The sequence below is a fragment of the Martes martes genome (assembly GCF_963455335.1).
Source record: "Martes martes genome assembly, chromosome: 1".
In the NCBI taxonomy this organism is placed as follows: domain Eukaryota; kingdom Metazoa; phylum Chordata; class Mammalia; order Carnivora; family Mustelidae; genus Martes; species Martes martes.
This window is the reverse complement of record NC_137888.1, coordinates 161,648,715-161,791,389: the sequence shown is the minus strand read 5'-3', so window position 1 is coordinate 161,791,389 and position 142,675 is coordinate 161,648,715. Positions and strand designations below refer to the sequence as shown.

At 50.8% G+C, this 142,675-nt stretch overlaps 1 protein-coding gene across 1 annotated transcript; it reads left to right on the top strand.

Annotated features, from left to right (window-relative positions):
* Window positions 1-32,140: 32,140 nt before the first annotated feature.
* On the top strand, window positions 32,141-139,436 carry NUP210 (nucleoporin 210; the record flags this gene model as incomplete). Its single annotated transcript, XM_080811331.1, is given in 42 exon segments — window positions 32,141-32,163; window positions 37,326-37,590; window positions 37,592-37,776; window positions 56,183-56,319; window positions 57,597-57,728; window positions 61,341-61,437; window positions 64,884-65,034; window positions 66,913-67,045; window positions 71,833-71,991; window positions 72,573-72,641; window positions 74,281-74,387; window positions 75,423-75,563; window positions 76,424-76,561; window positions 77,559-77,714; window positions 78,273-78,471; window positions 83,466-83,611; window positions 90,147-90,368; window positions 92,291-92,464; window positions 98,245-98,437; window positions 98,902-99,008; window positions 100,880-100,984; window positions 101,087-101,188; window positions 109,283-109,411; window positions 110,471-110,598; window positions 110,688-110,823; window positions 112,387-112,449; window positions 112,636-112,815; window positions 115,898-115,978; window positions 116,942-117,073; window positions 117,916-118,074; window positions 120,483-120,574; window positions 122,570-122,744; window positions 124,127-124,302; window positions 126,289-126,509; window positions 127,751-127,887; window positions 130,533-130,650; window positions 131,659-131,805; window positions 133,338-133,588; window positions 134,568-134,784; window positions 136,549-136,644; window positions 136,717-136,800; window positions 138,021-139,436. Coding segments are annotated over 42 exon segments (5,964 nt in total). The 3' UTR covers window positions 138,122-139,436.
* Between the last annotated feature and the right edge of the window lie 3,239 nt (window positions 139,437-142,675).

The following is a 142,675-nucleotide window of genomic DNA, read 5'->3' as shown; positions in this document are numbered from 1 at the left end:
TAGTGCGCAGTGTTGGAGGGAACAAAGCCTCCTGCTCCCTCGGAATTGCCAGTTTGGGGGCCAGCACGTTCCTTACATGTCAACCAGCATCATCCCCTCATTTCATAGCCCAGGAAACAGAAGCCCAGGGAAGTTAAATAACCCATCTGAGATCTCACAGTGAGCTAATCATGCAGGAGGTAAGAATCCATGCCTCTGCTTCCCTCCACTACGCTAGGCTGCTGCTGGGCTTTGCTGCAAACACTCAAATTGCTTCTTAATTGGAGTCTCCTGCTTAATTAGCTGCTTCCTGAGCAGCCTGTGCTCCCTGTTTGGAAATCTCAATCAACATCATCATCTCTAAATTGGTGTGACCTCGCTCTTCTCATGTCCTCCACACAGGGATTTGCTTCATGGTTTTGCCCAGTAGGACGGCTGGGGAGGGGACAAGCCGCCTTTGGAGAGAGCACAGCTGTTCTCACCACCACCAGCTGCTCCAGGGACTTCCGAGCACTTCCCAACCTCCCCAGGAGGATCAGCCAGATTGAACCCAGTCCAAGGTTCCCCACTAACTTCCTGTGTGATCTTGGGTAAATCTTGGTCCCTCTCTGAGTCTCAGTGACCACTAAAAGTCTTCCCCACATTAAAGTTACCAGATGTAGTAAATAAAAACAAAATGCTCATTAACATTTGAACTTCAGTAAATAATACTTTTTTAGTATGAGTATATGCATGCAATATGGGTCGTACTTATACTGAAGTCTTCTGTTGTTGTTTTACTGAAATTCAAATTTAACCAAGCATCTTATATTTTGTCTGACAGCTCTACCCCCAAATGGACAGTTCTGTTCCATTCTGCTCTACAGAAGCAGCCAGGGGCAGCATTCCGAGCAGAGGCTTAGGGTAAGGCAGACCCAGGTGTGAATCCCAGATCTGCCTTTGTGATCTTGGATAAGTCACTTCCCCGTTCTGAGCCCCAGTTTCCTAAATGATAAAATGAATGTGTTAATCTGTGATTCATTTTCTCTGAAGACTAGGTGAGCACAAATAAAAAAAAGTATCATTAGAATTCCCTTACAGACTGCAAAATGTGGCACAAAGTTGAACATTTGTTAAGAACCTACTGTATGTGACACTCCACGAAATATGAGAAATAGTGATGGCAGTGCAGTTGGGAAGACATCTGTGTAAGAAACAAAATGCGTGAGGCTGCCTGTTTTTTCAGAATTCTTCCACAAAGTGAAATTTTCATCCAGAATCTCAATTCTGCCTGCTATAAACTGATAAGGAATTAGATGCTTTAGGGGAAAAAATCTGCAAAGTACTGGGAAAGAGTCATGCCTGGGCTTGATTCCAGAAAGAGCTGGAGTGCTTCTTTGGACAAGCTGGGCTTTCAGATTCCCACTTGGGAGGGGACCTAACTAATCCAGGTAATCACATGTATCAGTTTGGATGGGATCTTTCCCATCGTGCCTTTGGGCTCTATGTGTCTCCTGGCTGCATTTGACTCCTACCTTCTAGAAGCCTGCACTGGGGGAATGGATGTCCATGGAATTGCCTGCCCAGCTAAGCCTCTTATTTAGAGAATCTATCCCAGCTACCCAGAGTATGGGAGAAAATATTTGCAAATCATATATGGTAAGGGATTTGTCTCCAAAATATATAAAGAACGCCTACAATCCAAAAAACAAATTCACACTGGGAAAAGGATTTGAATAGTTATTTCTCCATAGAAGATATACAGATGGCCACTAAACATACGAAAAGATGGTCAACACTGCTAACCATTAGGGAAATACAAATCAAACTACAGTGAGATACTGCCTCACAGCCATTAGAATGGCTATAATTAAAACAACAATGACAACAAGCCAGAAAATGACAGGCGTCCGTGAGGATGTGGTGACCTTGGAACCTCAGGCACTGCTGGTGGGAATGTAAAGTGGTGCAGTGTCTATGGAAAACAGTAGTGCAGTCCCTCAGAAAAATTAAACATGAAACTACTACATGACCCAGCAATTCCACCCATGGACATGACCCAAAACAACTGAAAAAGCAGGGTCTTGAAGAGATGACTGTAAACTCCTGTTCATATCATTACGTCCATGGCCAAAAGGTGGAAACAACCCAAAAGTCCGTTGACAGATGAATTGATAAACAAAATGTGGTATATCCATACAATGAAGTATTATTATTTGGTCTTTTTTTTTTTAAGGATTTTATTTATTTGAGAGAGACAGACAGACAGTACTTGAGCAGGCGGAAGGGTGGAGAGAGAGGGAGAGAGAATCTCAAGCACACTCCCCGCCCACCGAGTGGAGAGCCAAATACCAGAACCCTGACACGACCTGAGCCAAAATCAAGAGTCGGCTGCTTAACCAACTGAGCCACCGAGGCACCCTGTATTTATTGGTATTAACAGGGAAGGAAATTCTAACACCTATTACAACAAGGATGAAACTTGTAGACTTTGTACAAAGTGAAATAAGCCAGACACGAAGGACGGATATTGTACAATGGCACTTACATGAGGTCCCTAGAGGAGTCAAACAGAGACAGGAAATAGGATGGTGGCTGCCTGGGGCTTGGAAAGGGGGAATGGGGAGTCAGTGATTGGTCAGGCACAGGTATGTGACTTGAGCTGGACCATCTAGATCCCTTCCTGGGACTGTTGCTGGATCTCTTGAAAAAAGCAGCTTCTTCACGGGAGGCTGCTAAGTCAGTGGATAAGGAACGTACATCAGAAGCTGCTGGTGAACGCTTTGCCACCAATTCTGAAGAGCCTGGCTGAGAGAGAGACCAATTCATCAGGAAGCCTAGTGCGGAGACAGGGAGATGAGACCCCAGATGGTTTGAACCATGCCTGAAGCCAGTTCTCCCATTCTGTAAACTCCCTTTGTGCTGGTCCGAGCTAGATTTTCTGTCACCTGCCGCTGATGCATGTGTTGCTCCAATCTGCTAAGATATGCAGAGAGAGGCTTCAAATGAAGACACAAGCCTCCAGTGGCTCAGCCTGGCATCTCTGATGGATTCGTGCACACTTCCTACATATTAAGTGCCTGCTCCCCGATGCCTTAAACAGGCAAACCTCAAGACGGACAATTCTCATCAGTGTTTGGGATCCAATAGCCACACTCCCTGGGCAACCTGAGCAGGACCTTAGAAATGTGAGCTGTATTCCATGCCCTCCCCCACAAGCTCATGCTGGCACTCAAGTCAAACCCTCATTTGACCCCCTCCTAGCTCTCTAGCCCAGAACATTCCCCCACCCATTTGACTTCAGTCACACTCTAACACCCAGGAAACAGGCTCTGCTTCACAGCCTCTACACTTTTTCTCTTCCTGTTCCTTCTGCCTGGTGTGCCTTTCTGCCCTGTTTATCCCCATTTTTCACTTGTTGAGTATCTACAGAAACAATAGCACATTGCCACCCCCTGATTTCTGTCCCCCTTATTGGTACTTAGTCCCATCTGACAGCCTCCAAGAGCCCCTGCTCTGAACCTGGAGCAAAGAGCACTCTGTGTCGGAGTCCCAGCCTGAGACTCTGCTGAGCTTGCCCTGGGTTCGGAGGGGTCCAGGCCCATCCGATAAGCCAACAGAGCTAAGGAAGAGACACCAAGTGGCCATTTTCGAGACTGGCGGCTACGTATGAGCCCTCTCCAAGCTTCAGTTCCCACATCTATGAAGGGTGCATGGGAAATAATACTATGGACCTCATCTAGTTATTGTGAAATTAACACAAGCCATCCATGACTACCATAGCCCACCGTACATTACCATTTACATGCAGGAGTTACATCATATGCACTTTTACTTGCAATAAATCAAACATAAGAGAAAGAGCTCTTCTGAACTCCTTACCACTTCCCCACTTCCCACCCATTCAAATTAGCCTTTGGTCTTCATCATCCCAAAGAAAATAAGACCATGGCCAAAAGGAAAAGAGAAAAAGTTAATGATTAGATTGGAACTTCCGAGGGCCCTAAATTCTGTTAATTTCAGGAATTTTCAAGGGTAAATTGACTACAATGCATTTTGAGTCTTACATAGTCTTTAGAACCTAACCACCACATAAGGCAAAGTTCCTTTATGTCCTCCAGCCGCCTCCTCCACCAAACCTTTGGATCTAGGACGCTGGGGGCTAGTCCCAAGGCCTCAGTCCTGGTGGTGAACACCAGGCAAAGGGAATCTAGAGATTCCACTATAGTAAACCTGTCTGGCAGAGTGGGGTGTTCTGTCTAAAGACCCCCTTGCAAGAATGGACAGGAAGAACGCACCATGGGGCATACTGACTCGTGCTCAGTGCCTAATCTGTCTTGTGTTGGTGGAGGGAAGCCTTGGATTGTACCAGAACTAGGAACCCTGGCATGCTGAGCATGATTTGAGGATAGTGGCTGACTACAAGAGTATCCACCACAGCCTTGAACAGTGTAGGTCAGCACTGTGGTCAGTTCGAGGATCCAGACCAGTGAGAACATTAGCACGGGATCAGGTTCAACAGAAACACCCTGTGGCAGGGGCAGAAATAATCCCAGCTAAAAACTGGGCCCTGCACAGGCTTGGTCCAGCTTTCTTTTCAAGAGTTCCTTTGCTGGAGGGAGAGTGGGCTGGAGGGGGAGTTCCTTCGAATTGCTAGACTGAGTAATTAATTACTCAGTTTTCCAACAATTCAGGAAGAGAAACAACTTATCTAGGAATACGCAGACTCAAGTCTGTTTAAATGTGAAAAATTAGAGGAGAACCTCATTGTATTAATCTGTATTAATACAGATTAATTAATTAATTAATACAGATTAATTAATTCTGTATTAATACAGTATTAATAAACTGCTGTATTAATCACAAGTTAGCCTTAATTTTGTTGCTAAGTTGTCTTTTCAATGATATCCCACCCCGGGCCTTAGTCACAGTCCCTACCTGAGGTTTCTCTTTTCCTTTTCTTGTTTGCTCCTAGGTCTGTGGCTGTGCCTGCAAACACACGTGTTTGATTGTTGGGATAAGGTTTAATTACCTCCCACTTGAAATGGAAAGGGTAAATTGGCCAGGCACGCATCTAAGGTAATTAATTCCAATTTTCCCCCCAGCCTCGGCATCCATCCAGGACTGTCAAGTTGATCACTTTGTCAATACACCTGAATCCCCTCTAATCATGGTTCGGTTTCCCAGGAAGCTTTGCTTGTGCTGGAACTTCGTGCAGGGCGAGGGAAACTCAAGACCGGGGGCTGGCAGGGAAGGGACATCCTCAAAGGGCCGTGTCCGTGTTCTTTCAGGTATCAGAACCCTTTTATTTAGTGACCCTTCCAATACCCAATCTTCCTTCGCTGAATCCTCTATATTGACTCGTGTAAAATATTGGCCCATACCGGAAACACCAGATGTAACAGCTTCAACTTGCTGGACTTTTACTTTCCTCTCAAACAAAAGTCTGTTGGGAAAGGGGGGGTGGGGTTGGTCCAGGACAGGTAACCCAGCTCAGGGACAATGCAGGCTCTAATTGTTGCTCTACCATCCTCTATGCATGGCTCTTTGGGTCTAAGACAGACGCTCCCACTTCCCTCAGCGTCCCTGCCCTCCCCACCGTGGAAACGGAAAAATGCAAGAGGAAGGTGAGCACCCTCTAAGGGCATAGTCCAGAAAGTGCTCACAGACTTTACTTGTATACTATTGGCCAGGAGTGGCTCACATGACTCTGCTTACAACTATTGGCCGGGAGCGGTGCACATGACTCTGCTTACAGACTATTGGCCAGGAGCAGTGCACGTGACTCTGCTTACACACCATTGGCCAGGAGTGGCTCACATGACTCTGCTTACACACTATTGGCCAGGAACAATGCACATGACTCTGCTTACACATTATTGACCAGGAATGGCTCACGGGACTCTGCTTATACACTATTGGCCAGGAGTGGCTGATGTGACTTTGCTTACACACTATTGGCCAGGAGTGGGGCACATGACTCTGCTTACACACTATTGGCCAGGAGTGGCTCATGTGACTCTGCTTACACATTATTGGCCAGGAATGGCTCACAGGACTCTGCTTACACACTATTGGCCAGGAGTGGGGCACATGACTCTGCTTACACACTATTGGCCAGGAGCGGGGCACATGACTCTGCTTACACACCATTGGCCAAGAGTGGATCACATGACTCTGCTTACACACTATTGGCCAGGAACAATGCACGTGACTCTGCTTACACACCATTGGCCAGGAATGGCTCACAGGACTCTGCTTATACACTATTGGCCAGGAGTGGGGCACATGACTCTGCTTACACACTATTGGCCAGGAGCGGGGCACATGACTCTGCTTACACACTATCGGCCAGGACTGGCTCACGTGACTCTGCTTACACACCATTGACCAAGAGTGGATCACATGACTCTGCTTACACACTATTGGCCAGGAACAATGCACGTGACTCTGCTTACACACTATTGGCCAGGAGTGGCTCACGTGACTCTGCTTACACACTATTGGCCAGGAGTGGCTCACGTGACTCTGCTTACACACTATTGGCCAGGAGTGGGGCACATGACTCTGCTTACACACTATTGGCCAGGACTGGCTCACGTGACTCTGCTTACACACCATTGGCCAAGAGTGGATCACATGACTCTGCTTACACACTATTGGCCAGGAACAATGCACGTGACTCTGCTTACACACTATTGGCCAGGAGTGGTGCACGTGACTCTGCTTACACACCATTGGCCAAGAGTGGATCACATGACTCTGCTTACACATTATTGACCAGGAATGGCTCATGGGACTCTGCTTATACACTATTGGCCAGGAGTGGGGCACATGACTCTGCTTACACACTATTGGCCAGGTGTGGCTCATGTGACTTTGCTTATACACTATTGGCCAGGAGTGGGGCACATGACTCTGCTTACACACCATTGGCCAAGAGTGGATCACATGACTCTGCTTACACATTATTGACCAGGAATGGCTCATGGGACTCTGCTTATACACTATTGGCCAGGAGTGGGGCACATGACTCTGCTTACACACTATTGGCCAGGTGTGGCTCATGTGACTTTGCTTATACACTATTGGCCAGGAGTGGGGCACATGACTCTGCTTACACACTATTGGCCAGGACTGGCTCACGTGACTCTGCTTACACACTATTGGCCAGGAACAATGCACATGACTCTGCTTACACACTATTGGCCAGGAGTGGGGCACATGACTCTGCTTACACACTATTGGCCAGGAATGGCTCACGTGACTCTGCTTACACACTATTGGCCAGGAACAATGCACATGACTCTGCTTACACACTATTGGCCAGGAGTGGGGCACATGACTCTGCTTACACACTATTGGCCAGGAATGGCTCACATGACTCTGCTTACACACTATTGGCCAGGAGCAGCTCACGTGACTCAACTTACATACTGTTGCCCAGAACTTAATCACATGGCCACAGCTGCAAGCGATTCTGGAATATGTGTTTAGCTGGGTACCGGCCGCAGGGCTAAAATACCTAGATGTTGTAACAAAGGCGGGAAGAGTAGAAGGGCGTTGGGGAGTGAAGGGTCCTTCCTACCACGCCTGGGAAGCGGGTTTTTGATGAGAGTACGTGGAGCCACCCTCAATGAAGACGAAGAGCCACATTGGCTTTCCAGGTTGGGTTCCCAGGGAAACAGTCTCTGAGTGGCATGTTTGTGTGCAGGTTATTCGGGAGTGCCTTGGGGAGCAACACCCGGGAGGGCATCAGGGATTGAAGGGAGCAGCATTGGCTGTTGGGAGAAATACAGCTGCCTCACAATTGCCAAAAAACCCTCAAGGGACGCCAGGATTGGGGACCAGGTGGCGGAGGGAGCTCTGGAGCTGTAGCACTCGTTACATTCTCCTCCTCTTCCCACCACCCAGCCACGAGAGCATAGAACGGCACGGGATGAGGTTTGGCCAACCCAATGCTGTCACCCAGGATTGGATCCTTCAGCGGGAAGCAGCGATTATGGACAGAGGCTATGCCAACTGTCCCGGCATGGGGACAGGCAGAGTGGCCCACTCCTGCAGCAGGACCTCCGCTAAAGATCCCACTGCCCGGGGGCACCTGGGTGGCTCAGTGGGTTAAGCCTCTGCCTTCAGCTCAGGTCATGATCTCAGGGTCCTGGGATCGAGCCCCACATCGGGCTCTCTGCTCAGCACGGAGCCTGCTTCCCCTCCCTCTCTGCCTGCCTCTCTGCCTGCTTGTGATCTCTCTCTGTACAATAAATAAATAAAATCTTAAAAAAAAATCCCACTGCCCAACCGTTCCCTGGGTTCTGGCCCATTTGCAAGCTTGTTCCTCCAGGCTCCCAGACCTGCTGGAACCCCCAGAATCCTTATGAAAAGCCCCGCTTTGGGACTAAGTCAGCCAGAGTCAGTTTTTGGTCTTTGACCCCAAATCCTCTAATCGTGTGCAGCTCTAAGATGGGTTGGAAGAAGAATGTCAGGGTGCGACTGGATTTTTGAACACATTGTGGGGCCCAGCAGGTGGGATATAAACAGGAAGTGGCTTTATTCTTTCTCACAACTGCCCCTTTCCCACCAGCTCTAGGGACTTGGGTCTCCCCATCCTTTAGACAGATCTCATAGATTTTGCTCACTTTCTGGTTTAAAAAATCCCTAACTATGCCCTATCTGATAATCACATGCCCCTCCAGGCCTTCCTACTGAGGTTGCCCTCCCTCGAAGGAGACTCTTGAGCAGGGTTTTTCTAACAACAGCTCATGGGCTTGCCCCTTCCCAGGGATCTGCAACTGGTCTGTGGGGAGCACATTTTGCCTTACTACACCCAACAAGGACAGAATGCCCCCCCACCCCCAACAAGACCCGTCTCTTGTGCTGCCCCGAGTCAGTGTAATCAAAAGTGAGTAGTGAGGCACCAGTCCCCTTTAGGGTAGAATTTGTCCAAGATCATCAGGGCACCTCTTGCTCCTACTCCGTGAGGCCCAGGGAGCTGTGGAATGCAGCCTTGTGCTGGAGTCAGGGAGAAAACCTTCCAAGACAGGAAGTGGTTTGCCCACAGGTATTGCTCACTTACAGATAAGGAGGAAGCAGGTTCCTGGGTAAAGCAAAGGAAAATGGGGCTTCCAAGGGGCGCCTGGGTGGCTCAGTTGGTTAAGCAACTGCCTTCAGCTCAGGTCATGGTCCCAGAGTCCTGGGATCAAATCCCACATCAGGCTCCCAGCTCCATGGGGAGTCTGCTTCTCCCTCAACCTCCCCTCTCATGCTCTATCTCACTCTGTCTGTCTGTCTGTGTCTCTCTCTCTCTCTCAAAATAAATAAATAAAAATCTTAAAAAAAAAAAAAAGAAAAGAAAATGGGGCTTCTGAGACAGACCTCACAGAGCACCTCCAGACCCTGTCCGTTCCTTCCCTTGGCTCCTCATTGCACAGGTAGAGGAATTGCCCAGAGAGGGAAAGTGACTTACTGGGTGTAACACAGCGCAGGAGTGAGGAACAAGAAGGAATCACATAGGTGTCTCAGAGTCAGGGCATGTTACTGGGCAATGCTCACCCTGATCTTTCTGCAAGTGAATCAGACTCTTCATGCATACCTAAATTTGTGAGATTGGATCATTGATAATATATCCCCTCGCCACAAAGAATCAAGTTGAGATTTCTCCACCAGCTAGCTATGGCATACTGTATCAAATGTTCTGCCTTTTGACCTCAAATTTTTCATTTACTTGCTTTGTGATTCCTGTAAGTCACTTGGCCTCTCTGAGCCTCAGTTTTCTCATTTATTAAATGAAGGTGATGATCCCTATCTCGCAGGACTTTGAGGGTCAAATTCCTTCATTCCTCAAATACTTGGTGAGCATCTCGTAGCTGCTGGAGATACAGAAATGGACAACAACAACAAAACCCAGACTGCTTCCTGCACTCCAGGAATATTGTTTTAGGTGAGAGAGACACAGAGCAGATAAATAAGCTCTAGAAAAGATGAAATAGGGTAGTGTTGAAACTGAGTGAACTGGGAGCACTTTATATGGAGTGATCAGGGACAGGGTAAAAAAAGAAACAAAGAACCTGAATAGACATTTTTCCAAAGAAGATATATGAATGATCAACAGGGACATGAAAAGATGCTCAACACTGCTAGCTGTCAGGGAAATACAAATTAAAACCAGGGAGGATAGGGGCTCCTGTGTGGTTCAGTCAGTCGCTTAAGCATCTGCCAGAGCTCAGGTCATAAGCCCAGGGGCCTCGGATGGAGACTGCAGTCAGGCTCCCTGCTCAGTGGGGAGCCTGCTTCTCCCTCTGTCCCTCCCCCCACCCCCGCTTGTGCGTGCGCACTCTCTCTTTCTGTCTAAAATAAAATAAACCAAAAGGGATAGCACTTTGCACCTGTTAGAATAGCCATCACCAAAAAGACAGGAGATAATCTTCTCAGGGTTCATCCATGTTATACTATGTGTCAGCTTCCCTTTTTTAGGGCTGAATAATATTCCACCATATGCATAGGCTGCATTTTGTTTATCCATTCATCTGTCAACGGACTCTTGATTTGCTTCTACCTTTTGCTATTGTGAATGCTGCTATGAGCGTGAGGGAAGATACCTTGAAGGTATCTCTTCAAGGCCTTGCTTTCTTGTGTTCGGAGTACATACCCAGAAGTGGAATTGTGGGGTCATGTGGTAATTCTATACTTAACTTGTGGAGGGAGGAAATACCCTGTGGTTTTCCCAATGACTGTGCGGTTTTACATTCCCGCCAGCCTCCCTGTGGGAGGGCTCCAATGTCTTCACATTCATGCCAACACTGGTTATTTCCTGTCATTTTGATAGTAGCATCCCGAGTCACGTGAGGTCCCATCTCACTGCGGCTTTGATCTGCATTTCCCTAATATCTGTGCCTTTTGTGGTGTGAGGAGCCTACCCTCCCATCAAGAGTGGTGCCTGTGCTGGTTTATGCCTTCCTTTGGTGGTTAGGATGCCGCTGCCAGTTGCCAGCCTCGGCCCGGCAAGCATCGCTGCTTGTTGAAACCCAGCTACTGTGTGAACAAGCCGAGGCTAGCCCCCTGGAGGATGAGAGACACGTGGCCCACTTACTCCCGTCCCCCAAGAGCTGTCAGGCACGGGCACGTGGCTGTGCCAGACCTGCCAGCCCAGCCGAACTGCCACGTGACTGCAGCTAGGATCAGCCAAGCCTGGCTCAGCTCGGAACCACCCAGCGGACCTGAAGCATCATGGGTAAGTCTTCAGTAAGTAATTTTTTTTTTTTTTAAGTGACTGTATTTTTTTTTAAGCCTCCATGTCTGGGAATGGCTTGTTACGTAACAATTGCTTACCCATACATCACTGTCCCCGCTCCTGCCCCAGGGTTTTATTCTCTGCATTCCATGGACTCTTACTGATTTAGGACAGGGGAAACTTACACCCAATTCCTGGAAGAAAGCAGACCAACTCTTTCTCTGCTATCTAGCAGGAAGGACTCTTTTGGAACACCAATCTTCCCCCCACCCCACCCCCCAAGTTTTATTCAGATGCAGTGGACACACATCACCCTATCAGTTTCAGGGGTGCAGTATAAAGGTCTGACTTACATATATTTTGAAATGATCACCCAGTAAGTGTAGCTGACATCCACCCCCTGATATAGATATAATACAAAGAGATGGGGGAAAAAACAACTTCTCCTTGTAATGAGAATGAGTTCTTACCAACTTTCACAGATGTCCTACAAGGATGGTAACTCTAGTCACCATGTTGTACATCACAGCCCTCAGATTTATTTACCTTCCACCTGGAAGTTGGTACCTTGTGACCACCTCCCTCCGATTCCCCCCTCCCTGCCCTCTGCCTCTGGTAACCATGCATCTTTTTCTATAAGATGTTGTTGTTGTTGTTTTAGGATTCCGCAGATCACAGACCTCATACAGTATTTGTCTTTCTCTGACTCATTTCATGGAGCGTAATGCCCTCCAGGTCCAACCATGTCACAAAGAGCTTGTTTTTTTTTTTAATGGCTGAGTAATATTCCATTGTAAATAGGTGTGGGGGGGGCGTATACATATGTATGCACACAACGTACCACAACTCCTTTATCCATTCATCCGTTGATGGACACTTCAGTTGTCTCCGGATCTTGGCTATTGTGAATAACGCTGCAGTGAATGTCCAGATATCTTTTCAAGTTAGTGATTTCATTTCCTTTGGATATATTCCCAGAAGTACAATTCCTGGATCATATGGTAGTTCTATGCTTGATTTTTCAAGGAACCCTCCCTGTTTTCCATAGTGGCTGCGTTAATTTACATTTCTTACCCAAAGTACACAAGGGTCCCCTTTTCTTCACATCTTTACCCGTATTTGTTATATCTTGGCTTTTTGGTGATGGCCATTGTAACAGGCGTGAAGTGATATCCCCCCTAGTTTTGATGTGCATTTCCCTGACAGCTAGCAGTGCTGAGCGTCTTTTCATGTGCCTGTTGGCCACTCACGTATCTTCTTTGGAAAAATGTCTATTCAGGTTCTTTGCTCCTTCTTCTTCTTCTTTTTTTTTTTTAAGTAAGCTCTGTGCCCAGTGTGGGGCTTGAACTCATGACCCCAACATCAAGAGTCATATGCATCATTGACTGAGCCAGCCAAGCACCCCATTTGCTCCTTTTTTAATTGACTTTTTTTTTTCTGTCGAGTTGTGTGAGTTCTTTATATTCTTTGGATATGAAGCCATTATTCGTTCTATGGTTTGCAGATATTTTTTTCCCACTCTGTAGGTTGTCTTTGCGCTCTGTTGATGGTTTCTTTTGCTGTGCAGAAACTTTTTAGTTTGGCAAAGGCCCTCCTGTTTATTTTTAATATTGTGGCTTGCGCTTTAGGTGTCATATCCAAAAAGTCATTGCCAAGAGCCAAAGCAAGGAGCTTTTTTCCTATATTTTCTCCTAGAAGCTACATGATTTCAGGTCTCATATTTAAGTCTTTAATCCATTTTAAGTTGATTTTTATGAGTGGTGTAAGCTAGTTTCATGCTTTTACATATGAATATCCGATCTTCCCAGCACCATTTGTTGAAGAGACTGTCTTTTCTCCACTGAATATTCTTGGGTTTATTTCTGGGCTCTCTGGAATCCCAGTCTTTAATTACTGCTCTTAATGCGATGCTGTTGGTCCAATCCTCATGTGGGCCCGGGGGCCCTCTGACACCCATCGTGTATTTACCTTCCTGTCTTCCCAGAAGGCGGGCAGTCATTAAGCAAGCGTGACCAAGCTCCATGCCGACTTCTGTGTGCCCCTTTCCCGAAAGATTTATGAAAGTTAGGAAAGAGAACAACTAAGTCTGCACACTTCCCTTGGAGACTGCTTCTTCCAGTTTCAAGACCCTCTGTAGAGGCTGGAGGAGTCTTCACTATTAATATGCTCCCAGGCAGATCTAAGATGCAGTCTGGTTTGGGAATGGAAGTCAGGATGCCCCCAGAAAGGCTCCAGCAGGTGAAACACCAGGGCAGATATACACATTAGGCAGATTCCTCCTGGTGGTCACCCCCACTGGCTTCACAGGGTTCTGCCACACCACCCCTCTCCCTCTACCCTCCTCCCAGGTGAAGTCAGGCCTTGCCCCTGATTTTCCCTTGATGTACTTGAGGTTGTCACCCACTCGCTCGCTATCTCGTCCACTAGCCCAGAGGCTCCCAGCAGCTAGCACAGGACCTAGGACAGCCAGTGTGGTGACGAAGAGCACAGCCCATGACCGTCAGACTCCCAGGGTTCAACGCCTTTACCCGCATCCCCACCTTGCAAACCTTGGGCAGGGGGGCCCAGCTCTCCTACAGTTGTGTTTTCTCGTCTATAAAGTGGAATGACAGTAGCACCTGCTTCACCAGGTGTTGTGAGGTTTCAATGATGGCAGTCTACAGGAGGCAATACGTGGACAGGCACTGGGCGTCCACGTGTGTTTTATTAATTATTAAAATAAAATTAAATTTTTAACTCCGGTCCAATGCACAGATCTTAAGTATGTATGCATGTGCTCATTTGCCCAATCAAGGCCTGGAGCCTGTCCGTTGCTTCAGAAATGAGTTGTCCTTTCCCAGTTAATTTCTCTCCCCACTAGAGGCCACCACTGCTCCGATTTCCAAAAGGACGGATTGCTTTCTGTCTGTTCTTGGACTTCAAGAAAATGGAATCGTATAGTTAATGCACTGTTTCTGTGTCTGGCTTTTTCCATTCAACATTACGCCTTCCGGATTTGTGTCTTCAGGTTTATCACTGGCTGCTCCTCCATTTTTTACATCGTCCTGTTGATGGGCAGGTGGGGAACTTCCAGCCTTGGAGCTATTAGAAATAAGGCTCCTGGGAATTGTCTACAAGGCGGGTTTTGCCGACATATCATTTACTTGGGTAAATAGCGGTGCAATTGCTGGGTCACAGAGCGGATCTAATTGTATAAGTAACTGTCAAACAGTCCTCCAAAGCAGTTGTCCCAGTCCACACTCTGCTAGCAAGGAAGGGGTGTTCCGGTGGTTCCTCGGCCTCGGAACACTTGGGGTTGTCACTCTTACTTGTTTCAGCTGGTCTGGCAGGTGGAAACAGTGTCTCTTTGTGGCATTTCTTCACATTTCTCTGATGATTAATGATGGCATGCACTTCTTGACGTACCTCCTGGCCGTTAGTGTATCTTTTACGAAGTGTCTGTTCATTTTTACCCGCTTTTTTTTTTTTTTTTAAATCACATTGTCTGTCTTCTCAGTATTGATGTGTTGGTGTTTTAAGATAAATCCTGGAAATAATCCCTTTGTCGGATACAAGTATTGGGAATATTTTCTCCCAGTGTATGTCTTGCCTATTCACTTTTTTTTTTTTTTTTTTTTACTTTTTAAAGCAACTTTAGGGGATGACTGGGTGGCTCAGTTGGTTAAGCATCTGCCATCAGCTCCGGTCATGATCCCAGAGTCCTGGGATCAAGTCCCGCATCGGGCTCTCTACTCACTGGGGAGTCTGCTTCTCCCTCTCCCTCTGCCTCTCTCTTGTGCACTCTCTCTCTCTCAAGTAAATAAAATCTTTAAATAAATAAATAAAACAACTTTGGCATGTGATTGATAAATAAACTCTACGTATTTAAAGTATATAGATGGATACATTTTGACATGTATGTCAATATGTATATACGTATATTTGTACGTGTGTGTATGTATATAAACACTGTGAAAACCATCACCATAATCAAGACACTACACATATCTGTCACCCCCCCCCAAAGTTTCCTGGTGCCCCTCTGTGATTCTTCCCTTCCTGCACCTGCCTCTCCTGTCACCCATCCCCAGACACCCATTTATCTACTTTCTGTTGCTATAAAGGAGTTGGCATGGTCTAGACTTTTGTGTAAATGGAATCATACAGCATTACTCTTTTTTATGTCTGGCTTCTCTCACTCGGCAGAATTATTTTGAAATCCATCCATGTTGCAATGTGCGTCAGTGCTGCGTTCATTTCTGTTGCCGAGATGTATTCCGTTTTATGGCTACACCGCACTTTGTGTATCCACTCATCCAGTGATGGACATGCAGGTTGTCTTGAGGTTTTGGCTGTGTCAGCCAAAGCCACTGTGAATATTTGTATACAAGGCTTTGTGACAAATACTTTCATTTTTCTGGGCAACTACCAAGCCACGAGGATGCCCAAACATGTCGTAGGTATATGTTTGACTTTTTAAAAACTGCCAAACTGATTTCCAAAGGGGCTGTGCCATTTTACATTCCCACCAGCCTAGGATTCCAACTCTTCTGTGTCCTCATCAGTGTTGGGTGGTCTTTTTCGTCCTTGCCATTCTAGTCGGTACGTACTGGTAGCTCACTGTGATTCTGATGTGCATTTCTTGAATGACTAACAAGGCTGAGTGTCTTTTCAGGTACTTATGTGCCACGTTTATCTTTGGTGAAGGGTCTGTTCAAATCTTTTGTGTATTTTCTTATTCCCTGGCTTGTTTTCTTATTGAGTTTGGAGGGTAATTTATGTATTCTGAATACATAGTCCTTTAGCAGATGGATGATTTGCAAATATCTTCTCCTGGTCTGTGGATTGGCTTTCCATCCTCCTACCAAGGTCTTCAAGGAGCAGAGATTTTTAAATTCTGATGAAGTCCAGTTTGTCCACTTTTTTCTTGTTTGGTTTTGTTATTTAGAAATCTCTGCCTACCCCCAGGTCACAAAGGTATTCTCCTGTGTTTTCTCTAGAAGGTTTATGGTTCCAGCTATGATAGATCTCAAATTATTTTTTAGGTATGGGTTTGATTACCCAGTTGTTATAGCATCAGCCATTAAAAAGTTTTCATTTTTAAAAGATTTTATTTATTTATTTGAGAGAGAGCGTAAGCAGGGGGGTGGTGCAGAGGGAGAGGGAGAAGCAGATTCGTACAGGCTCAATTCCAGGACCCTGAGATCATGACCTGAGTCGAAGTCAGACACCCAACCGACTGAGGCACCAGGTGCCCCCAAAACTTTTCATTTCTTACTTGAATTACCTTATCATCTTTGTAAGTCAATTGGTTATATACGGCGGGGTCTATTTCTAGACTGTCCTCGTTCTGCAGATCTATCTGTCTATTCTTATGTCAGTATCATAAATGGTTGCTTATTAACTTTATAGTGAGTCTTTCAGAAGTTTAACTCATCTGAATCTGTTCTTCAAAATTGTTTCGGCTGTTCTAGAGCCTTTGCAACTTCACATACATTTTAGGATCAGCTTGTCAATATCTACTAAACAGCTTTGCTGGTTTTGTTTGTTTCTTGGATTTGCGTTGAAATTTTAGGTGAATTTGGAAAAAATGGGCACCTTTAAATTTTCCAGTCCTCTAATGAGTGAACATACTGTATCTGCCCATTAATTTTAATCTTTACTATCTCTCACTGTTGTCCTGTAGTTTCCAGGGGAGAGATCATGTGCTGCTTTCATTAAATTCATTTCTAAATATTTTGGTTTTGTTGCTATTACAAATGGTGTCCTTTTGCATCCTTTTCTACTTGCTTGTTGCTAATATATATAAACACAAGTTTGGAAGACCGACCTTGTATTCTGAATTCACTTAATTTTTCTAAGTTTTTTTTTCTTTTCTTTTTTTTAAAGATTCTTTAGGTTTTCTGTATACAAGATCATGTTGCCCATGGGTCAAAACAGCTTTATTTCTTCCTTACAGTATGTGTTTTGTTGTTACTTTGCTGCACTGAATAGAATTTATGGATTGATGTTGAATAGAAATGATGAGATTAGACATCCTTGCCTTGTGCCGATGTGGAGGAAAGCCTTCATGTTTTCACTATTTCCAAGTTTTACTAACACTAAGCTTGTTGTTAACTACATGTATTTCATACATGCACCTTATTAGCTTGAAGACATTCCCTTCTCTTCCTATTTTGCTGAAAATTGTTATCACCAATGCATATTGAGGGGCACCTGGGTGGCTCAGTCTGTTAAGTGTCTGCCTTTGGCTCAGGTCATGATCCCAGGGTCCTGGAATTGAGCCCTGCATGGGGCTCCCTGCTCATTGGGGAGCCTGCTTCTTCTTCTCCTCTGAGTGCCCATCCCCCTGCTTTTGTGTGCGCTCTCTCGCTCTGTCAAATAAATAAAATGTTTTTTAAAAAACACAAATGGAGGGCACCTGGGTGGCTCAGTGGGTTAAAGCCTCTGCCTTCAGCTCAGGTCACGATCTCAGGGTCCTGGGAACGAGCCCTGCCTCGGGCTCTCTGCTCAACAGGGATCCTGCTTCCCCCTCTCTCTCTGCCTGCCTCTCTGCCTACTTGTGATCTCTGTCTGTCAAATAAATAAATAAAATCTTAAAAAAAAAAACAAATACAAATGGATATTGAATGTTCTCAAATGATTTTTTTCTGCCTTGAGGAGATGGTCCTGTTATCTTGCCCTTTTATCTTGTTAATGGGATGATGTATATTGATTGAGTTTTGAATGTTAAACCAAACTTGCATTCCTGGGATAAGCCACTGGATTCTATTTCCTGATATATCGTTAAGGATTTTTGCATTTCTAGTTATGAGGGATATTGAACTGTAATTTTTGTTTCTTATAATGTTTGGTATCAGGGTTATGTTAGCCCACTAAAAAGAGTAGGGAAGCATTCCCACCTCCTCTGTGTTCTGGAAGAGATTGTGTAAATTACGTTATTTCTTCCATAAATGTTTGATAGAATTCCCACAGAGAAGCCATCCTGCCTTGGAATGTTCTTTGTGGGACAGTTTTTTATTGCAAATTAAAATATTTTTTTAGCTGTCAAGGGTCATTCAGATTTTTAATTTCCTTCTGTTTTGGCAAGTTGTGTTTTTCAAGGGATTTATTAATTTCATCTAGGTTGCCAAATGAGGCTGTTCATGATATTGAAGATTTTAACGCCTCCTTCCAGTGGACAAGAAAGTGAAATGAGGCATCAGTGAAGATACGCAATATTTAAATAACACTATCAATAAATCTGTCTGAATTGGTAGGTATAGAATATTATGCTGAACACTTACAGGACACACATTCTTTCCAAGTGGTCGTGGAATATTTGCTGTATGTATACCACATGCGGGTCCATAAAATCTCAAAAAACTGTATTAAATTAGATATTAATGAAAATACACTGTTCTTCATACCTGTTAGGATGGATACTATAAAGAGAAAAACAGAAGCTAAAGTGTTGATGAGGATGCAGACAAATTGGAACCCTTATGCATTAATGTAACATGGTGTAACTGCTGTGGGGAACAGTGCAGCAGTTCATCAAAAAAGTAAAAATAGAATTATCAGAAGATCCAGTAATTCCACTTTTGAGTACATACTCAAAACAGCTGGAGGCAGGCTCTCAAAGGGCTCTTTGCACACCCACGTTTATGATAGTGATACTTTGCACAGTAGCTAAGAGCCAAGAGGAGGAAACAAGCCAAGGGTCCATCAGCCAATGAATGGCTAACCAAACATGATCCATACATATGACAGAATGTCATTCAGCTTTAAAAAAGAAGGGAATCCTGAAACACGCTCCAGCATGGATAAACCTTGAGGACATTGTGCTACCTGAAATAGCCAGTCACAGAAAGACAAATTCCTTTCATATAAAGTTCCTAGAGATGGACTCTTGGGTGGCTAAGTCAGCTGAGCGTCTGACTCTCGATTCCAGCTCAAGTCATGATCGCAGGGTTATGAGATTGAGCCCCCATCAGGCTCCGTGCTCGGTGGGGAATCTTCTTGAGATTCTCTCTCCCTCTCTCTAAATAAATCGATAAATAAAATCTTAAAAAACAAAGTCCCTAGAGTCAAATTCAGGGAGACACAAAGCAGAATGGTATCTGGCAAGGGCTCGGGGGAGAGGGCAGTGGGACGTGGTGTTTAAGGGGGGGCAGAGTTCCAGTTACGCAAGGTGAAAGAGTTCTGGAGACAGGACGGGGACCTTCACACGCAACTGTGAATGTGCTCGGTGCCACTGAGCTGGGCACTTAAAAAAGGGGAAGGAGGTGGTCTTTCTGTTATGTTTGCCGCAATTAAAAATAAAATAAAAAAGCGATCCTCATGGGAGGGAGACAAACTGTAAGAGACTCTTAATGTCACAAAACAAACTGAGGGTTGTGGCGGGAGGGGGGTAGGGAGAGGGTGGTGGGGTTATGGACATTGGGGAGGGTATGTGCTATGGTGAGTGCTGTGAAGTGTGTAAACCTGGCGATTCACAGACCTGTACCCCTGGGGCTAATAATACATTATATGTTTATTAAAAAAATTTAAAAATTTTTAAGAAAGCGATCCTCAAAATCTCAACAACACTTGACTGTTAAACAATGCACTTTTAGATAGTGATGAATGTAAAAGTCACAAGGGAATTTGGAAATATTTTGGAACTGAAAGCAAAAACAGAGCATCTTGAATTTGTGAGAAGCCAGGAAAGCAGTGCTTAGAGGAAATTGGTGGCTCTTATGTTGGTTCATTTGTGTGTGTGTGTTGGCTGGATTGGACCACAGGGGGTGCACATACATTTGGTCGAGCAGCATTCTAGGTGTTTCTGTGAGCGTGTTTGTGGGTGAAATGAACATCTGAATTGGTACCTGAGTAAAGCAGATTGCCCTCCCCAGAGTGGGTCTGATCCACTGAAGACCTGGAGAGAACAAAAAGCTGAGTAAGAAGGAATTTCTGTTGACTGATTACTTGGGCTATGACATCGGTCCCCTGTTCTCAGACTAGGACTTACAAGTAGGCTCTTCTTGTCTCAGACCTTCAGATGCAGACTGCACCTACACCAATGGCTCTCTGGGGTATCTAGCTTCCCTTCCACAGACCTTAGGATTTGCAAGCCTTCATAATCATGTGAGTCATTCCTTATAATGAATCTCTTCATACCCGCACACAGGCACACATACACGCATATACGCATACCCTATTGGTTCTGTTTCTCTGGAGAGCCCTGCTAATACAGCTCTAAACTGTTCTATCAGAAAAGAATTAACTTTCAATAAAGGACAGAATCAGCTCTCTAAGGACAGGCAGTCCTGTAGTCGGTATGTAGAAGAGCCAGGTAAATGCAGACAGCCGGCTCCGGAGCCCGGAGCTTAACCCCCAGGCTGCATCTCGGCTTACGGCTTGTGTCAAGTTTGCAGAGGACGGCAGTCGGGGAGAAGGTGGTGGTCAGGCTAATCCTGTGTGGTGCTTCCGGGGGCAGACTTTGGACCAGTGGATGGAGAGCAGCTCTCGTTAGCAAGGCAGATTTGGAATTGACATAGAATGCATGACAGGCTGGGTGAAATGGCAGTGAATGCTTTGTCCCTGGAGGTATTCGAGAGCAAAGTCAGACAATAACTCGTCTCTACTCACAGGCAAACCCTGTAATTGATGTTCAAACCAGGATTTAATGGACACTCTTCAAAAAGCTATCATGTTCTGCCTAATTTATCTTGGGTTTTTTTTTAAGGATTATTTTTTACAAGCCATAATTTTCTGGTTCTTGGTCTAAAGACCATGAAGATATTTAAAGTAAGAACATGGTCCATTTCCCTGCATTTCCCTCCCTGACAGAAATGTTTAAACAAAATTGTCTTGCCCTCAGGAGTACGGAGAGGACATTCTATAACTTCACCCCAGTCTCAGTCCCCAACTACATTGGGCCCAAGTTCTGGGTCAAGCTCTGTGGGATCATGGGCATGGTACTTGACCGCTCTTGGTCTCAATGTGCCCATCTCTAAGAGGGGTGTAATAACCAAAGACCCAAGTGTTTGTTTGCTGGGTCTCTTAAACTACTTTCCCAATTGTTGTGTCCTGCGCTTTGATTTTCAGTGAGGATAAAAAGATCATGCATGAAAACAGCATCTGAAAAGTCAAAAGCTGAGTGCACACAGAGGGTGTAATTTTCTCCTGCCTGGGAGAGAAAAAACCCAGGATATCATTTCTTTAGCATCCAAATGCAGCCCTTTTTTGCCTAAAGACACATTTAGTTCTGTGACAGCAAACATCGTCCCACCTCGGGGATCAAAGATTGGCATTTGAGAACAACAAAATGCTTCATGGCAGCTCCAGGACAAGTTTTTTACTTTGCTTTCTCTCTCTCTCTTTTTTAAAAAATGACTAATATATCCTTGGGTAAGTGTGTCCCTGAGCTGACCTTAGCAACATAAAACTGACACTAATTAGTGTGGAGATAATACAGATGGGTCCACTTCCTGTTTTCATGGACATCTCAAACTTGGAGAATAAAAACCAGGAAAGAATTCTACTTTTTAAAAAATACGTCATTGGGAATATCCTTGGCAGTTGCCTGGGTGTCAGGAGAACTGGGTTTTAATTCTCAGCCTACCCAAATCATAAGAGACTCTTATCTATAGGGAACAAACTGAGGGTTGCTGGGGGTGGGGGTTGGGGTAACTGGGTGATAGACATTAGGGAGGGTGCTTGAAATAATGAGCACTGGGTATTATATAAAACTGATGAATAATTGAACTCTACCTCTGAAACGAATAATAACACTATATGTTAATTAGTTGAATATAAATAAATTTTAAATTAATGAACTAATTAATTCTTAGTCTATCCACCGAGTGGTCCTGAATCCCTTCAAAAGCCACTTACCTTGTTCAGTTTCCAAACCTGTAAAGGGGGTTGGTTTTACTTACCTACTGTGACATAACAGAAAAAAATATATGTATTGATCTCTGCCCCCAGTTCCTGGCACAGAACTCCTAAAACCTTTGTAATTTCCTGTGTCATAAGAGCACTGGGAACCTCTTTTGTTCTAATATTTGGTCTTTGACTCCAGTTCCTGACACAGAGCTCCTAAGTCTCTTGGCATTGCCTGAATGATGGAGGGGTGTCTTTTGTTCTAGTGAGGTGACTCTTGGTGGGCTCCTCCATAGCTTCAGGCTGGAGGCTGGTCCCCAGAGAGACCAAGCCGTGGTCAGAAGCTTGGAACTTTCAGCTCACCCCACCCCCATCCTACAGAGAGGGGAGGTGAGCTAGAGATTGAGTTAATGATCTCTCATGCCTGCATGAAGAAGCCTGTGTAAAACCCGCAAACCGGTCTGTTCAGGGAGCTTTTAAGTTCCCGAACACACCCACGGGTCCGGAGAATGACACACTGCAATTTCACAGGGACAGAAGCTCCTGCGTGTGGGACTCTTCCTGACTTTGACCCATGGACCTCTATATTTAGCCTTTATACTAAACCGGTAAGTGTAAGTTACTGTTTCCTTGAGTTCTGTGAGCCGTTCTAACAGGTTTATCAAACCTGAGGAGGGGATCATGGGAACCTCAGCTTAGACCTGGTCAGTGAGAAGTTTAGGTGACAAGCTGAACTCGTGATTGGGGTCTAAAGTAGGGACAGTCTCGTGGGCCTGAACCTAACCTATGTCCAGGTCGATGGTGTCAGAAGTGAATGGGATGGTAGGACACCCAGATGGTATAGAATGACTCGATGTGTGGAAAATCCACACATCTGGCATCAGAAGGGAAGTTTGGTAGCCGTGTGAGAGCAAAGTGGAAACACAGGAGTGCTCCGTCTACACACCTGCCAAGCCGTGAGGAGGAAATTACATTAGGAAAACAGCTCTAACCCTGTAAAGAGTTCAGCACCCAGCAGAAAAGGTCCACACTTCTTGCTTTAGAAGGATCCACTGGGACACGTCCCTCCACCCGCACCCCTACTTGACACTGGGTTTGGGGTTGTCTGATGGGTTCCCAGAACGTCCTCTATTTTCCACTATTCTAGGGTAACTTGCATTCTATTACTTTAAACTTTAATTTATTTTTGTTTACAGCCATTAGACATGTTCTTGCAAAAATCCAAACTCTTGGAAAATATATAGGCAGAGCTGTTTAGTGTCCCAAATGAAAACCTTGGTTTTCAGCCTTCCCCACTAGACTGTTAAAAGTTCTGGTTACCAGTTCAGATAAAGGGTGGGAAGCCCCGCTCCCCACCCCCCACGCCACCAAGCAATGTTCCAAGGCCCACTCAGTCCTACAATTCAACCCCATTCTGACACTCCCCACTCAGGATAGCACTGGATCCCACCGGTCAAGGGCTCAGTCCCACAAGACTGCCCTCCACTTCAGATGCCAATTGAAAGTCCAGGTGGTCACCTGTGCCTCTGATCAATGGGCTATAAATCAGAGATTCCCTCAACCCAGCCCTTGAGGTTCCATTAATTTGCTGGCCCTGCTCTCAGATTTCAGGAAACCTGCTTACTCACTAGATTGTGGATTTATTACAAAGGTTATTAAAGGAAAGAAACTAACAGTCTGGGGCGTCTGGATGGCTCAGTAGCTTAAAGCCTCTGCCTTTGGCTCAGGTCATGATCTCAGGATCCTGGGATTGAGGCCAGCATCAGACTCTCAACTCAGTGGGGAGCCTGCTTCCCCTTCTCTCTCTCTGCCTGCCTCTTTGCCTACTTGTGATCTCTGTCAAATAAATAAATAAAATCTTAAAAAAAAAAAAAAGAAAAGAAACAGTCAAATGAAGACAAAGAAACTTCTGTCCTCACAGAGTTTGGGCACAGTGGTACATGGAAGTGTTCTGGTCCCCAACTTGGACACTCTTGAACCCCCCCTCCCCCCCACCCTTTTTTTAAATGAAGACTTCATTACATAGGTACAATTGATTAAATCATTGACTGTTGTGATTGATTCAACCTCCAGCCCTTCTCCCCTCCCTGGAGATCAGGAGGTGGGATTCAAAGTTCCAACCCTCATTCCTGGTTGGGTCCCCTGGCAACCAGCCCCCATCCTTAGGTGCTTTCCAAAAGTTTCCTCATTAACACAAATCCAGTTGTGGCGGTAAGGGGCTTGTTATGAATAACAAGACACTCATTCCACTGTAAGGGTTCTGAAGCAATTTTGGGAACCACGGACAAGAGACCAAATACTATAACAAAAGTTGCTCATGAGATTTCAAGGGTTTGGGGAACTGTGAGCCAGGAACTATGGACGTAGACCAAATATATATGAGAAATGTAGTTTGATCATCTGAAAGATAAAATATGTATTTCCTATAAATTATATCTCATGCACTGGGAACAACCTGAGACACCAGTTTATCCTTCTCTTATTTCCCAGTTCACCCACTGGAGGAGTGGATACCAGGGCACTCGACCAGTTTCTATCTACTCCATCGACCTCACTGTTTTTTTCTTTTATCGTTAAGCGTGCTTTAAAGAGCTGTCCAAAGTTGATCTTTCTTACAGTTACAAGAGCTTAAAATCATTGTCTTGACGTTGTTAAAAAAATTCAACTAAGGAAATTTTAAAGATCTTATTGGCTTCATTTGATGATTCAGGAATCAGGCAACATCCCACCTAACACATAGAAAGAAGTTATACAAAACGAAAGATCTTTATAGGCAGAGGAAACAAGGAAATTACACCATGTGAAAAGTAGGTTGGTTATTGCAAGGTTACTTTCCTGTAGGAAATGCAGTTTCTATCAGGCAGATGACCTCACTAGTGCTGATCAGGCAACAAGGTTTAAGATTGCGTTTCTCAAGAGACCCAGCACTGTAATTAAGTCTCAGTTTGGTGACATGGGGCTTAGCATAAGTGACTCTACTTTGGGCCTGTTGTCTTGTTTTCAGTAACATGGTATTTCCTCCAAACTATAGCATTCATGTGAAAGGAGGCCAAAAAAAGAAAAAAAAAAACCCAAGAGCGTCCCTATTATGAAATTTTACTGTACATTTAATACAAGTACCAATGTCAATCTGTAGTTTTAGTTCATTTTTTAAATTTCATGAATATGGTTTACTTATACGTTCTTGTATTGAGTGAAATTAGAGATGTTCCAGTTGGTTCACATTCACAAAAAAATCTTACAATAGATGTCCTTCCTTTTATCTCCTTATACACATGTGAGAATTTTTCTGTAGTCATTTTGTCAAACTGGGGTGTAACCTATTAGTGGGTTGAGAAATCAATGTAAGAGGTTTTAGCTAAATTTTTTTTTTTACAGTTTTAGTAAGATACATTTCACATATCATAAAACCCACTGATTTAAAGCATAAAGTTCCGTGTTTTTTAGTATTTCAGGGCTGTGAAATCACCATGATCTAATTTTGGAATATTCTCAAAAGCTTCCCAAACACACCTCATGACCATTAGCAGTCACATCTCATTTCTGCTGCCCACCATACAGCCCACTCCAGCCCCAGGCACCCTCCAATCTATTTTCTGCTCCTACGGATTAGCCTATTCTGGACATTTCACATAAATGGAATCAGATAATTGTGTGTCTGGTTTCTTTCACTTAGTGTAATGCTTTCAAGGTACATTCATTGGTTAGAACATATTGGTACTTCCATTGTGTGGATATACCACATTTCTTTAACCATTGGTTGATGGATAATTGTTTCCATTGGCTATTATGAATGTACAAGTTATGTTTTCATATCTATGGGGAGTGGATTACTGGATCAAATGAGAACTCCAGATGTTTAACCTTTGAGAAGCTGCCTCATTCTACATTCCCATCAATGCTATATGGAGGGTTCTGTGATGACCCGCCTGAACCCACCCCCTTATTTTATTATTCACAAAATAATTTGAAGATTATTAAAAAATAAACACATTTGAGTTTCAGCAAATGCAGAAAGAGACTTTTTGGAGCTTCCATTATCTGATTAAAAGCAGAAACTTCTGGAAGTGAGGTTGCCATAAATCACCTCTCCAGGGGAATTTTACTAGCCAGAAAGAAGGCAAAGAAGATCACTCATATCTACTTAAACAAATATCGTCACAAACTTTTTGTTCTGTTTTTGTTCTGTTTGTTTCCCTAGAAACTCATTTGCTCTTCTCATAGAAACCCTTTCTTCCCAATCTCTCTCCCCTATTAAGTTAGGTATGTAAACTCCCATCCTATTCTCTTTAGAGTCATGTTTTTCTGTGAACTCCACATACATATGTTAATAAAAGTTTTCTCTTGCTAATCTACACCTTGTTAGCTTAATTTACAGGGCTCCAAGAACTGAACCTATGAGGGTAGAGGAAAAGGTTTTCCTCCCCAACAGTTCCAATTTCCCCATATCCTCCCCGACACTTGTTATTGTCTATCTTTTTTATTATAGTCATCCTAAGGTGTGACGTAGTATCTTATTGTGATTTTGAATCTCATTTCCCTGTTGGGTAATGATATAGGACATCCTTCCATGTGCTCATTGGCCATTTGTATGTCTCCTTCAGAAAAATGCTTATTTGGCCACTGTGTCCATTTTTAAATTGGCTTATTTATGTTTTTATCATTGAGTTGTAATCCAACAATTTTTAAAAAGTTGAAATGTAGAAAAAAATGCTTAGAGCTGCGCAGGCCTGTATTAAACTGCACAGAAATCTGGAAAACACATCAGAGCGATCACCTGTAGGTAGGGTGGATACCGTTTCATGAAACTTTGGTTTGAATCACACAAGTGTATATGTGTATTGAATTTCTTACTGTGGATTGCATTCATAAAAGTTCAAATCCCATTACTAATACTGATACCCATCCCTAATACTTAGGAGATGACTTGATTGGTCACAGAGTATACCCATGTTTAAGTTTACCAAGTACGGATCCCAAGTCCCCTTCTGCAAATCTGAAGGCCAAAAAATTCTAGAAACCCCTTTTCCTATATCTTTGCAACAAAGTCCTGTGGCAGTGAAAAGTGACCTCAGATGAGTTTATATTTATCACATTTAATTTGAATATTCATGTTTCACTGCAGACAAATCAATGTGTTGACATTAGGTGTAGCTCCTGAACTCATTAGGAATGGTAATGTAAAAATGGTATCTGTACCTTTTACTTTCAAAGTAAAAAAAATAAAATAAAATAAAAAAAAAATTTCCAAAACAAATCTGATTGCAAAGATTTCCAATAAGAGCTTGCAGGCATATGTACCAAAATGCTCTCCAAATTGGTTGATCCAATTTACACTTCTTCCAGCAGCATGAGAGAATTCATGTTCCCCCATCTCTGTCCAGACTTGATAGAGTCAGACCTTAAAAGTTTTTCCTATCTGACCAGTGAGAAAAGCTAGCTCAGGGATGTTTTAATTTGCATTTCCTTGGTTTTCAAAAAGGATGAAGCTTTTCTTATGTTTACTGGCCATTTGGGTTTCCCCTACTGGGAATTGTCCGCTCACATGTCTGTCTGTCTTTTCAGTTATGATTTCTTTGGCTCTCCACAAATGGACTCCAACACCATATTTAAGCAATTATAATTTTCAGCTGTTGGAGAACTTGGATTTATTCTGACAAACTTATGTTTTTTTCCCTGCTTGAGATAATAAATTTAGAAGAGGAACTAAGAAATTCCCAGTGAGGATAATTTCTGCCTTTCCCAATACAAGAAGTATTCAGGGCCCATAGTATAAAAATGGCCAAAAAAAGACGTTTCTCCCCCTCCCCCCAACTAATTAAATTTTGAATTCATTTAAATTTCTAGTGGATGCACAACCTAAATTATTCAGACAAGCCAGTTTATGACTTCAAGGATACTCCAGTTTGTCACAGTCTAATGTGTATTTTTGTGAAGTCAATGTTGAGATAATGTCAACAGTTGAGCTAAATATACCTGTTTGGTCACTTAAATGATTAACTTAAGCAACTTCCTTCCACGGGCAGGGAGGGAGACTGGAGCATCTCACAGGAAGTCACCCTCCCACTAACAGGAAGTTGCCTGCCCACCGACAGGAAGTTTCTGGTGGAAAGTCACAGAGCTGCGAGGTTGACAGTGGGAAAGCAGGGAGGTTGACAGGGCTAAGCCTGTGACTTCCTCCTTCAAGAAGATAATGGAAAATTATGGAAAACCCAAAGTTGCTCTTGATCACTGTGTTGCTGAGGCTGGGGGTGAAATGAGTTTCCTAACACGTATTTTGTTGCCTGGGTGTGAATTTTTATTTATGGTTTACATGCAGTCACACATTGTGGATGAAAGGACTACACTCAGAAGAACATAATGAGTAGAATATTGTGGCTGCATCTTAACCAGAATACAAAATTATTTCCATTTGAAGAGTCCTTTGCTGTTACCAAATGCTTTTTAAAACTTTTATTTGAGTTGGGGGGGCACCTGGGTTGCTCAGAGGGCTAAGCCTCTTCCTTCAGCTCAGGTCATGATCTCAGGGTCCTGGGATCGAGCCCTTCTTCAGGCTCTCTGCTCAGCGGGGAGTCTGCTTCCTCCTCTCTCTCTGCCTGCTGGTCTGCCTACTTGTGATCTCTGTCTGTCAAATAAAGTCTTTAAAAAAATAAAAAAATAAAAATTTTATTTGAGTTGGGGGAGGATCAAGGGGAGAGGAAGAGAGAGAATCCCAAGCAGACTCCATGCTGAGCCAAGAGTCTTGTGCAGCACTCTATCTCATGACCCTGAGATCATGACCTGAGCTGAAATCAAAAGTCTGACACTTAGGCAACTGAGCCACCCAGGCATCCCTACCAAATGCTTTTATATTAAATATATTCTTTGACATATTTTTTAAAACATTTTATTTTTAAGCAATCTCTACACTCAATGTGGGGCTCAAGCACAACCCCGAGATCAAGAATCACATGCTCTACGGACAGCCAGCCAGCCAGGCTCCCCTGATATTTTTAGTACTCTTTTGAGATGGAAATTGTTGGTCCCATTTGTCATTCGAGAAAACTCAGGCTCCAGGAGAGGAAGTGGTTTCTATTTAGTTCACCTAAGGGGCAGGTCTGGAGACTAGGGTAAGGGGATGTTATAGATGGGTCTTGAACAAGGACCACGTACTCAAAGGTCTACTGGGCTGGCAGGTAATGGAAATAATTAAAACTGACTGGGAGGCAGTAGGGAGTGGTGGGGACTGTGACAAACCAGAGAGGTCACAAATCCTTCTTTTAGAAGGTGGCTGCCATTGATTTCCAATGTAACATTGCCACGTGGGAATGTAGTAGGCCCAAGGTTGCCAGAGTTTCTGATTTTTCAGGAGAGATTATAAATGCAGACTTTATATCAAATACTCTGATTTTGAAATGTTTACAAACAATTCAAATTTAAGAAATCTGGGTAGGTGTTTTTGGCAGTTGATGAAAGGGAGTAGAGGACTCCTAGCAGAGTAAATATTTGAATACTGTTTTTAACACTGAACTGAGAACTCTACATGTGTTATTAATCGAATGCTTGTCCCAACTCTGTGAGGGAGATACCATGAAGGTTTCCATGTTACAGATAGCTGAACATGTAACTAAGTAAATTTCTCAGGGTCACGCAGCCAATAGAGAGCAGTGCCAGGATCTGGCCAGCCAGTGCAAGGGTATCAAAGCAAGCATTGTCCGAAAGTGGGCAGCGGGTTTGATCTGCTTTGGTGGCAGGTAGTAAGAGGATGGATGCATCATTTACAAAGAATTTAAAAACAGTAATAAAAATGGGCTAAAGTTCATCTGTTTTTTATTATCACCATGCACGGTCACTATTAATGTCAGTGTGTATTTATTATTTACCACAGTGATGAAATACACAAATCCCTGGAAAAACTCCAGCAGGTCTGAGTTCTAAGGAATTGGTGTGGCTACTGTTGAGGAGTTTAAAAAAAACCCTTCTTCGTGTTGGTGGCAAATACACATAACATAAAATGTGTCATCCCAGCCATGGTTAAATGCACAGTGTAAGCCTATTCACGTTGTTTTGTAACCAATTTCTAGACTTTTTCTTCTTGTAAAACTGAAACTCTGTCCCCATTTAACAATTCTCCATTCTTCCCCCACCCCAACCTCTGGCAGCCACTGTCCTACTTGTGTGTCTATGAAGTTGATTCATCTAGGGACCTCATGTAAGTGAAAGCACACAGTATTTTTTGTGTGTGTTTGACTGTCTTATAGTGCTTACAGCGTTCTTCCAAGTTGTAGCATGTGTTAGAATTTCCTTTTTTTTTTTTAAAGGTGAGGAATAGTCCACTGTTATTCTTCTGCTATATTTTCCTTATCCATTTCTCTGTTGATGAACATTTTTGTTGCTCCCACCTTCTGGTTACTGTGAATAGTGCTGCTTCGAACATTGGAGCACAAATATCTGAGTCCTTGACTTCAGTTGTTTGGGTAAATATCCAAAAGGGGAATTGCTGGATTATATAGTAGAGCCATAAAAGTCGAGGAAACGCCGGACTGTTTCCATACTGGCTGCACCATTTTACATTCCCACCAGCAGTGCATGAGTGTTCCAATTTCCCCACATCTTCATCAACACTTGTTTTGTGTGTGCGTGTTAATTTTGAAGCAGCTGATGGGTATGAAGCAATGGCTCATTGTAGTTTTTCATTTGCATTTCTCTAATGAATAATGATGTTGAAAACCTTTTCATATGAGTATCGGCCATTTAAAGTTCTTTGGAGGAATGTCTACTTAAGTCTTTTGCCCACTTTTTTTTTTTTTTTTTTTTTAAAGCGGACTCTGTGCCCAGAGTGGAGCCCAACATGGGGCTTGAACTCATGACCCTGAGAATTGAGCTTAGGTCAAGAGTCAGATGCTTAACTGACTAAGTAGGCCACCCAGGTACCCCTTTTGCCCAGTTTTAAATTGTGTTGTTTTGTTTTTGTTATTGAGTTATAGGAATTCTTTATGTATTCTGGATGTTAACCCCTTAACAGTATATATTTTGTAAATACTTCCCCCCATTCTGTAGGTCACTTTTTCATTGTTGATCACATCTTTTTATGTGTAGAGGTTTTGAAGTTTGATGTTGTCCAATTTATCTCTTTTTACTTTTGGTGCCTGTGCACTGTTGAATTTTAATAACATATAAGCTCTAAAATAATACACTTACAAAACTTAGGCTGTAGTAAACAATGTATTATACATGGATGTTAATTCAGGAAATTCCTAGTTACACAACTGGCTCCCCAGACACATGGATTTAGCGCATGTTTTTGTTTCCAGAGTAAGTTTGTAATGTTTTTGGCATTATTTGAATTTGCTTTGGGGATAGTTATTGTCTCCAATCTCTAGGGCAATACACACTCCTATGTTTACACAGTAATTTCAGAATAAACAATGATAGTATAGTGATTGTGAGGACAATGAAATGAAACCCTTTGTGATTCAACCATTTTGTGCAACCACTTATAATTCTTATTTGGTTCAAATTTTATTTAAAAAAATTTTTTAAAGACTTTTCCATTTATTTATCTTGGAGAGAGAGAGAGAGAGAGGCAGAGGGAAAGGGAGAGAGAGTCTCAAGCAGACTGTGCACTGAGTGCAGAGCCCCATGGGGGGCTCCATCCCAGGACCCTGAGGTCATGACCTGACCCAAAACCAGGAGTCGGACATTCAACCGACTGTGCCACCTGGACACTTTATTTGGTTTAAATTTTAAAACATGCAACAGAATGCCAACCACAAGGGATAATATTTTTGATTAGTGCAAGTCTTACCTTATACTTGAACTGTTTTACTGAATCTGCATATTAACCTGAATTGGAAATTTATTTTTTCATTGTGTCTCTTTTTTATTTAATGGTCAGTACACTCTAACGTTATTCATTATTGCAACAGGCAACTACGTAAATGTAAGTTAAAAAATACATTAATGTCATTAATCATAATCCACTGTCTTTCCCTTTTTTGATGGTAATATTTTATTTTTTATTAAACACTTTTTTCCTTGCAGACTTAAAGCTCAATAAAACAGCAAAAAAATCGCTTTCCCAGCCATTATTATGTTGCATTTGATGTTCACTACTGAAAATAAATTTAAAAAATGATCCTCGCTAGGATGTCAGATACTGGAGACATGAGGTATCTAGATGTGTCCAGGCTGGGAGAGGGGCGTGGGAGCTACAAGTAAGAGGTGACACTGTGTGGTAAGTAGGGATGTCTTTTAGGGCCTGAGGACTGTGGGAAGGAGTTTGGAGTCTCTTCCAAAGGCATCTGGGAGGCTCTAGGGGACCAACTGGGGGAGGAGTGCACCGTGATCTGTGTTGACTATTGCGGCTCCCGCGTGGAGCTGCGTGGCCTGGCTGGGGCATTTTGGGGAAGCCAGGAGTAGGATCTGCCCTCCTCTGGTTTTGGTGCCGCGGAGATGTCTGCCAGTGTCAGGCTTCGCCAACTGGGTTGACATATGTAAGCCTGAGCTTCCGAGGGGGTCTGGCAGCGTGGAGCTATAATCAGCTTCTCGGTGGTCAGAGTGCTTGGGGTTGAAGGAAGCGAGAGGCTGAGGATGAAGGGCTCCAGCAGCCCACAGGAAGACCACAGATTCTGATGGAGGATGAACGTGGCAAGAGTGAGACCTTCCCGAGTGAGAGTATATGCATGAACAGAAATCAGATCCACAAGCAGGCAGCTTGTCCGCACGTTGATAAAGAAGAGCAATTTCTATAATTAAACAGTGCCATTATCTTACACGCGATGATGTTTTGGAAATCGTTTTGCAAAGGCTGGAGCCATTCCAAAGCTCCCAACCTCTTTCTTCTTCTTCTTTTTTTACTGAAATGCTGAGTGTTCCAGCTCAGAGACCCACGAAGGTTCATGTTGCCTCCCCCTTTCCTAAATTCCCATGACCAAAACCTAGCTGCAGACTCATCTAGCTGCAGACTCGTGCAGCAGGGAAACCATTGGTGCTGTGGTGGGTGGTCAGAAGTATGCTACACGGCAGGCAGACTCAGCAGGAGGGGGCTCTTAAATACATACCTGTATGTACTCTGATGATAAAGGGGAAACACAGAAATCACCAGAGGAGAAGCAGAGATAAAGGGGAAGCCTATAGATTAAAGGCTTATTTCAGTCAATTGCAATATGTGAATCTTACTTGGGTCCTGATTCTTAAAACACAAACTATGAGAAAAAAAAATGACAGGAGGCAGTTGGAAATTTGAACTCACTGGATGTAACTGAGGAATCATTGTTAATCTCTTGGATGTGACAAAAGTATTATGACTGTGTATATATAAAAGACTCCTCCTCTTTTAGAGATACACACATTGAAATACAGACGAAATGATAGGATCCCTTGGATTTGTTTCAAAACGACATGGGGCGGAGTTTGGGGTGATCTGCAGAAGGCACGGGATTGGCCATGGATTGTGGTCATGGGGCTGAAGGGTCATGGGTTTCATTATACTACCCGATCTACTCTTGTGAATGTTTGAGATTCTCCACTGCAAAACTAAAAAAAGAAATTCTTGCAAAAAGATTGCGGATAGGCTCTAATATGACAACGTCCCATTAGGGAAAAAGTTACTGGCCTTTTATTTTTTTGCAGATTTACTTATTTCATTTTAGAGAGAGAGAGAGAGATGGGGCAGCGGGAGAGGGAAAGAGAGCATCTCAAGCAGACTCCCCGCTGGGTGTGAAGACAAAGTGGGGCTGGATCCCACGACCCATGAGATCATGACCCGAGCCAAAATCACGAGTTGGATGCTTAAGTGACTGAGCCACCCAGGTGCCCCTTGCCTGCCTTTTAAATTATCCCTCCACCCTTATCCACTCAAGGAACAAGGCCCTTTGATTGGGCCAATCTATCTTCCATATTGTCTAGTGCTTGATCATATCCCAGGTAAACAGGGAAAGCAGGCCTTGGGCTCTGAGCCTTTGGTGGGACACAGTGTCTGTGTGTAACTTGATGGTATCCCTTTGTCTCATTGTATTTATTTTTTGGCTGCTTCTGTTTTTGCAACTGATACTGGTTTTCTATTTACAGATGTGACTAAGTTTTCTTCTTAAATACATGTATGTAAACAATCTCATTTAAAGACAAATAGTACGGAGGTGCCCAGGTGGCTCACTCAGTTGTGTGACCAACTCTTGATCCCAGCTCGAGTCTTCATCTCAGGATCGTGAGTTTGGGCCCTATACTGGGCTCCATGCTGGGCGTGGATCCTACTTAAAAAAAAAAAAAAGCGTACAGGTGGTACTCAGCTATTGTAGAATTTTTTTAGAGTGGGGGGAAATGACAGACGTGTGAGAGGCATTGATACCAGTCACAGGAAACATTTCCTTATTTTACTTATCATGTGGACAACCATCTAACACAAATCTGAGGTCTCTTCCATGCTGAGGTTCTCTGTTCCTGAAGAAGGTGGTCTGCTCAGGCCCACCATCTCCTTGAATTTCAGATAAAGCACTTGACACAGAGAAGGTGGGCCAATGGCAGGCAATGGAAATGGATCACACAGAGAAGGCTGGCTGCCAGAATGGACCCCAACTGGGCCCAGACACCATCCATTACTAGGTTCAGAGTCAAAGGAGGGTGACAAGTATGAGGACAATGTAAAGGGGAAAATGTTTTATCTATCATTTTGTTTCTTCCCATTGGTTGTTTTCTGCTGGGGGAAATTTCCTGACTGTCAGGGGGTCGTCAAGTTGTGTCTACCCAGATCCTTTTTTTAAAAAAATTCTTTTTAAAATTTATTTGAGAGAGAGAGAGAGAGAGCTCACAGGAGTGGGGAGGGCAGAAGGAAGTGGGAGAGGCAGACTCCCACCAATGGTAATGTCTTGCAAAACCAGAGGAAAATACTGCATTCAGAAAACTGACACGGCTACAGTCAAGATATAGAACATTTCTGTCACCACAAGGATTTCCCCCATTGAGCTTCTATAGTCACATCACACCCAGGCCCACTTGGGCAGACCCTCACACTTGGCAATCACCCAGAAGCTCGCCATTTGTAGAACTTTGTATGTTGTATGTATGTATGTATGTTGTATGAATGCAGTCATACAGTATGGAACCTTTGGGGATTGGCTGTTTTTCCCTGGAGATTCATCTGAGGTATCCATTAGCTTTTTCCTTTACTGCTGAATAGGACTGCATGGGATGGGTGGACCACAGTCTCTTTAACCATTATCCGTGGAAGGACCTCTGTGCTGTTTCCATTTCAGGGTTACTCTGAATAAAGCTTCTATGAACGCTTTATGGACAGCTTTTACTGGTGAACATAAATTTTCACTTTTCTGGGATAAATGGCCAAGAGTATGTATGTTTGTTTTTAGTGAATTAATTGTCATATTTTACAATCACAATATTTCACCTGTGAAAAAAACCATGTTCCTGATTTCAGTAATCACAACATCTGGAAAGATGGGGCACAGCAACTCATGATCCTAATGGCCAGAACACTCCAATCCCCTCATGTCCTGCCTAGTCCCTTTCTCCTGGTTGCCAATTTAAGCGGCCAAAATTGGAAATGATGAGTTTATATATATATATAGATAGATAGATAGATATAGATCTCTATCTAGATATAGATATATCTACATCAATCTATATATATATAAGTACAACTGGGATGAAGTGCATATAGACATATTGATCTAAAGATATATCAATCTATAGATATGTATCTACATCTACAATTTCTCCACTCAAGCAGAAAACACTGGTTGCCTATGGGGAAGGGCATCTGGTTATGTGACAGTGAGTGGGAGTCACTGTTACTGGGAGCCCTTTGGGGCCTTTTTAGTTTAAACCATCTGTGTTACTTACTCAAAAATGAATGAAATGTGAAAACAAGAACACTGAAATTTCCACATGGATTCCGCCTCTGGTGCTGCTTTCCCCATACTGACTTCTCTGTTTCTTCAGAGAAGAGAACCCATTGGAATTTCCCCCCCGCCCTACAGCACCTGGTTCTACACTGGGAAAGCCCCCTAGCTCTGGGATCTAGTTTCCCTTAATGCACACATTCCCTGGTCTGAGATCTTAAGGCTTTGATCACAAAACATACCCAAAACACATCCAAAAGCCCGATGACCCCTGGGAGGCAAGCACACACATGTGCACCTCTCTGAATCCCAGAAAGGTTTAGTGGCCACCTCCTCCAAGAAGCCTTCCCAGCCTGATTGAGATTCAGCATCTTCTTCCTTGTCCTGCAGTGGCATTAACGTGTGCCTTTCTGGTTACAATTCAGTGCACACTTCCTGAACCTTTTACTAGAGCTGGGTTGGTACACCCTTGCCCCACCCCTTTCCTGACCTCCCACTAGACTCCCCCCCACCCTCTGTGCGTGCAATGGATGAACATTTTAGAAGCACTGATGCACGTTGTGGCCTCTGAACCCGCGGCTCATGCAAGTCAGGACAAAGACCTCTACAAACCATAGAGCACAAAATGTAGATTGAATTTAAGAGCTAAGATTTCTGCATGCAGACGAATTCAGTGATGCTGAACTGAGGGGAGAGGGGGCAGAGTGTGCTCTGGCAGTATCGGCCCTGAATCCACCCTTTGGGTAACCTCCCTGGGACTTACAGAAGACAGCAGGTGTAGCACAGAAAACAAGGGCTTTGGGATCTGAGAGCCCTAGCGCTGCCCTTCTTGTTGGGTGGTCTTTGGGCCACTTAGTCTGTTTCCTCCTGGAGGAATGGGGATCATAAGTTCTCTCTGGCAAGGCTGTGTGGAGGTTAAAGTGGGAGGAAGCACCCTGCCGGCTTTCAAGTGCTTCAGCGGTTCGCTGCTGCTTATGGTACCGGGTCCCTCTTCTGTAAAGTAAGACCGGGACGAAGGGCATCTCGGCACTCCGCATCCCAGACTTCCGGGGTGCCTGTCCCTTTGCATGTTGATGGTCAGTCACTCTGACCGAGCGCACTGTCATGGTCACGGGAGCTCAGCGGCCTCGTTTGCCCTTCTCCCAGGCCCGGCTCAATCGCCCGAGGCGCTGAACAGAGCCGAATGAATGACTGCACGAACGGCTGGAAGGCTCCACACTGGCGCCCAGTAACAGCCAGCGAGTTTGAAACCACGGGGTGTGAGCGTGGAGACCAGAAAACTGCGCAAGGATTCCCCCGAGGTCGAGGGGTGCCCGGCAGACGCGCGCGTTTAGGCTGACTCCTTGTGGGCGGGCGCCCTAGCCCCTCATTCCGGGCCGGAGCGTGGCTCAGGCTCGGGCCCCATCCCCCACGTGTCCCGGGGCGCGTGCCCCATCTCATTACCCACCCCCCTCCCCCGCCCGCACTGCGTGGCCCAGGGCGCGCGCGCTCCAGACCCTCCCTCCGCCCGGCGTGGTCGAGGGCGCGCGGGCCCGGGCCGGGGGTGGGGTCGCCGCGGGCTCGGCCCCCTCAGTTCCCGCTCTCGGGCCCCGCCGGGGCCCAGGAAGTGGCCCTAGGCCGCGGCCCACGCTCCGCCTCCTCCCTCCGGAGCTTATCACCTGCTGGCCCTGCGCGCGCGGGCGGGGAAGGAGGGCGCGAGGGGGAGCGCGCGGGCGGCCAGGCGCCGGGTCGCCGGAGGTGAAGCGCAGCGAGGATGGCGGCGGCGCTGGGCCGGGGGCTACCGCTGCTCCTCCTCGCGCTGTCGGTGCTGCTGACGCTGGGCCCCACCGCCGCGGCGGCCAAGCTCAACATCCCCAAAGTGCTGCTGCCCTTCACGCGGGCCACGCGCGTGAACTTCACGCTGGAGGCCTCGGAGGGCTGCTACCGCTGGTGAGGCGCGCGGCCCACGGCCAGGGGAGGGAGGGCCCTGGGGCCGGGGAGGGCGGCGGGCGGGAGCGCGCTGCAGGTGCGCCGGCGCGTGGAGAGCGCGACCGCAGCTCCCGGGACTGGTCCGGCGGAGCCTGCGGGCACGCGCGGCTTCCGGGCCGGGGCGGGCGCCCGGGCGGGCGCCGGGGCGGGGCGGCGGGGTGGCCGGGCGCGCCCCCAGCAGGCCCGGGCGCAGCAGGTGCGCGAGTGCGCGCTGTCCGGGCACTCGGGCGGCGGCCAGGCGGTCAGGGCCGGCCGGAGCGACCGGCCGCGGCGGACTCGGCGGCGTGCTCGCGGGTTGCCGCCACTGCGCATGGCGCCGCCTGGGCCTCCGCGCCGCTGGGGCTGGAAGGCAGCGGGGCCTGGCCCGCAGCTAGCTGTTTGTGGTTTGTGCGCCAGGAGGGGCGCAAGAGTCCGTCTGACATGAGGAACTGCGTCGGATGTTGCGGAGGGCCCAGGGAAGGCCTTACCAGGAAAGGGGGTCTTCAGGACTTCCCCTGTAGGGAGAGGAAAGCACTAGAGCCCCGGGGATGGGGGGTCCACGTGGTCTTACTTCCCCTTCTTGTCCAGGATTCCGGGGAGCAGGTTGTCGAGGCCCTAGTGTGGAGACGCAAGTGTCTTGATTTTGTCTAGTGATGGGGGACTCATCTCCCGTACCGGACTGGTGTGGGAATTGGGTTTGTGGAGAAGCCTGAAAGCCATGTGTGGGAAGAATCCTATACGATGTTCAGCCTCTTTGGGAGGAACATAAACCTTTGATGAAAGGTGTTGCGTGGGAAATCCTAGAGGCCCATTTTACAGATGAAAAATGAAACGCAAGGAATGGTTGGTGATTCACCCCACGTTGTCCAGGGTGGGGTTAGGCTTTATGCTCAAAACTCGGGCTTTTCTCGACAACTCCCCTCCTGGCTTCCTGGGGGTACTCAGGAATTCTACATTCATTGTGGGGCGGTGGGATCTTGGAAACCCCAGAAACTAATGAAACGAGAGGCCCCTCTGCTCCCCCTTTTTCCGCCTAGACAGAGAGACCTGGCTGGGCAGGGTGATGTGGTCCAGACCTTCTGTCCAGCAGACTGAGAAGAATGCAGCTTTTACTCCCCGGGTTGGAGACAGCCCTGGGTGTGACTGCGGCCTCACCCACACCTCACAGCCCCACCTTGCTACAGATGAAAGGAGGCTCTCTTTGCCTCGCCCTTTCTCTACCTGTTTGATGCCTGGGTCAGATGACCGAGGTGTTTCCACTGTTACAGAGAACCAAATGTGTGCGTGTGTGTTTCAGGTCTCTTTGCATATTTGTGCATGTATGCAAGGATGGTCCCCCAGAGCATAGAGGAGCATTCTTCCTCAATAGCAGTAGTTGAGGCTATTTATTTTCAGAAAGTCAGCCTTCTGAAATAAGGTCATGCTATGTTAGCCAGTTGTATTTTGGGTTTAGTGCATTATGCACCTGGAGGGGTCTTGTTCCTGGCTGGGTATCAGAGGCTGAACTTGGGCTTAGGGTTTTCTGTATCCTTGACTAAGGCCTTGTCTCGTGTGGGGTGATGAGCTGTTCCGTCCATACTTTCAGGAGATACGTGCTCGTTCTCTGGCTGAACTCGTCTGTCCTTCTTGATATATGGGCAAGAAAGAGGAAGCCAGTTATTAAAAACAGCTGCCTTCAAGTGAATCCCTTTGGATATATTTGTATGCAACTTCCTTTGAGATTCTGTAGCTGCACTTTTTTTTTTTCCCCCTGAAGTAACCTTTTTTTTCCCCCCTCCAAGTACATTTTCTTTTCTGAGAGAGTCTGGTGGTTTTTAATTTGCTCATATAGCTGCTTGGGGGTGGGGGGGGAAGCAGTCCTAATTTCTTATGCATCAGAGAAGTGCTAATACCTTATAACTTGTTTTGCATCTGATCCATAATTTTTATTGCAAATGTGTGACTGCTTAGCTTAAGCGTCTCCTCAGAGGTGTTGTGATTTTCCCCTTCACAGGAAAATCTCCCATCAATCAAGCATCGAAAATACTTATTTTTAGTAGTGCTGCTCCTACTTGAGGCCTCTGTTGCTTTGGTTTTTGAAGAATCTCCTCTGGAGATTTTTAAGAGTTGGCAAGCAGACAAAGCTATGTATCCTCAGTTATCTAAACCTGGGAGGAAAATATCCTCTTCATTCAAGAAGTTCATTGTTAAGTCTGAGATGAAGACCAAAGTATAAAAAAATTCAAACCCTCCTGGACCTTGGGGGAATTTTTGCTCACTCCTTTGAATTGGGGGCCAGGCTCCAGCATGTCTCAGCCAGTGGCTCTAAGCTCATTTTTCCCGTTTCTTGGTTAGGACATCAAATAATCGGACAGTTTTCGGGCTCTAGGAGCCTTAGAGATCCATGTAGTCTGAACTACCCACATTGTCCTCTGAGCCTCTGAAAAGGAGGGGCTCTGCGTGATATCCCGTAAACGCAGGTGGCCCCCAAGTAACAGTGGTTTCACTTAGATTTTTCAACTTCACAACAGTGCAAAAGTGATGGGCGAATATAGAAACCGTACTTGGAACTTTGAGTATGGCTCTTTACCCAGGCTGGTGACATGCAGTACACTTTCCCTTGATGCTGGGCAGGGTCAGCGGCCACAGCTCCAGGCCACGTGATCACAGGGTCAGCCATCAATACCCTTACAGCCATCCTGTACTCCTACAACTTTCTGTTTTTTCATTTTCAGCACAGTATCCAGTAAGTTACATGATACACTCGGCACTTTATGATCAAACGGATTTGTGTTAGCGGATTCTGCCCAACTGCAGGCTGATGTCAGTGTTCCCAACATGGTTAGTGTAGGCCAGGCTCCCACAAGGGGGGGGGGCTGGTGTATTAAAGATACTTTCGACTTAATGATTTTTTTAAAAAAAATTTTATTTATTTGTGTATTTGACAGAGAGAGAGAGAGCACATCAGGGGGAGGGGTAAGGAGAGGGAGAGGGGGATGTGGAATCACAGAGCCGGGAGCCCCATGTGAGGCTTGATCCTAGGACCCTGGGATCATGACCTGAGCTGAAGGCAGATGTTTGACAACTGAACTACCCAGGTGCCCCTCGACTTAACGGTATTAGGTTGGGTCTTTCGGGGCCTAACGCTGTCACAGGTAGAGGAAGAGCTGTGGTGATAGTCTCTGGGTTGTGTGGAAACTCACAGGGACGCCCCTGTTCCCCCCGCATTCAGGGACCTGAGACCTCTGATGCATTTGCTGGATGCTGATTGAATCCTTCCCATTGCATTGCTGGTTATATGAGACAAGTTTCTTATCCTTTTTTTCTATTTTGTGTTACTGAAAGTGTTCATTAGGTCTTTTTTTTTTTTTAAAGATTTTATCTTTAAGTTGTCTCTACCCCTAACATAGGGCTCGAACTCACGACCCCTGAAATCAAGAGTTGCATACTTCGCCAACTGAGCCAGAGCCAGCCAGGTGCCCTAGGTCTTTTTGTTGTTGTTGTTGTTAAGGTATCCTTTTATATACAAAATGACATTACACGGAAAATTGGGAAGGTAGAGAAAAAGAGAAATATACCATAATCTTTCAACTTGTAACAGGGCTCGTCACCGCTTGGGCTTTCTTCTAGGCACAGCTTTTCGCCCTTGGAGCTTGTACTTGGTGTTTGGGCCCCTCGGTACCCTCCTCCGCCAACCACCAGCTCACATTAAGACTCAAGTATTTTATTCTGGTGCTTTGTTATCTTCCTAAGCTTTAGGTGTCTGAGCACCATTCTGCTTGGTAGCTGTTCCATCATCTGCCCATGCCTTTCCCTGTGATTGAAGTCCCAGGGTGTTTTGGTTTTCCCAGTGCGCTGCCCCGTCTTGGAGAAAGTGAGTGTCTTCGGTTGGTTTCCTGGTTGGGTGTGTATGTCAGGGGGGTTGTTGTGCAACCTCCTGGGGCTCTGGGTGGCCGGGGGTGTCTGACTGGATGGTGAGGGGAGGTGGTTGGCCTGGTAAAGGGCATCCTCCAACCCCCACTGAAGTGCCATGCCCAGAATTCCCCCCCCTTTCCTGCTCTGGAAGTTCTCCCCAGGGCACCCCAGAGCTGCCTGGAGTGTCTACCAGGCTTGGTCCTGAACCAGGGTGCCCTTCTCAGTCACGGGGATGAGGGTTCTTGGGGAGGCAAATGGGAGCCCTTCCGGCTGCATGGGTCCCCACTCGGTGGGCTTGTCTTCAGTGTGTGTTGTGTCCCACACACCTCAGATCCCCCTTGGGAATCCGTGGGTTTGAAAGAGCCAGCAGTCCCTCTGTCCTTGCTGACCTGTAGTGGTGCAAAGTCCAAGGCCGGCAGCACCTCCCTCCCTGCGCCCCCCCCCCCCGGAAGGAAGCAGCCGAGTGGGCCCCATTACAGCCTGGGGAGAGTGGGAGAGAAAGAGGGAGGGGAAGAGTTTCCTCTGGCTCTTCCAGAAAACCCCTCTACACACCGAGCCAGGCTGGAAAGTCATCCAGCCTGGCTGTCTTCTGCTCAGAGGAGGCAGGAGAACCCAGGGGAAACTGGAGAATCAGGCACTATCATTAGAATAAAAAATTTACACTGCGAAAGCTTAACCCCAAAAGTGAGTTTAATTCAGCCAGAGGCCCACCAGTGCTCACTGCGAGGACCCATCCTGCCCAAATGCCCTGGGGAGGGTGGTGGGGGGGCAGCACTGATCAGCGATGACAGCTGGGGGTCCGCTTTCCAGGTGAGGAGTATTTGTGACTTAGAGCTAATCCAGGCACCGCTCTGGTCCTGGGTCGTGGGATAGCGAAGAAGCAGATGGCACTTCCCTGGAGCCTAGAGCTGGCCGGGAGGGTCCAAGAATCAACCCAGATGAAAGCAATGGCTGCATTTCTTGTGGCAGTAAGTCTGCAACAGACATAAAACAGCGGGCCGTGAGGCTTGCGGAAGACGGTGGGGTGTGGTTTTGGATGGGCTGGCCGGGAGAGCCCTTTCTGGAGCTGACCTGGGACCTGAACGGGTACCGGCCCAAGGCAGCAGCCCGGGCCTCTCTGGCAGAGCTCGCCAGCAGAGCACAGAGAAGGCGTGCCGGGCAAGGGGAAGGGCGAGGTTAGAGAGGCTGGCAGGGCCAGGCCATGTGGAACCTTGTGGGCTGTGGTGAGGAGGCAGGGAGGGGCTTGCCGGGGTCAGGACTTGGGCCATGGTGGCGGGGACCAGCTGGCTCTCAGGGCCTTGCTCTTTGCTCTGCATCCGCCTTGAAGGCCGCCTGCAGGGCTGCTGGGGCCTTGCTCAGTACCATCCCACGGCGCATGGCGGGAGCTGCCGCGGGCAAGTGTGTGTTTACTTGAGCTGACCTGGTCCTGGGTTGTTTTCTTCCTGCTTCCTTCGTGGTCTGCGCTGCCAGCTTCTCTGGGTGGCTTCGTCCCTGCAGGCCTGCCCCTGCCACAGAGGGGCCGGAGTCCTCAGGTAGATGGTGGGGGGCTGTGCTTCCCTCTGCCTCCACCCACCCACCCCTCTTCTTTGTGCATCTCACTTCCCCTTCCTGGTCTCTTGCTTTCTGGCCTGAGCCTCCCACGTCCTTGAGTTCCCCTGCCCAGCTTCTGTGCCTGTGTTCTGAGGAGCGGGGAATGCCCCGCTGCAAGGCAGTGGGGCCCCAGAGCTCCCAACGGACACACGGTGTGTGAGCGGCCCTCGTGTCACATTGGGAATGGGCGAGATTTACCCTTTGGAAATCCACTGTCAGTCCTTTAGTTCCTCAAAATTAAAGCTTATTTCTAGCACCAGTATGCTATTCACCTTTTTTGTCTGTTTGCTTTTTAAATTGTGGTGAGATACACATGTAAAATTTACCATCTTAATCATTTGTAGGTCCCCAGTTCAGTGGCATGAAGTACGTTGTCCCCATCGTGCCACCCTCAGCACCCTCTACCTCCAGGACTTGTCCATAACCCTTAACTGAAACTCTGTTCCCATCAGACAGGAACTCCCCCTCTGCCTCCCCCCACGGCCCCTGGAAACCACCACCGTTCTGCTTTCCTGAACATCTTTGAATATTTGCCTGTCTCCTGAGAGCAGGCAGATAGGCCCAGAATCTTTGCAGGCAACGGTGCCCCCCGCAACCCCCCGCCCCGAGTCTAGCAACATGGTTTTGTTTCGTGTTTGTTTTTATGGTTACCTGAGATGTATGGCAAATGATACGGGCTTTCCATGTACACTAGCGATGCACGGTTTCCTTTTAAAGGACTTTTTCTTTAAAGAAGCATCTGTTTAAAAGAAAAACAAATGAGAAACAGATATGATACAAGGCTTCGCTGGCTGTGACTAGACCAGGGAGGGCAGCATAAAGAAGGGGGCCTTAGTGGTGGGGACAGGTGGGCAGATATGCAGGTGTGTGGCCACGGGAACCAAAATAGCAGAACCAGGGTTTTATTGTCTTTTTTTTTTTTTTTTTTTTTTGCTAATCTCTTGGTATTATTTCCCCCAGTTGATCTTCAAAACAAAACCCTTTTTTTGGTAAGAATGATGACTCACAGCAAAATTGGGGAGCCAGGAATCAGGAGCCGGCGATTGGAAGAGCCACTTTCAAAACCAGGTCACTGACCCCAGAGCCACCTTGATTCTGGGGTCGGCCAGTGGTTGGTTTAATAAAACCAGAGACACTTTTCAAAAGCAGTGTGAAAGATACAGGTGGGATAGTGATTCAGGAGAGGGTCGAGGCCTTCTTCTGACAGAATCTGGGAGCCCAGGCCCTCCCCATGGGCAGCCCTCAGGTAGGGGCCAGAGGCCTTTGGCCCTGTTTCGAATAGTTGTGCCTTCAGCAAAAGGGAGTAGGGCAGTGTCCGGACCAGGGGTCCAGGACCAGGCTGGACTGAGCCATTTTTCTAGGAATGTGACCTTGGGCTGGTGACTTAATACCCGTGTGGAGGTCTCATCAGGTATCAGGTGGTTTTTTGTTTTGTTTTAGTTTTAAGGAGGCTCCCCACCCAACGCGGGGCCCAACGCAGGGCCCGAACTCACAACCCCGAGATCAAGACCTGAGCCGAGATCAAGTCAGAGGCTCAACCAAGTGAGCCACCACCCAGGCGCCCCCCAAATGGGGGTTTTAATAGGATGTTCAAAGCAAATGAAACATTTGGGGTTCATTTCACTCTGTGCCTGACAGAGAATAAGCATCTAGTAAATGCAAGGGGGTTTTTGTTTCTATTTTGCTTTAAAAAAAAAAAAAACAACAGTAGTCTGAATGAAATCAAGCAATAAGCCTTAAATTATTCAGTCAGGGGTGTTTCTTTTGTCTAGACTCTTCTGACTATATGCAACAGGAAACACAAGCCAAAATAGTTTAAATAAAACAAAGGAATGTTGCATTGACTCCCCCAAACGGAAGCCCTGGCAGAATTTGTTTCCCGCTTCTGTCCTGCAGGGGTTTACATGATTGTCAGCAGGACCTGTGTTCTCAGTCCTCGTGTCTCTGCTTTGCCCAGGTGCTCTCCTGGGATCCAAGGTCACAGGTCCAGCCATACAGTCCCCAGAGTCAAGTCTAGTGGGGCACAGGCCACATTGCCCATTCTGGCTAACTTACCTGGTCATGTGCCAGGGTCTGAGCCCCTCTCTGGTCAGGGGAGCACAGAGTCGACTGGCCAGACCGCAGCCTCCTGCCTTCTAGTGTTGGGAGGAGTGTGAGCATTCTGGAGCCTTATGGTCCAAGAGCCGAGAAGAGGCAACACCCATGGCAAAGCTGGGTGCCGTTACTGAGAGAGGCAGATAGAGGCTGGGCAGCCAAAATCCAACACAGGTCTCCAACGGGCATGATATCCTTGCCTCCTGTTGCATTTAGGACATTTGGTGAAATTAAGTTTATAATTAAAAACCTTCTGCTAAAGAAAATTCCAAACCCAGGTGGCCTGTCTGTAAATCCTATGAAACATTTAAGGAAGGAGTAGTACAAGCTTTTTTTTTTTTTTTTTGTAAACTCAGGAAGGAGACAGGAGCAGTTATTTCCTAATCATTTTCATGAGGCCAACTTTCTGCTGATTGCAAACCAGACGAGAACGTTACAAGATAAATCCACGGGCCAAAATCACAAACTTCTTTCACAAAATAATAACAAATCAAAACCAGAAAAATATTAAAAAAGAGGGATGAGTCATCATGACCCACCAGGGTAAATCCCAGGGATGCAAGGTTGGTTTAACATTAGCAAGCAGTGTAATTCACAATATCTGTAGAATTAAAAGAAAAGCCACGTAATTAATTGTCTCCACAGGTGCAGAGTAGTCAGTGCCTGTTCGTGATAAAAATCTGTAGCAAACTAGGAATGGAAGAGAATCTGTAACCCGATAAAGGACATCTGCTGGAACTCGTACCAGAGTCTTGTGCTAGGGGCAGTGGGGGGCAAGAAATGAACGAGCCACAGGCTCTGTGCTCACACTGTCTCTAAGGGAAGTCAGACGAGAAAGAGGGTCGTTGCTGAGGCATTGCCTTGAGCCACTTGGGCTTGCTGATCTTTTTGCCTTGAATGCTCTTCTCCCAGATAGTTGAAAAGCCAACCTCTGCCTTTCTTTCAGAGATATTTAAGGCTTGTGTTCATATGTCACTCCCTCTGGTAGGCCTCCTCTGACCCTCCTGCCTTTCCCATCCCTCCTTTATGTCTGTCCCTAGCCCTGTTGTGTAAGATCCTATATTTACGTACTTGGTTTTTTTAATCCTTATTTCCTACTGAGACATAAGCTCCATGAAGTTGGGGATTGATACGTATTTTGTATTTTGGTGTATCCCCGACACTTAGAACAGTACCTGGAATACGGCATATGACCCAGTAAATATGGATTCAATGAATGAAGGAAGGAATGGTCCTCCCCCAAGGAGGACCAGTGGGGCTGTGGGTGCTGAGAGGAGAGGGGAGGAGGAGGCTTGGGGATGGGTCCGTGGGAGAGTTACCATTGCAGTGGGAGAGCTTGGTGAAGGGCGGTTGAAGTGGCAGGAACAGCAGCAGCAAAGGAATGGAGTGCCGGAGCCGAGAGCACGGGGGAGGGGGAGGGGCGGGCTTCCGAACAGAGGTTAGACGCCAAGTACAGTGGCTTGGGTTCTTGCCAGCCATGTGGCCTTGGGCCAGCAACCCTGTCTCAGGCCTGAATCTTTGCTTGTGGTTCTGAGGATATCTGCCGTTGGGGATGGGGGGCCCCTGATGAAGCTGCCGTGGGGGCCCCAACAACAGGGACCAGGGGAAGGGGGTGGACAGGGTGAGGCATAAATGGTTGTGATATGGAAGGATCTGCATTGTCTGCCCGTGTGCCTGCCTGCCTGCCTTCGTTTATTTTTAAGATTTTATTTTTAAGTAATCTCTACACCTACCTGGGGCTCAAACTCACAACCCTGAGATCAAGAGCCACACATTCCACCAGCTGAGCCAGCCAGGTGCCTGTCTAACTTTCTTTAACAAGCAAGGTTCTTGTGGTCAGAATTGTACCAAAGACCCCTCCTTTGGGAACCTCCTTTTATTTCCTGATCTTGGGAGCTTACTATGTACAAGCCCCGTGATGACAGCTTTGTGTTTTCTACGCCACCTAATCACCCCAATCCTTTGCAGCAGGAATTATTTTTATTCCCGTGTGTAGAGAAAGAAACAGAGGCCCAGAGAGGTTAAATCATTTGCCTAAGGTCAAACAGCAGGTGTCACCCCAGTATCTTACGATGTGCCCTTGTAGCAAGCAGACTGCCCCAGATGAGAGAACAGAATGAGGCATGTCACTGGCACCTAGGGCTGCTTACCAGACTGCACCAGGGACTCCGGGGAGCCCTTGGAGCCTGTCCTATGGGCCCTGGGCGGGGGGCGGGGGTACTGGTGTTGGGAGGGTGGGGCAGACCTGCTGAGTGCCAACTGGGAGGTACAGAGGAACCCCGGATGTGTAAGCTGCAACACCACAGATCCCTTCTGCGGAGTGGCAGTTAATTTAAACTGGGGGGCAGAGGCGGGCTCTTCGGCAGAAAAGCCATGCGAGCTAGGACCTGTTTCTTTGGCGGAACACAATGCTGTATGCAAATGAATTGGGCTGTGGTAGCAGGGACCTGGCTTCCGTGGGTGGCAGGTGACACTGCGGGCATCTCAGCTGTGAGGCCCACATGCAGACCTGCCTCCGGATGTCGTTAGTGCTTGTTTGTCTCCAAGCCCTGTTGTGTCCCAGCCTCCGACTCCACACCCACCCTTCCTGAGGATGCTACATGCCGAGGATGCTCAGGATGCGTGTGGCCCCTCTGTTAGCTCCCGTGGCACACGGTGCCCTGTCCCTCACAGGGGACTGACACAACCAGAGAGGGGGCTCCCTGGTGTGTTCAGAGCCACCAGTACCGCTGGGCAAGGCTACGTGGTCCTCGTGTTTCTGGACACCTTGGAAAATGGCAGCAGATACAGTAGCACAAGAGAGAAGGTATGGCTGGTGGGCGAGGCTCAGGCCCTGGACCCCACAGGCCCCCCCACTGCCAAACTACAGACACTTCCTGCCACTGTCAGGCTTGGGCCTTTTTTTTTTTTTTTAATGTCTGACCCATATTGGAATTTGCTTTTTCCTACAAAATGGCTCACTTTTTAGGATATTGATGTTGTCATCAGTATTAACATGCATGAGTGCACAAGTTGGATATGTTTGTTTTTCCTCAAATGCTTGAAACTAAAAGAATAATAATGAAAATCCATACAGAGTCCAGGAGGAATAGTTCATCTGTGTATCCTCTCCAGTGTTGTGTGTGTGTCACTCCATGTAGAAGACTCAAAGTGGGAGAAACAGCTGACCTGTTGTTGCACAGACCTTCCTGTGACCCCCAGCCCTGCCACTTACAGCAGTGTGGCTCTGGGGAAATGGCTGCCCCTCTCTGAGCCCGGTTTCATTGTTCCAGACAGGCCTGCTGGAGGATAAGCAATCTGATGGACAGACATATTTACCCCTGGGTGTAACACGTGGCGGGCGATTGCCTTTGCTATCTTCTGGCCTCTTCCTGTATTAGTAAGGATTTCTAGAGAGACAGGACCGATAGTATATAATTTTATTATATATAAAGAGATTTATTAGGAGGAATTGGCCCATGTGATTATGGAGGCTCACAAGCCCAAAGATCTGCAGGGGCGTGGGCGAGCTAGAGACCCAGGAAAGCCCAGGATATAACTCCCATCCAAAGCCTGGCAGGCTGCAGACCTGGGAAAAGCTGATGTTTCATTTTGAAACATCAAAGTCATGTTCTGAAGGCAGGAATAAGCCAGTGTCCCAATTCAAAGGTGTTCGGGCAAGAGAAAGCCTTTCTTAACTTGGGCTATCAGGCCTTCAACTGATTGGGTGAGGCCCACTGACATGGAGACAATCTGCTTTACTCAGTCCACTGGTTAAATGTTAATCTCACCCAAAAATACCCTTGTAGAAACACCCAGAATAATGTTTGCCCAAGTAACCTCTTGGCCCAGTCAAGGAGACACATAAGATTAATTATCATACTCCCTCAGCACACACATACACACACACATATATATATATTTTTTTTTTAATTTTTTAAAGAAGATTTTATGTATTTACTTGAGAGAGAGAGAGAGAGATAGAACAAGCAGAGGGAGGGAGAGGGAGAAGCAGACTCCCTGCTGAGCTGGGAGCCCGATGCAGGGCTCCATCCCAGGATCCCAGGATCATGACCTGAGCTGTAGGCAAACGCTTAACCAACTGAGCCACCCAGGCACCCCCATATATATATATTTTTTAAAGTTTTATTTACTTAAGTAATCTCCCCCCCTCAACATGGGGCTTGAACTCACGACCCCGAGATCAAGAGTCACATACTCCGCCAACGGAGCCAGCCAGAAAAGTGTCCCATGCTTTTTATCCTAATCAAAAAACGGTCCCTGGAGATCTCAGCACCAGCCAGATGTGAAGTGCTCCTGCCCATCATCCCCTCTCTTATCTCCTCTGGCACTCCCTCTCTCTGTCTGCCTGGCTTGACGTGATTAACAACTATGTCTCAAGAATTACCCGTCCTCCCTCTCTGGAAAAGGTGATTCATCTCTTGCCAGATCCTGGAAGCAGAAACATTCCAGAATTGCATATGTGTCGCCAGCTCTTCCGTGCCCAGCCCCGGGGCCAGCGTGACTCTTCAGGAGCACGTATCTGTAAGGTGTTCTGAGCCCACCTGGAGAGCTGTGGAATGAAGAGACCTCACTTCTGTGTGGCCGGGAGAGGACTCGAACTGCAGAAGACACCCACATTTGGCCTTGGATCACATATGTCCCGGCCCTCAGCATGGCCTTTAACTAGTCCCCTCTTCTTTCTGAGCCTCAGTTTACTTCCGTGTACAATGAGGAGGGCACAGCAATAGTTCTCTAAGTTATGTCTGCTGTTAGGGAAATGTTTATATTTAGAAGTTGAAATAGTACAAAAAAGAACAAAGAGTAATGTAATGAATACTGATACTTGTACCATCAGTTAGCCATCGTCAACTTCTGTCCTTGTTCCATGTCTGCTGCTACGGCCCCAGGTTTTCACCCCTACCCCTACCCCTCTCTGGTTGGACTTTGAGTCCCGACGGGACCTGCCCGACAAATTCCCGACAAAACGCTTTTGAGTGTGCTTTTTTATCCGTCTTCCACTTGAACCTCACCGTGACCTGGGCACATAAATTGCCGGTTTCTGTGGCTCTTTTGTGCCTCTTAAAAGTACACCCGAAGCAGGCAGGCCTCAGGATGTCCCAGAAAGATCAGGTAACTAAAAAGAGCCCTTAACTGAAAAGAGCCCTTCTGCTAGTCAACAAAACCACCACCCAAGGCTGTCCTAAGCCGTCCTGTAGGGGGCTGTCACGAGGCCTTCCGGCTTCAGCTGTGGCCTCCTGGAGCCCAGAGAGAATCCGTGGGTGACACCAGCGGGCTGGTGTGGGGGTGGGGGGATATGGCATGCTCTGCTCAAATCCTGGCCGTCTGCCATACCTGCTGACATTCTGGCATTTTCGCGTTTCTCACGAGGTGCTCTTTGGCCCGCCCAGCTGCCCCATGAGGAGAGTGTGGCTCCCGTTGCCCCAGCGTAGCCGAGGCCTGCAGGTGCGGGGATTGGCGGCTGCCTTCCCTGCACGGGATCCCACTGTCTTCTGGTTAGGACACAGGCCCCAGAATGGGGTGGGCACCTTCCTTCCAGGCAGCTGTTTTGTCTTATCTGAAAGCTGCACTTAGTGCCCTTGTATCAGCCATAACTGTGAAGAGGGGGACTTTCCCAGGAGGCACTAAGAGCACTGTGCGGCCACCAGATCCCATGCTGGTCCTTGGCAGGGAGCAAAGGATATCCCCAGGACAAGTGGTGAATTGAGTCGTGTTTGCCTCCCTGGCTGCCCACCTGCAGGCCGGTCCTCAGAGCTGGCCATCCCCTGCCTTCGCCACTCTCCTCGAGTGGTGATGAGGGCCTGCAGGACAGCTGGGCCAAGTGTCGGGATGATGACGTCTGGGATATGCTGGGTTATATCCTAAGACTAGTTAAAATTAACTTGCCGGTTACTTTATTTTTATTTTTTGAATTTACTTATTTGAGAGCCAGAGAGCACAAGTGAGAGGGGAGGGGCAGAGCAAGACGGAGAAGCAGACTCCCCACCTAGCAGGGAGCCCAGAGCCCGACATGGGGTTCGATCTCGGGGCCCCGGGATCACAACCGGAGCCACAGGCAGATGCTTAGCCAACTGAGCCACCCAGTCATCCCCCACCTACTACTTTAATATGGATTTTTCATAGGAACTTGAAAAACAAGGATGAGTTGGCAGAGCCCAGGATTTCTAGGGCAGCGACGCTGCTCAGTGTCAGGTTATGGATGGTGGCTACACGTCGTCATTCGCAGACTGTACAGCCTTGAGAATGAACCCCCACATGAACTGGAGGCTCTGGGCAATAGTGATGTATCTGTGGGTTCCCCCGTCGTCACAAATGTGCCCTCCTGTGAGGCATGTTGACAATGGGCAAGACAATGTGTGTATGTGTGTGTGTGCTGGGGGTGTGGGTAGAAAGTATGGGAAGTCTCCGTACTTAGCACTCAATTTTGTGCGAATCCCAAACTGCGCTGAACAATATTCAATTCATTTCACCGGTTAAACTTTTGTTAACAAGGCCATTAAAAACCGCTAAATGGGATCTGCCTTATTTCTCTTGGACGGGGCTGCCTTGAGGCCCGCATCTGGATGTAACCTAGCTGGGAGTGAGAGGTGCGCTGAGGCTAGCAGGGTCTCTCTGGGGTGGCTGCGGAAGGGCTGGGGGTGGGGGGGAGTGGGCAGGCAGGAGAGAGATTCTCTGGCCTCTCTCCAGCTTGACCTGACCTAGCTCCATTCTTCTCTGCCTCCGATTAACTTGCTGCTGTGCAATGGCGGGAGGAGAGGTGGCTGCCCCTGTCTCATTCTTGAGCCTGAGATTCAGAGAGTGGGGAAGGGTTTTCAGCCCAGACCAAGAGTCCCGATGTCTGGCCGCCAGGGACCATTGAACATGACATAAACCACACTGTTTCTCAAATGTAGAAGCGGAAAATAAGAATTGTCTTTTGAAATAGACCTTATTTTTTTTTTTAGAGCGGAAAATAAGAATTGTCTTTTGAAATAGACCTTATTTTTTTTTTTTTAGAGTTTCAGCTTCATAGAAATTAAGCCAAGATCTCCCATATAGAATCCCCTGCCACATTCCCCACTGTCAACATTTGTTGTAATCAGCGAACCTACATCCACATGTCATTGTCACCCAAAGTCCATAGCTTACATCATGGCTCCTACTTGACGTCATACATTCCGTGGGTTTGGACAAATGTGTAACAACCTGTGTCACCATGATAATATATAGAATGGTTTCCTGCCCTAAGAATCCTCTCTGCTTTGCCTGTTAATCCATCCTTCCACTGTTGTTGTTTTTTTTTTAATTTAAAATTGTGGAATAACTTTAGATTTACAGAAAAGGTACAAATACCTTTGTATTTGTACAGAGATCTCCTTACAGCCTTTCCCCAGCTTCCCCTAAAGTTCGCATGTTACACAACCAGGAACCTTGGTCAAAATGAAGAAATCAGCTCTGGTGAATAGTCACCAATCTCTAGACTTTTTGCAGGTCACAGTTTTCCCTTGGAGGTTCTTTTTCTGCTCCTGGACCCTGTCCAGGATCCCACATTACGTTTCTTTGTTGCCTCCTTCTGTTCCGTGTGAGTTCTCTAATTTTTTCGTTTCCACGCACAGTTCTGTGTGTGTATACGTGCCCGTGTGTGTGTAGTTTAATGGCCTTTGAACACTAGTTTAGAGGGGCTCCGGGTGGCTCTGCCTTCAGTTCAGGTCGTGATCCTGGGGGTCCTGGGATCGAGTCCTGTGTTGGGCTCTCTGCTCCGTGGGGAATCTGCTTCTCCATCTGCCTTGTCCACCCCAGCTCGTGCTCACTCTTTTTCATGCTCTCTCAAAAAGAAAACTATGTTCGAGTCGCAGAGCTGCCAGCAGCTAAACAGAGTGCGTTGCCAGCATGCCGTGAAGCTCATTGCCTTTCATCACCTCCTCTTACCTTCTCATCTGCATGTACATTCCTGCCCCACTTTGTCGTCTTTCCTTAGTCGCTCACATGCTCTTTTCTCAGAAGAAATCCCACTGCGAGGAGACCATGGTGTATTTCCTTGGGGGCTGGGGGTTCCTTCCATGACAGTGGGCGAGCTCTGTGTTCTGAGTATGTTCATGGAGGTGTTGATCTGGGCACCCCCCCCCCAGCGGCTCAGCCTGGGTCTGTGATGTGTGTGCCACGCTGTCATCCTTAGGTGCGTGTGGTGGGGCCGCTGTGCCTACCTGGCCCCGGGAGAGGTCTTTTGGCCTCTGTTTCACATCATTGCTTTTTACACCAGGCGTTCTTTGTTTTGTTTGAAACAAGTTTCTTTCTGAATACTCCAGATCGATGGTGTTCCGGGGAGTTTAAGCAAGGGGCTGGGAAGGAAGCAAAGACAGGTAGTTCCTGCTGTGTTCAGGCCGCTGTGCTGAGCACAGCCCCTAGGAATGAGTGCTGGACACTCTGCAGGGGGAACACCCCTTCCCTGGATCCTGGGGTACACCGTATGCGCCCTGAGGGCAACACCTTACCCCGTATGCAACAGCTTGAATTGTGCACCTGCTTCAGATCCCTCCGTGGCTTGTCATTGCTCTCAGAACAAATCTAAGCTCTTTGCTTGTGGCCCCCAGTGCCTCCCTGATCTTGGCTCCTGCCATCTCCTTGGCCTCAAGCCCCGCCATCTCCTTTAAGGACTTTTTCCCCCCAGGTTTATTGAGTTGTAATTGACGTATAACATATGTACGACATGGGGCGCCTGGGTGGCTCAGTGGGTTAAAGCCTCTGCCTTCGGCTCAGGTCATGATCCCAGGGTCCTGGGATCGAGCCCCACATCGGGCTCTCTGCTCCTCGGGGAGCCTGCTTCCTCCTCTCTCTCTGCCTGCCTCTCTGCCTACTTGTGATCTCTGTCTGACTTGTGATCTCTGTCTGTGAAATAAATAAATAAAATCTTAAAAAAAGAAGATATGTATGACGTATGACATAGTATTAGTGTAAGGTGTACAACACAATGAGGTGATATATGTGTCTATTGCAGAATGATCACCGTGAGTCTGGTCCATCACACACATAGTTACGGTTCTTTTCTTATGTTGACAACTTTTAAGATCTAGTCCCTTAACCAACTCAAATATGCAGTACAATACTGTGAGCTGTAGTAACCACGCTGTACCTTCTGTCACCAGGATTTATTTAATTTATAACCAGAAGTTTGTACCTTTTGATCCCCTTCGCCCATTTCCTCCATCTCCCACCGGCAGCAGCTGCTAGTCTGTTCTCTGCTGCTGTGAGTTTGGCTGCTATTAGAGTCCTCATACAAGTGAGATCGCACAGTTTCTTCTCCCTCTGACTTATTTCACTGAGCGTAACACCCTGAAGATCTATCTATGTTGTCGCAAAGAGCAGGATTATCTTCTCTTCTATGGCGGAGTAATAGTCCACTGTGTGTGTATGTGTGTGTGTTCCACATTTTCTTTATTCATTTGACCATCGATGGACACTTAGGTTGCTTCCATGTCTTGGCTGTTGTGAATAGTGCAGCAGCGAACATGGGAGTGCAGATATCTTTTCAAGTTAGTGATTTCATTTATTTTGGATATATTCCCAGAAGTGGAACTGATGAATCATATGGTAGTTCTATTTTTAATTTTTTTTTTTTTAGAGGAACCTCCATACTGTTTTCCACAGGGGCTGCGCCAATTTGCATGCCCACCAACTGTGCAGGAGGGTTCCCTTTTCCTCACATCCTTGCCAACACTTGATATCTCTTATCTTTTTGATAATAGCCATTCTAACAGGTGTGAGGTGTGAACTGTTGTGGTTTTGATTTACATTTCCCTGTGAGGATCAGACTCCAAATTTTGAAAAATTCTCAAGGAAAGCCATTAGCAGCTTGGGGTGGTGGTTAAGAACACAGGCTCTGGCCAGCGTCTCCCATCTCCTTGACCTTGGCCTCTGTCCATCTCCTTGACCTGAGTCCCAGGCCTCAGATCACACTAGCCCTCCTGTTCTCTGAGAGCTCCTGGCTGCTCCCACCTCAGGACCTTGCCCCCAACATCCGATCTTCCTGTGGTAGGCCCTGAGAGGCCTCCCCCAGCAGCTCCCTGGCGCCCCCTTTTGGCAGAGAACCATAATGACACTCAGCACTGTAGGAAGTATCCGCTCTGCTCATACCCCACTCATTCCCATCCTGCCTGGATCCCAAAACTGTCAGCAGGCTGTGTCATAGGTGAGAAACCATGGCACTGACCTTGGGTCACTCCTCCCGTCACGCTCTCCCTTCCTCCTGTTGTTGTCAAGCCCTGTCTCTCCATGGGAAGGCAGCTCATAGATTTTACTGGTCTGTTTGTGTGTGATGTGCCTTTCTCCCCAGCTTCACCTTAATGTCAGCTCCGGGCACACTGGACTTTACGGTTGTTTGCTGTCTTTACAGTCAGTGATCTCCAGGTTTTATGGGACTTATTTGGTGGTGGTTAATGCTGGGTGCCTGCTATGACACGGTTGTTCCTCCTTACCAGACCCCAGAGGCAGTTTTCCCACCAAGAGAGAATTCTTCCTAGTTCCACAGACTAGTCTTATAAAGGCAACCATCTACTGAACATGGAGGTTTTTCCCCCGTGTTTGGTCTCCTGGTTCATTTCCTTGGTGGCGTGTGCGTGTGGAGGTCCCATGCACCCAGGTGGTCATGCTCTTACGAGAGGGACCTCTGCCAGGCCCTTCTCCCTGGGTGGGAAGATCCTGGACACTGCCCACCTTGATTGTGTGTTTCAGTCTGGGACGGAGCCCGGGATGGGGAACTGCAGCTTTGGCTTCAGGCCCCAGCTGTGCCTCCTGGGGTAGCTCCAGAGAGTAAATTCTGACCTTTTTGCCCCAGGTCATCGACCCGGCCGGAGGTGGCCAGTATAGAGCCACTGGGTGCCGACGAAGCCCAGTGCTCCCAGAAGGCCGTGGTGCAAGCCCGCCTGTCCCAGCCTGCCCGCCTGACCAGTATCATCTTCGCCGAGGACATCAGTAAGAGCTTTGAGTGCCCTGTGCCTGGCACCCCCCCCTCGCCTTCCCTGCACTCCCCCCCCGAGACCTCAGCCCCACAGCCCACCTCTCTCTCTTGTTGGGTCAGAAGATGCCCAGGCAGGACCCACCCTGGTCCCTCCCATCAGTGCTATGTCCTGTTTTCCCTCTGTGGAGTCTGCCTTTCATTTCTAAATAATTATTTGTTAACCAAATAACTCCTCAATGGGTCTTGAGTCAAAAATGAAAAAAAGTTGTTGCAGTTCTTTTACTGCCCATGTTTAGTTTAACCTGTTATGGTTGTAAACTGCTTGGAGGACAATTAATGGCATTTTCTGGCATGCTGCCATTTAACATGATACGAAGTTTTCATTTTTATAGGGTTATTTTTAATGGCTCAAGACCATTCCTCACAGGGGCTTGTCCTATAAGGATCCCCTGCTGTTGGACATTTAGACTGTTTTCAATGTCTGTGGGGTGTTGTATAGAAAAATAAATATATTTGTCCAGGGGACAACTTAGGGTTCTTTGGAGTTATTTGCTACCAAGGATAGGTTCCCAGTTTTACATATGAGTTTTTTGAAAGCTTTTGATGTGGTGCTTTCTAACTAGGTACCGTGAATGGGGCACAGGTGGTTTCTATGGTGCCTGGAGAGTGGGCAGGATGTTTTTGTGTCACCTGCTGTTATTTTTACACTGGAGAATTCCCAGGGTAATGCCATTTATGTATTGCACTTATGGAGCTAGTAAAAAAGGCTATATGCTCGCTCACACAACCCTTTCATTCTGTAGTACAGTTGATAGTCTCGTATAAAAACCAGTGTAAGCAGACGAACTCCGGGTATAATTCCTAATTGGAGCATAGGGACAAGCATTCCAAACTGCATTATCTTCCTTGGTGCTAACTCATTGTAAAGACCCTGGGCTTTTAACTTAGTGGTCACACCCCAAACAAAACCAGATTTTCTCTGAGGAGTTTTCTCATGTGCAGCTGTAAATGCTGGTGCTCATGTTGCTGAAGAACAAGAGAGGCCATGAAAATGCCTCCGAGCCCTTACTCTGCACGGGTCTGTGCTGACTTCCGGAAGGCCCGTGTGTTGGTCAGCGGCTTGGATGCTGAGGGTCAGTGTGGTTCTCCCAGTTCCCCATCGTGGTGGTGGTTCTGTTGGGTGCTGACGTCCTTGCCAAAGTGCGAGAGCACCTGACCCAGGAGACCCTGGAGGTGGAGTGGCGGTCGGGACGCCGCCTTCTGTGCCAGCCCCTCTATTCCCATCCCCCAGCCACAGGCCAGGTCCTCCGCTGTGATGCCATCGTCGACCTCATCCACGGCATTCAGATCGTCTCCACTACCCGCGAGCTCTACCTGGAGGACTCCCCCCTGGAGCTGAAGGTCCAAGCTCTGGACTCTGAAGGTGAGGACAGGTCCCCGGCAGTTTGCTCGCTGTCCTCTCACGTCCGGCCCTGCCATTCCCCCAGGGAGGGCAGATCCAGCCGATGGCAGAGCTGGTGCTGGGGAGACGCTGATGAGGTCAGGACCACCGAGTGGCTCTCGGACCTTTCGGGGGCTGACACTCCTTGGCCTCTGTGGCAGGGCCTGTGAGATGAGACATTTGGCAGTTCCTAGAGGCTGATTCTGTGCCCGGGACCGTGCTGGGTAAAGCATGTCTTCAGGAAGCTGACCTCCGGTGTCTTGGCAGCAGTAGGAAGTTGGGAGATGCTCCCGTGGTCACTGCGCTGGAAACGGTGGGAGTGTCCTCCTTGCCCAGCTTTGAGGGCTTGGGTTGGCTTCCTGGTCCGGATTGCAGGGTGCACCTGGGCATGTGTGTGCGTGCACCGGGTCACCTCCCTGTGCTGGCCCAAGTGCCGTCATTCACTTTACTTCACCAGAATCCAACATTGGATTGTTTTGGGGTTCTGAGGAGATCTGTTTTTGGACTGTCTTGGGTGCTGCCTGACCTCTTGGGAAGCTGAGCAAAGGGAAACTTGTAGGTTAAGATTCCCGTTGGAGAAAGTGACTCAGGCAACAGATGTCTTTCAGAGGAGGGATCTCTCAAAATGTAAGCCCAGTCCTTGGCTCACCTTGCCTTTGAAACCTTCTCTGGCCACTCCAGCTCCCTCTGCTCAAAAATTAAATTCTCTAGATTAGAACTGCCCAACTTAGGGTAGTATCTGCACTGGGGGGTGGAGAGTTATTTGTGGTAGGGGTTGTCTCGTGCTTTGTAGGATGGCTCAGTAACATCTCTGGCCTTCACCCACAAGAAGTGGTAGAATGCCCCAAGTTTGTTATATAAAGATTTTATTTGTTTGTTAGAGAAACAGAGAGAGAGAGCACAAGTAGGCAGAACAGAAGGCAGAGGGAGAGGGAGAAGCAGGCTCCCCACTGAGCAGGGAACCCAATGTGGGGCTCGATCCTAGGACCCTGGGATCATGACCTGAGCCGAAGGCAGACGCTTAACCCACTGAGCCACCCATGCACCCCAGAACTCAAGTTTTGATGACCGGAATTATCTCGAGCCATTGCCAAGTGTGCCCGTAGGACAAAGTCACGGTTCTAAAGCATCAATCAGGTCCCTCCTTCCTGTCCATTCATTTATCAGATAAGCTGCCTCACTTCTCTGATCTGTTCTCTGGTCTATGAAACTGAGATAGTGGTGCTTACGTGGGGCTTGCAAGGATTCAGTGAGAAGCATGTACAGGGCTTCGTGCTGGGTAGCACAGAGCGGTTCTCAGTGAGCCAGGTGGCGTCTGAGCAGTTCCACCTGCTGGCCATCCTGCCAGGTGCTGTGAAGGAAGGGCTGCCTTCTGCCCCAGTAGCTCAGGCTGTAGGGGGGACCACATGCATCTCAGTAGGTGCTGCTTGTCATCAAATCAGATGTAAGGCGACCTGGGGCACGTTGGAAATTGGGTGTGGGGGACAGAAGTTAGGATGGTCTCTTAGGGACATGCTGTTTGACCAAGCCATGAAGAGTGTGGTGTTTGCCCACCTTGGAAGGTCATTTTCTTCTGGAGAAGATGAACGCAGGAGGTAAAGGACCTTGCAATTGCCCACGTGGGGTTTGCACTTGGTCTTCAAGCGAGGGAGCTGGGGGAGGGGTTTGCACAGTGAGATGATAGGAGCTCCCCACGGGGATGACTCATTGATCTTGGGAACAAATGACCACACTTGACGCCACGCCAGGGCCAGACACTCCTCTGAGCACTTTGCATGTTCTAACTTCATTTCACGGCCAATGATGAGACCGAGGCACAGAGGGTGAACACAACACATGTGTGTGCAGGGAGAAGACATATAGTTAGTATATAACACAACCAGAGTCTAAGCTCCGGCCTGGCCCCTGAGTCCACTCTCTTGGCCTGGGCTCAGCAGACTTTTCCGGTGAAGGGCCAGAGAGTAAATGTTTTAGACTTTACTGGCCAGGCCATCTCTGCTATAACACTTGGCGCCCCCCACTGTTGCTCTAAAGCAGCCCTAAAGGTTGCATAGTGGCTGTGTTCTAATAAAACTTTATTGACCACCTGCTCTTGACTACTCTGTTTTATTTCCTGTCTTAAGTTACTTGAAAAAAAAAAAAAAAGATTTGTATACCATGACATTCATCCATTTAAAGTGTACGGTTCGGTGGTTTTTAATATATTCACGAAGTGGTACAGCCATCACACTAGCTGATTTTAGAACATTTGTGTCAGTATAGAAAAGAAACCAAGTACCCTTGAGCAGTGACTTCCCATTCTTTCCTCTCTCCGGCCCCTGGCAACCACTACTTTTGGTGTATATAGATTTGTCTATTGTGGACATTTTCTATAAGTAGAATCATACAATGATACAGTCTTTTGAGTCTGACTTCTTTCACTTGGCATGTTTCCAAGGTTCATTCACGTTGTGCCGAGTATTTCCTTCCTTTGTGTGGCCGAATGACATCCCACTGTGTGGAGAGAGCACATTTGATTATCCAGTCATTTGTTGATGGACATTTAGGTTACTTCTACCTTTTGGCTGTTGTGAATAATGCTGCTATGAATATTCATGTGCAGGTCTTTTTGTGGACATGGTTTTCATTTCTCTTGTGCATCTGCAGGGGCGGAATTGCTGGGTCACAGCGTAACTCTGTGTTGGCCTAAAAGTAATGGCAAAGACAGCAACCCAGTTTTCTGGAGCTTTTGCTAAGCACTGTTTTTTTGGCTTCTGAGATCCCACAGGTGGGGTGGGGCAGGACCTGGGGCCCATCTGGCACTAAGTGCCTTACCCTTTACACTGTAGAAAGAGCTTTTCCAGATCCCAGATGCTCTTATCTGGGTTGCCAGCCAGGCAGTGAATGCAGATGAGGACTATTGCAGGGGGCCGGGGTGGGGGGCAATAGGGCATGGCGGGGAGTGTGGCAGATCCAAGACCATGATCCCTTCTAAGAAGGCTGAGCCAGCCACTGGTCTGCAGAGGGACACTGGCCCAGGAAGCCAGCTCTGTAGACTTTCCAAGAGAACTTGGGAGTTGGATTTATTTGGCACATTTCTTCGTTTGAGATGATGGGACATAACTCAACAATGTGAAAGCAGCATTGCCTAGGTAAAAGCAAAGTCACAGCTCCTAGGAGATGGGGCCTTGGAGCCACTGGTTGCCATCTCCCACCCCATTGTGGGGTGTTGATTGACGCCCAACCAGACCTTGTACTCACACTAGAGTGTTAGGACCCACTCTGAGTCCTGTCTCCAAAATCATTACTGGGCCCAGTTGGGCTCACATGTACTGACATCCCGGACCGCAAGCCGGACTGCAGAGCTAAGTCTGGCTTGGGTGGTTTGCCATCTCCTCCACGCTGGGACCCTGGGAGTCCCAGCATCCAGGGGAGAGATGAGCTGTCGCCCTTCATCCCCTGACCCTTGAGGCCTCAGTTTCCCTTTCCTGAAATGGTGGCATAACAACTGCTTTGCAGAGGGGTGGTCCTGAGTGCATTTTCCCCTCCCCCTGGCCCCAGGGAGTTAACTCTGATGCCTTTCTGCTCCCCCCATCCCCCCATCTGCTCCTGCAGGAAACACATTCAGCACCCTGGCCGGGCTGGTTTTTGACTGGACGATCGTGAAGGACACGGAGGCTGATGGGTTCTCGGACTCCCACAACGCTCTGCGGTAAGAGGTGCCTCACCTTTGCAGGAAAAGCAGGAAGGAGGTGTCAGTTGGCTCCACGCAGGGTGGGGGCTTTGAGCAGCATCATCACCATCAGCAAGGAACCCAGGGTCGTCAGGATGCTGGCCGGCATCCCCCATGACTGAGCAAGGATGAGCATTTCAGCTCCCACAGCTGTGTTGGAACCTTGCTGCTTCTGCTGCCCACTGGGGTGTGCTCTGGGTGTGGGAAATTGTGGAGGAGGCTGGCATGCCCAGCTGTGGAAGAGAAGACTTGCCCCAGATAATGGAAGCTGTCACGTGGTACAGGGAAGGGTTGTATGTGGCCTCAAAGGACAGCCCTCCACTAGGGGTGAGTTAAAGGGGAGACAGGTTGTGGCTGGGAAGACATTTCCAGCCCTCACAGGAGCAAGAGGCTGTGTTCCCCAGCACTGGGGGATACAGATGGGCTTGTTATGTGCTATGTACCCCCATTTTTGCCATTTTTCAGACATAGAAACAAAGATTTAAACCACTGGTCAAGTTGGTAAGTGGCAGAGCTAGAATTGGACTCATATCTATATAAATCTTCACTATCCAATATGGTAGCCGCCAACCCTGGCTATTTAAATTTAAATGTGGTAAAATGAAAACTCCAGTTCCTTGTATATACTGGCTGTGTCTCACGTGCTTGTTTGCTATGTGGCTAGTGGTTATGACATGTTGCACAGAGAAGATGGGGAGGAGAAGGTCCTGTTGGCCGGTCCTGGTGTAGACCCAAGGGCTGGGCTCATGTCCCCCCTTGCTACCCTGCAGTGCTTCAGGCCTTATCGAATCAAGTTTTAAAGTCTCTTTTAAGGGAAGAAGATCTAATTTTTAAAAAATATTCTCTTATAATCTTTATACATTTTATTTTAATTTCAGTATAGTTAGCATACAATATTATGTTAGTTTCACGCGTTTAATATGAGTCAGCACTTCCATATATCACCCAGTGCTCATAAAAGTGACCCCCTTAATCCACATCCCCTATGTCATCCATCCCCCCACTCACCTCCTCTCTGCTAACCACAAGTTCTCTATAATTAAGACTCTTTCTTGGGTTGTCTCTCTCTCTCTCTCTTCTTTTTCCTTTGCTTGTTTGTTTCTTAAATTCCACTTGTGAGTGAAATCATATGGTATTTGTCTTCCTCTGACTGATTTATTTCACATAACATACTCTCTAGTTGCGGAGGAAGACTTAACTTAAAAAAAAATTCTTTTAAAGATCTTGTTTATTTATTTGACAGAGAGAGAGCACAGGTGGAGGGGAGCAGCAGGCAGAGGGAGAGGGAGAGGCAGGCTCCCCGCTGAGCAGGGAGCCTGATGCGGGACTTGATCCCAGGATCCTGAGATCATGACCTGAGCCAAAGGCAGATGCTCAACTGACTGGGCCACCCAGGCGCCCCCTTAAAACTTAGCAGCTATTTTCAGCTTACAGAAAAGTTGCAAGTATAGTACAAAAAGTGGTGTCCCTGAACCATCTGAGAGCCAACTTGATGTCCCTAATTATTTTAATGTGCCTTTGCTACCTCGAAGACATTTTCCGGCATACGCGCAACATCATCAAAATGAAGAGATGAACACTGATGCCTACAGTCATCAGACCTCATTCAAGCTTTGCCAAGCTATCCTAGTTATATCGTTCATAGGAAGCACAAAACCCAGCCAGAGTCACCTGCTGTCTGTCGTCCTATCTTTCTCAGCCTAGGATAGTTCTTTGGTCTTTCTTTCTTTTGGGACCAAGATGCTTGTGAAGATTACAGTTCAGTTGTTTTGTAGAATGTCCCTCATTTTGGGATTATCTGATATTCCCTCCTGATTAGATACAGACCTTTGCATCTTTGGCAGGAAGATCACAGAGGTGAGCTTCTGTATTCTCCTGATTGTATCTTATCATGGTTTAGTGGGTCTATCACGGATGACGTCTCGGTCATCACTTGGGGTAGATGGTGCCTGCTCAGGTGCCCCACTGTGAAGTCATTGGCCTATCCCTTTGCAATTAGTAAGTATTTTGTGGGGAGTTAAGAATCTGGTCTTTTGTTTACACCTTTCCAAGTCCAGCTCCAGGCTTTAGGGAACATCTTGGCTTAGCCAATGCCTATTCCCATGACAGACATCACTATGCCCTGATACTGTGCAAGGCAGGTTGCTCTTTTGGGTCAGAGGTCTTTGGGTGGGGGGGGAATGGGGCCCTCAACTTTCGTCTTCTGCATGAGCTCTGGAATTTCTGGTGTCTCATGAAGCCAGGAACATGGGCTGGACAGTCAAAGAGACCCGGATTCCCAACCTGGCCTCATCACTTCCTGCCTATTGCCTCAGTCAAGGAGTGCAGCTCGTCTGGGCATCAGCATTCCCCTGTGTCAGAGGGAGGGGAGTATTGTGGCTACTTCTGAGGGCGGCTGTGTGGGTCCACATGGTATTCGGAGCCCCACCCTGGGCCTGACACCTGCTAGACATTCAGAGAACGCTGGTTCCTTGCCCCAGTCTGTGCTAGCAGGTGCGTTTCCTACCACGACAGCCCCCTGAGCGTCCATGCACTCTGTACATGAGCTGAATGTCAACCGAAATCAAAAGCACTAAGGCAGGTTGCAACCAGAGTGCCCTGGGTTTTCATTAAAATCAGCATGTGACACCTAGTCAAACCAGACAGGGAAATCAGTCACAGCACACTACTGTAGCCAGCAGATCTTGGGGAGAATGGAAGCGTGTCCAGCGCACTGCTCTTGTTCAAGTGGAAAGGCGGGCTCACCTGTAAATCACAGGCTGCGAGAGAGAGAGAGAGACCGCATGGAAAGGGTCCCTCAAGTCAGCCCTGCTTCTTGCCTACACGGTGGGGTCTCCGCATCCCAGCTTCTCTCCCAATGTGGGGCTTCTCCCCACAGCCTAGTGCCTTATTGTGGGGCGATAAGATGGGTGTGATACCCTCTTCCTGACACTGGAGGAAGGGTCATTAAACGTCATTTCCCAGTGGCAGGAGCTGGCCCAGAGGGGTGGGTAGAACATCACAGGGGGCCTTGGGAGCCTGGGGGGGGCACTGCTGGCCCCACCCGGGCTGGGTCTGTGCTCCTGGGCCTGCTTCCTAGTTTCCGTGGGCCTCACCTGTCACACCTGTGAGCGTGAAGCATTTTGTCCAAGCAGGTGGTCCTCATATTTCAGGGTTTACCATCATCGCATGTGGATTTTAATAAAAAGCACAGTGCCAGGCTTCTTGTGGACAAAGGCCTGTACGGGGCCCAGGAATCTGCACTGTTCACCAGGAGGTGGGCAGTTCTGATGTAGGAAGTTTAGGGGACACGTTTCTATGCGGCACCAAGCAGGGCACTGCCACTCACTTAAGGGTCTGGCCCCTCCCAGGAGGTGCCAGCAGCTGGTGACTCTGTTAGGGTCCTTGCTTTTGCAATCAGGTCTGGTGACATCTTCCTTCTCCAGAATCCTCACATTCTTGGAGTCCACATACATCCCTCCTTCCTACATCTCCGAGATGGAGAAGGTGGCCAAGCAGGGGGACACCGTCCTCGTGTCCGGGATGAAGACGGGGAGCTCCAAGCTTAAGGCACGCATCCAGGAGGCCGTCTACAAGGTGGGCCCCCGGGCACTGGGCTCCTTGAGGTGGCTCACGCCTGTGAGCACATTTAGGCGTGGTACCATGAAAGTTTCACTCTTCATGAACTGGGAACTTCAGGGTGTGATTCTGTGTTTCTGTTCGTTAGGTTTGGTATTTGGAGGAGGGGTTCCACGGCTTTCGAGGGAGGTAGTTGGAGAACAGAGGGCACCATCTCCAGAGTCACAAAGTAGTTGGTCCATGGTCCATTTCGAGGCAGGTCAAGAAAGGGGATGCCCATTAACCCACTGATGTTCAGCAAACCCCCCGCACTGGTCCCTGTAGAGGGATGCAGCCAAGCCTTTGGAGCTCTGAAAAAACTGGGGGCTTCCAGGTGTCCTCCATGCCATCTCTTCCTAGGTCCCACTCTGAGCCCAGGGGACTGGTGGTCCCCTTCCCCCAGTTACCTTGGCCTCACTAGCACCTGCTCCGGCACCATCTGGAGAGGGGTATAGGACAGCAGAAAGGAGAGGTCCTGGTTCTTTCCCTGTTCTCATGGGCACATGTCTGCCCTGCCTCCATTGAACTACAACCCTGAGACCTTCCTTTCGTTTGCCTGGTTCCTGGAGCTCACATAGGAAGGGTGTGGTACTCCATCCACTGCTGACTTTCTAAAGTGACAGATGAGAGAATGCCTCCTGATGCCCTCTTTCGTCGTTTAGCCTCTAGGCCAGAGGTCGTGGAGGGTTTTAGAAGCACAGGACATGCCACATTACAGGGGCTCATCCTGTAGCACCCTGCAGATCGTGTTTGGAGACCATTTGCCTCTTATTCGGGGCCTGATCCCAGCCTACGCCGCCCCTGAGCTGGAATTCCCTCTTGTCCTGCAGGCTTCCTTGCCTGCCACACTAGAAAGCACTCACCTGAGCAGAGCTGGGCCCAAGGGCTGCTTTTGTCTCTTTGGATGAGTCAAAGATACTATGTAACTTCCTAATAAGTGAGAAAACCTGTAAGATGTTACACCTGGGGCAAAGGAGACCCCCAAGAATTTGGGAACAGATGCAGAACTGGTCAGTATCCATGGGGTGCTGATCAACGCCCTCTCCACCTGAGACAATGTATTGGCATTTCTGTGGATGAGAATCATTTTCTTTGCCAAATTTTCTCCAACGTGAAAAGTTGCCAATAGATCAAAGGCAAGGGAAGGCACGGGCCCCCAGAGACTTCGGTGACCCAAGGGGTGTGCTGCGTTCGACACTGGTGATCGTTCTCCAATTTCAAGTCTTTCATGCCATTTCCCGATGAGGATGTCACGGTGTGGTGGGGGTAGGGTGGAGGGACATGTGTCGCTCCCCCTTTTCAGGTTTGCCCTTGGCTCCCCAAGCTCCCTGATCTTTGGGCTTTCGTGGATGGAGCCCCTGAGCCCCTGGTGGCCACAGTATCCATGATCTCACTCCTTACTTTTCTTTCTATGTAACTGTGATGACTGCACATTGAGCTATAGTGTACGCTAATGTAAAGTGACGTGCTCAGCACGGTCCAGCAGTAGCCACTGGACATGGGCCTTGTGAACACACAGGGTTCCCCTGGGGCTTTGAGGGGTCTGAAAGTGTGGGGCTCTGAGCATTGCCTTGTTTCTTTACTGCTAACTTCCCTATCCCCACGTAAGCATCCTGAGAAGTTCTAGATTCTCTTTCTCCTGCCCACACTGCTCCCTGTTCCCCACCCGCACCTCACTTTTTCTTCTTTTTTTTTAAATAAGTATGCTCTGTGCTGGGTGCGGGCACCAGTGCCGGGCCCAAACTCACGACCCTGAGATCGAGACCTGAGCTGAGGTCAAGAGTCGGAGGCTTAACTGACTGCACCCGCTGAGCCCCCATCCCCCCACCTCACTCTTTCTACCCTCTTTCTTCCAAGCACGTGCGCCCTGCAGAGGTCAGGCTGCTCATTCTGGAGAACATCCTTCTGAACCCGGCTTACGACGTCTACCTGATGGTGGGGACCTCCATTCACTACAAGGTGCAGAAGATCAGGCAAGGAAAGATCACAGGTGGGTCACTGACAACGTGGTCACCATGGCGGAGGCTACCCTTTCTATCATTGTGGTAAAACGCCTGTAACAGAATTACCATTTTCACCATTCTTAAGTGTGTGGTTTGGTGGCACTGAGATAACTCACATTATCATGTCACCATCTCCTCCAGCCCTCTCTGGAACTTTCTCATCTTCCCAGAATTGAGACTCCCGTTTCCATTAAACACTAGCTCCACATTCGTCCTCCCCCAGCCCTTGGCAGCGGCCATCTTTCTTGCTGTCTCTGTGACTTTGACTTCTCTGGGGACCCCAAATAAGATGAATCCTACTGTATTTGTCCTTTTGTCACTGGCTTTATCTCATTTAGCCATAATGCCCTCAAGCCTCATCCACATTGTAGCGTGTGTTAGAATTTCCTTCCTTTTTAAGGCTGAATAACACTCCAGCGTATGTGTGTTGATATTTGTTGAATGCTTATCCATTCATCTGTCAATGGACACTTGGGTTGCTTCTGCGTCTCAGCTATTGTGAATAGTTTTACTAGGAGCATGGGTGTGCAAATACTCTTTTCAGGACACTGCTTTCGGTCCTTTCGGGTGTATATCCATCCCTTTGTTTGGAGAGCATCAGAAGCTGTGAGCATCACATGGGAATGGGTTTGCCTTTGGTCTGCTACTAACTGCTGGCCAGTCTTGGCCAGCTACTGCCCACCCTTTGGGGCTCAGTTTCTCCTTCAGATACCTTGAGGCCTTTCTGCCTATGCTTTGAGGGCAAAGTTAATTAGTGGATATGGATTTGTTTTGGTAATTCTAGAACGCTGCGGACCTGGGATACATTTTATATGGTGAGTGTTCTTAATGCAGCACCCATCCTCCTAAGAATTATTACTATTATTATCGTTTTTTAAAAAAGTTTATCCATGTCTCATGGCCAGAGCCCAGGAGGTCAAGAGTGTCCCCAACCTGTCCAAGGGCTTTGACATGTGTTGAGGCAGGTGTCTCCCCCAGGTTGCGGGGTCACTCTGTCTGTGATGCAAGGTCTTGTATAAGAAGTACATAGATGCTTCAGTATCCAAGGAACTTGGGTTTTGTTCCATAGAGGAGGTCCTGAAAGACCCTGCCTCACCTGGGAGCAGTGGATCTGGGGAGCAGTTATAGTGTGAGAGAGCACTGTTCCCCTCAGACTGTGGAAGCTGGGACTAGACTCCTTCTGGGTAAGAAGCAGGGCAGGGGCTCGTGGCCAGAGATCTGAGAGCTGGGCCCCAACCGGGGAGGGCAGTCAGCACGGTTAAGGGTGGGTGATTTAATAAAGAGGTTTTAAGAGCCCACCCTGAATTAGCTCAGGTGTCACAGTCCAGAGGAACAGCACATCTCAGGGGACCAAGAGAATTTGTGGGCTGGGTCACTGATCTACAGTAGATCTCAAAGAACACACACAAAGAACTTTTGTGTCAGAACACACAAAAGATAGCCCGGGGCAGGAATTAGGAATGTTGTTGCCTCCCTTTCATCAATGGAGAAACGGGATCGAAACTTCCTCCAAAAATGAATACACCTGTGTGACTGATGGTTCTGGTTGACTCAGGTCTAGAGCGGCTTCCACAAGGAAGCCTCGAGACCCGAACCATGAAGGTCCACCGTGACCTAGTCATACAAATGGAAATTCTGCTCATTGTTTTAGAAGGATTGGGCTTGGGTTTTTTGTTTTGTTTTGTTTTTTAATTGAAGTACAAGTCATATCACTGTCATTTTGAACGAGTTGACTGGACAGGGAAGTGAGGACTGATGACAGGACAGCGATGTGAATTTCTGCTGTTGCCTGTCTCGTGCAGCACCCTGCATTGGCTTAGAGAATCCTAGGTTAGAGGCCAGTTACCTGGACTTATGAACATGCAGATCTTTAAAACCCCAATTAATTCTTTCTCTTTCTGTTTTTAGTTTTCCTTCCTTAAAAATTTATTTTTTCCTCTTTTCTTCCATGTCTTTATTTCCCTTCTGTCTGCCTCCCTTTGTTGGGTGACTTGCTTTCTTGCAAGCCCGTTTATTGAGCACCTACTCAGTGCCGTGGTCTGCTGGCTGCTGCATATGTCGCCCGGGGTTCCTGCCTTCCTGGAGCACACAGCCCAGCAGCCACTCTCATGGTTATTCTGCAAACATCTTACAAGTGGGGGCAGGGGAGGGAGGAGAGGGGCTCTTGGAGCTCCTAACCAGGGAGATGTGTGTTGCCTTCAGAGCAGTGTTTCCAGCAGGTTTGGGAGGGGGGGAGACACTGGTCCTTCCCCTCAGTTCTTAATGGTGTTGGTGTTTGTGCTGCTTGAAGACATGATTGGCACAGTAACCAAATTATCGGACAGAACAAAATGCGGGAAGGCCATGCTGACTGAGGGAATTGGTGTCTGAAAGAACTTGGGTGGAACGGTGGAAGGGACAGAGACAGAAATGCACCGAGGCTGGGAGAGTCACCTGCCGAGACTGGTGTCAGTGACCCAGGTGTCAAAGGGACTTGGAGCCCAGCACCCCCTTAAGCCGTGGCTGCCTAGAACTAACTCACATGGACTGTGTGAGCAGGGGCTGGAGCCAGAGGCAGGGGAGTGAGCTTCCCATCCTCCTGGACTCAGATCCTTTCCAGGAGCTCCATGGTCATCCCTGGAGCCTACCCTGGGGGGGGGGGGTGGCGGGGGATGAAAAGCATGTCTGGAGGGTCAGCCAAGGTCAGGAGGGTCACATGTGGGCCTCCTGGCTTACAGAAGGGCAGCCCTGGGGATGGCCCTTTAACCCCTGCAGATGATAGATGGGCTGGTCCAGTGCCCCAAGAACAGCCTTCCTATTTTTACAGATAGACAGTGACCCTGAGCATCTGCAAAGCCTTCTGCATTCAGTGCTTTTCATAGTAGCGAGCTCTGCATTCTAAGAGGTGTTCCAGGAGTCAAGCCCCTTATTTTCATTGTTTTAGGATTTTTTTAATTATGTTGTCATGCAAGATCTTTTGAGAATCAGTATGTTCATTTCTCAAAATGGCCTTTCTGTTTGGAGAAGTTTAAATAAGGGCGGACGCTAGCACTTCATAAAACAGCATAAAGTAATACTGCTTGATTGAGCAATGGCATTATTTTCTTATGGTGTGGATCCTTGATGCCCTGCTGCCATATTCTGAACGTATAATCCTCAAGAATCTCAGCCCAGTTTGGCTGGGCTCCCCCCGGGTAGAGAACGAGGAGATGGGCTGTGTATATGCTAAAGGATTCTCCATTCTGGCATGTGCTGGAATCACCCAGAGGGCCTGCACAAGCTCAGAGCTTCGGGCCCACCCCCAGAATTTGTTTCAGCAGCTCTGGGGTAAGGCCAGTCATTGGCAGCTAGTAGGTGACATTGATGGTCCAGGAGGGCCCATACTTTGAGAACCCTCTGCTCTATGGCAAATTCTTGGGGATTTATCAGAACAACACAGAAGACACCCTAAGATAGGAGGTGGACCAGTTGCCTCCCTTTTAGAGTTCCTTTCGGAATTCTTGGAAGTCTAAGGATGCTCTAGCTAAAATTCATCCTGGCCCTTGTCCCTGATGCCTGCAGGCCCTGAGCTGGGACCCAGGGAGAAATGGTGACCAGGGGAACAATCTGTGGCTCTCCCTCCCTCCTCTCCCTTGCTGGAGGGCCGGGATGTGGCCACGCCTACAGGGTCCTGAGCAGGTTGCTTGGTAGGAGGGAAAGTTGAGGGACAGGACTGGGAGGGGTCAAGTAAAAGTGTTCCTGTGCTCTTTGGTTTTTTAGTTTTTTGGTTTTCTTGTCTTTCTGGGTTTTTTTGTTTTGTTTTGTTTTTTAATGTTCAGTTAGCCACTGTATAGTACGTCATTAGTTTTTTGTTGTAGTGTTCAGTGATTCATCCCGCTGTCTTTGGTTTGAATCCCAGCTCCGCCACTCCTCTGCTGGAGGACCCTGTGGGATTCTTGCCTCGATTTCCACAGTACCACCGTCTTGAAGGTGTGGGCATCAGCAATACCCGCGCCAGGGGTCGTTGTGGGATAAAATGTGGTGATAGGCCCCTAAAGCAGCAGGCACAGTCCCACCACATCTTGTTTTTGTGATCAGCAGTAGCCATTTATAAGAGCGTTCGTGGTCACTACCCACAGGGTGTGGAAGATGGACGCCAAAGTGGTGGGTTTTGCAGGGTCCCTCATTTCCTGGGAAAATCGTTTTTCATCCCGGCCCAGATTGAGTGAGTTCTCTTCTACAATGTGACACTGAGCTGGGAAACCTTGATGGATGGTCAGGATGGTGACGGAGAACATTCTTTACAGATCTTAGACTGAGCTCCCCAAACCCAGTGGGAAACTATGGACTGGTGCCTTTTTGGAAACCCCCCACTCCCAGAGGCCACATGGCTCCAGTGAGCCCCACCCTAGGCCCTCGGTGCAGCAGCAGAATTCACTTAACTCATGGATTCTGCAGGCAGCCTACAATTGCTGTCAGAAGCTGTGCTTAATTAGGAAAAAAAAAAAAAGCAGTTTATGACAGTCACTAAAAACTGATTGCTTCTGAAAATTCATGGAGAGTGTCAGTTTTGTCCACAGGCATGGAGAATACTGTTAAATTTTAAAGTGTCAAGAAAATTATAACACTGTGTGTTAACTATACTGGAATAAAAAAAAGTGTTGAAGAAACTAAGCAAAAAAAAAAAAAAAAATCAAGCAGTCGTACGGATGGTCGGGTCCAGGGATTTGGGGTGGGGCGGAGGTACTGGTTCGTAACGTTCCCTGTCTTTGCTCTTGTCTCTCCCACTTGGTTCTTTCTGCTTCTGGGCGGCCAGAGCTGTCAATGCCTTCCGAGCAGTATGAGCTCCAGCTTCAGAACAGCATCACGAGCCCCGAGGGAGCCACAGGCCAGCCTGTGGCCATCTTGGACCAGGATACGTCGACGGTCACCGCTGTGCAACTGGGACAGAGCAGCCTGGTCCTGAGCCACAGGAATATCCTTTCTTCAGCCCGGCTGCAAGTCCATATGCACATCCTGCACAGAAGATTGGCCTGTTTAGGAGTCATTTTTCTCCCCGAAAGCTTGGCTTGTCTAAAAATAACCCTGTTTTCCCTCAAGGTCTGAAAAATCAGAAAGAACTGAAATAGCAACACGGCTGTGTGGCATCGCTCACCTCCATGGGTGACTCACTGGAGAGGCTCCGGGCTGGGAGGTGGTGGCAGGAGCAGAGTTTTGCTCCTCGCCTCCAGAACCTTCCCTGGCACGGACAGCCCCATCCGAAGGGCCTGGCCAAGGCTGTTTGCACACCAGCGTGTGGGTTGTCTCTGTCCTAGCCTTGTCTGGGTGGTCTCCAGTGTCCCTTGCAAGAGACCCTCCCCTGCTTGTGTGGGAAGCATGGCAAGGCCTCTGATTCTAGAACATGGCTTTGTTCTACTTGGCCTCAGGCAAGAGGGTTTTCATCCTCTCTCCCATGCGTGTGATGTCTCGGTGGTAATCAGGCTGCCCTAGCCTTGCTGAATCCTGCCACCTGCTCTGTTTGCCTTTGTGTGTTTTGTTCCTTAAGTAAGAATTCAGGTATCCGCATGCAGGGTGCTTCTAGGTTACCCAACAGCACCATCTACGTGGTTGAACCCGGATACCTGGGTGAGTCTGGTCATCATGGGTCCTTGCGGATGCTATTGACAGGAGTTAAAAAAATACATAAAGGCAAGAGCAGTTGCCCAGAAATTGCTTCACCCTGGCCAGCTCTGCCAGCTTTTTTCCCAGGGCTGCTCCCCAGTCCTTCTTGCATTGATGCACAGAAACAAGCAGAGGGTAGGCTAAGGTCAAGGTAGGTGGGTAGCTCCAGAAGGAGAGAAGTGTTTGGGTAGAGTCCAGAGGGTTTTGTCTCCTCCTGCTTCCTATACCAGGGCTCTGTCCAGACCTGACCATGGCTGTGGACATCTAGGGGTTGGGGGCCCCAGTGATCAGCTCAGTGACAAAGGAGCCCCTCAAGCAAGGAGACACTTGGTAAAAGTCTCAGTGGGGAAGAAGGGGAGACATTTGACCAAGAGAGGAAGGGAGGAATCTGCGGTCACGGAGGACCTGTCGGGGCAGAGCCTGGGCCCAGAGCTGCTATAACTGTTGAGTGCTTGAGAGATGTCTGGGACACACGTGTAGTCCAGGTCATAGATGATGATGCTCCCTTTGAGTTTCCTCCGTGTTGACTTACCTATTGGGTGTACTGAATGGGTTCAGGCAAGAGAATATGCAGCAAACCCCTGGGTCCTCCTGTTAGCTGCCACACGAGCTTGCTCACTGGTGTAGGCCTGAGCTGACAATGTGGAAACACCAGGCAGGGTAGCCCTGTGGGTCCTAGGAGCTTCATTCATTCAGAAAGGCGTCATTCAGATGTAGACTCACTGTGGATTCAGATGTAGACCTACTGAGGATTCAAAGGGTAGACCTACTATGGATTCAGAGTGCAGATCTTGTGTGGATTCAGATGTAGACCTACTGTGGACTCAGATGTAGACTCACTGTGGATTTAAAAAGTAGACCTACTGTGGATTCAGAGTGCAGATCTTGTATGGATTCAGAGGGTAGGCCTATTATGGATTCAGATGTAGACCTACTGTGGATTCAGATGTAGACTCACTGTGGACTTGGAGAACAGACTCACCATGTGTTCAGAGTGCAGATCTATGAATTCAGATATAGACTTACTGTGGATTCAGAGGTAAACCTACTGTGGATTCAGATGTAGACTCACTGTGGATTCAGATGTAGACCTACTAAGGATTCAGAGGGTAGACTTACTATGGATTCAGATGTAGACCTACTGAGGATTCAGATGTAGACTCACTGTGGATTCAGAGGTAGACCTACTGTGGATTCAGAGCACAGACCTATGGATTCAGATGTAGACTCACTGTAGATTTAAAGAGTAGACCTACTGTGGATTCAGAGTGCAGACCTACTGTGGATTCAGTTCATACAGTTACAATGGATTCAGAGTCTAGCCTTCAGTGGACAGGCTCAGGTCTGAATGAGCCCTACAGCAGTTGGTGTGGAATATGCTCAGGTGGTGCTGGGGCAGCTGAGGGCCCAGCCCAGCACCTGCATCCCCAGGGCTGCTGGTAGGCATTAGGTCTCCCCGTGATTTGCAGCTGTTCTTTCTCCTTGGAGGAGTGTAGGTGAATAGTTTGTGGGGTCCTACAGGTGTGCCTGCTACCATCTTCTTCCTCAGCGGCACGCCCCTGTGGCCCAAGTGGTCAGGCTTTGTTGCCTGCCTGTTTTGTAGGGTTCACAGTCCATCCTGGTGACAGGTGGGTGCTGGAGACCGGCCGCCTGTATGAAGTCACCATCGAAGTGCTTGACAAGTCCGGCAACAAGGTCTACCTGTCAGACGTGAGTTCCCGCCTTGGGTCCCAGCGGGGTGTCAGTGCGGGATATGTCTCCTGGAGTGGCCCCCCAAAGCTGCAGGGCCCCCATATAGCCGAGTTCAGTGATTGCTGATGGTGCTGCTGGGTTCATGGGGGACAGCACCGTGACATCCCTGGTGCCACTCTGGACTTTGTGAACCTGCGAATCTCTGCCCCCCAGCCCTACCCCTGCAGGGCCCAAGTGGGGAGAGGGGGCCGCAGGCTCAAGAAGGTTCAAGAAGGCAGTGATGGGGAAGTAGCATCTGCCAGCTGCCTTCCTGCTCCCTTGTCATTAGCCTGAGACTTCACGGTGCTGAGAATCTGTCTCTGCCTGCTCTACAGAAGATCAGGGAACAGTTCCTGACCTTTCCCTGCAGGGCCAGGAATACTTGTAACTGTCTAATACCCGTAACTGTGACCTAGGCCAAGCTTAGCTTTCTGGCTCTAGAAAGGAATGGCAGACATAGAGGGACGGGAATCTCGGCAGGTTTTGGTCCTTCATGAGACGTTCCCAGGATCATCAGCCAGAAAGTCTGCGACCTTCCTAGGGGCCTCTGGGGTTTTAGAAGAAGGAAGCAATGTTCCCCCTTGGGCAGCTTTGCAGGTCATTGTTTTCCTCATGTTGTTTTACATAGACTGTCGATCAGCATTTTTGGGGGAAGAAAGCTCTAACGGATATTGGTGACCTTTTTGGTGTTTGCTGGTTTCCTCTTTGGAACCTCAGGGTCTGAGAAAGCTGACGATAGTAGGCTTTGGGCTCCCCTGAGCACCACATGGGTAATCACAGCAGGGCCATGTGGGGAAGGGTAATGGCCTGGGAGGGGGTCAAAGGCCAGAGGGGACAGAGCCCAGTTCTACATCTCGTCTAGCTGCTCTGCTGGTTTTGGAGACCTCTGTGCCTCAGGGGGCCCCGTGGCCTGGCCTGGCTGCTCTCTGTGGGTCACATTGCTCCTTTCCTGCGTTCTGACTCCCAGACACACTCCCAGAAACACCTCTTTCACTCATCCTGCCTCCCTTCCAGAATATTCGCATTGAAACCATGCTGCCTCCTGAGTTCTTTGAGGTGCTCACTTCTTCCCAGAATGGGTCATACCATCACGTCAGGGCAACAAAGAGGGGCCAGACGGCCATCGAGGCAGCCCTCACCTCCGTGGTAGACCAGGCAAGTCGGCACCTCCCTCCCTCTGTCCCCTGCGCCCTCCCAGGCTGGACATGCGCCGGGGGAGCAGGGGGCCCAAAGTTCAGCCTGGTGCGCCACTCTTGCGGGTACCGTGGGGGTTGCCTCTAATCCAGGCTCATGGGGGCATGTCTGGTGGTAGGGCATGTCCACATGGTGTACCCCTCCTCCTTTGCCCTGTGCCAGCCTCTGTCAAGGTAAGCCTGCCCTTCTGGGATTGGGGTGGAAACCCTGTTAGGGAAACGGAATTGGGCCCGTGTGTCTAGCTGTGCTGTTTCCAGGAGCCATGAGCACCCCTCTGTCTGTTTTAGCTCTTGGATCCTTTAAAGTCTTTTCATTTTCCCCCTTCATTTAAAAGGCCAGTCTGTTCTGGGCATGAGCAGTTTTTGATTGATTGGAACATTAGCACGGGTGTTCTTACCTTCCTGCCCTGCACAAAAACTGGCCCCTTAGCAGGCAGCAGAAAAGAACAGCCTGCAGGCCAGACTGCAATTCCTACCAGTCTGTCACTGCAGCTCCAGGGGCTTTGGGCAAAGTTGCTGCAGTGCCCCATGCCTCAGTTTCCCCATCTGTCAAGTGGGGGTAACCACAGCATCCCAGGTAGGGTGCTGAGAAGGTGAAGTCAAGCAGCATTTACTTGCGTGGCTGTTCCAGAGCCCTGGGAAGCTGTCTCCATGGAGACAGAGAAGGCTGCAGGCTATCAAGCATCTTCCTTCCTGCTCCCAGACCATCAAGGAATCTCTTTGTGACCTGATCTCCAGGGAGGGGCGGGGGTCTGCTTGACTGGGAAAACCTCTGATGACCTGGTTGTCATGGTGACGTGCGGCACCCTCACCTCTCTGTAGGACGGAGGGGTCCACACATTACGGGTGCCTGTTTGGAACCAACAGGAGGTAGAAATTCACGTCCCCATCACCCTCTATCCGAGCATCTTGACGTTTCCGTGGCAACCAAAGACAGGCGCCTATCAGTACACAATAAAGGTAACCGTGATTCCCCACATCTGGGTGCATTCTTTTGGGTGTTTCCGTGGGATTGGGGCTTTTCACCCATCCTTTTTCTTTTACTATTACCTTCTAGTGGTTGGAGAGAATTTAAAATCAGGGAATTTTATGCTTCTTGTATTTTCTGGGGTTTCTAACACAGGATTGTATTTTGGTAATCAGAAAAAAAAAAACAACCCTGAAAAACAGAAAAGAAAGCATAATAAAGAAAACCAGGAATACAGATTTAACTTCCACCTGCATTTTTTGTTGTTGTTGTTAAAAATAATAATAATAATAAGATTATTCTACAAGTAGTGTAACTATCCCCGGAGAAAAATGTGAAATTCCAGGGAAAAACATCTCTAACTCTGTCACCTGTCAAATGTTCTCAGTCTCTGATATTCATGTGCCCGCCTGGCCTTCACTGGCAGGGACTGACTCCCATGGGGGCTTGAGTCCCCATCAGTGGCCAGTAGAGTGCCCATCAGTCCCTGCTGCCTCCCTGGCAGTGAGGACTGTCACTGGGATCTGCTGCCTGTTCACGCAGGTGTCTCCCATTCCTGGCCTCTCTTGAGCTCCGGGGTGGTGGCCCCCGACCTGGGAAGCCACTGGACTGTCTTTCTACTCCATGGTGGACGACCAGGAGTGGCAGGGGTATGTGCCAGGAGGGAGTGTTGGGCCTGGTCAGGGAAGTAGCTTCTAGCACCTGACTGTGGCCCAGGGTTCTCCCACTCCAGTCTGTAGGTGCTCCCTGATCTGGGGCCACTGTCACAGGCGACGGTGGGTGTCAGCCACAAGACCCCTGGAGTATGAGGAGGAAAAACGAGGCAGGGCAGAGAGAGTGAGGTAGGGAGATGGTCTCCAGCCAGATATCAGCCGATGCCAGGGTTTTTCATGGGGTGGGAGACTGCTGACCATGCGAGTCAGAGAGTGAGACAGAGGGATGGACAGAAAGACCAGGCAGGTGGACTGATGTGATTGTTCTTCTCTGCAGGCCCATGGTGGCAGTGGGAACTTCAGCTGGTCTTCATCAAGCTATGTGGTTGCCACTGTCACTGTCAAGGGTGTGATGACCACAGGCAGTGACACTGGACTCAGTGTGATCCAGGCGCATGATGTGCAGAACCCGCTACATTTCGGGGAGATGAAGGTGAGACCTCAGGGGCCCGGAGCTCAGAATGGTGGTCTCTAGCTACCTCCTCACATCCAGTCCTCGGTCTTGTACTTGGTGTTGGTGTTGGCGGGCAGGGGGATGGTCGTGACATTCCTCACCAGCCAGGGGATGGGACACAGAAGGGCCAGGGTCAGCATAGGTGGAATTTCTGGAAAGGAGATCAGAGAACACAGAAGACATGAGATACTCAAAGGAGTCATTCTAGAAAACTCCTCAGACCTGAGAGGTCTGAATCTCCAAATCAGAAGGGCCACAGAGTGTTGGTAAATTCACAATGAGAGGGAGGCGCCAGACTCCAGGACACCTGGCTCTGACTCCTTTCCTCTCCCTGTACTGGGGCCCTACACCTGGCTCTTCATCACAAGTGATGTTGGACCAACTTACTTAGCATAAGGCCTTGGGTGGGAGTGGTCACCGGCTGCTGAGCCTCTGCGTCCTCGGTGCCCAGAGCATGGCAGCTCTTAGTAAATACTGGCGCGGGCCCTTCCTCTCTCATGGAGCCTGCTGACCTCCATCTGCACCCCTGCCCTCCAGGTGTATGTGATCGAGCCCAGCAGCATGGAGTTCGCCCCGTGCCAGGTGGAGGCCCGTGTGGGCCAGACCTTGGAGCTGCCCCTGAGGATCAATGGCCTTATTCCTGGCGGGGCCAACGAGGTGGTCACCCTGAGTGACTGCTCCCATTTTGACTTGGTGATCGAGGTGGAGAACCAGGGCGTGTTCCAGCCACTCCCAGGTAAACCAGCACTGGTGAGTGGGCGGGCGCCAGACAGCGATTAGGCCAGACCACCAAAGTTCTTAACATGGGCTGCCCCAGATTCCTAAACGGAGGGCTTGAGGGTTACAGCATCAGGAATGGCATCTGGCCCCTTGTCCCACCATCAGCAATGATCCGGTCTAGCTCTTGCCCACCACGTGACCTGCCCTGTCACTGGGCTTTCAGAACCTCGTGTTCCACATCTCTAAAATGGGCATCATCCTAAGTAGAACTGCATGTCCTCGTGCCCGTTACAGTGTCTAGAAGGTACGAGGAGCTCAGAATACACTGTCCATAGGGATTTTGGCTGGTGACAGAGTCCTGACACATTGGTGGCATGCAGGGTCCAACTCCCTGAATAGTCGAAGCTGTGCACATTGCTCTTTCCTCTTGGGCATGCCAGGCAGGGTTTCAGTGGTGATATAGGTGGTGATGGTGGCCACGGAAGTTAGTTTAACCCTACCAGGTGCAGTGAGCACTCAGTGTGAGTGACTCATCAGACTTTCTGGGGGTGTGGGAGGGGGACTGTGGTTGGGCCGCATGTCATGGGAAGAGACTGGGGCTGCCTGGCTGCCCCAGGTCATACAAGGGCACAGGTGGGATGGGATGAGACTTGTATGAGTCTGACACTGACCCTGAAGCCTTTTGTCCCCTGAGAAATGGTGCTTCACAGGGGAGCCGGCCAGGGGCAGTGGTGGGGGGGTGTTCTGTGGACAGAGAAAACCAAGGACTGATAATTCACTGGGGGGAAGAGGAAGGTTTGGGCAGGGGTTAGAAGTCACAGGTGGGCAGGGTCTCTGTGGTCCCAGGGGTGGGCACGTCTATGGGGCACAGGCGTATACCGTGGCCCTGGGATGGGAACCTGTGGAATCATGAATCACGAAGGGCTTGGACTTCAGGGTCTAGGCAGTGGGGAGCCACTGTTGGTGGTTGAGCACAGGAGTGACCACTCGATCCCAATGGGTTTAAGAAGCTCAGTTGGCAGAGGTATTTGTAGGATTGCCTGCAGTGCCTGGGTGGCTTCACATGCCCCTGCTGTAGTTGTGGTTACTAGTGGAGCCCTGTGAACCTGAAGCTATGCCAAGGAAGGGGTCACTAAGTTCTCTGAAAGGTCACTAAGCAAACCACGTTCATGTCCTTCCTTGGATAATGCTGTTCTGCCCTCTCTGACCATCCAGGGAGGAACAGCTTTTTGAAAATTTAAGTGTCCTCAGTGAGGCAACCATTTAGAATGGAGGAAGACCTCAGCATGAGGGAGAGAGATGCCAGCTGATGGCTCCCCCTGTGGCACCCCTGATATGTGTCTGGGAGAAGAGTCTTCGGGCTGTGGCCCCAGGCACTAGGTCAGTACCCAGGAGGTCCTGGGAATGAAGGATAGGGTTGGGAGCTCTACAGCTATGGGTCTGAGCATCCCTCTTCCATAAATTGGCTGCGTGGTGGTAGACAAGTTGCCCAACTTCTCTGAGCCTTGACTTTTCCATGTATAAAACAGGGATACTAGCTCCTCACTTGCTGTGAGGGTTACAAATGAACATCCCTCAGCCCAGTGCAGAAGGATTTTTCCAGGAGTTTGGTTCTAAATACCACAGCCAAGACCAAAATCCTGTGGCATCATAATTTCCCTTACAAAGCCCCTGAAATGTCTCAGTGTAGAGCTGATTTGGCTTTGGAAAGCCTGTGTGTAGGATCCAGGTTTTATGAGAACTATGTATATTACCACCTGAGCCTCCTCAGGGCAGAGGGATGTTGGCATTGTGGAAATCTATGGGACTAGAGACCAGGTGGGGCCAGCAGATCGGGTGACATCTGTCTGGGGCATAGGAGACTCATGGTACAGACGCTTCAGGGCAGAGGGGGAATCCCCCCGTTAGGTTTCCTTCTCTGTCTCAGTCTCTTTCCCAGGCAAGATTGCCCAGGTTGAGAGGGCACGCGATGGGACTCAGGTCCCGGTTCTCAGGAAGGGGCGGCCCCAGGCTCCCAGCACCCTCTGGGTCAGTTTGAGGTTCCACCCTCTTCCTATTGGAGTTGGCCGCTGGGGTCCCATTTCCTCCTTGTCCTCATCATTGAAGTCCCCCTGAAAGTCCTGGGGCTGTAGGCACCAGCGAGCTTCCGGTGGAGCTCCAGGGCTTTGGACTTGGCTAGGAGCAGTGCCCAGGGCGGCCACATCTCAGCTTTTTGCTCCGCTCTGGCCCCTTCTCTGCTCCCAGCCTCCGCTGGTTTTCAGCAGCCTGTTCACTGAGCACCTAGTAAGTGCCGCGCTCTGAGGGTTCCTGGTAAACACGAGGGTGTGGTGTCGCCTTCATGGCCCACACAGCCTATCAAGACCCATCCTTCTGCAGGCAGTTATGGCACCTGGAACGGAGTGCGCCTGCGCTTAAGCCCAGGTCCCGGAAGTCCCTCCCACTGTTGGGCGGGTCCTCGGCAGAAACGCCCGAACGTATTCCTGAGCAGAAATGTGCCCAAGATGGGTGCCCAAGCCAGTTTGGGAGTGTCTGGGAAGGCTGCTTAGAGGAAATGAGAGCGGAACCCTAAGGATGAGAGGGGACAAATTGGGGAGTGTACTGAGGAGTGGAAAGAGTATGTCAGAGGCCAGAGACCGCAGAGGCGGTGGCATGTTCCAAGTTGGGCCCCAGGTTCGTGCAGGTGGATCTCTCACTGCTACGGTGGAGGCCGCAGGATGGGGAGAGCCTGGGTACTGGGGGAGCCCTGAGCCTTCCCACCAGACAGGCTGGGTAGGAGGAAGCTCAGGGGGCTCTTCTGCCATGTGTCAGGACCCCCGGTTCTCCAGCACCCTCTTCCCAGCTATGCAGAGGACCTGGCGTCCTGGCTCATAATTTAGGGCCGTGTCCAGAAAAGCGCTTGCCCAGACTCCCCACCAGCAGAGTCCACGCTCAGACCTAGCATTTCCCTGTCCACTCTATGTAGCTATGAACACAAATCAGCCTATTTGGCAGAGTTGTGGTTTTCCGGAGCTGGTGGGCTCTGCGCGTGGACTCCCTTCGCTCACCCTTGGTGGTGTAGGGACTTCTGCCCAGGGCACAGCAGACTTAGCTCCTTGATCACCCCAGCCAGGAAACAACCCCAGTGCTCATCAGCTGGCAAATGGATGAGCAGACTGGAACCCTTGCAATGGAAGACTCAGCAATAAAGGGGAGCCAACTATCGGTCATGCCACAGCCTAGATGAATTTCAAACGCATGCTGTGTGAAACCAGCCCTACGCAAAGAGCCCACTTTATTGACGTGCAGTATAAGGCAGACTGATCTACATGGAAAGAGACTGGTCATGGATGCAGGGTTTCTTTTTCCGGAGAGATGATCTAAAATTAGCAGTGATAGCTATGCGACTCTATGAACGTGTTAAAAACCACTGAATTATGAGTACCCTCTAAATGGGTGGTTCTGTGGTGAGTGAGTTATAGTTCAATGAAACTGTTATTTAAAAAAAAAACTAAACTGGGACACTTGGGTGGCTCAGTCGTTAAGTGTCTGCCTTCGGCTCAGGTATGATCCCAGGGTCCTGGGATCAAGTCCTGCATTGGGCTTCTTGCTCAGCAGGAAGCCTGCTTCTCCCCCTCCCACTTCCCCTGCTTGTGTTCCCTCTCTTGCTGTGTCTCTCTCTGTCGAATAAATAAATAAAATCCTTAAAGAAAAAGAAAAACTAAACTGTGGTGGAAAAAAATTGGAATGACATAGTGATTGCTTCTGGGAACGGGGGTGGGAGGAATCACCCTAGAAGGAGCGGGAGGAAACCACAGGGGCAGGTCATGTCCCACATCTTGGTAGAGGTTCGGGTTTCACAGGAGGATGTGTTTGTCTGAACTCATGGTGCGGCCTACTTAAGATCTGTGTATCTCACTTTGTGTAAATTTGACCTTAAGAAAAAAGAACCAGGAAGAAATACTGAACTGGAGATAATTATGCGTATCTAAAGCATTTCGAATGAAGCGTGCTGATGCCTGCAACTTACTTTTAAATGCACTGAAAAGTAAGATCAGTTCTTGGATGAGTAGGGGGATGGATTGCTATGCAGTAAGAGAAATACAGTGAAATATTCTTCGTAGAATCTAGGGGATGAGTATGTGGGGTGTCACGGAAATTTTTTCTACATGTTTAGAAAGAATACAGTAAGATGCTGCTACTCTCCCACGAGAATGGCCTTTTTTTTTTTTTTTTAAATCGTGGGAAATACCGAGTATTGGTGGGAATGCTGTGTAGCTTCTACTGGCAATATGACTTGATGCATCCATTTTGGGGAAGATATTTGGCAATAATGATGAAGAGTGAACATACGCGTGGTCCTGGCAGTAAGGACGGGGGGGGCGGACATACCGTACTCTTAGGGATACATGTAATAGAAATGTTAGAATATATCCAGTCAGGAAAAGATGTACACATGCCCGTTCATAGCAGCACCCTGCATCAGAGCCCCACCCTGCAAACAACCCAGATGTTTGCAATAGTATGGGGACATCAGCGGCTGTCTATTCACACAGTGCAATCATACTACAAATGTGGATCAAAGGTCTACCTCATGCAAAATAGAAGGAAGGCTCTCACCACCAATACTGGGCTCAAGAGGGCAAACACAAAGGAGTTTATGCTTGGTGATTCACTGTGGCTAAAATAGGGCAGCCAGCAAAATTAAGCTGGTGGTGAAAAGTCAGGTAACAGTGGTTTTCCTCTGGGGAGGGCTAGTGACCAGAAAGATCTATGGAAGATGCAGGGTTATAGGTCATCCTGTTTCTTGATCCTCGATACAGGGTGTGTTCAGTTTGTGGGGAGGGATGGGGAATCACTGTGAATTGTATGTTTATGCTACGTATATTTTTGGTATGGGAATTAGACTTCATATTTTTAAATTGAAAAAATTAGATTGCGTAAGAAGCCCAGGATGAAGGAAGGGCTGTCAGCCTATCATGTTTTTCTAGGCAAAGGCAAGTTCACGGTGACCATTTGACTCTCTTCTTACAGGGAGGCTGCAGCCAGGGTCTGAGCACTGCAGTGGGGTCAAGGTGAGAGCAGAGGTCCAGGGCTACACCACACTCCTCGTGAGCTACAGACATGGCCACATCCACCTGAGTGCCCGGATCACCATTGCCGCCTACCTGCCCCTCAAGGTGAGCCTGGGGTCCCTGCCCTCCACCTTCTCCCCCGATGCGAGTAGTTCATTGGCTCTGGATAATTTGTATTAAAACCCCGATTGGTGAGAATAGCTTTTGGAAGAGCAACCGCTCCCTCTTGTCTGAAATGTTGAAGGAGCAGAGCCTTCCCAGTGGGAGACAGTGATTGTTAACACGCATGTGGATGATATGTTCCCTTCAGGGGTCCGGACAGGAAGGCTTCTGGTCCACTCCAGATCTATCTGGGTCTTCACGGAACCCTAGGATGGCACATGGTGCCAACTCTGGGGTCTGGGAGATGCAGCTCAGGTCTGGATTGTGCTATCTGCCCTCAGGCAACCAGCTGGAGTGTGAGTGTGAGTCCCCCTTCGTCCATCTGTGGCCAGAGGCAGCTAAAGCCTCTGCAGCTCAGAGCCCACTGCCTCAGCTTTGACACCGACTCCCCAGTCACCAGCTCTGACACCAACTCTGTGGCATTGGCTCATTTCATTTTCCGAGCCTCCCCTTTCCGTGTCTGTAGAATGAGGCTAAGACAACACCTAAACCATAGGGTTGTGGTGAGGAGTAGCTGAGCTAAGAAAAGGGCTTAGAATAGTGCCTATAAGGGAGTGAGTGCAATAGGGTTAGTTATTAAAATGTTAATGAAAGAGAACCAGACCTTCTTCCAACGGGGGTTTGGAAGAGTTCACACAACAGCTTGCGGTAGGGGGATGGCAGACCTACTGAGAACTTTGCCTCTCACACAGGAGGCCCGGAGTCGGTGAGTTGGCTCCCCCTGCAGAGGAGGGCGAAAGGGTCATCCTCCCGGAGGCCCCCTCCTCCGCCAGCCTCCCAGGCTGGGCCAGTTAGGGCCACATTTCCCTGACATCCAGCGTCAGCCTCTAGAACAGCTCTGGTCCCTGTGGTTTGTGGGAACAGGTTTTCTTCCCCTTCTCAGCCATTAGAAGTGGAGTCAGTGAAGTTAGAGCCTTTTACTTCTGAACATCTAGCCCCGAGCATAGTGCCTGATACAGAACAGATAACCACCAAGGGTTGGTTTTGTGTTTCTTTTGGGTAATTGACATGTGTCATACTAGTTCCGCCGTACAAAGTAATGATTCGTATTTGTATACATTGTGAAATGGTCAGCCCAGTAAGTCTAGTCTTCCTCTGTCTTATCAACTTTCTTAGTCATAATCTACTCTGTTAGCGACTTTCAAATATGCGACATGGTGTTATTAACTCTAGTCACTGTGCTGTACAGGACATTGCCAGGAGTTACGTATTTTATAACTGGAAGTTTGTACCCCCTGACTCCCTTCACCCATTTGCTGCCCCATGCCCCTCCCCAGCAGCCCTGCCACCACCAATCTGTTTTCTCTCTGTGAGCTCTTTTTCTCTTTTAGATTACAGTGAGATCATACAGTGTTTGTCTTTCTGTCTGACTTATCTTACTTAGCACACTGCCCTCAAAGTCCGTCCATGGTGTTGCCCATGGTAGGATATCCTTCTTTTTTATGGCTGAAAAATATTCCTGTGTTTGTGTGTGTATCAGATCTTCATCCATTCATCTGTTGCTGAACCCTTAAGTTACTTCCATACCTTGGCTGTTGTAAATAATGCTGCAAGAAACAGGGGAGTGCAAATATCTTTTTGAGTTAGTGTTTTCATTTCCTTTGGTTAAATACCTGGAAATGGGTATTTTTTGAGAAGGGTTGTTTTATTTAGAATTGATGAGTGTGCACATGTGTCCAAACTTACTAGCCAGGACGGAAATCAACACCTCCTTAGCCCTCCCCTCCCCCCCCCCCCACTGCCAAAATCTATATGAACACCTTTTCTGCACCAGTCCTTGCTCTGAAACTTAGGAATGCACACAGAAGGGTCGTCTGGGTGGCTCAGTTGGTTAAGCGACTGCCTTCGGCTCAGTCCATGATCCCAGAGTCCTGGGACTGAGTCCTGCGTCGGGCTCCCAGATCCATTGGGAGTCTGCTTCTCCCTCTGCCCTTCTCCCCTCTCATGCTCTCTCTCACACTCTCTCTCTCTCTCTCTCTCTCAAATGCATAAATAAAATCTTAAAAAAAATAAAACACACAGAAATCCTTGTCCTCATGAACGGACATGCTGGCAGAGACAGTAATAAACCAGTGTTTCCCATGGATAAAGTAAAGTAGGAGAGGACAATAGGGAGGGTAAGGAAGGGGGAGGGTGGCAGTTTAAAAATAGGAAGTCAGGATCCCCTTCCTGATCAGGAAGCAGGGGTAAGGCTCAGAAAACAGGGTTCCAGAGATGGGCAACCTTCTTGAGGAACCCCTGCCACAGCCTCAGGTGGAGTTTCTTTAGGACCCAGGGGAGGAAGTTCCACAGGGCTCTTCCTTGGTGCTTGCTCCAAATGACCAGACACCCTATTTAACTGGGGTGTGTGGCTGAAGTATCAGAGGCGACTGACTGAGCTCACTGTCCCAAGGTGGGATTAAGTGTGAAGAAAATATGGACACATTCCCAATCTAGGCTTCCTGACTGGACACATTATAGGAGAAGGATATAGGTCTCTTCTCATTTTCAACTTTCTTCTGTCTTGATAACAATTAAGATCAAGTTTATTTACACATAACAAAATCCAAAACTGTGGCTTAGCCAGTATAAAGGGTTTATTTCCCTTTCACATGAGAGCCTTCACATGGGGCTAGTGTGGCAGCTCCATAGTCACCAGGGACCCAGGTTTCTATCTTTCATCATTCTAGTACCTTGCTTTCATCCTCACGTTTGCCTTATAGTCTAAAATGGCCATCACATCTGCATTCCGTGTAGCTAGAAGGGGAAAGGGCTCTCCTCCCAGCTGAGGTAGTTTTTTCTAGTAACCTTGTCAGAAGTTTAAAGGAACAGTTTCTACCTCATTGGCCAGAACTTAATCTGTTGGGCATATCTATCTTCAGCAGAGGCTGGGAATTATTTTAGCTGGACAGTTACCTACACTAACAAAATGGGGTCCTTTCTCTAAGGAAGAGAGCAGTGTGGAAACTGGGAAAGCAACATTCAATGACTGTTTGCTTGTCCATTCACCAGTTTACTCTGCAAATCATCTCTGAGTAAGGTACATAGTTGGTACCCGACCCAGGCTGGGCAGACAGAGATGCAGGGAGAAATCCCACACTGTGCCCTGGCTGGCCACCAGTCTGTGGGGAAGGCAGGTGCTCAGACAACTGCAGTGAACATGGTATAGGGAACAAAGAGCCCCAAGGGGGCAGGTCACCGATGAACACAGAAGTAGAAGGAGGGCCTGCTTTGCAGGGAGCTTGGCTGATGAGAGCACTCGAAATCGTGTGTCTCAGGTGACATAGGAGGCTGTGAAGTCTCCCTGGGTCAGATCAAGGAGGTGTTTGAATGCCGGGTTAGGGGTGGATATTTATTCTCTTCTTACCTAGCAGTGGACAGTTGGTGAAGGTCAGGGAAGGACAAAATCAGGTCCACATGTAAGATGAGCACCGCTCGGCCCTGCCCCCCAACATACATGGTAACCCCCTCTATTTGGACCTTGGAGGGGCTTGTGTTTGCTGGCTACCTCATCCTTTCCACAGTCAGCACCCCAGTTACAATTTGGCTTCTTCCTGCTGCAAGGATTAACATCCCTGAACCTACTAGCAGGTTACCCCCTGGGAGTCCCTAGTGCCTGGGTCTGGAGACCCCACCTGGCTCTCCATTCCCACAGTGTCAGTATGACTGAAAGCGACAACCTCTGAGCCCCTGGGACAGCCAGGTGCAGTGGGACCCTGACTTCTGCCCACCCCACCTCTCTCCTGTCTCTTGATTCTGGACCCAGTGTGAGCATCCCTTCGAGGGGGTGCATGGATGCCGGCTGCTAGAAGTGTATGCTGTCTGCGCTAAGGGCCTCCTGATGTCTAGACTCACCCTCTTGTTCTGCAAACCAGGTTCCCAAGGCCCCAGAGTCAGGGTCTCGTCTGAGGTGCAGGGGCTCTCTCCTCTCTGGCCTGGCCAGTTCAAATACCTGTGCCTTCATAGCCACCGAGGAACCTATATGATTTATGGGTGTCCTTCATTAGCTAGGCTGATTATTAACCTTTCTTCCTGGCACAGGATGCTGTGACACTTTTATGCCTGAGTGGGAAGAGCATTACACGTGAAGGTGATAATTCATTGTTCTCCAGTTGTTAATTACAGGCCACGTGGTGCCTTTATACCATCTTTCCCTTTGGGCTGGCCATGGAAAAAAAAGTCCTTTGGCCACATTTACAGTGACCTGCTTTGCCCACAGCGAAGTTTTGCTGGTTGTAGCATTGAGACTTGGGGAAGAATAGAGCACTGGACTCGGAACAGACTGGGTGAACCTGGATACATGTTTTACTTTGCTGGGATTCATGCTTTCCATCTGTAAAATGGGGATGACAGTTAACAATAATGATGGTTGATAACAGCAGGGGCCATTTATTGAGCTTGCGTGGGACATGTACTCAAGGCTTTCATTCACATGCCCTTGAATCTCTATGGCAATCTCGTGAGGCTTGGGTTCTTGTTGTACCATCTTACTGGATGGGGAGACTGAGGCTTATAGAGGTTAACCTGCTTAAGGTTACACAACTGGCCAGTACCAACTTCATTCTAGTTGTGGGGACAGAGAAACATAATCATATGGAAAATGGTGGCAGGGAGTGAGAAGGGTGGTTGAGCTGGGAAAAGAGGTAGCGGGGGATAGGAGGTTCTGTCTGAAGGGGTCAGAGAAGGCGTCTCCGAGGAGGTGAAGTCTGAGCAGAGGCCTGAGTGGTGTAGGCCGTGAGGCTGTCTTGAGGAAGAAAAACGAAGGCCCTGATGGTGCTTTGGCCATTCATGTGCAGGAAAAGGGCTCTTTTGATGGTTTCGAGACCTAGGCTCACAAGCAAGGTAGAGTCTGTGGCTGGGGGCGCCCCAGGTTTTTTGAAATTGCACGTGTGTGTGTACACACATGTGTACACACATGTGCATAGAGGGAGGCCTGGAGCACTAATACCCAAAAACAAATTCAGGAAAGTGTCCATATTGAAAAAAAACAAACAAAAAAGTTCAAAGGACAGAATTCTCATTGACAAGTGATGCTCTTTCTTTGCTAAGGGTTTAGTGAAAGTACCCAGCCCAGAGAACATGTGCCCAAGAGGCCTCAGCAGGTCATGTCACCTTGCCCTCCTGCCTCCATCCTGGAGGGTGTGTGGGTCTTAAACCTGTCACTCAGGTCAGACTCCCCCTCCATATGGAGGAAGATGGCTGCTTGCTGGGACACGGCTCCAGGTGACAGCCGAGCAGTCATCAGTCTGTACCTGTGAGGACTTGAAGCTCTCGGCAGTTGGGGAATGAGAATCTAGCCACCATGGGGGTGCGGGCATGGAAGGCCATGGGTGGAGGATTAGGGGCCCTGGTGAGTGGGTCAGTGTAGATTGGACTGGAGTCTACACTGACCGTCCAGTCTTCATGACAACCCAGCAATACATTCTGGGCTCTACCTGCAGAGGGTCTGAGATCGGATGTTCTGCCCAGAGTGGCACGAACACTCAGGGCTTTATGGATTCCGGGAGATTAGCGCTTAGGGAAGCTGGACCCGGATGTAACTCTGGATGCTCTAGGCAGTAAACCGAAGACATGCTCGAGGTGTGTTAACAGTGGCCTCCCCGCTGCCAGCATGCTGGCCATTCTGAGCTAGAAGCACCCCGCCCATGTGGATGCCAGTCTACAGCATATGTTACACCTGTGTGTATCCATGCCCACAGCAGACATTGCTAATCAATCCTGGCATCCTTTTTTGCCTGATGCTGATTCCACATTCAGAACCAGTCCCCCTTCCCCCGTCTTGCCAGCTGTCGCAAGGCTGTCAGGGTAACAGGTATTTGCAACGCTTGTTCTGAAAATGTTGGGGATCATGAGAGGTCAAGGGATCCTTGAGGCCAAGAGTAGGGGACTGATGCGGGCTCCGTCACTGCAGCATTGTGGTGACCAATTCTCCAGACTGATCTGTTTCCCTTTCTTCTCGATTTTAGGGTTTGCTTTCGGGTGATGGTTTTTTTCTTTAATTTTAATGCATATGTAAGTTGTTTATGTGGTTCCAAAGTTAAATCTGTCTTAGGAGGATCCTTGCAAGTCTTGCTTTCACTTCCCTTTAGGGAAGTTACATATGGACTTTTGACTGCCTGGTGGGTCAACAGCTTGAACCCCTGCATTGTTCAAGGGTCAGCTGTGCATACAAATATTGAATAGTTACGCTATACCCCTGAAACTAGTATAATGTTCTATGCCAATTATACCTCCAGAAAAAGTAAATTTTTCCTAAAGGGTGCATGTTTCTCTACTGACTCACCAACAGAGCATGTGCTCAAAACTCCTAGATTTTTGCTAATCTCATGGTTAAGGGTTTTACCCATGATTTTACAGAAAAAGCAAATCTGTTTACTTCCCAGCCCCCTGGGCAGTGTATCAGAATGGGCACACAGTTCCTCCGCGGGGTCAGGTCAGTGGCAGGGTGAGGCCTCCCGTGCATGTGAACACTGACTTTCCTTCCCCCACCCCCCAATAGGCTGTGGATCCCTCCTCTGTTGCCTTGGTGACCCTTGGCTCCTCAAAGGAGATGCTGTTTGAAGGAGGTCCCAAACCCTGGGTCCTCGAGCCTTCCAAGTTCTTCCGGAACATCACCTCCGAGGACACGGACAGCATCAGCCTGGCTCTCTTTGGGCCCTCTACCTCCCGGAATTACCAGCAACACTGGATCCTCGTGACCTGCCAGGCCTTGGGAGAACAGGTTAGAGAGCAGCCATCCCTAGACTCATCTTGTCCAGAAGGAGGGGTGTAAAATCCCCTTCCCCGAATACCCTGCTGTGTGCTTACAGCGCCATTTCCCAGACAGGCACACTGAGAATCAAAGGGATAGGCAGGTTGACCGGGGTGCCCATCTGGGGACCCTGCCAATACAGGACAGCTTTGCTAGAGCTAGCTAGTTCTGGCTCCCTTTCCACTACTGGGTGACTTCTCTCCCTGGGCTTCATTATCGCCTGCCACCAAACTGGGGGTTGGGACAAAACCTGGGGGAGGTGTCACAGTCAGAGGCAGCCAGGGTCAGGCAGATAGCATAAATGAGCGAGACTTTAGCCCAGGTTTGGCAGATCTTTTCAGTGTTTCAGGATAAGCCAGGAATCCAGATATTTTTTTCTGCAAAATCCCTCAATTTTTATCACAATGCTGAAAACCAGAGAAATTCGGAGACTGGAAGACTGAACCCAACACGTTGGTGATCTGAGCTCTTGTGGGGGTGGTGTGGGCTAGAGAGAGCGGCAGCTCACCCATGGGGGCCTCCTGTGCCTGCCACTCCAGAGGCTCAGGGCCCAGTGCTCATTTTGCTGATAGTAAGGACATAGCCCACCATTCACAGGGTATCCCAGAGCTGGGAAATCAAGAGCAAGGTGGGAGGCCAGTGGGGATCAAGAGAGATAGGAGAGAGCCCGTGTCTTTAGGGAAGTGGAGAATGTTAGGGAAATGGAGAATGCCCTTGCACGTGCAGTAGTGCAAAGGATGTCAGTTGCTGTTAGAACACACGCACTCACATCACCCGAGGTACACTTACAAAGCTTGCCTAAACCCAGATAGCCTTGGTGTGGATGGAAAAGATGCACAGTGAAAGGCCCTGATTCCCATTGGCTTTGTTTTGTATTTTTTTTTTAATTAATAAGAAAAAATTTTTTTAATTAAATAAGAAAAATAAATAAGAGAATAAACTTAGTCCAGAAAGAAATGAGAGAAGTTTCTCCTCCCTGGCTTGGCATCCTCATCCATGTCCCCGCTGGGCCATAGACTTGGTGCTCGAGCAGAGGCCCCTCCGGGACCCTCCTACTCCGTGCCCTGTGCCTCTCACTTCCTTGGGGGCATTACGGTGGAGGCATGGGGCCTGCAGGTCAGCATGGAAACCACCCTTTGTCCTGCCTTGTGGTCAGGAAGGGTGAGGGGCTCTAGGATTGGACCACTGGGTCCTACAAAAGTATCGTGTCATTTGAGGGGCTGAAGGTGCTCCCTCGGCATGGGTTATTCGCTGGGGTGCTTGCAAAACTCAGGCCTGGGCTTGACTTCTGAGTTCCCAGGCTAAACTAGACTTCAACTTCCCTCTTTTGTTGCCTCTCTAATTGTGGCTTCTGCAGCAGCCGAGTGAACTTCTCTCCAAGAGGAGGACAGCATACAGGCTGAAGCCCCTCACACAGCCTCACGGCTGGGCCCCCCACAGCCTGTTGTCTGGTCCATCTGCCATGCAGCTCTCTGTCCGTCAGCACATGCCCTCCCAACACCTGTACCCCATTGTAATGGATCTTCCAAGTCGGTGTGGGTCCCTCATTTGAAAACCCGCAGGCCTGGGAATTTGCCCCTACAACTCTGGGGTCTTTGGAGGGTCCCAGCAAGCTGGGAGGCCTCACTGCTCCACCTCCTCCCTGGGTCACAGAGCAGGCAGTGGTTGGACCAGCATTTGTAGAGGGCCCTAGAGCCCCTGTCTGAAGGCCTCTTGCACACTGAGAGAGCCCTTTCCGACACATATGTCCCTGGCCCTTTGTATGCTGGTGGTGCAGGTCTTATCTGCCCATTCTACAGGGCAGCAGCCTGAGTCCAAGGGAGCTGGCTCATGAGGCCAGGCTCATAGTGGAGCAGGCACGCAGACTCTGACTGCTCCTCTTTTCTGCCAAGGTCATTGCCCTCTCGGTGGGGAACAAGCCCAGCGTCACCAACCCCTTCCCCGCGCTGGAGCCCGCCGTTGTGAAGTTCGTCTGCGCCCCACCCTCCAGGCTCACCCTGACCCCTGTCTATGCCAGCCCGCAGCTCGACCTGTCATGTCCACTGCTGCAGCAGAACAAGCAGGTGGTAAGTGAGCAGTGCTCTGGGAGGGTAGCAGGTCCATGCCGCACCCTCACCTCCGTGCTCAGTGGCCCCTGCTTGGGGCCTGCTCCTCCTAGCCAGCTTTTACATATCAGAGGGTTGGGGGCTAAAGACCCAGAGAGGTGAGGGGCTCACCTAGAGTCCCGGTTGCTCATGACAATGCCAGGTGGAGGTAGGACGCCTCTGGTCCCAGGCTTGGCTCCCCCTCTCTCTGTACGGCACTTGGCAGCTGGTAAAATCTCATCATCTTTTGTGACTTGGGGGCATTGAGGTAGGCCTTTGGTCTGTGGGTGGCCAGTATGTGTGTGGTCAGAGGGGAGACTGCTGCACCTTTCTCCATGGGTGAGGGGAACGCAGGGAGGCTGTGTTTCAAATGTACACTTGGGAGGGAAAGAAAATCTTTGGGGGTTGCTCTGACAGGCAGGGATAGAAGATGAACCCCACAGGGCTGGACCCCTGGGCTTGTGGCCAGTCTAGCCCTCCACCCCAGGACACGCAGAGGACTCTGGAGCCCTCCTGTTCAGGCTCAGGGGCACCAAAAACCTCCCGGCCAGCCCCAGCCCCCAAGCCCTTCTCAGAGGCAGAGACCCGGCCGGCAGCTTTTCCTTCTTTCCTTCAACATGTATTCATCCAGCACCTTCTGTGTCCCGGGTGCAGAGTCCTGGGTTCGAGAATACAGAGTACTCAGGACCGGTGAGGCACCTAGAGGGGACAGGAGACCAGGAGGCCCATGGATAGCAGACGAGAAGGACGAAAGGTGGGGATTGCTGTGGAGTGAGGGAGGCAGGGTAGGATCCCTACCAGTGGAGGCCACTTCAGATGGGGCCAGGAAAGACCTCTGTCAGGAAGACACCCACCACATCAGGCCCCATGGTCAGGAGATGCCAGCCCAGAAGAGCTGAGTTAAGGGTGTCCCAGGCAGGTAGAATGGCAGTGCAAAGGCCCTGAGACTAGACTAGGGTCTCTGTGTCCCTGCTGCCCACACGGTAATCAGAACGGTTGTGCCAGGAACTCTCACCTGTGTGCCTCATTGCCCATTGCCAGGACCATCTGGGCAGCCAGGTTTGTTGGATCCCATTCATGGCTTTGCCCACGAGGCCCAGAGTTGGGCAGGGTCCCAGAGGAAGAACCTAGATCTGCCCACTCCCACGTTTTCAGTGCCTCCTCTATGGCCCCTGCGGCTGGTTCTTTCCTCCCAGCCCTGGCCTTACGATCAGCCCCAAGATGTGTCCAGCTGCCCTCTCCCTTGGTGGCTTCTGAGGGGCCCTGTGTCTCCTGGAGCCACCTCTAGGGATAGGACCCTCTTAACTCTTTGCTGTCTGCCTGGAGAGGACTCAGTGCCTAGCCTTTGTGCACACAATGGAAGCTTCCTGAAGCTGTTTACGTGGGTAGCCTGTCCCAGTGGGGGAGGAGATTTGGGGTTTGGCTCCCCTGTGGGTAAAGGAGGAGAACAGCTTTGTGTCTGGTCAAAGTCACATTTCTTTGAAGCTCCGTGGGAGGGGGGGTCCCCGACTCCAGTGTCTAGGACTCAGGAACAGCTCTGGCGTGTAACTCTGCCTCTCGGCCCCCGCATTCCCTGCAAGCTTGGGTGACTTGTCTTCCTGCTGTCCCGGTGGGCGTCTGCCTTCTTTCAGGCTTTCTGGATTGCTCAGTTCTGAGGTTCTCGGCCATGGGAGCCCCTCTGTTGCCCCCGACGCTGGTCCCTTTAAGGGTCACTGCCTCAACAGCATTCAGCACAGAGGGAGGGTTCTTTGTGCCCAGCCTCGGCACACTCTCCTGCCTCCCCCACCACTGGCCAAGGGGTACCCCCCTGTGTTTCCTCTCGACAGGTGAGACTCTGGGGGCTTGTCACCTTGAAGCCACATTCACCCCTAGCCCAGGCCTGGGTGTCGGTGGCAGGGAGCAGGTGGCTGTCATTTCCAAGCTGAAAATCTGTGCATCTGGGACTTAATTCTTCTCCCTGATTTGAGGGGCTTTTGAGATGAATGTCCTGAAAGCTTCACATCTTAAATCACTTTCATGTATTTATTTAGCACATTATCTCTGAAGAATATAGTCAGGCGAAGTCTGGACTCTGGAAAAGTCTGGAAAACCTGGCCTGTTGGTCCCCTGGGTGTGAGGCCAGGAGTCAGCCAGCAGCTGACATCAGTAGGGACTGACAGCTGGGGCTAGATCCCTCCTTGAAGGACCCTGGTGACAGTGGTCTCCTAGGGTTGTAGGGGACAACTGTGGGTGGACCGAAGGTGTTCAAAGCAGTAAATGTTACCCTTCTTACCTCATTCTCTGCTTAGACCTGGTCAGCAGCTTCCCATTCCCCCAGAGCAAAAGCCAATCCCCTTCTGTGGCCGCCAGTCCCTGAGTCCAGGCCCCTGTTAATGTCCCTCCCACCTGCTCCCCCCGTACTGGCACACCCTGTCATGCCACGAGCACCCCAGAACACGCCCTGTGTGCATCCCCAACTTGCTGGTCCCTCTGGCTTGGCTTCTCTCCTGTGTTTCCAGGCCTCCCTCCCTGCCTCCTTCACTTCTTTATTCAAATGCCCCTCCTTGGAAGGGTATCCTCAGCCTTTAGAACCTACCCAAAGTTTTTCCCTTCCCTCAACATTTTATATTCTGGCTCTCTTCTCCCCCTGCCCACAAGCTCTTACCATCATCCAGTGCCATAGAATTTACATGTTTATTTCCTTCTTTGTGAGTCTCTAGAAGAGAGCACTACTTGGGGTAGGAGGTCAGTAATGTGATGGACAAATGAACACAGGAATGAGCATCCCACACCCATGTCCCTGTGTCTTCTGCCCCCCCCTTTTTAAGATTTTATTTTGATAGAGAGGAGAGAGAGAATGAGTGCATAATCAGAGGAGTGGCAGAGGGAGAAGCAGTCTCCCACTGAGCAGGGAGCCCGATGCAGGGCTGGAACCCAGGACCCTGGGATCATGACCTGAGCTGAAGGCAGACACTTAACAACTGAGCCACCCAGGCACCCCTCTGCCCCTGACTCTTGCAGGGTCAAATGCCCGGAGAAGCCAGGTGGGGTGCTGCTGAAGGAAAGGGGCTAGGGATAGGGGGCAGGGATGCAAACCTGGAGAGCAAGCACCCCTTTGCAGGACAGCTTGCCCCCCTCAGCTCCAGCCCCTTCAAGCCCAGGCTGGCCAAACCTTCTCATTTTCAAAGAAAAAACCAGGCTAGGCAGATCGATGGGCATCTTCCTTGTCTTCACATGCTGGGCACCTGCCAAGTGAGCTGTGTCTGGCCGTCTGTTGGCTGTGACCTCGGGGTCAGCGCGGGGCTCTCTTTCTTGATGGAAGGATGACAGTCAGGCTGCGGAGCATTGCTCTGAATGGGCTTGTGCGTGTCGTAGATCTCACTCGTTAGGAAATAATGGACCTCAGAGACAGGATCACTGGGCCATCCATCAGGCCTGGTGTTGCGGAGCTGTGAGCTGCGCAGGCACGGCCCCTGCGATTTCTGATCTCACTAGGGGACCTTGAGGAAGATATATCCATGCCATGCATTCCCGGGTGCAGTATCAATTTAATTTTATACCTCTCCAAAGCCAAAGGCCACCCAAGATGTGTTTGCAGAGTAAATTATGGGCAAGGCCAGACACCAGAACGCAGCTGAGCAGTCAGAGTGACAAAGTGGAACCAGACTCCAGCCTGACCCCAGTCCTCGGCTCTGGTCGTCCTGCGTTCAGCTCACTGCGGCTGAGCCCCGTTGCATGCCAGGATGACTGATGACCAGGGGCATGTGTGGAGCCCCCGCCCGACCGGTCCTCTGGGGAGAGGTCACACAGGGAAGGCCTGTGGGCTTTAAAATCAGACCAGCAGAGTTCCACCCCAAAACCTGTGTGACCTTGGGCAAGTTGTTGGATGTCTCTGAGTCTCAGCCTTCCTGTTTGTTAAAATGGGGATAATGTTGCCCCAAATGTCTGTTGGAAGGACCCAAGCATGCTTGGCACAGGATGTTAATGTCCTTCCACCCAGGTTGTTTCTACAGGAAAGAGAAAAAGCTACTTCTCATCCCTGCCCAGAGTCAGCAGCTCCTGGTTTGAATCCAGACTTGTTACAAGATCCTTTGCATCCCTGGGGGTTTGTGCGGACCTGCATTTAAAATTTGCTATATGCTTTGGCTCGGTGTCATCTAGGGTAGAGAAAGCTAGAAGGACCCGGGGAGGAGCCTTCCTGGCACCAGTCGGGAGTTCGGGGACGGTCTCAGTCCGGACATTCGAGGCTAGGCTGCAGGAATAAGCACCCCCAGATCCCAGGGCCTTCCCACAGCAATTCATTTCTTCCTTGCACCGCCTGTGCATCACGGTGGTGGGGGACCCGGCTTCGTGTCGCTGCTCTCTTCCTTCCGAGACACAGTCGGTGGGACACCCACCAGGTGGAATGTGGCCAGAGAGAAAGAGAGCCTGGCAGGTCGCTTTGCCTGGGAGGTGTTTTAAGTCAGTTTCTGTCTTTCACTGGTCAAAGCAAGTGACCTGGTCCCTCCTAACTGCAGGGGCCAGAGAAGTTGAGCCCTGGTCTCTGGACCCATGGCTGCTGGAGAACTGGACACACTGGTGACTGCCGCGCATGACTGCCCATTTCCAGACTTGCTCATTTGTTTCAGTGAGCTGGGCTCTTGAAAAGGATCTCGTATGACCCTTATTTAAAATGGGGTTCTGGGAGGTGGGTTCTGCTGTGATGCCCACTTTACAGATGGAGAAACTAAGGCTGTGGGAGGTGGGCAGCTTGCCTGGGTGGTGAGAGGCCGAGGTTCGAGTCCAGGCAGTAGAATCCAGATGTCTATGTGCTTAGGGTCCCTGCTTTGCTTCCTGCCCCACCTACTCCCTTGCCATCCGGGCAGGGAGCAAAGGGGATGAACCAGCCTCTGGGAGGAATGAGACCGAGTTGGCATGGGTTCTAAGGGGTTGGTTTGCTTAGGGAGCCAGAGGTAACAGTACAGTGGTTGTAATTCAGGGTTTGGAACTGAACCCTGACAGTATGCCACTCATTTGCCGAGTTGCCTTTGATTTCTTCCTTTTCTTCCCTGGAACTCTGCTTCCTCACCCTTAATATGGGGATGGCATCTCCCATCTCACTGGGATATTTAAGGATCAGGTGAGAACCTGGCTCTGAAAGGAGCTTTGCAGGCTGAATGACTGGGACATTTCGGATGTTGTAACTGGTGTTCTTTTTAAACCCTTGGGGGCAGTCATCCTGGAGGGGCTGGGCTGGGCGTGCATGGGGCAGAGAGGAGGTGGCAAGGGTTTGGGAAGGTAAGGTCAAAGAGGAAGTAGAGCAGCCTGGCCAAGGTGGCGGTGGGAGGGTGTGGGCTCTAGGGTGGGGTCTCCTGACCTTGGCATTCCCAACATTTTGAACCAGATCCTTCTGGAGGTTGGTCCTGTGCTTTGTGGGGTGTTAGGCCACATCCCTGACCCCTACCCTTTACATACCCGTTGCACCTCCTGCCCCCCCAGTTGTGATCATCAAAAAGGCTTTCAGACATTGCCAGGATCACCCTTGGGGGAACAAATGTTTCCCTCCTCAAGGGGGACCACGGGCTGGAGTGAGAGGCCAGGTTGGACAGAGCCATAGCTCTGGCATCGAGGCATCAAGGCATCTCGATGGCGGGGCAGCGTAGTTAGTGACTTGCCACCTCCCCCTCCCCAGGCCCCAGGGAGCCCCAAAGGCAGCCAGTCAGGTCTAGGGTGCCCCGTGCGGTCAAGGGCAAATGTGCCCGGTTCTGGGCACAGCCGGGATGCGAGATTTCTGCCCCTTGCAGGTTCCGGTCTCCAGCCACCGCAACCCCGTGCTGGACCTGGCTGCCTATGACCAGCAGGGCCGCAGATTCGACAACTTCAGCTCTCTGAACATCCAGTGGGAGTCGACCAGGCCCCTGCTGGCCAGCATCAGGCTGGAGCTGCCCATGCAGCTAGTGGCCCGGGATGATGGGAGCGGCCAGAAGAAGCTGCACGGTGAGCCCGGGTTGGGGGGCAGGGGTAGTCTGCTGACCCAGGCCGGGAGGACAGAGTGTAGTGAGACCCCAGATGGATGGGAAGGATGCTGAAGGAGGGCTGGCGGCAACTATGGACCCTGCTGGATCACTTTTTCAGGGATGGGCAGACAAACTGAGGCTCAGGGCAGGGGAGTCTCACGTTCCAGCTGGTCCAGATCAGCCAGCTTCCCAGGCCTGCACTGCTCCAGGCCACACGCCTTCACATACCAGTGGTGGCCAGAAATCACGGCCAGCGCTGCTCCTTGAAGCTGCACCGAACTTGGCTCCACGGGCCTGGTAACTCATACGGTGCATACAGTTTAAACCAACTTGGTCATGTATTTTTAGGACCAGAGACTTAAACTGCAAGAAGGAGGGAGGGGCTGCTTCCCTGGCAGCAAGGGGGCAAAAACCCAGCATCTGTTCTCCTTTCCCTGGACTCAGGCTTGCAGGCCATCTCGGTTCATGAGGCATCGGGGACCACGGCCATCTCCGCCACCACCACCGGCTACCAGCAGTCCCACCTCAGCACGGCCAGAGTGGAGCAGCCGGTATCCGCCTAAACCCCGGGCAGGGAGTGGTTCCCCCAACCCTGCCCCACTGCTCCTGCTCACATCCTGCCCACTGTCCGAGCGTCCAGAGCCCCCTGAGTCCCCTGAGCTCGCTCCGTTCACTAACCTACGCCCAAAACGAATGCCATGGGCTCACATGAACTGGAGTGCCTTCCTGCTGGCCTCCTGCCTCCAGCACCCCTATCCCCCAGGCCTGGCACTCAGGCAGCTGGGGGGGTTCCAAATTAAAGGCAGTCTGGCCCCGGCCCCTCATGGCCCCTGCATACAGCTTTGGGAGCCCTTGAGCTCATCTGTCCTGCCTCTTCTCCCACAAGGCCCTGACCTCACACCCCACCTGGATGTGCCTCAGGGGCCTGGGCCTCTATGACTTTATACCCAGAGTCCCTGCTGCCTGGAACACCATCCCCCTCCTTCCCTTCACTCCTCCCCAGCTGGTGGCCTCCTGCTCATTAGTCCCAGCCATACTGTCAGCCTGTCTGCGGAGCGGTCCCTGAGCCTGGGCACTGAGTAGCTGCCCCCACCCCCAGCGTGGTGTAGACGCCCCCCCCCCAATACACACAGTTGCCATCATCCACATACACTTGGGTCAAGGCCCGTTGAATCTTCTCTCCCCACCCCAGCATCTCATGGGCCACCCATAGAGGCATGGCTTGTGGACAGCAAGGGAGGGCATATGGTGGGGGGCATGAGAAGGGCTCCCCCAGAGTGGTCTTACCTGGATGATCCTCACCCCATGGTGAGGGAGGGGCAGCAGTCGACTTGGGTTTTATATAGGGTGAAGGCAGCAGGTGGTGGCTGGAAGGAGGAGGTGGGACTGGGTTCCAAGAGACCCTAAGTGCCAGGATAAGAAGCTTGAAGTTTCCTTCTAGGTAGTGGGGAGCAAGGAAAGCATTTGAAGGGGGTGGAACCCCAGCGGGAGTAGCATTGAGGCTGGCCTGGGGGGAGGTGGCCCTCAAGGAGCACCCCTGTATGCCCCTGGCGGCTCAAGTTTTGGGTCCTCTGTCCCCACCTGCACAGGGAGTCCCTTGGCTGTGGGTGGCCTCACCCTTCTGGGCCTCAGCACTTAGGCTCTTTGGTCTGTGGGCTTTTCTCTAATGATAACTGCCCTTAACCTTCACTTCCTTGGCATCTGCTCACCTGCGAGTCCCCCCAACCACCGCCGCCTCCAACCTGCCCTTCACTGCCTTCGCCACCCACCCTAAGCTCTGACACAGGCCATTCGTTTGCTTTCCCTTTTAATCCTGACCTTAGATTCAATTCGCATCATTGCCAAAGGCACTTGTTGGACCCCTAGGGCTAGCACAGTGCTGGGCACAGGGGAGGAGCTCGAGCACGAGGACACGGGTGGGTCCGAGCTGGGTCAGGTCCAGCAGTCTCCCTGAAGGCCATGTGGCCGAATCACATACTTGGAAATGTGCACCACCCGAGGGAGTGAGGGGCAGTGCTAGTTCCCTTGTGAGCCCACTGTGACGACACCCCCTTCACTCGGCCCCTTTGCTGCTTACCCAAGCCCCGGCCCCTTGCACATGGCTCCACAGCTGGTCATTTGCTATGTGTCCCCGCTTTCTTGGTGAGGGGAGGGTATGAATCGCCCATTTCATGGGGCCTGGCAGGTGGGGGGGGGGGTACAGGCTTCGGTAGAATTATCGGATGTCTCAAAGGGATGTGGCCTCTTGGCTGGGTTGGAACACGATGGTTTTCCTGGGGCTTATGTCCCCAACATACTGAGTGCCCTGGGGTAACACCAGGACCCAGGGTTTCTAGAGCTGCTCTTTTAGAGGGGACGCCCGCGGGCTGGCCCTGGGATGGCCCATTGCCTTGGACCTGATGGCCCTGTTTTGCTTCTCTAGTACGACCCTCTTGTGCCTGTGTCAGCCTCCATAGAACTCATCCTGGTGGAGGACGTGAGGGTGAGCCCAGAGGAGGTAACCATCTACAACCACCCCAGCGTGCAGGTACAGAGTCCTTTCCCTGTTACCGTGACACCTAGGCATGGCCCACACGGTGGGGTTGGGGGGGGGCTCGCCTCTGACACCCAGGCTGACCCCTCCTTGCAGGCGGAGTTGCACATCAGAGAAGGCTCGGGCTACTTCTTCCTCAACACCAGCACCATGGACGTCATCAAGGTGGTCTACCAGGAGGCCAGGGGCGTGGCCACGGTGAGTGTGGGTCCTGTCCTCACGCTCCTTGCAATTCCTCCTTCGGGTGGCCTTGGGTGTAACAGAGTGGTTACTTCCAAAGTAGGCGCTTAATCACACCAGATGCAATTGGTGAGGCCTTTTGAGTCTGTCGTTCATCGTTTGTGAAACTCTCATCATTTGTGAGCTACCTTTGTGACTTCCATTCCACATCTATAAACTGCCCACGCTATTAGTGAACTAGCGGTTTCCTGTCAGTCTTTTAATTAAAACATGATATATAAGCAGCAGTGTAACAGTGATAAGGAAGGCTGCTTTTGAAAGGTGTATCAGCTTTTTCTGTTTTTCCCTATGTCTTTCTTGACCCGTTCCCTGTTCTGGCAAATACCGACTCAGCTGTGCCCGCGATGTGGAAGGATTTAGGATTCTGCTTTTGTCAGGAGTTGCGCCCTTAGTTTTTCCCCGCCACGTTGCTATGTAGGCTGGCTGACTTTTTTTAAAATATATTTTTTAAAGGTTTGTTTATGTATTTTAGAGAGATAGAGAGAGCACTGGGGGGAGGGGCAGAGGGAGAGGGAAAGAGAATCCCAAGCAGATTCGACTCCGTGCTGTGCTTAGAGCCCGATGCAGGGCTGGACCCCATGACCCTGAGATCATGACCTGAGCCGAAACTCAGAGACAGACGCCCAACCAATTGTGCCACCCAGGCGCCCCGAGGCTGGCTGACTGCTTTTATGTAGTTGTTTATACTTAGCTATTCTCTCTTTGTAGAGGATATCAGTTGTTCAGATCTTTTTTTTGTTTTTTAAAAACAGTGCTACAGTTATAGCAAAGAGTAAAAGCAAACAAATACCAAAATTCTAAATGTCTGTATATGTGTGTAAGGAGTTATTTTGCAATCATGCAAACAGAACTTTCTCCAAAACATACGTACTATGGAATGTATTGAACCATAAATGCAGGCAGCCACGAACAAAGACATGACACCCAAGTGGTACCATTAAACTGCAGCTCTTCCATGGCCCTTGGACTGCTCTGAAGTCCATTTCTCTGTTTGCACTCGCTGACCGTCTTGACACAGGGAGTCACAGTTATTTGCCTCTGGAGTGGGACAGGTGTAAAGGACATGAGGGTCACGAGCAGGGTTTCCTGGGATGGGGAACATACCTGGAGGTGCTGTGCCACATGGCCCCAGATGTTTACTTTCAGTGTCAGAGAGTAGTAGGGAGTGGTGGGGACCATGGCAAAGTAGAAAGCAGAGACCGTTTCTGAGGGACAGCCACCGAGTGCCTCTAGGTGACTTTTGTTTAATTTTTACTTTTTTAATTTTTTAATTTTTCAAATGTTTTATTTAGTTCTTTATTTTAGAGAGAGAGCACATGCATGCAAGTGCTGGGGGAGGGGCAGAAGGTGAGGGTGAAACTCTCCCAGCATGGAGTGGCAGACTCCATGCTGAACTTAGAGCCCGACACGGGGTTTGATCCCATGATCATCACCTGACCTGGGCCAAAACCAAGAGTCAGATGCTTCACCAGCTGAGCCACCCAAATGTCCCTTACCCTGCCTTTTGTTTTTGTTTTTTGTTGTTGTTTTTAAAGATTTTATTTATTTGAGAGAGAGAGAGAGAGACAGAGCATAAGCGGGGCGGGGAGGAAGAAGCAAACTCCCACCTAGCAGGGAGCCCTATGTGGGGCTTGATCCCAGGACCCCAAGAGCAAGATCTGAGCCAAAGGCAGACGCTCAACCAACTGTGGCCCCCAAGCACCCCGTCTTTTATTATTTTTAATACCAGCTTTATCGTGGTATAATTCGCATACCATACACCTTGCCTATTTCAAGTGTAAGGTCAGTCGGTGGTGTTTAGTCACTCGTAGACATGTGCAGTCAGGACCACGGACAGTTCTAGAGCATTTTCATCCCCTCAGAAAGAAACCCCTGTGTGTCCTCCCTGTTCTCACACAGAGAGACAAAAGAGCATTGGATTTTGTCAAATGCTTTTTCTGTGTCTCTTGAAATACTGATGCGGTTTTTGTTTTTTATCCTATTGATATGATGTGTTGCATTAATTGCCTTTCAGACGTTAAACCAACCTTGCATTTCTGGGGCAAATGCTACTTGATCATGATATGGAATTCTTTTTACATGTAACGAGATTTTGTTTGCTAATATTTCATTGAGTTTATACTCACAGCCCTAAGAGGTACTGGTCTGTGCTTTTCTGTCCTGTAATGTCTTCAGCTGGTGTGGGTATCCAGGTAACATCGGCCTCACAGAATGACTTAACAGCGTTGCTTCTTAGTTTTGGTAGAGTTTGTGTGGATTGGTATGAAGTGCTCTTAAATATTGGGTAGAATTAACCAGTGAAGCCATCGGGACATGATCTTTTCTTCCAGGGCAGGTTTTTGATTACTAATTCCATCTCTCTATATGTTACAGGTCTATTCACACTGTTTCTTTTTTAGTCCATAGCTTGGGTCTTTATAGGACAGAATGCCCTTTTCAGGACAATTCAGGTTTTTTGCTTTCTGGGTGTTTGTTCTGTTTTCACATTTACATCCCTCCAGTGATTGACCTTGGTCTCTACCTGGCTGTGGAGAGGCTTTTTTTCAGTTCCGTCCCTTAGTGAGGAAGCATGTCATAATACTCCTGTTTTTTCAGAGGCAGAGTCTCAGCCGACAGAATCCCTTAGGCATGTCGCCGTAAATCAGAGCAAGAAAACACTGTCTCTCGCCACCTGGGAACAAATGTGTGTTGTTAGGGGCAGCAGGAGGGTTGCTAGAAGTCTGAGATGAGAGGAAACTGTCCCCAGAGTATTTTTGTTCCTTTTATAAAATAATGGATAGTTCCCCGGCCATCCCTCCTGCCATGTAAATGAGTGTTCACTGTCACATCCTTCATATTAAAAGGAAAAGCTCAAGTTGTAAATAATTCTGACCGCTTGAGATATGCCTTGCTTTGCTATATTTCTGGAGATTAAAAAAAGGACTCCCTTGTTATCAGCAGGGTGCCTGGGTGGCTCAGTCAGTTAAGTGTCTGCCTTATGGCTTGGGCCATGATCCCAGGGTTCTGGGATTGAGCCCTGTGTCAGGCTCCCTGCTCTGTGGAGAGTCTGCTTCTCCCTCTCCCTCTGCCCCTCTCTGCCACTGGTGCTGTCTCTCTCATGCTCTCTCTCATACACATAAATGAATAATATCTTAAAAAAAAAGTCCCTGTTATCAAGAAGAGGGAAGCCTCGAGTTCAGAAAAAATAGGTACAGTGCCAACAAAACTTGGAGACCCCTTTAGTCACATTTACCTTGCCTCTTATCTTTTGAATAAGCCCAGAACGTAGACCTGCAGCCAGAGAGAGAACTCTCCTCAAAGAACAAGAGCTTCTAAGAGCCCATGTTGGACTGGGTGCCTCTATAGGTAGTGAGTCCCTCATCTCTGGAGGCAGCCAAACAGGAGGTGGGACACTTGTCTGGAAGACTCGAGATGGGATTTCAACATCAGAGCCAAGTTTCCCCAGAAGACCTCGAGTGCCTATATAGTCCCACAATACTAGGTTTACCCCCATGTCATCCCTGTCAGAAGCAGAAGCTAGTCTTCTCCAGTCAAGACAAGTAATGATGTTCCCATTCTAAGAGGGTCCCAGGAGAGCCCCAGCAGTTCTCTCTTGGTTGTGGGCGAGCCCTTGCTCATGTGTCTCATCCAGCCATGGTTCCCATGGAGTGGGACAGAGCGCCCAGGGCAGGCATGACCCCCAGGACGAGCCTAGCACTGTGGAAAGCACCACAGCGTCCCATGTGGCAGGCCCCACGAGGTGTTCTGGGGGGCACCTTGACCCTTGGGGTCTCTGCTTCCTGTTGGCTCAGGCCTGGGCAAAGACCCTTGCACCTCGAGGTAGAGCTTGGGCTCCGGTTCCCTCTGCCTCTTCTGGAACCGGCCCGAGGGGTTTTTCATGGAGCGTTGACAATTGGTGACAGTTGTTTCTGAAGGACGTTTACACGTTTTCTTTGGCATTTTCCAGCTGCTAATTAGCAACATTCTCGTCTCCCTTAATCACAGACACGAGAAAGCCCACAGCAGTTCTTCAATTAGCTCACAGAAGATGTTTCTTTCTTTCCTATTGATACACATTCAGGATACAAGAATGGCTCCTGGGTGTGCTTCGGCTTCTGCGCGTCTCTGGAAGGGAGCTGTCACGCTCACACACCAGGGCCATTGTGAAGGCTCTTCTGGCCACACAATGGAGGCCATGCAGGGCTGTGCTGAATTCTTACACCCACCCCACCCCCCACCCACAAAACTCCCTGCGAGCAGCCTTTAGTTCATTTCTGGCTGGCATGCCCCTAGGAGTGCTTACCTGACTGAAGCTTACGGTTCCTTTTTTCTCACCCATTCTTTCCATTTCATATCAAGTCCTCTACGCAGAACCCACGTAACTAGAAGGGGAGGCAGGGATGGGGGGGCATGACCTACTGTGCGCCATGCACTTCATACCTTTAAAGTAATGCGTTCATTCTGCAAAGATTGGTGATGGTCCAGGTGCTGGGAGTTGGTGGGGAACAAATCACTAGCCACATTGTTTGTCTCTGTATCCTCAGTCCTATGAGGCCTAGCCAAGCACGGCGACCTTGTATATTCAAGGAGTGTTTCCAGAAGCAAGAGGGGATGGGTAGCAGGTGGCAGCCATGGGCTTTGAACTCCAGTGTGTGTCCTGCTTTTCCCCTGAGAATGACCTAAGGACAGAGGTACCTGTCCCAGTCCTGGATGGATTTTCATCCAGCATCCAAGCCAGGGCTCTTCCCCCTGCCTGTGACTTTCCTGTGTTCGTGGTTACCACCTACAGGTCTCAAGGACATGCCCTGACCACCACCCCCTACCCCATGCCATTGACAAGCACTCTCTAGTAGGAAATGGGAGCTGATGACTCCTGGGACATTTGGACATATTTGTAGGGTCCTTCCTCTTCTATAAACACTGAAGGATAAGCCTGAAGCGTGTGGGGGCCCAGGGAAACAAGGAGCTGAGCCGGTGCAGGCGGCATCTCAGGGGCTGGGCGGGTACGCAGGGACATCCACAGCATCAGCCCACTTGCAAGCAGAGCTGCCTCTGGCTCCACTAGCAGGGCCTTAATGAGCAGTAATGCATTCATCGTCTCCGAAGAGATGACAGGACTCTCCTCTCGGCTCAGTATGCGCTGAAGTTCTCAGGTGGCACCTTCAACACCTAGAGATGAGAATTCGCTCTGGGCCTGGAGTGTCCCCTCCTCCTCCCCTCCATACGCAATGCCCCCGGATGTCAGTCAAGAAGCAGGTGGACCCAAAACACCTGGAGAGGCAGACAGGCACAGTCCAGAGTTAGTAGTGATGACGATCCCCTCGCGGCCAATAGAGGCCTGGCAGACACTCTCCCTTCCCCAAGAGGGGCCTGTCTCACAGGCGGCCCGGCAGAGCTCGCCCTTGACGCCTTGTTCAGCAGGGGCAAGGGGAGTGGCTGTGTGTGGTGGGGGGACAGCTTGATGCTGCCCTCTGTGTCCATCATCCGGAAGGCAGCCAGACGTCCAGCCTCTGGGAAATCAAGTGGAAGATGAATTGATTTCCCCTCGCCTTTTTGTCATTGTTTAAAATGTGCAGAATTGTCCTTTTGAAGGGGGAGGGGAGAGCTAGAAAAAGCCCTCCGTGCCTTTACCTGTGAGGGTCCATCTGCCGCCAGTGCAACATGTAATTTCTCAGTGCCGTGAAGGACGCACCGGCCCCTGACAGCACCAAGTTCTGCAGGAGGATTAGATTGGAGCCTTGAATTAGGTTTTCAAAGATAGCTCTGGTTTCTCTCTCGAATTTTTAAATGCGTTCACATTAAGGGAAAAGGAATAAGCTGGGGTGAATCATCCCTGGCAAAAGGGGAGGCCTGGTGCTTCCCAGACCCCGCTCCTTGGCCCGTATTTCGTACCAGACTTGGGTGGCGGTGGCTCAAATTGCCGAGGTATCACTCCAGGATACGACCGTGATTTCCACTCTGGGGTCTTTGTTAATCGACTTTAAGTCATCGTGCAGAAGAACTTGGGCACGCCTCCTCAGGGCTGGTGTGCCCTTGAGCTCAATGATACTGCCAGAGGCTCCAGCGTGGCCAAGCTTGCTAGTCCTCCATGCCCCCAGCTCACTGTGGGCTCGGGCCTCCGTCTCAGCCCTGGCCTTTTCCTGGCCTGCCCCCCTCCCTTGCCCATGGTTCCATTTTGGTTGCTGCGGTCATCTCGCTCTGGCAGAGTGTGGTAGAAGGAGCCCTGAACTGGGAGCTCAGGCACCTGGGTTTCCTTCTCAGTGCTGCCCCTTCAAGGTTCGGTTCCCACCCTATGTGGGCCTCAGTTTCCCCCATATGTGCATGGAAGGAGTTGGACCGCAATCAGCACTTCCCAAAGAGATGAGGGTACATGGGTTTGCAGACTTTTTTTTTTTCTAGAATTTCTACTTCTTCACAAAGCTAATATTAAAGCTAAGCAGACAGACTAGAATACCAGGTTTCTTTGCCATCACTACAGTAACCTAGAGCTGTGACCGTGGGTCTTGGTCTGATCAATACATGTTTATTGGGGACTGAGCCTGTGCCAGATGCTAGGCCCAGCCCTGAGAGAGGCTGGTGAGAAGACAGCCTGGGGGAGGATGGGCACTAGACCATGGTCTCTGTCACAGCCTAATTATAAGCAATAAAGCTGTACCAGGAAAAGTGAGCAGCAGTAGCAAAGAAGCCTTAGCTGTCTAATTGGGGAAGACTTTCCTAGGAAGGATGCTTGAGCAGAAGCCTGAAGGATGAGGAGGAGCCAGCAGGTGAAGAGGAGGTGCAGGGATAAAAGCCCCAGGTTGTTAAGATGGGCTATGCAGCCCTGAGGCAGGCAGGCCCTAGCTGGCTTTGAGGACCAGAGAGGAACAGTGGCTGGAGCCTGACGGCGGTGAGGGAGCAGGTTTTGCAGTGACATTAGAGCCCTGGGCAAGGGCCAGCTTCATGCCAGGTTCTTCTAGGACATATGAAGGATTTGGACTCACTTTCTGGGCCACCTTCAAAGGGTTTTAACCTGGATATGATGTGATCATGTTTGGCTGTCTCCTTTGTTTCAGAAACCTGCTTTTCTTCCCCCCACAGGTTATTAATACTGACATTGTAGCTTTCCAAACACTGAATCCCTGTAAACTGCCCCCTTTCCCACCCCCTGCCAAATGACTCTACCAGCGCAAACTGCAGCCAGCAAAGCCAGGACCAGACAGGGATGGGAAGCCACCCTCTGGACCTAGCCATCAGCTCCGTGGCTTATTCCCCACCTGCCCAGCCCCCAGACCACCCAGTTGAGATGCATGCCTAAGCAATAAAACATACCACTGTGGGCACGTGGGCAGCGTGAGATAGTGATTATGGTGCAGTTTGTCTGGGGAGAGATGCTTCTGAATGTAGGATCCGTGAAGCAGATAGGGAAAGAGGGAGGTTTAAAATGGCGGGGGCGGGGGGTCTTTGCAGCGAAGACTGGAACACAGTTACTCGGGTGTGTCCCTCCACTCAGAATGTTCATGAGGTCCCTACTTCAAACACGGCCAAGGCAGACATAAATGTCGGGATGAATGAGACTCACAGAGTGAATATTTGAGACTGTGGTGGCCTCTGTGGTCTGTTTACAGGTTCTGAGATTCTGTGGGGTCAGATGAGGACCCCCAAGTGAGGGTTTCGTTCAGAAAGGAGCTATGTCACATATGGCACAGTCTTCTATTACCAAAGCTGCAGAGGCAGGTGGCGTGCACTAGAGATGTGAAACCCTGGGTTGGTGCCCTTGTGTGTGTCCATGGCCTCTGACTGCCCTGCTTTGAGCAGCTTCCATTTTTGTAAATCTTAAATTGTAAATCTTACCAAGTTGAAGTAAATGTTCTTCGAGATCCACCCTGGTTCTATCATGTTACATTTCAAGCCCTTCACCTGGCTGGTAGTGGGGGCTCAAAACGAGGAGTAGGCAGGACAGGAGCTGGGTTAGGATTTTCCTTGTCCGCTGCTTCTGTGTCCTGGCCTGGAGGCCTCCTGGAGGTGGTGTCTCACGGGTGATGGGCTGATGCCATAAGCAGCTGTCAGACTGAGCACCACCCCCCAACCTTGCAGGCGCATCCTTTGCTCCCAGGCATGTCGACCATCATGATCCACGACCTGTGCCTAGCCTTCCCCGCCCCAGCAAAGGTGGATGTGTACGTCTCGGACATTCAGGAGCTCTACGTCCGCGTGGTGGATAAGGTCAGTAGCAACTTCCTAACAGGGCCCTCCGCTGCTGGTTCACAGAGATGGGGAGAGTGGTGAGGCTGCAGGAATTACTTTCCTCATGCCCTTTGCTCTTTCTTCTGGTTTCTGGGTCCCTCTACCCACCTCCTGAGTTGTTTGGAGCTTCTAGAGCTGTCGTGCCTCTGTCCCTCCTTGTGCACGATGTGGAGGGACCTCTGAGTTTAGACTTTCACACCAGTTTCCGTCAGGAAAGTTCAGCGGTAAGTCCTGCCCGGAGTTGTCTCCTCCTTAGCCCCGATGTGGGAATGCCCGTCCTCTAGCTGATGTAGGTTACTAGCCTACACTAAGCAAGGCTTGCACCCTGCTGATGGTGAATTTCTCCCTGGTGTGTGGGTTGTGGATTCTTGGGAATCTTAGTGGCGAATGAGTAAAACACACCACTGCTAAGTGCTTTGGGGAAAGGAATACATGACAGATCTGGGCTTTTCTTGAATGCCAACGAGAATTTATATTGCTCCAAATACCTGAAGGAGCTATGGCCGGGCTTACAGAAGGTCACCGTCTGGTTCCTAGTTTCCTGACCAGAGAGAATGGCTAGTAATTAAAATGTTTGAGCACCTTACAGTACCCAAAAAGCCAATATTCTCTTATGTAACCTCGGATATTCCTTCTACGGTCCTATTTCCTCATCAGACTTCGGTTTCTTCACTGAGCATGTCTGAAGCTCTGTATGCCAAGGTTCTTACTGTATACACTGCCAGGTGTGAGCAGTTTGGTCAATGACCATTATTGAGCGCCTACTGTACGTCATCCTGGCTGCATCGTGTCACTCTAACTAGCTTCTTAGCTCTTTAAGAGTGGGGAGTATCATTGATGAATCTGAGTATCCCCAAAGTCCCCTGTATACAGGAAGCACTTAACTGATGTTCATTTGTTGATTGGCCTGTTATCTGGAGCTCAGCCTGGGCCGGTGGGTTTGAGGTTAGCAGCGCTTCGGCAGAAAGCCTTGGAATGCCACCAGTGCTAGAATTCGTCACTCAAAGGCTACCCTGAGTCTCTGTCCCCACGATGCAGGTGGAGATTGGGAAGACGGTCAAGGCCTATGTCCGCGTGCTAGACTTTCACAAGAAGCCTTTCCTGGCCAAATACTTCGCCTTCATGGACCTGAAGCTCCGAGCGGCTTCTCAGATCATCACATTGGTGTGAGTCCTCCCAGGCGTCCCAGAAAGCCATCTCAGGGATAACAGTGGCAGGTTGAGGGGAGAAGTCCCAGCCCTTCCCTCTGTTCCAGGGCCCTTGACGAAGCCCTTGACAACTACACGGCCACGTTCCGCGTCCACGGTGTGGCCATTGGCCAGACCAGTCTCACTGCGACGGTGACAGATAAAGCTGGACAGCGAATCAACTCGGCCTCCCAGCAGATTGAGGTAAAACTAGGCCTCCTACCGCCACGTGGGATCCGTCCATCCCTCGCCGCCTGTATGCATGGAGTGGGAAACGTGTCATTTTTGCAACAGGCTTGGAGTTCTAAGGGTCATCCAGGAAGCTGCCATGGAGAAACCGTATTAAGATCTCTGCCCTGCCGTGTCCTCTGACTCAGAGGGAGCCCTCCCCAATCCCCGGGAAGGCAGCACCACAGGGAGGGGCCGGAGGAACTCCAATCTCCCTGTGGGACGTGGGGGGCAGGATGTTGCTCAGAGGGGAGAGCCACTTGTCACACGGCCGGGGAGGGCACAATACTCTGTAAAGCCTTAAGTGCCAGAAAGGAGTAGCTGGGCAGGAGCTGCGGGCCGATTAGGCTCACATCTAGAAGCTCATCCTGACTGTTACTCCGAACCAGCCCTCCGAAGCAGTGGGCTCCTGTCATGGCAGCTCCCGGAGCAAGTGGGGATGTCAGGGGTCATCTCCATGTGTGACTTGGGACTGTCTTGTGGCCTTAGGTGTTTCACAGGAGCCTCCCAGTCCCCAGGGGCCAAGGCAGCCATGGCTCCAAATTCAAGTCCAAGTTTCTCCCTCAGTGGCAGTGCCGAGATGTGTGCCCTCCCACCAGCATCCTCCACAGGCCTGTCCACGCAGCGGCTGGCAGGCTTTATATTAAACGGTTCTGAAGCCGGCAGTTGCGGTTTGTGCCTCTGGATGGGAGGGCTCCTTTCTGGTGATAGAGAATTCATTTCTGCCTATAAATAGCGCAACGCCACGGAGACTAATCCTCATGCACAAAGCAGCCCCTTGGCCAACTGGGCTCTGTGCTCCCGTCCGGGTTCCTCCTGCGCTCCTGCTAGGTGGGGCCGGGGGGGAGGGGGCAGGCAGGAGGAGGACGTCAGGCCTTCCGTGGTGCAGAGAGACAAGGGCGTCCTTGTCCCTGACCCCCCAACCCCTCTTCCTTCATCTGAGAATTTTGAGAACATCGAAGAAGAGAACTGTCCCCGGGCAATTTATCAGTAGAAATTGGAGAAATGCTGTGCAAGGGGGAAAACCTTGAAGGCAGTGGAATGTGAACTTTGCCATGTATCAAAATTCTCTGGAAGACTTGTTAAAACACAAATTTCAGGGACATCCCCTTGCCATTCTGATTCCATAGATCGGGGTGGGCTGGAGAATGGGTGTTTCTAATAGATCTCAGGTAACACTGATATGGCTGGCCAGGGGACCATGAGGTGAGAGCCTTATAGGAAGGTTTCATGTGAGAAAGGTGTGTTTATTTTCACGGGGCTTCGGATCTGACGAAACGAAGCAGGATTGCAAACAGCAGAACTTGCTCCCGGGAACCACAGATCCTCAGGCCCCGGACAGGCTGAGATCCTGGGGAGGTGAGCTCAGGCTCTTCCTGAGCTCAGCAGGACCCAGGTCCACCCCCAGACCCCTCTCCCAGAGCAGGGACGTCCAGGAGCCACATGTCCCTCTCTGTGAATACGTTCAGGGTGGATTCTGCCCAGCCGAGTGCGCTCAGAACACAATGGCCCCCTTCTCTCTTGTGTTTCCACACGCAGGTCTTTCCCCCATTTAGGTTGATACCCAGGAAGGTGACGCTGATCATCGGGGCCATGATGCAGGTAGGAGCCGAAGGCTGCATGCTTGCCCACACCCAACCTGTGGCCCCTCCCTGGCTCCAGGCACGCGCCCCACCCCCACCCTGGGCGTCAGGAGGCTAAGAGGGAGAGCTTGGGTGTGTCAGCGCCCTCGCCTCCAAGGATGAGCCCCGGGGGCTGACTGGGCACTGCTGCTTCTCCCTGCTCCAGATCACCTCGGAGGGCGGCCCACAGCCCCAGTCCAATATCCTCTTCTCCATCAGTAACGAGAGCGTTGCCGTGGTGAACAGCGCGGGGCTGGTGCGGGGGCTGGCTATCGGCAACGGCACTGTGTCTGGGGTCGTGCAGGCTGTGGACGCTGAGACTGGCAAGCTTGTCATCGTATCTCAGGTAATGCACGTGGGCTCCTCTGGTCATGGGGGCTCCTGAAGCCTCTAGTTGTGGGGTGCACTTCCCCCAGCAACTGGCACGCCAGTCAGCCATGATGGCAAGGAGGTCTGTTTACTGGGGTGGAGCTCTGGTCCCAAGGGCCCCCCCCACGAAGGTCCTGCTTCTGCTCTCTGAGTCCACAGCCCCTCTCTGCCATCTGCCCTTCACCAGGGCCAGCCCGGCAACCTGGGGACCTCTTCTCCAGACTGAGTCTCCCTAGCTGCTGCTTTTTTTTTTTTTTTAAGATTTTATTTATTTATTTGACAGACAGAGATCACAAGTAGGCAGAGAGGCAGGCAGAGAGAGAGGGAAGCAGGCTCCCTGCTGAGCAGAGAGCCTGATGCGGGGCTCGATCTCAGGACCCTGAGATCATGACCTGAGCCAAAGGCAGAGGATTTAACCCACTGAGCCACCCAGGCGCCCCTCCCTAGCTGCTTCTTAAAGGACAGGGTCTCTAACACTGTCCCTGCCCTGGGGACATTCCAAGGCATGATGGTGGTAGCAGCTATGACAGTGGACTCTGCACTAGGCACTTTACCCTTAACTCCTTTAGCTCCCCTGGCACCCCTGCCACCGGACATTTGCTGCTACCCAGTTTCCCTGTGATGGGCCTAAGGAAGAGCTAGGGGCCCAAGGCTTGGGGACGTTCAGATGGAAGAGAAGGGTACTGTTGCCTCTGACATGCTTTGTGGCTTACAATGTGGGTTTTCAGGGGTGTGCATAGCTTGGCTACTACTGTAAGCATGGACAATTGGACACCAGTAGGATTTCAGAACCATACTTGTATTTTTAGGAAAAAAGGAAAACCTGAATCATGCACTAGTCACTTTGGCACCACTGGAGGTTAAGTTATTCCCCAGGCTTCTTGGCTGGACTCTGGGACATTTACGAAGTGCTTTTCTGGATTAGCAGAGACATTGGAAGGCTCAGCTAGGGGAGTCTTCCCCATAGTGGGGGTTCTTCCTGCCCCCAATCAGCGGCCCTGACTCCACGTGGGAGAAAGCTGGTTTCTTTTTTTCTTTTTTTCTTTTTTTTCTTTTAAGTAAGCTTCACACCCAATGTGGGGCTTGAACTCATGACTTTGAGATCAAGAGTTGCATTCTCCACCGATTGAGCCAGCCAGGCACCCTGGACATGGAACCCTGATCGTGTTCCTTGTTTCCCGGGTGTGGGCACCTCGTTGGGCTCCTCAGGGAAGATGGGAGATGGTCTCCATGTGCTGAGGGCTTGAGTTCTCCCTGACAACCTGTGACTATGGTGACTTGCGGAAGCGTCTGCTCTAACAAGACCATGGACAGCCTTTTCAGAACCCCATCTCCTGGTTCCTTGTCTGGCATTAAGGGCTCCCTGGAAGGTGTCCGTGAGCTCCCCTGAGTTCACCACATCTGAACACAGGGCACCCAGGGGAGCTGGTGTGCATACCGTCCTGGAGAAGGGGAGGCTGATGCGTCCTCCTTCCCCGAGGCTGACTTTGATCTGACATTGAGTTCATTGATTTACTCCCTTTTGCCAGAGTTTCAGCATCTCTGCAAGGATTGTGCTTAAACCACAAAGTCTTTTTGAATCATGGAGGTAGATGCCCTGATTCTACCTATCGATTTTATAAAGATGACAAGAAAGCCTTGGGAATGTGAATCTGTCCTGTGGCATAGAGCAGGATTCAGATAGACGTCATGGAGAATAAGATGAAGGTCCAACGAGGCGATGCTTTTTTTTCTCCCCCCTTCTAAAGAAAGGATTGCGGCTTCAGGAACTAGTTTTATTTTTCTCCTCCTGAGGGCCCAGGTGGCTGAAGTGGCAGCTGGCTGTGACTTCAGCTGGAGGGGCAGAGAGCCATGCGGTTCCCTCCCAGCCACTTCTCTTCCTGGTCTGACCTCGCTGGGCCACCTCTCTCTGTGTCTCCATCTGGCGGGTCAGGAGAGGAACTGGGGGAAGGTCCTGGTGCCCCCTGGCAGCTGGAGAGGCTGGGCCACCAGCACCAGCTGAAAGCCATCTTCTTGAGCCCAGGCAGGTAGGGGCTTGGCTGAGGCCCATGTATCCACAGAGTGTGTGGGAGCTCAGAAGCTCCCAGTTCCATCTGTCCAAACCAGGTCACCGATGCAGCACCCATGGCCAGAGTGTGGGCCGGGACTAGCAGAAGGAGACCAGGCTGTGAAAAGGACAAAGGGAAGGAAGGGAATGGATTATTTATTGAGTACCTGCTAAATGCCAGGCCTTAGTCCAGATCACAAGACATAGGAGGTGGGCCCTGTATGAGTCAATGCAAAAAAGGCTTACAGGTTTCAGTAGCCTGGGTTTAGCAAGAGTCAGTAGCACTATAAAGAAACTTAATAAAGTCAATCTTTTTTTTTTTTTAAAGATTTTATTTATTAACTTGAGAGACAGAGCATGAGTAGGGGAAAGAGCAAAGGGAAAAGCAGGCTCCCACTGAGCTGGGAGCCCGACACAGGGCTCCATCCCAGGGTCCTGGGATTATGACCTGAGCCGAAGGCAGATGCTTAACCGACCGAGCTACCCAGGCACCCCTAAAATTAATTTTTGACCAGACTAATTCGAGTATAGACTTTGGGATGAAAGAGCATATACAGTCTACTCTAGCCAGATTCTGTGTCCTGCCTTCGTCACAGTACCCTGTTCACTTACAGAGAGACACATGCTAGATTTGGGGTTGGGAGACTCGAATCCTGTCCCATGAGGGCCACCCAGAAGGGCCAACCCCAGTCACCGCCCCCAAGTCCCTGAAGTGCGGACCTGGAGCAGCTGGCTCAGATAGGCCTCTTAAGCTCAGAGGCCCAGGGTGGGACCCCCAAGGGAACAGGAAAAACAGCAGCCAGATCTCTGGGGGGTGAGCCACCCACAAAGCCAGGCTGCGTCGGGAAGAGGAACAGGTGCTGGACATCTTGTGAGGACCTCCTGGCCTGCAGGACCCTAAGCTGGCCTTGACAAGATCCTCCTTCCCTGGAGGGGTCCCTTCATGTGACACCCGTTGCTAGCCCCTAGTCCCTCCCACAGCCAGCCTGAACTCCCAAAGCCCTTCTCCTAGGACCTCGTGGAGGTGGAGGTGCTGCTTCTCCAGGCAGTGAGGATCCGAGCCCCCATCACTCGCATGAGGACAGGAACCCAGGTGAGGCGGGAAGCTCTCCTGCGGGTCTTGGGCTCTGAGTTCTGGTTCGGGATGAGCTTGGCGGAGTCGTGGCTAGGTCGCTATTCCCTCTCCCATTCAGCAGGCCCCCCAATAGTCCATGGGTTCAGCTCTAGCTTTAGGAGCCTTCCCCATATTTCCTGCTCCAGATCCCTTGTGTTTTCTCCAGCACGATTACTGAGGGACACCTGTGCCCCGCCCCATCCCCCCAGAGTCTGCCAGCTTCCCACACCTAGAATAGCACCTGGCACATAACAGGAGCTCACGCTTGTATGGCGGGTACCCTGCTCCACGCTTTCTGTGCAATAACTCGGTCAATGTTTGTTAACAACCCGTGAGGTTGCCCCGCATGTCATCTCTCCGTTATAGATGAGGAAATGAACGCACGTAGAAAGCTTATGGCCTGGGCCCTAGGTCACATGGCTAGTAAGTGATAGAACTGGAGATCGACCCGGCAGCCTGGCACGGAGTCTGCCTTAGCTTTTGGCAGTATTCCTCCACGTGTTTTCCCTGGCGAGCACTCAGAAACTGCAATTCCCACCCGTGCCCATCCCCCCATGTGTGGGGACCCCCGGCTAGGTTGAGAGAAAAGAGCAGAGGCAGGGACCCCAGGGCAGAATGAGCTGTGCCATCTGGGAGGCTGCTGGCACCCTGGAGCTCCGGGGGGATGGAGGGTCACATCACGAAGAGGGGGGGTCGGTCAGCCAAGATGAGACACTGTCCACAGCCCAAGAAGGACAGTGCACGGAGGGGCTTGTTTTGTCTTTCATTTGATCATTGCCTGTTCCGACCGCCCCTCCTGCCCTGCACTGGGCCCATCTCTGGTGAGGGAAGAATGGGGCACACGTCCCACAGCACGAAGGAGACAGGCAGTGCCCTGGGGCTCTGGGGGGCCCTCTCGGCAGTGGGACTCCGGTGGTCACGGGCTTGACTTCTCTCCTGCAGATGCCTGTTTATATCACTGGGATCACCAACAATCAGAACCCTTTCTCCTTTGGCAATGCTGTGCCAGGCCTGACCTTCCACTGGTCTGTCACCAAGCGGGACATCCTGGACATCCGGGGGAGACACCATGAGGTAACTACCCACCCAGGGCCCCCTCCCCCGGCACGTGCACCAGTGTCCAGAGCAGGAAGGTCTCTCCCCGTATTTCTGCCCGTGAGGTCTGCGCCCTCCCTCCCAGGCTGCTGCTGGCCCCATTCTCTCTCTCAAGGCTCGTCAGGACAGCTTCTTGCAAATGCTGCCACCACACCGTCCTCCCGTAGTGTCCTTCCTCCACTCCCTGTCCTCTCGTGTCCAGGAATCTGGGCTCCTAGCTCTCCCTACTCGTAGCCCTTTCCACTTGAAGCACACGCTGCTAAGCGCTAAGGACGGGCTTCATAGTAGCCAACTTCAAAAGGCAGCAACAATGACAGGCTGTGGGGAGGTTGCAGAAGTTCCAGAACATCACAGGGTCTGGGTCAGGGTCCCTAGTCTGTAACTTCTCACCTTCTCTCTGAGGTGATGCCGGGCAGCCCTGGGGCTTTTTCCAGATTTTTCCTTGAGGACAAACTCCCCTCCCCTTAGCCCTTCTTAGAGGGACCCTGGCCTTTCCTCAAACCTCAGAGCTGGAAGAGAAGGTACTGGCTCCCTCTTTGTGCTGTCTGGAGCCCATCTAAAGGAAGGGACTTGGCGTATGTCTCCCAGTGCGCCAGTGGGGAAATGGGACAGGGAGCCAGACCCGGTGACTCTGGTCTGCCACCCCCAGTGCGCTGTGGTCATGCAGGGCCCAAGTAAGGGTTGGTTTGGGGAGGTTTCTTCTTGCCTTATCTGTGCACAACAGGGAGGGGGTGGTTGGGAGGGTCCTGTTCCCAGGACCAGCTGTCAGGGATACCAGGGCCCTAGGCCCTTCCTGAGAACGCGTTTGGTGTCTGTCCCAGGCTTCACTACAGCTGCCGTCACAGTACAACTTTGCCATGAACGTGCACGGCCGGGTGAAAGGCAGGACCGGGCTGAGGGTGGTGGTCAAGGCTCTGGACCCCGCTGCTGGGCAGCTGCACGGCCTTGCCAAAGAACTCACCGATGAGATCCAAATCCAGGTAAAGTGTGGGGGGATAGGAGCCACCATTAGAGGGAAAGCCAGTGTGCCCACCCGCCCCCGACCCAGGGCCATTCGGGCCCACATGAGCCCTGCTACCACCCCTACACCTGATGGCTTCTCGGTCTGCAGGGGCCAGGAGTATATAAGGTGCTGTGGGAGCCCAGAGTCGAGGCTGCCCCCCGGGCCAGCAGGATGGGGGCGGGTGGCTGGCAGGCCAGGTGGCAGGAGCGGTGTGTACAAAGTCCTGGAGGTCTGAAATAGCTTGATGTATTCCCCAAATAGCAGATAATTCTATGCTTGGTGTTGGAGGCACCTTCGTGGTAGGAAGAAGCTGGAAAATTGTGGGCATTCATTGAATTGTCTGTGTTTATTTCACAAATACTCAGCACTTAACGGAGGCAGACTTGCCTTTCCCCGCTTCCCAGTGTTGTCTCCTCTGGGAGGTGCTCCCATGAAGTCCGCGGGGGCTGCTGCTTGAGGACGAGCCTGCGGCCCAAGGGGGAAGGGGTCCAAGTGTCCCCTCTAGGTTGTGGTGAATGGGCGGTGGGCCCAGAAAGGCCTAGAGGGCTATGCTGTGTGGACGGCCTGGGATGGCTCTTCTCCCTCCCGGGGCTTGGCACCCGTATATTCTGCCTGCCCTCCTACCTCCCCTGTCCTTCGGGGCCCTTGTAAAACTGGGGAGGGGACGAGTTGCTTCTGAAGAGCATTTTTAGCTTCAGAGGTCCCCGTTCTGCCCATCTGGGACTCATCTCCCATCTGGGACTCAGTAAGCTCTGGGTCCCCCTAAATTGCAAAGAAAAACTGAAAGTGGTCCCTAAATATCATTAGAAAAGAAACAGATTCAAGCCCCTCATGTCTGGTGCCTCTCACGGGATTAAAGACAGGGCTTTGCAGCTTCCACAGTCTGTGACCTCACGTGAGTCACTTAACATCTTTGTTCCTCAGTTTCCCAAGCTGACAGCTGGAGGCTTGAGTACCTCAGAAACTTCAACATGCTGGATCCAGCCCATAGATGTATTTGCTTTGGCTCATGCAGCGCTCTGAAACAATTTTTATTTGTTGCCAACATTTAAAAATAGGAAGATGTTGTCTAAAAACCCAGTAGGCAGCCTGTCCTAAAGATTCGGTGTCTTGGCACATGGCAGAATCAGCAGGCGATGAGAAGCAGCCTCCCCTCGGTGGAGCCAGCCCCACCGTTTCCCATCGTCGTCCCCTGGGTGGTGAGGCCACGGGTCCGTCGCTGTTGACCCTGGTGCTCGCACTGTTGCTTTCCTGATACTTGAGTTAACAGGAAAGTAAGATCCCTCTCACCCCCACCCCTCCCTCCAAAGAGGGGCAACAAAGAACATGCATGTAAGAAAAGCGGGAGGAAACCTATTTATATCTCCCAGCCCGTGCATGTGTCCAAGTCAGAACTGGTCCTCTATGCTGGGTACCCCCTGCTCAGTGCAGGGACACCCCCGCCGACATCAGAACCCCATCTTGCTCCCAGAGACGATTTATCAGTCACCATTTAGGAAGCACTGCTCCCATTGCCACATGAGGCCCGCTGCTGTTTGAGACAAATGTGGCGAGGATTATTGCTTTTAGACCCATTTTACAGATGAGGACGTTTGGGCTTTTGTATATGATCAGAACATAGCTAGGCTGGGAGGGAAGGAAAATTGGACCTTTTAGAATCCAGCCCATCTGATGAGATCAGAAGCCAGTGGGGGAGCACAAAGCTGGACTCAGCCTCCAGGCCCAGAGGCCAAGAGAGGTCCTCCCAAGGCCCCGTAGAGTAAAGGACTTGGAAGGGTGGTAGGCAATTAGGGTGCTTGTCGGAAGGGGTATGGAGTTCCCGTAAGAGCTGCGACCGTGGGCTGGGGATCTATGGCAGGCCTTGGGGCTCCTGGGAAGCGAGGATCAGATTTGATCCAATTCGCTCTGACATGACCAGGTTTCTCACCTGCCAGCCTGGTTCACTGACCTACCCGCCCGCCCCTGCACAGCGTGGCTCCCAGGAGAGCACGACAAGAGGGAGGAAGATCTGGGCCGAGGGGCTGCTAGGGGTTATCCCGACTTGGGCACAGTGAGGATCAGCTGAGACAGACCCTGAGCCCTGTAATTCTGCACACCTCCTTCCATGCCCACAAAGATCCCCCCACCACGGGAACCTGGGGAGCAGCCTGTGCTCCCTGGCTTCATTGGGGTGTGCACACATGAGCCTGTCCGCCCGTTCTCATCACACCCCTGGCCTCTGTTAAAAGCCTGCCCTTCCCATCCCATCCCCTGCCACCTGGCAGGTGCCCCCAATGGTGTTCCTTGTCTCTGCCACCCCCCACCCGGTCTCACTGCCAGGAGGGGGGACGGGGGCTGGACGGGACTCCAGCGCCTGCCAGGGACCAACCTTGCCCTCCGTTCCAGGTATTCGAGAAGCTGCTGCTGCTGAACCCTGAAATAGAAGCAGAACAAATACTAATGTCACCCAACTCATTTATAAAGCTTCAGACAAACAGGTACGTGACTCAGCGCTCGTTTGCAGCAGGCTGAGGAGCGGCGCTCCGTGTCCGACGACTCATTTGTCAAAGTTGTCAGGAGCCGCAGACGCTTCCAGCCAGCTGCGTCCCTCTCTGTGCAAAGTGGGTGCGGCTTCTGCAGGCCCCTTCCCTGCCCTGTCGATTGCTCCTGCGGCTCCACGTTGCTGGTCCCCGTGGGCCTGTCTCTTCTTCCCTGGAGCCCAGTGAGCTTGTAATGCCCACTGCTCCAGTCCGCGACTTCAAAGGAGGAAAATGTACCACCTTGGAAGAGTTAAACTTCCAAATGCCCCTTTGTCTTCAAGACACGCTGCTCGGCGGGTAGCATTCCTGAACCAGCAGCATGGGCATCACTGGGGCACAGGGTGAAAGGCAAGTTCTGGGCCCCACCCCAGCCCTGCACTCAGCCAGGTCCCCACTTGGGGGGACGCACATCGGTGACTGCCGGTGTAATTCCTGTCTCGCCTTCACGCGGGTGCCTTTGGTAGCCCTGACTTGCGTGTGAGCAGCGGTTTGCCAAGGGAGGTTCTCCAAGGACCACAGGGTACTTGCATGTTGCGTGAAACACACAGGTGTCTAAATACCATCCGGTGCGCCCATGGTGGGGAAGAGAAGCACTGCACGAGAAGGGCGACAGTCAAACAAGGTATGATGGTTAAGCTGTAACCCAAAGCAGGGCCTTCTGTGCCAGGACTTAGGGGAGACATGTCAGATAGAAATGCTTGAACTAGGTCTTTTTTTTTTAAAGATTTGATTTATTTGAGAGTGAGAGAGCTCAAGCAAGAGCAGGGGGAGGGGCAGAGGGAGAAGCAGATTCCCCGCTGAGCGAGAAGCCCTACTGGGGCTCCATCCCAGGACCCTGGAATCATGACCTGAGCCGAAGGCAGACATTTAGCTGACTGAGCCCCGCAGGCACCTCTTGAGCTGGGTCTTGAAGGATGAGCAGGACCTCTGCAGGTTCCAAGGAAGGGGGTGGTGATGGGGCAGAAAGTTGCAGCCGAGGCAATAGCACTTGTTATCGTCGTCTGAGGAGGGTCCATAGGGCTGCGTAGAAAGAGCAAGGTGACCCGGGGCTAGCCCTGGGGGCGAGCACATTTCCTTCTTGTCGTTTTTTTGTTTTGTTTTGTTTTGTTTTGTTTTGTTTTAAGATTTTATTTATTCATTTGACAGATAGAGATCACAAGTAGGCAGAGAGGCAGGCAGAGAGAGGAGGAAGCAGGCTCCCCGCAGAGCAGACAGCCGGATGCGGGACTCTGAGATCATGACCTGAGCCGAAAGCAGAGGCTTTAACCCACTGAGCCACTCAGGCGCCCCTTGTCATTTCTTTATTAAACAAAACACATGGGAGAGAGTATAAAACACTATGGTATTTGTCTTCTAACCAGTGAGGATCATTGGCAGCTTTACGAACCGTTTTCTGAGCAAGTAGCCCATTTTCACCCAGTCCCCTGCCCTTAGAAATTAGAGGGGGCAAGACCATTGCTTCCCTTTCACAGTTGGGGAAACTGAGGGCCGAGAGAGGAGACACGAGGTGCCTTGAGGCACGCAGCTGTCTGCCAGGCATTGGGACTGTGCTCAGGATTTGCCCGACTCAGGGCCCTATCCACTTTCCACTGTGCCAGGCCGCCTTATGTCGGTAAATGAGAAAACAGTCCGCCCCAGAAACGTCTTTACAGCAAATGTCCCATGCAAGGGATAAGAGAAGCTCAGCTGTCAGTCTTTTCTCCCAGAAGCAACGCTCTCCTTGGAACCATCGGTTTTCCATATTAGGTTTCCCACAGGGGACCAAGGAGGTTATGCGCAGGCTGCCCACCCGGGTCCTAATGTACAGTGGGGCCAGGTTCAGGTCTTTTCTTCTCCCAGGAGCCCTCGGGAAGCCCAGATGGCTGCCTCTCAGGGCAGAGACGCCAGGCCCCTTCGCTGCGACCTGCTCTACCTGCTGCGCTCTGAAAAACTGGGTCTGTTTGTTTTTCAAAGGGATGGTGCGGCATCTCTGAGCTACCGCGTCCTGGGTGGGCCGGAGAAGGTCCCCGTGGTGCACGTGGACGAGAAGGGCTTCCTGACGTCCGGGTCTGTGATCGGGACATCTACAATCGAAGTGACTGCCCAAGAGCCTTTCGGGGCCAACCAAACCATCATCTTTGCCGTAAAGGTAGGATCGTGTTCTCCTTCTGTTTTAGAGTAATGAAAGCAATAGCATTGAAGGAAAAACCTGTCCCTCGCAGGTGTAAAATGGATCTATTCACCTTTGAGCTGAGAAATTGTATGGAAGAATTCACTGAAGGATAACTTGGGGGCAAAGGTCCCAGAGGAAAAGCTATAGCATCTTCTGGATGTCACAGCTGAAGGTCCTTGGAGGTTACTGATCGCAACGGCCTCATTTCACAGAGGGGGAAACTGAGGCCCAGCAAGGCCTATGATCTGCTGGGACTGGCACCCCCGTGTCCCGATGGGGCCGCCGGTACCTGATTGGTGCCCAGGAGCAGTGGCTGCATGTGCTAGATGCCCAGCACAGAAATCATCGCATTATATCCATGGCGACATGGAGAATTCAGTAACCCATTTTACAGGCAAGGAAAGTGAGACTTATAGTGGAAGTGAGTCACTCTTGGTGTCTGTGAGGCAGAGCCTGGGCCCTAATCCACATGGGCTGGGCTCGGGGTTGTGTCCCCCAGCCTTATCACAACACTTTCCATGGCCCCCTGCCATTCCGTGCTCCTTAGTGCTGGGGCTTTCTCCTTAGGCATCCTTTGGGTGGATCCCCCAGATTTCCCTCCTGTATCTCCTCGCCACAGGCTGAATCCTGAGTGACAGACAAGACACGTGACTTCAAGTTTTGAGATTTTTGCCTGGGTCCCTGACCTGCTTCCTTAATTAGTGCCTTTTTGTTTCAAGGTGGGTGCCTTGCAGGGAGCCCTCCACCTTTTGAGTAAGTGGAAGCTACTCACTGCTCATCCTACTTCAGCAAATAGGTATTGAGCACCAGCTGTTTACCTATCACTGCACCCACTGAGCTTTATCCCAGAAATTAGGTCTTTTCGAGGGAGCGAACGTTCTGGCCAGGATAGATTTTACTCGGAGTTAGGGGGCCAAGGCGCCGTCTCTGGAGCTCGGGTTCCCTCCTCCCCATTCTGCTTTTCCTGGAGCACCCACAGCCTCCCAGTGCCCCCCAGTTAATGCTTCCCCCGTAGTCCCCAACAGGCATTCCTTCACTTGAATTCCTGGAGAGCCAAGTTTCCCAAAGAAACCGAACGTTCAAAGCCTAGGGGATATTTTTGCAAAATGAATAATGATAATAATTTTTCAAAGTCACGGGTTTTGGCTCTTGTAGGTTGGGTTTTCTTTTCATGAGTCTGGCCCGCTGTGTGGGAAGGCAGGAATCTCATCACTAGCTCAGGACTCTCAGGAGACCAAGGCCTTTCCTCCTTCCAGGACTCCCACGTCAATCCAGTCCCTGGTCCTTCCTGAGGGCGGTATCTAGCTGGGGAGGCCGGTTCCCAGAGCGGTCACTACCACATCTGCTCATGTCCTCAGGTGTCTCCTGTTTCTTACCTGAGGATCTCCATGAGCCCCGCCTTGCACACCCACAACAAGGAGGCTCTGGCAGCCCTGCCTTTGGGAATGACTGTGACCTTCACAGTCCACTTCCACGACAACTCTGGAGACATCTTCCATGCTCACAACTCGGTGCTCAGCTTTGCAACCAACAGGTAGGCTGTGGGAGACCCTCATTTCTCACGGGAAGGAGTGCCTCAGTTGGACCTGGATGGCAACTGGACAGTCTAGTGCCACTGAAAGGAGACTTCATTACCTGCGGTCACCAAGAGGAGGGGACGTGCCACACTTGTAGGGCCCCAGGGGAAGCCCTGGGCTTGCTCAGGAGGTGGGAGTGAGGGGAAAACGGGCCCAGAGCCTTTATTACCATGTGGCAGGAAGCTATTGGTGATGTCCCCGGTGGGCAGGAGGTGAGACACAGGTGTCGGGGTTTGGGGTTGGGGTTGGAGGGCTTGAGGTAAGACTTCTGTATACCTGGGAAAGCCTGTCGCAGGGGACATGGAACCATGACACAGTCATGGCCAATGCATTGGCTCTGTGATTGGCGGATGCAAAAGTTGGTCACCCCGTAAGGCCCACACCTTCCAGCACTCCGGTGCTGGTGAAGAAGGAGTGTGATGTTCACTGCCTCTGCTGTGTCTCACTGATGCCTCACTATAGCCCATTTGCCGAGGCCCAGAGAGGTCAAGCCACTTGCCCTGGGTCACACAGCCAGGAAGTGGGGTTTGAATACCAGGTCGCATTTGGCTCCACGGGCAAGTCATTTTGGCTATCTCTTACAGCTGTTAGCTGCAGCTGTATTTTGGAAGGTCTCAGGTGAGGTGACAGGGTGCTCTCCAGAGCAGGAAGAGAGCCATGGCCTCCATCTGGGCCCACTGAAACCTCTGACTGGGTCTGCTGGAGCAGTGATCTCAAGGCGTGGTCCCCAGACCAGCTGGGCCAACAGCACCCAGGAGCCCTTAGAAATGCAAGTTCCCAGGACCCAACACTTGGTGTTTTAAGGAGACCCCCAGGTGATTCTAAAGCTTCTGGTACAGACTAGCTAAAAGCAGGAGAGAGAGGCATTGGTTGGGCACGGGAGGAAAGAGGACAGCTTGGGCAGGGGTTCTAGGGAGTACGGGGACAGAAGAGTATATGCAGGTGCGAGTGACCATTGCAAGTTGGCCTCCCCGCAGGCCTGCAACAGATGTGTTCCCTGTGGCTCACATACCCAGGGCCAAGCACTGGGGAAGTAGCATGGTAGAAGGACTGGGGTTTGGACTTAGGCCCAATTCAAGCCCCAGCTCTACCCTTTGTGGACCCTTCCCAGGCAAGGCAGCTCATCTCTCCAGGCTTCAGTCTCCATACCTGTCGTGTGGGGAACCTGCCTCGTCCTCAGAGCCATCAACAGAGGCCATAGTCGCGAAGGCCTCCGGCAAACCATGGAGCTCTGTGCCCGTGGTATGAGCCGTGTCTCGGTCTGGAACCAAGGCTACCCTGGAGGAAGTGGAGGCAGGTCCTCCCAGCCCCTTGGCTACCCCAAAGAAGTCGTGCTGGCCCTTTTGTGGTGGGAGCCTCCTGGGGACCAGTCAGGCCTAAGGGATCAGAAGGCACAGTGGAGGGAAGTGATAAAGCCAGAAACCCTGCCTCTCTGGCCGGCCAGTCCAGGCCTAGTGCTGACCAAGCACGTGCGTGCACCAGCTGCTGGTCCCTGTGCTTTATAGCCACCAACCTGGTTTAGCGCTGCATCAAGCCTAGGACGCCATGGGTTTATTTTCATCCCCATTTTAGAGGAGGCAGGGGACAGAGGTCGTGCCTCCTGAGAACCTCCCATCCTGCTGTTGGGAAGGGACTGGCAAGTGCTTTGTAACTCCCCTTGCCCTCTGGCCTCAGTTTTCCCTTCTAGAACATGGGGACGTGCTCCAGGCCACCCCAGCTGTGGGCCAAGGGCTCCTCCCGGGACAGAGGAGAGGAGGTCAGGTTTAGCATGGCCTGCAGTGGCCCCAGATCTGCACCAGCTGCTCAGTAACCTTGAGCCGGAGGGATGTCTGGAGCCACGGTCAGCAAGAAGCTTGTCTGGGCAGGGGCCTCCATATTTCTCCCTCCGGGGTCAGGCACCTCTTCCCTGAGATTGAGCGTCCACCTCCCCATCCTGTGCCTAGAGACGAGTTTGTGCAAATCGGGAAGGGCGCCACCAACCACACATGCATCGTGCGCACCATCAGCGTCGGCCTGACGCTGCTTAGCGTGTGGGATGTCGAGCACGTGGGCCTCTCCGACTTCGTCCCGCTGCCCGTCCAACAGGCCATCTCCCCGGAGCTGTCCGGAACGCTTGTGGTGGGAGACGTGCTCTGTCTGGCCACAGTCCTGGTCGGCCTGGAAGGTAAGAGAGATGGATACGGGCCGGGGACTCCTCCTGAATCCGGGCAGCCCCAAAGATGGGAGCAGGCTCCCTTGGTGCGGGTAAGACGAGCAGAGCTCGGAGGAGGTCCAAGAGCAGGCATCAGAGCCCTACAGGCAAAATCCAGTGTGCTGCCTCTTTTTGCAAACAGGATGGCGTTAGAACTCTGCCATCCCTCTTCATTCACGTGCTGTTGGTGGCTGTGTTTCCCCTACAACGGCCGGGCCGAGCAGTGGCATCAAAGACCTCCAGGCCCCCACAGCCTGACACATGTACCATCTGGCTCTTTACAGAGCAAGCTTGCCAGCCCCTGCGCTCGCGAAGCATTGTCTGGTAGAAGTTTCTGCCACTGTGGAGACATCCCATATCCACTAAGGCGGGGGGCCCTCCCAATCCAGCCCTCAAAATGCACCCAAGGAACTAGCTATTTCATATGAAGGCACTTGTGCCTAGCGGTTGCAGGGCTGGACAGAGGACATCCCAAAGGAAATGTAAGCAGAGAATAGCTACTGGGCCCGTTCTGTGATTTCCAGATTTCAGCTGCTCCCACGCCACCTGTGTTGTACATCCATGACCTACATCATTTTTTTTTCAAAGTTTCAAATTGACTCCCTATTTTTCTTTATCTAATTCATTTTAAAAGGAAGTTAAACACTGCTCTTAAAGAAAAACAAATCTAACTCACCAGAAATAGAATGTGGTGGTTATTTTGTGGTCTATATTCTGTAACGTGATTGGCTTTTAACTAAGAAATGTTGTCTAGCGCCCGCTCTCAAGCCTGACACTGGCTTTGTTTGCTAAAAAACACTGGATAAACAGCTAGGGGTGGTCCTGTGGAGAGGGCCAGCTCCCAGGTCATCCCAGGACAAGGGAATGATCAGGAGATTACAAGCAGGGAGGCACTGGAGAGAAAGGAGGGCGGGAGTTTCACTCTGGGCAGGGGTTGCAGCTGTGCAGAGAGCAGGTGCCTAGGCCTGCAGGTAGCCCCGGGTGGCTACAGCCAGGAGCCTGGGGTGGGGTGGGGAGTGGGCCCCAGCCAGGATGCCAAGGCCAGTGGGATGAATGGCTTCTACCCTGAGGGTGACGAGTTGAGCCCTCAGGGCAGCAATGTGGAGCATGGGGCTGGGCGGGGCCGGAGGCTGATGTGGTCACCTGGGGGACAGAGTTTGGCCATGGTATTGGCTGTGGGAATGGTGAGTGACAGCCAGTGCTTCCTCTCCCAGGCCTCTCTGGAACCTGGAGCTCCTCAGCCAGCAACGTCCTCCACGTCGACCCGAGGACAGGCGTGGCGGTGGCCCGAGAGGTGGGATCTGTGACTATTTACTACGAGGTTGCTGGGCACCTGAGGACCTACAAGGAGGTGGGACTTCGGGGGCACACGTGGCTGACCCTCTCGGGGTGAAACCCTTAGCTTTCTCTACTGAATGACTCCCTTTTCTCAAGCAAAGAAGCAGTAGCATCTTGCTAGCAATCAGGATCCGGAGTCATGAGTCTGGATTCCGCTGCCTCCCTGCCTTTGGGATTGGAACGAGCTCCCTTTTTGGCATAGGCCCCCGCCTCCCCGCATTCAAAAATAGTGCCATGACATGGGCTGGTGTCCTGAAGTTGCCGTCCCCCCATTCCCCGGCTCCCACACACTGGTGGACAGGCAGGAAGGTCCCCCGTGGGCATCCTCCTGGGAGTCCTGGGCTGGGTGGGCCGGTGTGGTGATTTGGCATCACTGACGAAGTTAAGCCTCCCCGGAAAGCCATCCCTTGAGTCTTTCTGGAGGCGAACAAAACCATTCTCTCCTCTGTTTATCTCCAGCCGAGAATGAATCAATGAGCCACGTTGGGCCGCGTTCCAAATGTGTCTCATTTTAGAGCCAGCGTGCACGTGATCGAATCCAGCAGTTTAACCTAATAGCTCACACATTTAGTGCTGGGGCTGTGCAGTGGGGGAGCCAATCCCAGATAGGGGCACCTGGTGACTGACGTCCCAGGAGGAGCCACTGAGAGTGGGCAGGGGCTGGGCGGCGTTGTCTGGGGGAGGGAGGGGGCAGCAGGATGAGAGAGCGTGGCATAGGCAAAGTTGCACCCGGCTCCAGAGCCCAGCCCTGATGGCGGGAACCTACCTAGGCAGTGGGGGAGGGGAGTGGAGGCTGGCATAGCCATCATGATGCACCCTGGATTCCAGGGAGTTCTGTGGAGTGGTTAAGCATGTGAGCCTCAGGGCCAGGCTGCCTGGGTTCGCATCCCAGCTGGGCCACTGAGAGGCTGTGTGGCATCAGGTAAGTTATTTCACCTCTCTGCACCTTGGTTTTCCTGTCTGTGAAATGGATAGAAGAGTGTTGTAAGGATTAAAGGCACTCACATGTGTGAACCGCTTGGAATGGTACTCAGCAAACTTTCAGTACGTATTAGCTGCACTGTTACTACTTTACAGCAAAGAGACAAAAGCTTATGCTAAACCTAGGAGGGCTTCATCAGGGATTTTGTTTGTTTGTTTTTTACAGTAGAGAGTGATCTAGATCAGAGGTAAGGTTTGGAACGGGTCCCAGTGCCTGGCAAAGTCTAAGAGCCCAAGAGAGGGAGAAGAGCTGCAGGGAAACCAGGCAGGGGGCTGGGGATGGGACTGGCACCATTGGGCGGGCAGAAACTAAGGGTGGGTTTGGGGGGAGACTGAGCGGGGAGAGTCATTGGAGATCGATGACCATTTGGAAGTAGGGATTGAGGGAGAAAGAGGCTTTGGGGATGACTCCCCCAGGGTCTGGCTTGGGTGGCAAGGTGAATGTTGGTCCTTTACGCTGACTGCGGTGGGGGGTGGGTAAGGGTGCAGAAGGAGGGGCTGGCGTGGGTGGAAGATGAGTGAGTTGAGACATGGCCAGCCTAAGGTGGTTACAGCTCCTCTGTGTGGGGCTGGTGGTAAGGCAGCAGGTGTTCCTGGAGCTCCAGAGCAGGGAGCAGGAGAGGGGTTGGCGGCTAAGGACAGGGATGGTTCTGGAAGACCTGAGAATGGACGGAACTGTGCAGAACATACTAGAGCAGGAGGGGAGAGGGGCAAGGCCTTGGGTCCCCTCTGCAAGGTGTGGAGGAGGAGGAAGAAGAAGTGGGGAGAAGATGATAGCATGGTGGTCAGGAGGAGTCCAGGAGAACTCCTAGGGCCAGGGTGCAGGTGCCTACCAGTGAAAGGCCCTGGGGCCAGCCCGTAGGCCTGCCTATGCTTCTGCATCAGCCATGGCCCTGGTAGCTGCGTGGGCTTTGGGGAGGAGTGAGACAGCATCCCTGCTCTTAGGGAGATCACATTCTGTTAGAAATCAGATCTGTGGGAGGCAGGAAATGCTGAGTGCCTGCCCAGAGATGGGTAGACAGGCTTCCAGCTAGAGGGGGTGACTCGAGCTTGGCCTACAAGGACCAACGGGGTCGGTCTCTGCAGGGAGGGTGGAAGCTTAAGGCTGGCGCACAGCTGGGGTGGGGGGTGGGGGAGGTCTGGGTGTGGCCGGTGCAGGATGAGCAAAGGGGATGGGTAGGAAAAAATCTGGGAAGACTTCAGTCTGGCCTGGGGGCTGGGGCTGTCAGTCCTTACCCAGGGTATGTGGGTTGCATTTGCATCCAGGTGATTTATGTTGAATAAATGACGGTAAAGTAAAACAGTGCCTTCTCTCTTCACCGAAAGCCTAATTAACCAAACTGATGAACAGAGAAGTGATCACAACTGTCCCAGGAGCCAAACTCTGTAGCCCACCCCAAACCATTGAATGAATTCAGGCCCACAGTCCAGCTGGGGCTCTGCTGGTCTGGAAAAACAGCCAGCTCAGAGAGAGGGCAAGGCTGTAGGTCTAACCCCAGGGTCTAACCCCAGCTCCACCACCTCTGGGCAAGTCTCTCGAATGCTGAGCCTCAGTCTTGTCCCCTGTGCAGTGGGTTGTGCCTCATCACAGGCAGGAGGGTGAGGTCACTAAATTGCCCAGCCACCAGGCTCACACATGGTCGGTGCTCAGCGCAGCTGCCTCGGCTCCCTCCTCAGATGGCGATTGGTGTCCCTCAAAGGATCGTGGCCCGTTCCGTCCGCCCAGGCCAGACCAGCTTCCAGGAGGCCTCCAAGGTGACCGTCACCGTGGGAGACAGAAGCTCTAACCTGAGAGGTAGAGAGTGAGGGGCTTGCTTGGTCCGGGGAGGGGCCCTGCCAGGCTCAGGGGCTCTGCTGCCATTTTGTCTGCTTTTCCCACTCAAACTCATGCCAGAGCTGCATTTAAACTCCTTCTGTCTGTTGCTTCCAGCTGTTTAGAAATCCAAGTCCTCCCCAAGCAGACACAATGAAAAGAGACCTTCCTAAAAGATCCCGGTGCCCAGAAATAGCCTGTGTCTGAGCCAGAAATGCCCCTTCGGCCCTGGGTCACCTGAGGAAAGAAAGCCACACTTTCCCCCCTGAATCCCAGAAAGTAATGACTTAGCAGAGATCTCACGGCTGATTTTTATAATTAGCTCTTCCAAGCCGTGCATGGAACATTCGACCCTGTCCCCTGCCCATGACAGCCCTGGACAGCAGCTGTCAAGAATAAATACATCAATATAGACTGGTTTTTTGTTTGTTTTTGGTTGGTTTTCTTTTTCTTTTTTTTTAACCACTTAACGGGTGGAATTAAATATGGCTGTCCTCATTCTGATTGATGAGATACCTTTACTGTATCCACTCACTTCTGTTTTCCTACCTCAGTGTGCGGGGACAGCACCATGCAGTTACCGAAATGATCCTCAGTGTATTCATGGGGAACTCTTGCCCTCCTGATGTCCAGAAATAAATTGCCCATTTTTCCCCGCTGACAGGGACAGACGATGCACATTAGTGGGCCTGACCCATCCAGCCGGGCTGTTGGATACAGCCTCTAGCACAAATGCTCAAATTCGGATCTGGACTTGCCCCAATTCCGAATGGCCCTCCTCCTCCCTAGAATTGTCCTCAGCTTTTGTAACCTCCAGCAGCATCGTGAAGCTGGGGGCAGCCCTGGGGCTCCCCGCAAGCGTCAGTTCACAACCCCTCTGGCCTGTGTGTGCGGCCTGCTCTCGCTTCCTCATTTTGGGGCACCTCGGGCAGGTGCACAGGCCCCGGGCGGGCCTGGCCCACACCCTCCTCACCCACTTCCCATCTCCAGGGGAGTGCTCCCCAGCCCAGATGGAAGTCATCGAGACTCTGCGTCCGGAATCCCTCATTAGCTGCCAGGTTCAGTTCAAGCAAGACGTCTTCGATTTCCCAGCACGCGACATCTTCACAGTGGAGCCAGGATTTGACGCAACTCTGGGTGAGTTGGCAAGGGTTCGAATGGGTGTGTTTGGCCCACCATGCCTCTGTGCGGAGGGGCCCTGTCTGTCAGGAGCCCAGCCTGGGGACTGAGGCCACCCTCTGGACGCGGGTCCCTTGCAGCCACCAGGAGGGCTTGGCAGGCCCATGCTGGGTGACAGCCACTCTCCGAAGCCCCCTCCATGTGGCAGGAAGGACACACTTCTGAGCTGGAAAAGCTGGGCTTGAGGCCCAGAGCCGTTGGGTGTCAAGGCTCTGCAAATTGGGCAGGATGGTGCCTTGCCTGCCCTGGTGACAGGGCTGAGCATTGCAAACGAGCAATGGCTAGAAGGGTCCTGGGTACCGAGTTCAGACCACATGGTGTGTCAGAACATCACCGTTCCACAGCCTGTGGAGCTGAAGGCTGGTGCCCTGGGGTCGGAGCGGCCGCCTGGGCCCCTGGCATCCTGGCCAAGTGATACTGTCACCAATGCACCCTAAGAAAAGGGGTGCCCTCCTGGGGCACTTCAGGGGTTTGGTAGGATGGTGCCTGTGACCTGCTTAGCATGGGCCAGCACACACTCCTATCGAGTCCTTGATGGTCGCTGCCAGCATCAGTATGATAATGATTGTTGGTGAGCGTTTGGCCCGTTTTTCAGTTCCTTCTAAGAACATGCAGCCCAGTCTTAATTAGCGGGAATTAGCCGCAGCACTGTGCCAGGCCCTAAGCCCAGCCTGCAGCTCCCTGTGGCTCGGATTAGTACCCAGGCCACTGCCTAAGACGCTAGAGGTACGTCCTCAGGGCACGTCATGTGTCGGGCCCAAGCGTACCGAGTGGGCACCCGGGGGTCCCATGTCCTCTTTACCCGCGAATGTGGCCCCATGAGGGGCGAAATGTTATTCCCACCTGACCAAGGGAAACCGTGCCAGCAAGAAGGCCGACTTACCCACCGAGGGGCACTTGGCCGGCATGGGCATGGAAGCGACTCCAGCACAGGCACCCAGGTTCTAAGCTGTAGGGGAGGGCTGTTTAGGGCCCCCCTTGGCAGTATCCATTTAACTCGTTTGTCCACTCAGGGCAGGCACGGAAGATGCAGCAGGTACCAAAATAGTCCCAATCCATGCCCTCCAAGAACTTCCCGTCTCTGTACTGGAAGTCAGCCCCCGCCGGCCTGTAAGCCCAGCATCGGGTCAGGGTAAATGTTGGTCATTGACTCAGAGTCCCTCTGAGCCAGGATGGCTGGGCCCTGAGAAGCAGCCCTGGCCCGCGCCTTCCCACCCCAGGGAGCGTCAGGGCAATGGGGATCTGGTGAACCAGAGCATTCTGGGAAGGGAGCCAGCGTGCTGGTCCCAGAGAGGGTGTCCAAGCCACCAGGGGTACGTCCCTGGAGGGTCCTGGAGGAGGGGATGTCCCTGGAGGGTCCCAGAGAAGGGGATGCCTCAGGTGGGCTCTGAAGGAGGGTAGGAGTTGTCCAGTTAGAGAAGCCAGTAGAAAGCGTAGCATCAGGACACGGGCAGGAGAGGGGACCATGGGGAACATCCTCATCTCCACAGGCTGGTACCTCTGCTCGGTCACGATGCACAGGCTGACGGACAAGCAGCTGAAACATCTCAGCATGAAAAAGACGGCACTGCTGGTCACCGCCTCCATCCCGGGCAGCCATGCCCCCAGAGAGCATGTGGGTGCCGAGGTGCCCTTCAGCCCAGGGCTGTACACCGACCAGGCTGAAATCCTTTTGAGCAACCACTACACCAGCTCCGAGGTCAAGGTCTTTGGTGCCATGGAGATTCTCGAGAACCTGGAGGTGAGTGGCATCCACACGTGAGCCAGGGGCCTCGGAGATGACTGGGAAGCAGGGAGGCCCAGGGGGAATGTGGAGGCCTGGGCCACCTCTCTTTTAAAATGAGACATTTAGAAGAAAATGTGAATACGCTATATCCTTTTCTTTCTTCCCATGCCACTACCGTTATCTATGAGCCTGTCTCACTGTATGAATTACTGTGATTTCTGCAAGTCTTCCCCAACCAGGAGTTAAGTACGTGGAGCCAGTACTTAGCACAGGGCTTCCCGGGCACATAGTACGTGCTCAGTGAACGTTTGGTATGCTCAGTGAATGAAGTCAATGCAGGACTGCACACTGACATGGGGCAGGAGGGAAAACCTCTAATCCCTGACCTGTCACTGACACCTGCACAGCTGGGGACAAGTCCCTTGCTCTGGGCCTCAGTTTCCCATCTGCTGAGTGCTGAGCAAATGGTGTCCTGTGTCCTGCCATGCAGCACATTGGGAGATCTGGGGTGACAGGCCCAAGGGGGTTTGGGCTCCTCTGTTTACCTCAGCCCTTGTCTTGCTGCCGTAAATGTGGCTGAGCGTTCTTGGAGAGAGACAGGGATGAATTTGTTGCTGGTGACAGAGGCTCTGCCAGGCCTTGGGGTTGAGCTGCTGGCGATCAGCCAGGAACAGAGCTCCAGGCTATTCCCTTGGAAAGTTGGCATTTGGTGATAGTTCATGTTAGTTTAACATTTTTTTAAAGAACCCTTGATTAGAATTCAATGGTATTGATTTGTCCTTTCCTTAAAAACACTCTAAGTATAGACACCGTCCTCCTTCCCTGACTTCGCAGATTTCCTGCTGTCAGTTAGAAGCACCCAGGCATCATCACCTGGCTAGGAAGGGGGCCTGGGGAGGGGTCTCCACTCCTCCACCCTTGGGCCCAGGAGGGAAGCACAGCATTTCAGGCAGAAGTGAGGCATGCTCCTCTCCAGCCCTAATGTCTCTCCCAGGTGAAATCGGGGTCCCCAGCCGTGCTGGCCTTTGAGAAGGAGAAGTCTTTGGGGCTCCCCAGCTTCATCACCTACACCGTCGGCGTCTCGGATCCCACAGCCGGCAGCCAGGGGCCTCTGTCCACTGCCCTGACCTTCTCCAGCCCCATGACTAACCAAGCCATCACCATTCCGGTCACTGTGGCCTTTGTGATGGATCGCCGAGGGCCTGGTCCTCGTGAGTCATGGGACGGGACACAGCTGAGATGGACCTGGGTGGGGAGGGCTGGGCTGCATGGTCTTAGCTGTTTGCGACAACCTGGGGGCATCGATAACAGGACGACTCAGAAACGCAGAACATCCAGCAAAGCGAATATGGCTCATTCGAGCAGCCACACGTGCTTTGCTTCCCCGTCTGCTCTCAACACGGCAGTTAGAGGGATCCTGTTGAAAAGTGACTAGACCATGCCCCTCCACTGCTCAATACTCTGCTATAGCTCCCACCTCCCTCAGGAGGTAAAGCCCAAGTGTCTCCAGGATCTTGGAAAGCCCCACATAATCCACCTTCCCCACCCATTTGTAAGCACCTTGCTCCAGCCACGCTGGCCTCCCTCCTGTTTGGGGCACATGTGCGGCCCCCAGCTAAGTCCCTGGCATTCACTGTTCCCTCTGCCAGGGATGCCTTTCCCCCAGATAGCCCGTTAGCCAACAACCCCCGCCTGCATCCAGCCAACCTTCCCTCAAACTTTCTCTGCTCATATAGTAGGAAACTTCGAACCTTATTTCTACTCGAGCCTTTTTCCATCTTTATGGCACTATTCTCAACTGTCAGCCTATGGAATAATTAATACAATTAATGATTAATTAATTGCTCATTAGTTAATGATTAATTAATACAATCATGATTGCCACCAGTCTTCCCCCACTAGAAACTAAGCACTGTATGTGGGGATGGCGCCTAGAAGAGGGCCTAACATACCATAGGTGCTCAGTAATAGGCGATTCATTGATTCTGTGGACATTATTAGCACCTGCTGCATGCCAGGCCCTGTGCTGGACAGAGGCCTGAGAAGCCCCCCACCCCAAATAGGGCATGGATTATAAACACAGCAAGAAAGGAATGGAGGCACACGGAGGGGGTAATTTTACCTCTGCTGGCTTGAGGGTACCATTCAAAGGGGCTGCTTCCACCAGGTCCGGAAGGAAGAGTAGCTGGGGGAGGGCAATGCAGTCAGCAAGAACCTGGGGTGATGTGCAGGATAAGAGGCTGGGCCACGAGGAGCCTTGAATGCCAGGTCAGGGGCTCAGGCCTTTTCTTGAGAGCAAAAAAGTGGCCTGGTCATTTCTGGCTGGGAGCACACTGTAGGGATGGGACCGAGGTAAAGGGCACTTGAAGAGGCAAACACCTCCTTACTGCCAAGCAGGGATGTGTCCTGACACAGGACAGCCCAGTGAGGGAGAGAAGGGTGCAGGATAAGGTAGAGGGAGACGGAAGAGGAGGCCACAGTCTGGACCACCCCGAGGCAGGGCCCCAGAGGTGCGATGGCTTTGGAGCAAATGATGTTGGCATCCCTTGGGGCATGGGTCTCAGTTCTGAGAACAGCAATATCCCTGTCCAGTGCCTTTGCCCAACACTGACTGGCATTGTCATGAGCAGTGCAGCTCATGGCTTGACACTTTCAACACTGCCTTGCCTTTCCAGGCAACACAGCTGCCTCCCGGGCATGTCCCCTCCCCCTTGACTCCCCCACACACGTCTGTTCTTCCTTGCAATGGGTATGGACACTGAGCCCACCAAGAAAGTGGGGCCTCAGATGGAACTGGGTTGGCTCCAGTGACCCAGAATGGACTAGAATGGAGCACTGGGGTGACTGCCCTACAGGACCGGACACTGGTCCCTCACCCCAGGCCTTGGGCAGGCCACCTCACCCTCTGGCTGGGCGCACAGACACAAGGCAACTCCATGTGTTGGTTTGGTGACTTGTCTTTCCATCGGTCGCAGACGGCGCCAGCCTCTTCCAGCACTTCCTGGACTCCTACCAAGTGATGTTCTTCACGCTTTTCGCCCTGCTGGCTGGGACTGCTGTCATGATCATAGGTGAGGTGGGCCGCACTGTGTGCACTGGGTTGCTCCCCCCCCCACACTCTAACCAGCCACATGGTCTTGCAGCCTACCACACCGTCTGCGCGCCCCGGGAGCTCAACGCACCTCCGGCCCTCTCCCCCCGAGCCAGCCCTCGCCACAGCCCCCACTGTGAGTACCCCCCCACTGGCGGATGCAGCCAGGCAGGGCTGGGGCTAAGAGGAAGGGGTCCTGAGGGAGGAGGTGGGGATCAGGGCCCTGAACCCCAAGTCTCAGAAGCTCTAGCCCTGGGCAAGAGTGGCAGCTGAGGTATGAGGCCCAGAAGGCAAATCAGGGAGCTGGGGAGGGGTAACGGTACACTGGTCCTGGGCGAGGAGAGCTTTTCCCAGGCAGAACCGTACGGGGTGGCGGGCTGGTGGCAGGGAGCTGTCTGTGGGTGTGCTCGCTGGGACTGGCTCCCCGTGCCAGGGCTGCCACAGAGGGCTCGAAGCTGGGTTGGGCTGGCTGACTCAGAGATGCGGGTTCGGACAGTCCCAGTGATAGATCTCCCAGAGGGAGAGGAATCATGAGGACCATTCCTCTTCATAGTCCAGTTGTCCCTGGTGACCCTGTACAGCTCCAGGGGATACTTCTATCTGTGAGAAGTGCAGTGTCCGACCACGACGGTGCGTGGCAGCCCTTACATCTTCTGTGTTCCGTTGGAGGGTTCTTTCCCCTGAACAGGTGTCTGTTGAGCCCAAGAGGGTATGGCCAGGCTTCAAAGAATCTGAATTTTTGGAAGAAGAGTTTCGTATATAGATGCATTTTCCTGGGTGACAAGATCCCGCATGCACCCTGGACCCCTAGCACCATAGCCTTCCACAAACGTCCCCCAGCCAGCCTCGCAGCAAGCACTCACCTTTTCTAACCCCGTCTCCCAGTGCACCCCTCCCTCAGTGTCTTGAGGCCACTCCGGAGTTTTGGCTTTATTTCTGGAATACTCCAGACTTTTCTGCTCACATGGGAGCCTTTGTTCATGCAGCCTTCTCAAGGAGCTCTTCCTGCCGGGATGGCCAGGCCCTCCTCCCAGCATGCCCCATGGGCTCATGGATGCTTCCATGTGGTCCTGAGACCCGCTGCTTGCTCTCTCCCACAGGTCTGCTGTGGGGGAGTGGGGGGTCAGGCTTCCGCTCCAGGTCTCCCTGCATGTCCGGCCATCACTACCATCCCTTGGATGACATCACGCCGCTGGCCCAGGGCTGCCTGGGGGACCAGTCGCTGGGGGAACGAGGTGGCCGAGGTGGGCTGCCGACACTTCTTCCCAGGGGCTGTTCTGGCCACTGAGGAGTCCCCGGGGAAGGCCGAGCTTTCCTATTTGCCCTGTTCCTCACTTCGTCTCTCTTCCCCCCTAGATTTCGCTGCCTCGTCGCCGACGCCTTTCAACGCTCTGCCTCCCAGCCGCAGAGCCAGCCCGCCCTCAAGGCTGTGGAGCCCCGCATACACCTCCCACTAGTCGGCTGGCCGGCCCTGCGTGCCCACGGTGGGGACACCCCTGCTCGGCCCAGCCTGGAGTGCCAGGCCCCCTCGCTGCCTGTCCTGGCCTGTAGCTCAGGCCATGCCCGCTAGCTGCTGCTGACACGTAGGAGTCCCAGGTGGCTTGGATTTGGTTTTGTTCTTAGCCTTTGCGAACACGCTGGCTCATTCCTTCATGCCTGGTTGTCTGGGGTTTCTGGACAACGTGCAGTCCTGCTTCTCTTTTCCCTCCAGCCTCTAGAACCCCCTTCTTCTCAAGACTTTAAACAGGCAGAAGCTCCGTTTCCTAGGAGGGGTTGGTACTGCAGTGGCCTCAGGGATTTTTGTGGGGTTTCCCCCTGCCGTGAAAACTTTACCCTTAGTCTGGCTCCTGCTAGGAGATGAGGAGAGAGAACAGACATGAGTGTCAGGTGCAGGCCCCGCGACCACACAGAAACCTCAGGAACGCAGCAATGGGGACCCCGTGCTGGCTCAGCCTCCCCGGGGGACACTACGGGCCGTGGGAGCTGTGAGCCGACTGATCTCTGCCCCTCTGTGGACCACTGTGAATTGAAGGCAGCCTTTGTGTTTCTGTTTCCTAAGCATGGAAACGTCTCCTGGGACCTGGCCGCAGCCCCACTGGGCTATCTGGTGGGGCTGGTTCCTTCTCTCTCTCTCCGCTTTTCTATGGAATCGTAGTTAGGAAAAGGTCCTTGAGCCAGAGACCAGGATCTTTCCTTCCTTGTGTTCTTCCGGAGAAGCCACTGTGTTCCGCCCAAGCACAAAGACCCAGTGTTACCTGTTCCTCCTCCTGCATCTCAGCAGACCTGAGCCTCTGGCCCGCCCAGTGCAGGCCCCGATCTCCCCGTGGCATTCCCCGGCGAGCCACGGAGCCCGGCCTGGCCAGTGAGGGCAGTGGGTCTGCTCTCCAGGAAGGAGCTGGGAGGGAGAAGACAATGAAGAAAAGGCCCTCCTCCCTCCCAGCCCGTTGTTCATTCAGCACCGGAGGCCTCCAGACCGCAGCCCCTCTGCCTGTGGCCAAGAGCCAGGCCACTCTCAGGATGAACTCGAGACACCCCCCGCCCCCGAGCCAGGTACGCGTGGCTGCTGCGTGGGGAGTCGTCCACTTTGACTCTGAGCCACAAGTGTGAATCCGCTTCAGGCCTCTAGGGCTAGGCCGTGCGATTTATTTTTGTAAAGCTGGAGACAGGAAGAATTGTGCCTTGCATATTACTTGAGCTCAAACTGACAACTTGGATGTAAATAGGCGCATTTCTACTCGGTTTATTTAATAAAGCTCTCTCTAATTTCGTAAGAAGGGCATGCTTGTTGCCAGAATTGCCGATGTCCTGCCTGGAAGGGACCAGGCTCTGGTGACTTTGCTTCTGGTTACATGGGTTTGGGGATCAGATCTGTTCTGCTGCCCCTCTGTGCCACACTCCCCCTTCTCTGGCTGGCCACCCAGGCCTCCCTCCCGTGCTGTGTTCCCATGGCTGCCAGCCTGGGGCCCCCATAGGTGCCCAAGGACATGGCAGCCCTGCCCACACATCACCAGGTGTCACCACGGCCTCCCCACCCCATCTCCCTCTCTCCCTTGGGCACTTCTCACTCTGTAGCTGTTCCTTCCTCCTGTCCCCCTGGTTTCTACCCCCACTCTCCTCAGAAGCTGACCTCCCTGGGATCACCATCCCCTTGCCTACTAGTCCCCAGCCCCTCACCCTCTGCCTGTCTGGGTACTTGCTCCTCTTGGGGGTGGTCCTCAACCGGCCCGCCACAGGCTCGCCGTGAGAGCCCAAGGCAGTTTCTGCTGTCCTGTGTCATGGAACAGATGCCTAGAGAGACTAGGGGGCCACCCAAGGTGGCAGGCTACCCAGAGGTTCCTCTGGCGGAGGCCACCTGTCCCTCACGTCACCCGCCTTCTTAGTTAGGACCCACACCACCAACTCGGAGCTGGGTGGAAAGTGGCCACAACACACTCCAGGCCCCGCAGCCCTTTTGGCTGCTGGAAGCCAACACACGACTGACTGTGGGGACAGAACATGGGCAACGGTGTCCCGTGCAGCTCGTGAAATGGACTAAATGGTGGGTGGTGTCCCCAACACCACGTCGTCCCTCCCCTGGCTGAGCAGACCAGGTAAGGGCCACCAGAATGGCTAGGTCCTTGTCTGTGGAGCCTGTGCCCGGACCCAGGACGGCCTCCCTCAACAGGAGAGGACACTCCCAGCAGCCTTAAGATCAAGCGGGTCTTCTGCCGCAGCCAAACCTCATCCCCGTGGATTCAGTGGCATCGCCCAAAAGCAAGCCCAGCAGCCCAGCCCTGTGACCCTCCTGCAGGCCACAACCCCACATCTAGCCGCTGCCTCTCCAGAGCCCTGCCCCAACCACCGCTGACACACTTGCTTCTGCACAACAGGTCACTCCCACAGTCCCTTGTCACCCATACCTTACACCTGGCCAGTCTCTAAGTTCTCATGAATCTGCCCTCCCTGTGACCCTCTTCTTGGCCCAGCGGGCCTCCCCTGGCATGAGGTCCCAGGCTGCTCACAGATCTGACCATCACCCCCTCCAGCTACACGCTGCAACAGCCCGGCCTGCCCTTGGGGCGGACGCTGACCCTTGGGACACACCCAGCAAACTGCAGTTTCCCAGACAGGCTCTGCACCTTCACCTCTGCTCTTTTCCCTCAGGGAGAAGCTGCCCCCAGGCCCTGGGCCTTTGATACGAGCCAGGCCTGGGCTAGGTCCTATACCCGCCTGCTCCCACCTGTGTGGTCTCTTCCCCACCCTGGGCTTCAGTTTCCTCTGCAAAGTGGGCATAGCAGCGGCTTCAGAGTTACAGTAAAAATCAGCAAGAGACCGTGTGCGAGGCCTTCTTTTGGGGCAGTGGGTTGTTGACAAGGGGTGCCCTCTCTCCCAGAGAAGATGGCTGATTGACTCTTAGAGGGATGTTGGGGGCAGGAGAAGCTGAGGGAGAGGCCCCAGCTCCCTGCAGACAACTCTGTGCAGCAGACCTGGACTGAGGGCCCTGGGCAATGAGGGTGACTGGACGCACAAGTGCTTGGGGGACAAGGGCCGCTTTTAGGATATGTAAGCCCGTGTCTTGTCCTGCCTGTACTGAAAAGCTGAGTGCAGAAGCTAAAACTAAAAGCGCCATCAGTGCCCTGGGCCTGGTTTCCCTGATTGGGAAATGAGGAGGACACTGTCCTCATGAGGCTTCTATGAGGACAAAATGATCCGATAGACGGGAGGTGCTGTGTCCACATATGCTGCTATCACTGTTGTTGGGGAAAGCTGGCATGGGGCCCACGAGGAATCCAGATGGAGACAGCGTTGGTTTGCAAAATGGTGCAATAGACAGCGGGTGAACAGGAGGGAGGGTGCTCCCCCAACCCCCTGGACCTCTGCTGTCATTCCCTGTACTATGTTGGCATTGTCTGACCCCACTATCCCCTCCCAGCTGGGCCCTCCTTGAGGCTGGTGTTACTATGGCCCCAGGACCTGGCACATATGAAGACCTAGAAAGCATTCAATCAATGTCCTATGTTCAGCACAGGGCCTGCCTGGCATGCAGCACTCAATTCAAGTGTCAGTCTCGCTTTCAAGGAGGTCCCCTCACCGACACAGATGGCTGCCAAGATCCAGGCATCACATCACATCCAGACATGACAGCATCCACAAGAAGAGGAGAAGCAGAGAGACAAGCTCTCCTTATCTCCTTCTAAGGACTAAAGATGTCTTTCCTGGAAGGCTCCTCAGCAGAGAGCTCCCTCCCTATCTGTAGCTGGGGTTGGCTCTCATGGCCATTCCACTCCCATGGCTAGTGAAGACAATGGGATGATCATGTCCATGTATGGTGATCCTTTAGGGTTGACCGAATATCAGCATGTCAACCCCCTTGACTTCTCTCAGATCAAAATAGAAAGGTCTCTGCATCTGTTCCGTTGGTTTCCTCTCAGATGATGGTATTTTCTTCCCTTTATCCACCTCCGATACTCGAGAGAGATGGCCAGACATGCAGGTGGAGGCCTGGGCCTTGTTATCCCCAGAGGGGACCACCATTTCAAAGCACACACAATGACAGCAAATGCACGGGCTGCCTGAAGCAGGCCGACCTTGCCAGAAGTGAGTGCATTGACGAAACCAGAGGGCGCCCAGCATGTTCAGCTTTCTGCTCCCCAACCGTGCAACTTTCGCTCTCTAAAGGGTGCCAAAAAATGCTTTTAGCACCGTTTAGTGCTAAAAATATAGTATTGCATATAGATTTTTTTTCCTGCAGAATTCCTAAGTTTGGACAAAAATTAACTATCTGCTTCTCCCTGCTTCTCTGTGTGTGTCTTGGGTGCTCTGGAAATGTTACGTCTCCAGGTTTGATGGACTGGCTAGGGGAAAGCCCAGGACCTGGGGCATCCAGGATGGGTGGCAAAGGTCTAGGCTAGTGCGGAGTACGTGAAGCTTAGAGGTCAGGTGGCCAGGAGTTGCAGGCCTAGCTTCTGGGGCTAGAGAGCAATCATTTTCCCTTTCCGGGCCACAAAAGTTTTCTGTTGTATAAAATGTCC